At 43.3% G+C, this 144,179-nt stretch overlaps 1 protein-coding gene across 4 annotated transcripts; it reads right to left on the reverse strand.

The window, feature by feature from the left end:
- Positions 1–11,422: 11,422 nt before the first annotated feature.
- On the reverse strand, positions 11,423–62,912 carry LOC134349433 (palmitoyl-protein thioesterase ABHD10, mitochondrial-like). Of its 4 annotated transcripts, none has more exons than XM_063053724.1 (5): positions 62,536–62,912; positions 52,361–52,541; positions 43,766–43,877; positions 14,303–14,440; positions 11,423–12,888 (listed from the first exon to the last, which is right to left on the reverse strand). In XM_063053724.1, the coding sequence occupies exons 1-5, from the start codon at positions 62,624–62,626 to the stop codon at positions 12,547–12,549; spliced, it is 864 nt and encodes a 287-aa protein (XP_062909794.1). In that variant the 5' UTR covers positions 62,627–62,912; the 3' UTR covers positions 11,423–12,546. The 4 variants fall into 4 exon arrangements, with proteins under 4 accessions (XP_062909794.1, XP_062909795.1, XP_062909797.1 ...); XM_063053727.1 differs by lacking the exons at positions 11,423–12,888; positions 14,303–14,440 and adding exons at positions 23,052–23,946; positions 29,223–29,365; XM_063053726.1 differs by lacking the exons at positions 11,423–12,888; positions 14,303–14,440 and adding exons at positions 24,762–26,495; positions 29,223–29,365.
- Between the last annotated feature and the right edge of the window lie 81,267 nt (positions 62,913–144,179).

Below are 144,179 nucleotides of genomic sequence, written 5' to 3' on the forward strand. Positions count from 1 at the left end.
TACTTTTATACAACAGGATATTATTTCTGATCCGAATGGTAGATTTTTATTGGTTAGTGGTTTACTATTTAATAAAAAAGTAGTTTTGGTTAATGTTTATGCTCCTAATATGGATTGTCCGGAATTTTATAAATCATTGTTTGATCAGTTTTCGAATTTGAACGAGTTTTCATTGATCTGGGGTGGAGATCTTAATACCTGTTTGTCTCCAGCTTTGGACCGTTCGGCTCCTTTACGGACTTTACCTAATAAATCTGCAAATTTGATTAATTTTTTCCTTTCTGATTCTGGGTCGACGGACATTTGGCGTTTTCTGCATCCTCAGGAAAAAGATTTTTCCTTCTTTTCACATGTTCATCATTCCTATTCAAGAATTGATTATTTTTTCATTGATTCTCGTCTTATTCCTTCAGTGATTAAATGTGATTATGATTCTATAACCATTTCGGATCATGCTCCACTTAAGCTTTCTATTAAAATTATGGCCAATATATCAAATAATAGACAATGGCGTTTTAATTCGCTGTTGCTTCAGGACTCGGACTTTGTTAATTTTATGAATGAACAGATTGAGCTTTTTTTTACAATTAACCATACAGAAGATATTTCGGTTAACACTCTTTGGGACACTTTTAAAGCCTATATTCGGGGTCAGATTATTTCGTATTCTGCTGCTTTGAGGAAGAAACAGAAGCAGGAGGAGATGGCAATTGTGGACAAGATTAAAGAAATTGATAAGAAATATGTTATGGCTCCTTCTGAGGAGTTATACAAACAAAGAACTGAACTTCAAATGGAACACAGTTTACTACTCTCGTCCTCGATTGTAAACCAATTAAAGAAAACAAGAAGTGACTTTTATGTTCACAGTGACAAAATTGGCAAGCTGCTGGCTAATCAATTGAAATCTAATTATGTTAAATCTCAAATCAATCAGATTTATAACCAAAATGATCGATTGATACTGGATCATGTGGGGATTAATCAAACCTTTTGTGATTTTTATTCTTCTTTATATCAATCAGAGTCTCCTCGAGATTCTAAATATATGAATGATTTTTTAGATAAGTTAGACTTCCCTCAGATTTCACAGGATATGTCTTTATTAGATACTTCCATTACAATGGATGAGATTAAGAATGTTATTTTTTCTATGAATCTGGGGAAAGCTCCTGGCCCGGATGGGTTTACCGTTGAATTTTATAAATGTTTTGCTTCTTTATTGATTCCTTGGCTCTGTAGGGTTTTTGAGGCTTCTTTGAAACTTGGTAAACTTCCTGAATCTTTTAATAGAGCATCAATTTCTCTAATACTAAAGAAGGATAAAGACCCTGCTCAATGTGCATCTTATAGACCAATATCCTTATTAAATGTTGATTCTAAAGTTTTTTCTAAGTTATTAGCAAATAGACTAGAAAAAGTACTTCCTTCTATTATTTCGGAAGACCAAACGGGTTTTATTAAAGGTCGTTACTCTTTTTATAATATTCGTACATTGTTAAATATCGTTTATACTCCCTCACAAAATGTTCCTGAGTGTGTTATTTCTTTAGATGCCGAGAAAGCTTTTGATAGAGTAGAATGGCCTTATTTATTTAAGGTGCTTGAAATGTTTAATTTTAGCTTGAAATTTATATCCTGGATTAAACTGTTATATCATTCCCCTGTAGCCTCGGTTCGTACTAACTCTTTAAACTCACCATTTTTTTCCTCTCTTTCGTGGTACTCGACAAGGCTGTCCTCTTAGTCCCCTATTATTTGATATTGCATTAGAACCTCTTGCAATTGCTATTCGAGAATCTTCAAATATTACTGGGATAACTCGGGGATTAAAGTCCCATAAATTATCACTCTATGCTGATGATTTACTTTTATATATTTCTAATCCTGAGAAATCCATTCCTGCTGTTTTAGAGTTATTAGCACAATTTGGTTTTTTCTCAGGTTATAAATTAAATCTTAGTAAGAGTGAACTTTTTCCGATTAATAAACATCTTCCCTTATATTATAAATTTCCATTTAAATTGATTAATAATTATTTTTCATATCTTGGGATTAAAATTACTTGTAAATACAAAGATTTATTTAAGACTAACTTTTTACCATTAATAGACCATATTACTCAACTTTCATCTAAATGGTTTCCCTTATATTTAACTTTGATTGGTCGTATTAATGCAGTTAAGATGTTTTTTTTGCCAAAATTTTTATATGTGTTTCAGGCATTACCAATTTTCGTTCCAAAATCTTTCTTTGATAAAGTTGACTCTAAAATTTCTTCATTTATTTGGCAGAATAAGAATCCGAGACTGGGTAAAATACATTTACAGAAAGCTAAGAGAGATGGAGGTTTAGCATTACCTAACTTTAGATTTTATTATTGGGCTATTAATATTCGACATATGAAATTTTGGTTACTTGACCAGGACATACTATCTATTCCTAAATGGGTAGCATTGGAATTACAATCTGTTCGGGGTTATACACTTGGCTCTATTTTAGGCTCCTCTCTCCCTTTTGATTCGAAACCCCTTAAGCAGGTCTCTAACCCGATAGTTAAATATGCTTTGCGCATTTGGTTTCAATTCAGAAAATTTTTTGATCTTAATCAATTCAGGTTAGCGATTCCTATTTTAGGTAACATATTTTTTCCTCCCTCTTTTACGGATCGCGCTTTTCAAACTTGGAAGACTAAGGGTATTTTACGGTTTTTGGATTTATTTTTAGATGGTTCCCTTATGTCTTTTGAACAATTATCTAATAAATATAACTTATCAAGAATACATTTTTTTAGATATTTACAAGTTAGAAATTTCCTAAGTACTATACTTTCTTCCTTTCCAATGCTTCCTCCTACATATATTTTAGATTCGATAATTAACCTCAATCCATGTCAGAAAGGTGCATCGGCTATGATTTATAATATTATTATGAAACTTAGGAAAGCTCCATTTGATAAGATTAGGGTAGATTGGGAACAGGAATTGGGGCTTACCATTTCTGTGGATGATTGGGGGCAGATTTTACAATTAGTTAATACTTCCTCTATTTGTGCTAAACATTCCCTAATTCAATTTAAAGTGGTTCATAGAGCACATATGTCCAAAGATAAGTTAGCGCGTTTTTACTCGCATATTAATCCTTTCTGTGATAGATGTTCGGGGCAGATAGCCTCTTTAACTCATATGTTTCGGTCTTGCCCTACTTTGGAAACTTTTTGGAGAGATATTTTCAATATTATTTCTAAGGTATTAAATATAGATATCTCTCCTCACCCTATTACTGCTATCTTTGGACTACCTAAAATTTCTAGTAATCTTTCCCCTTCAGCCCGTAGAATGATTGCATTTCTTACTTTAATGGCGAAAAGATGTATTTTACAACATTGGAAAGAGCTTAATGCTCCAACTACCTTTTTTTGGTTTTCTCAGACGATTTTATGTTTGAATTTGGAGAAAATTAGAAGTAACCTTTATGATTCTTCATTTAAATTTGAACAGATTTGGGGACCTTTTATTCGATATTTTCATTTAATGTAATATTTACCCTTCTTGTTTTTTTTTTCACTGTTTTTAATGGAGGTCGGGATTGAGGACGTGATTTTAAGTTTAACTCTGTTTGGTTTCAAGTTAGCCCATTGCTTTGCCTTGCTTTTAGTTAGTTGCACGGTGGGTTTTTTTTTGGGGTTTTTTTTTTCTTTTTTTTCCATTGATATATATAAAATTTAGTATACTATTATGTTATCTTGGTTTCTTATGTTTAAATTACATTGTTTGTAGTTTTTTTTTGGTATTGATACCTTTTGGAATTTTATTATACTTTAACATTGTATTAATGTTTATATGGCTTACCTTTTTTGTATACTTACTCAATAAAAAGATTTAAAAAGAAAGAAAGAACACAAAGGTTGTGGATAGTGTGGGAGGGCTGTCAGAGCTGGCAGCGAGACATCGATAGGATGCAAAACTGAGCTGAGAAGTGACAGATGGAGTTCAGCCCAGATAAGTGTGAGGTGGTTCATTTTGGTAGGTCAAATATGATGGTAGAATATAGTATTAATGATAAGACTCTCGGCAGTGTGGAGTGTGACAAGAATACACATAGATAAGATGTTAGCTGTCCTGTGTGATCAGCAGTTGGTCTGCCACCTGTCTTCAGGAGAGAGAGATAAGGAAAACAATGGAGCAGCATTTGGAGATGTGTAATGAAGGGACGGGAGAGAGAGCTGTCTAGAGCGGCTCCCCCTTTGAACCCTGAACTGTTTGAAGTGATGGACAGGCAATACCCCATCAGGGGGATAAAAAGGGACAGGTTCGCTAAGGCAACACACACGACACCACGAGGTAACGAGATCCTGGAAGCGGTGCCCCCCCGCAAGTCGGCAGGAGTCGTTTTGGAAGGCTGGTTGCGGAACCAAGCCATAGACGCCCAGGGTGGAAAGGTACGATCAGCGGGAACCCGGTGTGTGTCCACCCTCGCTTGGGTGCCAGGTTCACTGCAGAGGATCGACCGCATCTGGAGGAGGGGTCACAGTCGGTGACCTCAGGTGACATCACAAAGGACCAGCCCAAAAGCTGCTTGTGAGCAATATCGCCGGTCTGTGAGTGGAAGCCGTTTCTGAATGATCAGTCGTTCCCGTTCTCTCTCTCTCTCCCCCCCCCACGTTGTCCATCGCCATGGCAACGATTACTGCGAACTGAACTAAATTGAACTGGACTTTGTGTCACTTTGAAATTGGTCATTTACCCCTAGACAACGATAGAGCTTGATTGATCCTGTTATCTTAATTCTGTGCACATGTGTGTTTATCATTGCTGAACTGTTGCATTTATTATCCTTTCGATTACTGTGTTGCTTGTTTCTTTAATAAAACTTTCTTAGATCTAGTAATCCAGACTCCAACTGAGTGATCCATTTCTGCTGGTTTGGCAACCCAGTTACGGGGTACATAACAGGAGGATCAGAGGGATCTTGGGGTCCGAGTCCATAGGACACTCAAAGCAGCTGCTGTTGACTCTGTGGTTAAGAAGGCATACGGTGCATTGGCCTTCATCAACCATGGGATTGAGTTTAAGAGCCGAGAGGTAATGTCACAGCTGTATAGGTCAGATCCCACTTGAAGTACTGTGCTCAGTTCTGGTCACCTCACTATAGGAAGGATGTGGAAACTATAGAAAGGGTGCAGAGAAGATTTACAAGGATGTTGTCTGGATTGGGGAAAATGCTTATGAGATTAGGTTGAGTGAGCTCGGCCTTTTCTCCTTTGAGCGACAGAGGATGCGAAGTGATCTGATAGAGGTGTATAAGATGATGAGAGTCATTGATCGTGTGGATAGTCAGAGGTTTTTTCCCAGGGCTGAAATGACTAACACGAGAGGGCACAGTTTTAAGGTGCTTGGAAGTAAGTACAGAGGTGATGTCAGGGGTAAGTTTTTTACACAGAGAGTGGTGAGTGCCTGAAATGGGCTGTTGGTAACGGTGGTGGAGGTGGATACGATAGGATCTTTTAAGACTCCTGGATAGGTACCTGGAGCTTAGAAAAATAGAGGGCTGTAGGTAAGCCAAGGTAATTTCTAAGGTAAGTACATGTTCGGTACAGCATTGTGGGCTGAAGGGCCTGTATTGTGCTGTAGGTTTTCTATGTTTCTATGTTAATTTTAATGCAGATCTTTTCCAGCACAGCAATGTATAACAGAATTTTCCTTCACATTTAAACTTCCACTATGGTATATTGAAGCAAGAACTAGGCAAATTCTCAGTCAATTTGGAAAATAGAAAGGAAGATCTTGCCTCCTTTTTAAATATGTGTGCCAAAACTTTTCACTTTTTCTGGGATTCTTCTGAGTCCCTAAATCTTCACAGCCATCCACTAACGACACCAAAATTGCTGGATCTTGATGCTTAAATCTTCATAGCCATCCGCTATCGACACCAAAACTGCTGGATCTTGATGCTTAAATCTTCAGTCACCTGCTAATGACACCAAAACTGCTGGATCTTGATGTTTTTGATCCGAAGTTCTTCAGAAATCAAGAATGAAGCATAAAGCTTCTTGTCTATGGCTGTTTTTATTAAATGCTTAGAAACAAAGGAGTTAGGAAAAGGGAGTAGCAAAAGCAGAGCCTAGTAGGGAGACAAAGGGGAAGGCGTGAACATAGTTTGGTCTTATATCAATTTCTAGCAGCGGTAAATTCCATTCAAATTCTGAATCTTGAATCAACCAATAAGATTCAACCAATCTTGAATCAACCAATAACCAAACCATTCAAGTGCTGTGATACAGCCACTAAAACCAAGAGGTTTCCACAGATACAATGTGACTGCAACCACTAAAAGACCCACTGAACAATTATATATACATAGATAACTATATAAAAATACAGACAAGATTAAGAAAGTTAAACTACAGGGAAAGTGACCATTATACAGCCTAATGCAACAGCATAGTATATTTCAATTTCAAGGAGAGATTGGATAAGCTAGAGGTATGCATAATTTTAAGAGACATGGGTAGTACATAAAATAAGAAACTTTTCTCTGTGGCAGGGTATCTAAGATCAGAAGGCTAGGCATGAGGAGTAAAGAGGGGATCTGAAGAAGAATATTTTCATCCAGTGAATGGTTACAGTCTTGAGTGAACTGTCCAGGATGGTGAGGACAGATACTTTCACAATAGTTAAGAAACATCTGGACAAGCACTTGAATCACCGAGCCAAATAGCACCAAGTGCTGGAAAATAGGATTAATATGGATAGGAATGTATGTTATAGGCATGGTACAAAGCTGGCCTTTTGCAGTGCTGAATCTGACTTGGATCACTGCTTCTGGCAAAGTAATGCACATTGTGTTATCTGCCTTCCAAGACCCCTTTTTATGAAGAGCAAATGAGATTGACTTCAAAATTATTATTACTAATGTAAGCTTGATTAATGAAATGCAGGTCTTTAATCAGACCTAAATCACAATTTTTGACAAATGGACTCAAATTGATTTTCAACAGCTAAGATTCAAAGTTCAAAGTACATTTATTATCAAAGTGTGCATACAGAACACAACTTTGATATTTGTCTTTCTGCAGGCAGCCAGGAAATAAAGAAACACCATGGAACCTGTTCAAGAAAACAACAAACTGAGCAAAAGGCAAAAAGCAAACAGACATCAAACCTGGAGCCCAGTTTAGTTTAGCTCAGCATCACACCACTAGCCCACTGTAAGCTGTCCTGGTGGGCCACATTGATTGCCCTGATCAAACCACTCAAGAAGAGCAACCAGAATCCAGGAACACATGCAACACAAACCTCAAAGTCCCCAAAACAAGTCCTCAGCCTCTCCGATCAATCTTTGTAATGTGGATCCCAAGACTGCTGCACTTTCCTCCTACAGTAGCTAGCGAGAGGGAGAGGAAGACCAATCAAATGCAAGCATATGGCACTGAACAACTACCTGCCCCCCACTCTTGTCCTCATCAACTTCAGCCTTGCTCAATAACTCAATAAGCTCAATAAGCAATGGAGTCGATCAAGGGATTGTGCCCTGTCTCCAGGCTTCCAGGCTGTCCACTCCGCTCCAAACCTCACCGATCTCCCTCGGAGAAAGCAAAGCACCAGATCACTCAACTGTGAGGTACTTTTATTTTAGCAGTTTTCTGCAAATGCATTTCTTAAGAATGTTGTGTCAGCCAATTGGGTTTGTCCTGGTAACGTGTTGTGATATTTTGCCCAGTGAGATGCTATAGAAGATTCGAGGGAGCAGGGTGGGATCAGATTTCTGAAGGACTGTAGTCTGGTTTGAGGCCTTTTGGCAGGAGCTGTGGAGTGGGGTACAAGGAAAGATGCTTGAAGGGGAGAACCCGTTGTAAGAAGTGCTTTGTGCAGATGAACGGCTCCAAGGAGAAAGTGCCAATACTTCTGAGTTAGCCAGTTCGTATGCAATAGTCTTCAAGGGAAGTTTGAACTGTGACTAGTGCCTTTCATGCAGAGCGTGGGTTCAGTGCATGAGGAAAGTGATACACCTGACTACTCCAGAAATGAGCTCCAGTGTTTATGTGCACATTGGACTAGTTTAACTGTAACGGGCCCTTTCATTATTCTTTTCTCTTTTATTAACTGTTTGTTAAAGTTGAAAAATTAGGAAATATACTTTCTTTGTACTTTTAGGTTGGTGTACAGTCTGTTATTTCCTGGTGACCAATAACTGTGTATGGGGCTGTATTTACACATCATTCACTACAGTCAACGTTCCTTAATTGGAACATCCCAACTTTTCTGTTTGGTTGTACAAGTTATACTGACCCTAGTTGTGTGACGCTTATGAAAGATGGCCTTCTCAGGACTGAATCACGTGCCAGAGTTAGCTAATGAGCTGAGTTTGTATGAGCCTCGATGAGAGGTTTGCATTTGTGGGGTGCTCATCTGGAGATCGAATGCTGTTTCAGGATTGATTAAACAGTTTATTTGTGTGTTTATCCCAGTGTTTAAACTAGTGTTTGTGGAAAGTCAGGTGCGTCATAATTATGATACTTATTATGGATGCTGTGGGGATTAAGGTCTGGTACGATACGAAGAGGGTTTCCGTGCCCTTCACCCAGTTTTCAGAGCTGCTTTTAAGAAGGTCTTCCTTAGCAGAATGATGAGCAGAAACCAGGAAATGTGTGGTACACTCAGTCAAAACCTGTCATATTACAATGACCTTACGAATGAGTTTGTTGATTCTGTTGGTGTCTGCTACCCTCAGCCTGCTGCCCCAGCACACAACAGCAAACATGATAGTACTGGCCACCACAGACTCATAGAACATCCTCAGCATCGTCTGGCAGATGTTAAAGGACCTCAGTCTCTTCAGGAAATAGAGATGGCTCTGGCCCTTCTTGTAGACAGCCTCAGTTTAGTGTAGAAAGCTTCCCAATCCTCTAACTTATCACTAATTTTAGTTGTAATATATATCCTCTTTGGCTTTTATGTTAGCTTTGACTTCTCTTCACCACCACAATTATGTCATCCTGATTTCAGAATACTTCTTCTTCCTTGGTATGTATCTATCCTGTGCCTTACCGAATTGCTCCCAGAAGCTCCAACTACTGCTGCTCTGCCGTCATCCCTGCTAGTGTTTCCTTCCAAACAATTTTGGCCAACTGCTTTCTTGTCTCTGTAACTTTACTCCACTACAATACTGGTACATCTGACTTTAGTGTTTCCTTTTCAAACTGCAGGGTAAATTCTATATTATGGTCACTAAGGGTCTTTTACCTTAAGCTCGCAAATCAATTCCTGTTCATTGCACAACACCCAATCCAGAGTAGCTGATTCCCTGGTGGGCTCTACCATGAGCTGCTCTAAAAAGCTACCTCAGAGGCATTCTACAAATTCCTCCCTTGAAATACAGTACCAACCTGATTTTCCCAATCAACCTGCATATTGAAATCCCCCATGACTATTGCAACATTGCTCTTTTGACATGAATTTTCTGAAAATACAGAAAGAGTACTAATCCTCAAAGTCATTCAGAACCTCAGAATCAAAATTAGGGTTTTAATTCTGATGCTAGGTCAACAATCTGGAGCATTGGGCTTCTTGTGTTTTCAGTAGTAGCCCCACACTTGCATTCACTTTTCATGGCCGTCAGGTTTAGCATACTCCACGTGTCCTTGCTGTGGCCTTTCAATCCTTGTGCAAATAGGATAAAGTCAGCATGAGTTTCTTAAGGGAAAATCTTGCCTGACAAATCTACTGGAATTCTTTGAAGAGATTACAAGTAGGATAGATAAGGGGGATGCAATGGATATTGCATATTTGGACTTTCAGAAGGCCTTTGACAACGTACCACACATGAGGCTGCTTACCAAGTTAAGTGCCGATGGTATTACAGGAAAGTTACCAGCATTGTTAGAGCATTGACTGATTGGTAGGAGGAGTTAGTGGGAATAAAAGGATCCTTGTCTGGCTGGCAGCCAGTGACTGGTGTTGTTCCACAGGGGTCGGTGCTGGAACCACTTCTTTTTATGCTGTATATCAATGATTTAGATGATGGAATCGATGGCTTTGTTGCCAGGTTTGCAGATGATACGAAGATTGGTGGAGGGGCAGGTAGTGTTGAGGAAACAGGTAGGCTGCAGAAGGCTTAGATTAGGAGAATGGGCAAGAAAGTGGCAAATGACATATAATATTGGAAAATGCATGGTCATGCACTTTGGTAGTAGAAATAAATGTGCTGACTATTTACTAAATGGGAAGAAAATCCAATAAACGGAGATGCAAAAGAATTTATCCTTGTGCAGGTCACCCTAAAGGTTAACTTGCAAGTTGAATCGGTGGTGAGGAAGGCAAATGCAATGTTAGCATTCATTTCAAGAGGTCTTTATAAGGCACTGGTGAGGCCTCACCTTGAGTATTGTGAAGAGTTTTGGGCTCCTCATCTAAGATAAGATGTGCTGACATTGGAGGGGGTCCAGAGAAGGTTCACAAGGGTGATTCCAGGAATGAAAAGGTTACCATATGAGGAACATATGGCTCTGGGTCTGTACTTGTTGGAATTTAGAACGATGAGGGAGGATCTCATTGAAACCTTCCGAATGCTGAAAGTTCAAGACAGAATAGACTTGGAAAAGATTTTTCCCATGGTGGGGCAGTCCAGGACAAGAGGGCACAGCCTCAGGATTCAGGGGCGTCCATTTAAAACAGAGATGCGGAGAAGTTTCTTTAGCCAGAGGGTGTGGAATTTGTTACCACAGAAAGCTGTGGAGGCCAGGCTATTGGGTGCATTTAAAGCAGAGCTTGATTGGTTCTTGATTGGACACAGTATCAAAGGTTATGGGGAGAAGGCCAAGGAATGGGGTTGAGGAAGGATAAAAAGGATCACCCATGATTCAATGGCGGAGCAGACTCAATGGGCCAAATGGCCTAATTCTGCTCTGATGTATTATTGTCTTATGGATTACTCAGTTACAGGCAAAAGAAACCAATATCTTGATGATCTTGATGGTATTTGATTGTCATGCTATCAAAGACTTTTGCAGTTTCGAACGACTCTGGCAATCAGAGATATACAGAAACAGCTGAAAATAAAAACTAAATAAAAGCAGATTATTGATAACAATTAAAAATAATTAAAGCATGAAAGTGTACTAAATTGAAAAGATTAATTGAAATTAAAAATAACCCTTAGCAATGGAAGTGGCTGCACTAGATTCTGCTAGCACATCTCGTGTAAAGTTGAGAGGCCAGATATACTTTGTGTTTGTAAACACACACACAAGGATTGCTGTAATTATTTTTTCTCTGCACTTCATCAAAACCTTTACTTGCTCAAAAGCATTTCAAATATACTTTTCTGTGCGTGTTTGACCTTACAGAAAATCAGCATTCTGTAACATGAAATGAACGTAGAAGGAAATAAAAGCATCAGTGCAACTTTATGTTCTCTTCAGTTTAATTATTTGGAGAGAAGCAAAAAAATCACAGCCAAGACTGGAGTTGTAATAAATATTAAATCTAAACCATCAGTATGTGAACAAAATAACTAACAGTTTTGACAATGTACTTACAATTACGTTGATTATTGTATATTCTTAAAAAAAATACAGAAAATTACTTTCATCAGAACTGCCCCAACACACAAGGAGGGTATTCACATTCTCCTCGTTATTCAAACTGATACAGCTCTGAACAGAAACTTACCTTCTATTGTTATCTGACTTGTGCAGCAGCAAAACACTAAATCGTAGCCCTTAGTATCTGAAGAGAGTTTGGATTTTATACTGTGGCATTTAATGTTTTATATAATATCAGACTGACTTATGAAATACAAATTGTATTGCAAATTTTTAATATAAATCACTTATTCTCAATTTAGTAGCTTTTGAACCTAACAGACTTCTCAGGAACCAGGTTCGAAGGTTGAGAAATTCATTAAACAAATAATATTTGTCCTCTTACTTATAAAAGCAAACTTATAAAGAAATCCGTTGTACCATTTCACTTTTTCCAAGGGTGATCTCATGCATGTTATATTTGGAAACAAATTTCATAAACAATGAAATTGAGCATTAAGATCTATAACTGATACTCCAGAAATACACATCTCCAAATTAAAGAAGAGTATGTACACAGAAAAATTGATATAATACTGAAATGAGAGTGGAAATACATCTGGCAACAGTGCAGAATTATTTTTAATTGGAACTGCTAGTATTTTTCTAAAATACTGCATTAAAACGATATAGTTCATCCTGTTCCTGCAACCAGGCAATGCTAAACTATCAAGGATGCATTAACATTGCTGTGTAAGGACACACTTATTAACACCAGTAATCTTATACAGCTGTGCTGCATTAATAATCATCCATCAACAGTCAACAAAACTCTGACTGTTTTTGTTTCTAACAATTGCTGATTTTTTAATCAAAGTAATATATTCTATAAGCACATTTTAAGTGCAGTTCAAAATAATCCTGCACAGTATATTTACATCACAGAATTGATGACAAAAACTATCTCTATAAATTCAATGTACTTTTTAATTATATACATACTAATTTCTAATGCTGTTGGTTTATGGCAGTGTTGAAAGTTTGTCTATGAGATCATCAATTGTGTAAACTATTAATTTTAAATCATCTTTCTCAGCCATTTTATGCTGACCCTGCTTGCGAAGGATAAGGTCAACATCAGAACCAACAACACTTTCAGCTACTTGCAGTGAAATCTGCCAGGGAATATACCCATCCTCCATCCCATGAATAAGCCTCACAGGACAAGTGATTGGAATGGTGCTGTGCAACACACAGTGATTTTCAGCATCTTTAATAAATGAATAGGGAATCTTGTAAAATCCTGCTTCCTTTTGCTTGCTTGGCAAATACCATTCACCTTGTTCTTCTATTTCTTTCTTTGTCTACAGAAACATAAGCAATTTAGAGAGTGTTGTTAAAATATATTATCACAATAGATGTTTAAGGTCATGATAATCTCATCAGATAAAAGCTTATCACTTATCTAGCCATGTGGAGTACATAACAATCTTCAGGAAAGGAAATTTTTAATTGCTAATCCGAGCTGGAAACATTAAGCATCAATATGAAACACTGTCATATTCATCAAAATTATTTTGCCATGTCTATACATTTTAGAGCTACAACACTGTTACACCTGAACAGGGGCATATAATAGATTTCCAAGTCATATTGTCCTGATGAAATTCAATCTGAGCATCCAGTTTAAGATGGTGCCGGTGATGCTCTGCGACTACTTGCTGGTGGCAAATAAAAAGCAACTCAATACTTTATTAATCACACTTTTCTGGTAAATGATCACTGCATACAGACTGTAACTACCCTGTTGGAGCTGAGCTTTTGAACCAACTGTATGACCTGGCATTTTTGCAGAGTGAACTGAAGTCTCGAAGGTGCTGCATAGCTTTTCCAGGCTGAAATGAGGCAGTGGGGTCCGGCCCGGAGAGAGGGGAACGAGCCAATGTATGGCCATTGCTTGAGTGGACTTGGGAGGCAATTAGATGCAGCAGAACTGAGGTGAGACAAAGCTAACTTGAGGCACAGCCCAGGTCTGGGAGCAAGGAAAGACCTAAAGTTTGATTGATTTAAATGCATAGTATGGAGGTGGTGGGGCTTGGGACCGAGAGTGTATCGAAGTAGTAGAGTCCAGGTCCAAGAGCAAGGCACGACCCTAGGTTTGGACGATTTACGCACTGAGCCAGATTGAAAAGGTCAGGGTGTTGGGGCCGGAGGCAAGGGATGGGCCAGTTGAACTCGCTGCTCCACAAGGTTTATTCATCTCTGCGCTGAACTGAGAACGTGGCCTGCAACTAATGGGCATCTGAATCGGCTGCAGTGATGCCTGACTGTGGACTCAATTTTATGAACTTCAGTCCTGAATGATATTTGCTAATTTTTATCATTAGCATAATTTATTTTCTCTACACATTGGATGTTCGATGGTGTTCTTTTGTTTTAATGACACTTATTGAATTTTTTTGTTTTGTAGTTATCTATAAGGAGATGAATCTCAAGGTTGTATAAAGTATTCATACCTTCATATTAAATGAACTTTGAACCTTTGATATATTCTCAATGCTTCTGCTATCCATTGAAAGTGGGGTTCTGTTTTGGACATAGCAAACAGGTCAGAGATAATAAACTTGATTTTGATCCTGATCCAGTGTAGTGAAATATTTTGTTTTAACATGTGCAGTGAATCATATTGACAACAAACTAAATACTGTGGAGGCCTGTCCTTCTTTCCAAAGGCGATTTGATGGAATTATATGACAATTAAGAACACAGTCTATTTACCTCCAAAGGAAGCTGTCTGAAAGCAGTCACTAAATAGTCTGCCCCTGTAGCTATGCCAACAAGTGCAACTACTCTCTCCGGTCGTGCTATTGCAGCAAGGAGCATGAGCCATCCTCCCAAACTAGAACCCACCAGAATCTAAGAAAAAGCAAAATATTCAAAATTAATTGGTTTACCACTTGAAAGGAACAATAATTTGTTTTGCAGAAAGGAAAATACTGCACATCCTAGAAAATTGGAAAACAAAGAGAAAAGACCATAAGAAATAGGAGCAGAATTAGGCCATTCAGCCCATCAAGTCTGCTCTGCCATTCCATCATGGCTGATCCCGGATCCCACTCAAACCCATACACCTGCCTTCTCTCGATATCCTTTGATGCCCTGACTAATCAGGAAACGATCAACTTCTGCCTTAAATATACCGACAGATTTGGCCTCCACCGCTGTTTCTGGCAGAACATTCCATTACTACTCTCTGGCAAAAAACATTCCTCCTTGCCTCCGTTCTAAAGGGTTGCCCATCAATTTTGAGGCTGTGCCTTCCAGTTCTGGATACCACCAGCAGAGGAAACATCCTCTCCAGATCCACCCTATCTAGTCCTTTCAACATTTGGTAGGTTTCAATGAAATCCCCACGCATTATTCTAAACTCTAGTCAGTACATAAGAACATTAGAAATCGGAGCAGGAGTAGGCCATCTGGCCCATCAAGCCTGCCCCGCCATTCAATAAGATTATGGCTGATCTGGCCATGGATTCATCTCCACTGTCCTGCTCTTTCCCCTTAACCCTTAATTCACCTACTATGCAAAAATCTATCCAACCTTGTTTTAAAAATATTTACTGAGGTAACCTCCACTGCTTCATTGAGGACAGAATTCCACAGATTCACCACTCTCTGGGAACGGCAGTTCCTCCTCATCTCTGTCCTAAATCTACTCTCCCGAATCTTGAGGCTAAGTCCCCTAGTTCTAGTCTGACCTATCAGTGGAAACAACTTTCCTGCCTTTATCTTATCTATCCCTTTCATGATTTTGTATGTTTCTATAAGATCTTCTCCAATTCTTCTGAATTCCAGTGAGTACAATCCCAGGGGAATCAATCGCTCCTCATAGCCTAACCCTCTCATCTCTAGAGTATGGGCCCAAATCTGCCAAATGCTCCTCATGTTGACCCCTTCATTCAGAGAATCATCCTCGTGAACCTCCTCTGGATTCTTTCCCAATGACCACACCTTCTTTCTGAGAATTGTTGACAATACTCTAAATGTGGCCTGACTAGTGTCTTATGAAGACTCAGCATTATCTCCTTGCTTTTATATTCTATTCTCCTTGAAATAAATGCCAACATTGCATTTGCCTTTTTTACCACAGACTCAACCTGTAAAATAATCTTCTGGGAGTCTTGCATGAGAAGTCCCAAGTCCCTCTGCACCTCTGACGTTTGAACCTTCTCCCCACTTAGATAATAATCCACTTTTATATTCCTTAAAGGAAACCCTGTCTGACAAACATACTGCAATTTTTTGAGGATATTACAAGTAGGCTAAACAAGGGAGATGCAGTGGATGTTGTATATTTGGATTTTCAGAAGGCCTTTGACAAGGTGCTGCACATGAGGCTGCTAAAAAAGATAAGGGCCCATGGAATTATGGGAAAGTTACATACGTGGATAGAGCATTGGCTGACTGGCAGGAAACAGAGTGTGGGAATAAAGGAATCCTATTCTGGTTGGCTGCTGGTTACCAGTGGTGTTCCACAGGGGTCCATGTTGGGGCCACTTCTTTTTACTTTGTACATCAACGATTTGAATTATGGAATAGATGGCTTTGTGGCTAAGTTTGCTGATGATACAAAGATAGGTGGAGGGGCAGGTAGTGCTGAGGAAACAGAGAGTCTGCAGAGAGACTTGGATAGATTGGGAGAATGGGCAAAGAAGTGGCAAATGAAATACAATGTTGGCAAGTGTAGGGTTATGCACTTTGGCAGAAGAAATAAAAGTGCAGACTATTATTTAAATGAGGAGAGACTTCAAAGTTCTGAGATGCAACGGGACTTGGGAGTCCTCGTGCAGGATACCCTTAAGGTTAACCTTCAGGTTGAGTCGGTGGTGAAGAAGGCGAATGCAATGTTGGCATTCATTTCCAGAGGAATAGTGTATAGGAGCAGGGATGGGATGTTGAGGCTCTATAAGGCAGGGGTCCCCAAACTTTTTTGCACTGTGGACCGGTTTAATATTGACAATATTCTTGCGGACCAGCAGACCCGGGGGGAGCGGGGGCGGTAGGGATGCCAACGGACAAGAATAGCAGTCAAATACGTTGTGTTTACCTAGAGAAAGACTACAATCAACATGAAGCCTTGCACGGGCACCAGCTACACGCCTACCAATTTTTTTCTCTGCAAATCGGTTTTGTCCATTCTGTTTGGGGGCGGGGTGTTAATTACGACCGGAATATAGGTGATAGGTGGCTAATACACTCAATTTCATTTCTAAAAGGGTTTATCTAACGAATTTAATATTGAGCACACAGCATGAATATAGTGATAAGTCAATTATTGGGGAGGATGGGGAGCTTGAAGTAAGTGTTGAATGAACTTCCAGTAGAAGTGGCAGAACCAGGTTCGATATTATCATTTAAGGAAAAATTGGATAGGTATATGGACAGGAAAGGAATGGAGGGTTATGGGCTGAGTGCAGGTCGGTGGGACTAGGTGAGAGTAGCGTTCGGCACGGACTAGAAGGGCCGAGATGGCCTGTTTCCGTGCTGTAATTGTTATACGGTTATATAAATAGGTCAATAGCTTCATAACATTTTAAGTAACGTTTGGATATTAAACACACAGCACATATTTTCCCTGTATGAACATATAAAATCATTGCAACACACCAATATCGCTGAATCAATGGGAGCCCTGGGCTTGTTTTCCTGCAACAAGATGGTCCTATTGAAGGGTGATGGAAGACAGCGATACTCGAACGGGGTTCCTTATTTCCAGTCTATTTGCAATTTAGTTTTCGTTGCATTAATTGCAGAGGTATGTTGGAAATGGAAGCAACTTTTTCAATGCTTTCGTGGCCATCTTGATCTGGAATGCCCGCAGAGATGTTATGTCAAACATACTTTTCAGCCCGCCGTCATTTGCAAACTCGAGGAGTTGATCTCCTTCCTGCGCTGACATGGATGACGCGCGGGTAATGACCTCGCATGCGTTCAAGCTCCACACTGGGCGTGACAGGGAACGAGGAAAGGTGCGGCTGACTCGTATCGCCAAATCATATCGTTTCCTCGCGGCCCGATAGAGCGTGCTCTGCGGCCCAGTACCGGTCCGCGGCCCGGTGGTTGGGGACCACTGCTATAACGCACTGGTAAGACCTCACTTGGAGTACTGTGTGCGGTTTTGGGCTCCTTATTTAAGAAAGGATGTACTGATGTTGGAGATGGTTCAGAGAAGATTCACTAGAATGATTCCAGGAATGGGAGGGTTAACATATGAGAAACGTTTGACCACTCTTGGACTGTACTCCTTGGAGTTTAGGAGAATGAGGGGGTACCTCATAGAAATATTTCAAATGATGAAAGGCATGGACAGAGTGGATGTGGCAAAGTTGTTTTCCATGGTGGGGGAGTCTAGTATGAAAGGGCATGACTTAAGGATTGAAGGGTGCCCATTCAGAACAGAGATGCAAAGAAATATTTTCAGCTAGAGGGTGGTGAATCTGTGGAATTTGTTGCCACGGGTGGCAGTGGAGGTCAGGTCATTGGGTATATTTAAGGCAGAGATTGATAGGTATCTGAGTAGCCAGGGCATCAAAGGTTATGTTGGGAAGGCAGGGGAGTGGGACTAAATTGGAGAATGGATCAGCTCATGATAGAATGGCCGACTTCTGCTCCTCTGTCTTATGGTCTTAATTTCCTTTGTCAGCCACAGTTCCCTACCGCTCCCATTTGACAACTTCTTCCCCTGTGGGACATATCTAACCTGCGCCTTGAGAAGTATTCTCTGCAACTTCAGCTATCTCTGCTCTGCCATCATCCCCACCAGTATCCTCCTCCAATCCATCTGGGCAAGCTTCTCTCTCATGCCTCTGTAATTCCCTTTATTCCATTGCAATAATGACACATGTGAATTATGCTTCTCCCTCTCAAACTGCAGTTGAATTCAATCATATTGTGATCACAACCTCGAGGATTCCTTTATTTAAGCTCCCTGATAAAATCTGGGTTATTACACAACACCCAATCTAAGATAGCCTTTCCCCAAGCAGGCTCAAGCCAATTGTATGTAGTACCATCAATGGAGTTGGTGGAGCTCAGTTTGAAGACTTTTCATCTAAATGAGAAAAAGTTAGAAATTAAGAAGTCTTTATAGAGCTGGGAAGGGGGAAGAAAAGAGGAAGCAAATTGATTGTGTTATTAATCAGCAACAATAGAGATGAATTTGAGCCCTGTTTTTATAAAATAAACAACGACATTTATTAACCTCTACTCAAATAAAAAAATAGAACAGTAAACGAATGATTAACTTAAATGGATGTTAACAGCGTTATGCTTCTATAGTTATCAAGTGGTTGAACTTAAAGGCAATTCTCAACAGATCCCATTTAAGCACAGTCTTAAGGTGGTGGTTTAATAAGTCCATATGATTTATGAAATAACTGAGAGGAGAGACTTCCCGAACCTTGCGATGAAGAAAAGTCGAACCTGCTGATGCCAGTTCCAGCCGAGAAATATCTTTTCCGAAGTTATGACGCAGAATATGAGTTCTCAAAGTAACTGACCTTTCTGCCGGAAGTGGTCATCACACAATAACCAAACCGTGTAAGGGTTAACAAAACATGCGTGCTACGTACGGATGGTTCCAAGTGTCAGTCACACCCGCAAAGCACCGAATGCTGCTGGTTAACCCCAATCCCTCTGGGATTTGTTCGGATTCTTCACTCTAACTCTTTCTTCTTCTCCGATGGTGTACCTACCAACTGTGAGTTCCCACCAAAACGAACTATGCAAGAGGCAGTCTTCCCTCATATACCAGTTAGAACATGCCATCACGTGACATCACATCCACCCCACTGTCACAAGACAATTACATCATTCTAATGGCACAAGACCATTACATCATTCCACATAACCATATAATTACAGCACAGAAACAGGCCATCTTGCCCTTTCTAGTCCGTGCCGAACGCTTACTCTCACCTAGTCCCATCTACCTGCATTCAGCCCAGAGCTCTCCATTCTTTCCTGTCCATATACCTATCCAATTTTTTTTAATGACAACATCGAACCTGCCTCTACTACTTCTACTGAAAGCCCGTTCCACACAGCTCTGAGTAAAGAAGTTCCCCCTCATGTTACCCCTAAACTTTTGCCCCTTAACTCTCAACTCGTCTTGTTTGAATCTCCCCTACTCTCAATGGAAAAAGCCTATCCACGTTAACTCTATCTATCCCCCTCATAATATTAAATATCTCTGTCAAGTCCACCCTCAACCTTCTACGCTCCAAAGAATAAAGACCTAACTTGTTCAACCTTTCTCTGTAACTTAGGTGCTGAAAACCAGGTAACATTCCAGTAAATCTTCTCTGTACTCCCTCTATTTTGTTAACATCTTTCCTATAATTCGGTGACCAGAACTGTACACAATACTCCAAATTTGGCCTCACCAATGCCTTGTACAATTTCAACATTACAACCCAACTCCTATACTCAATGCTCTGATTTATAAAGGCCAGCATACCAAAAGCTTTCTTCACCACCCTATCCACATGAGATTTCACCTTCAGGGAGCTATGCACCATTATTCCTAGATCCCTCTGTTCTACTGTATTCCTCAATGCCCTACCATTTACCATGTATGTCCTATTTTGATTAGTCCTACCAAAATATAGCACCTCACACTTATCAGTATTAAACTGCATCTGCCATCTTTCAGCCTAAATCTCTCTGCAAGCTTTGAAAACCTACTTCATTATCCACAAAGCCAGCTATCTTAGTATCATCTGCATGCTTACTAATCCAATTTACCACCCCATCAACCAGATCATTAATATATATAACAAACCACATTGGACCGAGTACAGATCCCTGAGGTACACCACTAGTCACCAGCCTCCAATCTGACAAACAGTTATCCACCACTACTCTCTGGTGTCTCCCATCCAGCCACTGCTGAATCCATTTTACTACTTCAATATTAATACCTAACGATTGAACCTTCCTAACTAACCTTCCGTGTGGAACTTTGTCAAAGGCCTTACTGAAGTCCACATAGACAACATCCACCGCTTTATCCTCGTCAATTTTCCTAGTAACCTCTTCAAAAAATTCAGTAAGATTTGTCAAACATGACCTTCCACGTACAAATCCATGTTGACTGTTCCTGATCAGACCATCTATCCAGATAATTATATATACCATCTCTAAGAATACTTACCATTAATTTACCCACCAGTGACGTTAAACTTACAGGCCGATAATTGCTAGGTTTACTCTTAGAACCCTTTTTAAACAATGGAACCACATGAGCAATACGCCAATCCTCCGGCACCATCCCCGCTTCTAATGACATTTGAAATATTTGTGTCAGAGCCCCTGCTATTTCTACACTAACTTCCTTCAAGGTCCTAGGGAATATCCTGTCAGAACCCGGAGACTTATCCACTTTTATATTCCTTAAAAGCACCAGTACTTCCTCTTCTTTAATCACCACGGTTTCCATGGTAGCAGCAGAGATACTGAGGAGCAGATTGGGAGGCAGATTTTGGAAAGGTGCAAAAATAACAGGGTTGTTATCATGGGTGACTTTAACTTCACTAATATTGGTTAGCACCTGATTAGTTCCAAGCGTTTAGATGGGGCAGAGTTTGTTAAGTGTGTCCAGGAAGGATTCCTGTCATAGTATGTTGACAGACCGACAAGGGGGAATGCCATACAAGATCTAGTACTAGGTAACGAACCGGGTCAGGTCACAGATCTCTCAGTGGGTGAGCATCTGGGGGACAGTGACCACCACTCCCTGGCCTTTAGCATTATCATGGAAAAGGAGAGAATCAGAGAGGACAGGAAAATTTTTAATTGGGGAAGGGCAAATTATGAGGCTATAAGGCTAGAACTTGCGGGTGTGAATTGGGATGATGTTTTTGCAGGGAAATGTACTATGGTCAATGTTTGGAGATCTCTTGCAGGATGTTAGGGGTAAATTTGTCCCGGTGAGGAAGATAAAGAATGGTAGGGTGAAGGAACCATGGGTGACAAGTGAGGTGGAAAATCTAGTCAGGTGGAAGAAAGCAGCATACATGAGGTTTAGGAAGTAAGGATCAGATGGGTCTATTAAGAAATATAGGGAAGCAAGAAAGGAGCTTAAGAAGGAGCTGAGAAGAGCAAGAAGGGGGCATGAGAAGGCCTTGGTGAGTCGGGTAAAGGAAAACCCCAAGGCATTCTTCAATTATGTGAAAAACAAAAGGATGACAGGAGTGAAGGTAGGACCGATAAGAGATAAAGGTGGGAAGATGTGCCTGGAGGCTGTGGAAGTGAGCGAGGTCCTCAATGAATACTTCTCTTCGTTTTTCACCAATGAGAGGGAACTTGATGACAGTGAGGACAATATGAGTGAGGTTGATGCTCTGGAGCTTGTTGATATTAAGGGAGAAGAGGTGTTGGAGTTGTCAAAATACATTAGGACGGATAAGTCCCCGGGGCCTGACGGAATATTCCCAGGCTGCTCCACGAGGCGAGGGAAGACATTGCTGAGCCTCTGGCTAGGATCTTTATGTCCTCGTTGTCCACGGGACTGGTACCGGAGGATTGGAGGGAGGCGAATGTTGTCCCCTTGTTCAAAAAAGGTAGTAGGGATAGTCTGGGTAATTATAGACCAGTGAGCCTTACGTCTGTGGTGGGAAAGCTGTTGGAAAAGATTCTTAGAGATAGGATCTATGGGCATTTAGAGAATCATGGTCTGATCAGGGACAGTCAGCATGGCTTTGTGAAGGGCAGGTTGTGTCTAACAAGCCTGATATTCTTTGAGGAGGTGACCAGGAATATAGATGAGGGTAGTGTAGTGGACGTGATCTACATGGATTTTCGTAAGGCATTTGACAAGGTTCCACATGGTAGGCTTATTCAGAGCCAGAAGGCATGGAAGTTTGACCAGGTGGATTCAGAATTGGCTTGCCTGCAGAAGGCAGAGGGTCATGGTGCAGGGAGTACATTCAGATTGGAAGATTGTGACTAGTGGTGTCCCACAAGTATCTGTTTGGGACCTCTACTTTTCCTGATTTTTATTAACGACCTGGATGTGGGGGTAGAAGGGTGGGTTGGCAAGTTTGCAGATGACACAAAGGTTGGTGGTGTTGTAGATAGTGTAGAGGATTGTTGAAGATTGAAGAGAGACATAGGATGCAGAAGCGGGCTGAGAAGTGGCAGATGGAGTTCAACCTGGAGAAGTGTGAGGTGGTACACTTTGGAAGGACAAACTCCAAGGCAGAGTACAAAGTAAATGGCAGGACACTTGGTAGTGTGGAGGAGCAGAGGGATCTCGGGGTACATGTTCACAGATCCCTGAAAGTTGCCTCACAGGTGGATAGGGTAGTTAAGAAAGTTTATGGGGTGTTAGCTTTCATAAGTTGAGGGATAGAGTTTAAGAGTCACGATGTAATGATGCAGCTCTATAAAACTCTGGTTAGGCCACACTTGGAGTACTGTGTCCAGTTCTGGTCGCCTCACTATAGGAAGGATGTGGAAGCATTGGAAAGGGTACAAAGGAGATTTACCAGGATGCTGCCTGGTTTCGCGAGTATGGATTATGATCAGAGATTAAGGGAGCCAGGGCTTTACTCTTTGGAGAGAAGGAGGATGAGAGGAGACATGATAGAGGTGTACAACATATTAAGAGGAATAGATAGAGTGGACAGCCAGCGCCTCTTCCCCAGGGCACCACTGCTCAATACAAAAGGACATGGCTGTAAGGTAAGGGGTGGGAAGTTCAAGGGGGATATTAGAGGAAGGTTTTTTTTACTCAGAGAGTGGTTGGTGCGTGGAATGCACTGCCTGAGTCAGTGGTGGAGGCAGATACACTAGTGAAGTTTAAGAGACTACTAGACAGGTATATGGAGGAATTTAAGGTGGGGGGTTATATGGGAGGCAGGGTTTGAGGGCTGGCACAACATTGTGGGCCAAAGGGCCTGCACTATGCTGTACTATTCTATGTTCTATAATTACCCAATAGCATAAGACAATTACGTCATATTCACGTGATACTCACGGGATATGTAACAATTGTATGATTACCAAACCCTGACTATATCTTTCAACTCACTACTCTTCTATCACAGGCATTCCCTTTCCTTTACTTAACATTTTTCCTTTTTTCCCTTTGCAGCTAATTAAATGATCAGTGCAATTTTTGTGATCTCAGATAACAACAACCTGAGCTGGTAGAGTTTCCAACTTACTGTAATATCAAGTTACTGATGATTCTCAGGAACAGAACCCCCACATAATCCATGCAGTTGTCCTGTACTTAAAAAGAACAGTTTTCCTGCTCAAAGGAAGATAATTGGGAGTCATTTCTGTTGTTCAGCAGCAGTCAGGTCTTGGGGTGCATGACTGTATCAGGTGCCATTTCACTGGCTCTTCACTTAACCCTGAAACAAATGGACAGCGAAGATGCATACATCAGGATGCTCTTCATTGATATAGCTCTGCATTCAACATTATCATCCCTTCAAAACTAATCAATAAACTCTAAGACACAGACCTCAATACCTCCTTGATCCTCGATTTCCTCACCTGCAGACCTCAGACAGTTCAGATTGGCAACATCTCCTCCACAACCACCTACAGCACAGGTGCACACGGCTGTGTGCTTAGCCCCCCACTCTACTCGCTTTACACTCATGTCTGTGAGGCTAAGTACAGCTCCAGTGCCATATTTAAGTTTGCTGACAACACCACTGTTGTTGGCCACATCAAAGTTGGTGAAGGTGGGAAATTGAAAATCTGTCTGAATGGTGTCCCAATAATAACCTCTCACACAATATCAACAAAACCAAACAGCTGATTATTGACTACAGAAGGAGAAAACTAGACGTCCATGAGCCAGTGTTCGTTGGGGGATATGAGGTGGAGAGTGTCAGCAACTTTAAATTTCTTGGAGTTATTATTTCAGAGGATCTGTCCAGGGTCAACATATCAGTGCCATTACAAAGAAGGCACGGAAGCACCTCTACTTTCTTAGAAGTTTGCGAAGGTTCAGTGTGTCATCTCAAACTTTGACAAACTTCTATAGATGTGCGGTGGAGAGTATACTGACTGGTTGCACCATGTCCTGATATGGAAACACCAATGCCCTTCTTTTGTTTTGTAACTCCAAAAATTAAAACTAATCGCAAGAAAAACAAAGAAGCCTGGAGTGCATTAGTCTTACTTTCATATTTTAACTTCAAGCGAGGCGCGCACGTGTGACATGGTGGAATAATGACGTATGTCATTCACATACTTTTACATATAACCCACAATGTATTATGTAAAAAACAAAGACTGCTTGATCAAACAATATATTTATATTACTCAAAAATTAAATACACAGCACTCCTCCCTGCTTAGCTATAAACTCCATCTCAATATAGAATGCATCTCAACTATATAAATACTATGCTATATTATACAACTACTGTACAGACATCCATGGCATTGTAAATTTTAAATTGTCCCATTCAGGCCTAAAGATTTAATCATGGTGGAAGATTTCATACTGTTGTGGGAAAACATCATTCCTAACCAGGGAGGTCACTCTGCTGGTAGGTGAAACTTGCAGCTGTGAAGCAATCTCAGGTTCTGGGATCTTCCTCTGTGGTAGTTGTAGGTCTCTCTGGGACTACAGAAAGTGGTTCTGACGGATCCGAATGCCTTTCTTCTGCACTTGTGCATGGCAAGCTGTTTGATCTGCTGAACTATTCCAGGCCACCAAAGCTTCAATCAACACTTTTATTTTAACTGCACCTAGATGACCAACATGCAGCTCCTCCAACATATGAGCTCTCAGCTTGGATGATACAACAACTGTCAATCCCCACATAAGGCAAGCTCCATCAAGGGCAAGTTCACCTTGGCGTTCCTTCTCCAAGGGTAAATGGGACAATCTATCGGCATTTCCATGATTAGTCATCATCTTGAATTCTATCTTGTAATTGTGACCTCCAAAAGCCCATCTCGACATTTGTGCTGCTACTGTTTGTGGATTGAAAGTGGACATTAGCGGTTGATTATCAGTAATGAAGGTAAACTCTCTCTCTCTCTCATACAAGTACTGCTGGAAACCTTTTACATCTCACACCAGCCTCAAGGCCTCTCTGTCAATCTGTGCATAATTTTTCTCTGCAGCAGTAAGGGAATGTGATGCAAAGGCTATAGGGCATTTGCTTCCATTACTCATAACATGACAACACCTATACCATAAAGGGAGGCATCATAGACAAGCTTCACTGCACAATGTGGATCATAATTGTGTGAGTACAGTGTCTGACATTACCATTTCCTTCGTCTTCTGAAAAGCCAGCTTACCTTGATTTGTCCATTGCCATTTCTTCCCTATCTGTAATAATGAGTTCAAAAGGTGCAGTACAGTAGCCAGGATTGGCAGGAAACTATTATACTAGTTAACAAATCTTAAAAAGGCAGCAACTGTGACACATCCTTTGGCATTGGGGCATCTAACACTGATTAAATTTTCTCAGCACACTTGTGTAATTCTTGTGTGTCAATAGTGTGACCACTGTAAGTGATGCTTGTTTTTAAAAAATCACACTTGTTGCAATGTGCTCTGAGGCCATAATCTTCTATTCTTTTTAACACTGTCCTGAGATTTTGAAGAAGTTCCTTGTCATCCAGGTAACACTGAGTGCCTGGACAACTTTGCAGCAGCTGGTCCATAGCTTTCTGCCAGAGTGCAGCTGCAGACGCCACTCCCATTATAGCAATAAAGCCCTTTCTGTTCATGGTGAGGAACTCTTCCAGGTCCATCTGTAGATAGGCCTCAGCTAAGTCCACTTTGCTGAAGTGTTTTCCTCCAGAAAGGTTTGCAAAGATATCATCCACTATCCTGGGTATTGATCTTACAGTGCTGGGTTGATGGTGACCTTAAAATCACCAGAGATCCTGACAGACCCATTGTTCTTTGCTACTGGGACCACTGCTGTAATAAAACAGAAATAAAAAAATTATAAGGAAGAGTTCATGGGTTCAATGTCTACTTAGAAATCAGATGGCAGACGGGAGGAAGCTGTTCCTGAATCACTGAGTTTGTGCCTTCAGGCTTCTGTACCTCCTTCCTAACTGTACCAGTGTGAAGAGAGTATGTCCTGGGTTGTGGGGACCCTTAATGATGGACAACACCTTCCTAAAGCACCGCTCCTTGAAGATGTCTTGAATACTATGGAGGCTCGTATCCATGATGGTGCTGACTAATTTTACAAGTTTCTGCAACTTACTGCGATCTTGTGCAGTAGCCCCCACCCCCCATACCAGATGGTAATGCAGCCAGTCAGAATGCTCTCCATGGTACATTTGTAGAAGTTTTCAAGTGTTTTAGTTGACAAACCAAATCTCCTCCTAATGAAATATAGCCGCTATCTTGCCTTCTTTATAGATGCATCAATATGTTGTGTCTGGGTTAGGTTCTCAGAGATATTGACACCCAGGAACTTGAAATTGCTCACTCTCTCCACTTCAGATCCCTCTATGAGGACTGGTTTGTGTTCCCTCATCTTACCCTTTTGGAAGTCCACGATCAGCTCTTTGGTCTTGCTGACGTTGAGAGCAGATTGTTACTGTGACACCACTCAACTAACTGGTATATCTCGCTCCTCAACACCTTTTTGTCACCATCTGAAATTCTGCCAACAACGGATGTATCATCAGCAAATTTATAAATGATATTTGAGCTGTGCCTAGCCACACAGTCAAGGATGTAGAGAGTATAGAGATGCAGTGAGCTAAGCACACATCCCTGCGGAGCACCAGTGTTGATTGTCAGAGCGATGAGATGTTATTTACAATCCACACAGATTGTAGTCTTCTGGTCAGGAAGTCGAGGATCCAGTTGCAGAAGGAGTACTGAAAGAATAATGGTGTTTAATGCTGAGCTATAGTCAACGAACAGCATCCTGACATAGGTATCTGCACTATCCAGGCCAAGGCTGTGTGGAGAACCATTGAGATCACGCCTGTTATAGACCTATTGTGATGATAGGCAAATTGTATTAGGTCCAGATCCTTCCTGAGACAGGTGTTAATCCTACCCGAGACAGGTGTTAATCCTACCCATGCCCAATCTCTCAAAGCATTTCGTCACCGGAGGTGTGAGTACGACTGGATGATAGTCATTGAGGCATATCACACTGCTATTCTTGGGCACTGGTATAATTGTTGCCCTTTTGAAGCAGGTGGGAACTTCTGATTGTAGCATTGAGAGACTGCAACTCCAAAACACAAAACTAATTGAAAGAAAAACAAGGGAGAATGTGTGCCTTAGTTTTGTTTTTCACTTTAAGTGAGGTATGCACATATGACACAGTGGTGTGATGATGTATGCCATTTACGTATATTTACACATAATCTGTAATGCATTATCGAAACAACAAAGAATGCTTAATCAAACAATATATTTGCAATATTACTCCAATATTACATAAGTATTAAACACACAACACCCTTGAATGGAAAACCCTACAAAAAGTAATGGATATAGTCCAGTCCATCACAGTGAAAGCCCTCCCTGTCATTAAGCACATCTACAAGGAGGGCTGTCACCAGAAATCAGTAACCATCATCAAGGACTTGCACTGTCCAGGCCCTGCTCTCTTCTCCCCGCCGTTATTAGGAAGGAGGTACAGGAGTCTCAGTACTCACACTGTATCTTAACCTTCTGGATATGCCCACCACGCAATACCTTGTCAAATGCCTTACTGAAGTCTATATAGCCAACATCTACCACACTAACCATTTTCTTACTAAATTTCTTCTCAAAAATCTCAAAATAGCAAGGCCAGAGTTACTCTGCACAAAGCAATGCTAATTGTCTCTAATCAGCCTTTGCTTTTCCAAATATTTATCAGTTCTATCCTTTAGTAGGTAGTTACTCCTGTAATGCCGTGGTTCATATTTCTTTACTGTTATGCTGTTCTGTATTTGATCTGGTGCTGTTCTCTGCAAGCTGCTTGTTTGGGTTACTGTTGAAGATAAGAGATAGGAGAATTGTGTGCCATCCAATTAGGATGGTCGTATTAAGGGGAGGTTTCTCTGGTGAGGGACACTAAGGTTGGGCTTGGGGCTTTTGTTAAGCAGATGAAGAGAGATGAAGGAGACGCTGGAGAGAAGAGGTCGTAGGAGTCGACCTGGAGCAAGGCCGTGATTCGACAGAGCCTGGGGTAAGATCGAAGGAGATCGGCAAAGAGGAAACCGTGAGCTCCAACTTGTGTACATTAGACTGTTTCATTAAAATGGGCCCTTTTCTTTTTTTGTTCTTTCTTTACTAACCTTTTAGTCAAATTAAGAATTATAAAGCTAAATCTTTTAATTGTATGCAGTGTACTGTCTGTTATTTCATGGCACTGATTTGTAACAGGGGTTTTTGGGGTGGGCTCACGCCTCAATCTCCCACGTTTGGCGGGGCTGGGGATTGTCCTCCCTAGACTTACACAGCCGGGGGGCGTCATGTGATGACGTGGGATTGAGACGTGTAAATCCAGCTCTCCCGCAACAAATCAGTAAAGTACCGTTTAAACAAAACAAAGTTAATAAATATTTTCTGAAAACTATTTATAAACTTTGTAAGACTACTTTACGATATGCCTCCTAAACCGCAACAAAAGAAGTCTGCTGTTGCGAAGCAGCCGCGAGAGGGGAAGAAAAAAGGGCCTACTGCAACGATGGAGCCTCGGACTCAGGTTGGATCTCCTTCGGTAGAACAGGAAGCAATGGCGGTGGTAACGGGTTCTTCGAAGGCGGCACTGGAAATGCGCATGCGCAAATCGACACAACGCGAACTACAAGAACCGACAGCCACTGCAATTGAAAATGACTCAGAGTCAGAATTGGATTCTGCAGAGAACACAGATGAAGAAGAGGAGGAAGAATTGGAAGCGATTGGAAGTAAAGGAGATGATAGAGACATAAGAGAGGCTATATTACAATTAACGGCTGAACTAAGAAAAGTAAGAGAAGAGCTTAGAGATACGAAGATGTGCTATAATAAAGTTATGGAAAGACAGGACAAAATGGATAAGAAGCTTCAAAAGATGGAAAGAGCAATGGGGCATATGAATGATACAGTGGAAAAAACAGAAAATGATTTGCTTGTCTGGAACTCGGAAAGAAATTGACTCTTGGAGAAAGTGGACATGTTGGAAAATTTCAGTAGACGTAATAATATTAAAATTGTTGGTCTTAAAGAAGGTACGGAGGGAGAAAAACCAATAGAATTTTTTCAAAAATGGATCCCGGATGTTTTGCAAATGGAAGAGGAGGTTCGACCAATTGAAATTGAGCGGGCACATAGAGCTCTAAGACCAAAACTAAAAGATGACCAATATCCACGATCGATTTTAATAAAATTCTTAAGATTTCAAGACAAGGAAAGGATTCTACAGGCAGCTGCTCGAGCTGCCAAGGATAGAAAAGGGCCATTGATAATTAAAGGGAACAAAGTTTTTTTCTACCCTGATATAAGTTATGAACTTTTGAAGAGAAGGAAGAAATTTAATCCAGTAAAAAAAACCCTATGGGATCATGGTTATCAATTTATACTGCGTTATCCTGCAACCTTGAAGATTTTTTTGCCTGGTGGAGAAAAAAGATTTTTTGATGACTACCAGAAAGCAGAGCAGTTTGTGCGAGATTCTCTGAATATTCACCAGATACAAGAACAAATCCAGGGGAGCGAGATAGATTGAAGATGAAGATTGGGTTAAAGAATGGACTTGTTGGATTTTTGAAGCTGGATGAATGTATAAATATATCATTAATTATCCGAGGGGGGTAAGAAAGGTTAAAACTGGAGGAATATTAGTTGAGAATAGTAACATTAATTTTGCCTATATATATATAATTTTTTTTGTTGCGGGGGAGCTGGAAGAAGCACTGATCGATTGCTACGCTAATCATGTGTGCAAGCGTGGCTTTTGCCACGACCCGTAAAATGGAGGGGGGTAGTGTTGTGTATCTTTTCATTCACAACATTAGTGGGGGGGGGGCGTATTTTGTTTTTTCTTTTTTTGTATTCTTTCTATCTTTTCTTTTCTTTTTGCCTGGAAGGTTGGGAGGGAAACACATAGCAACATGGTGAAGTTTGAAGAGATTCCCCAAGGAACTATGAGAGTTGAGAAGATAAGTAATGTTTTAGATTGGAGTAACTTTGTTAAGAATAATGACTAATTTATTGAATTTTTTGAGTTTTAATGTTAATGGGCTTAATGGACCAGTGAAAAGAAAAAGAATCTTAATACATATTAAAAAAATGAAGATAGATTTAGCTTTTTTACAGGAAACGCACCTAACAGAAACAGAACATCAGAAACTAAAGAGAGATTGGGTGGGAAGTGTTGTTGCGGCTTCATTTAATTCAAAAGCGAGGGGAGTAGCAATTTTGACCAATTAGAATACAAAATGTAATAACTGACTCTGCGGGGAGATATGTGATTATACATTGTCAACTTTTTTCTGAATTATGGACTTTTATGAATATTTATGCACCAAAAGAAAATGATGCAAAATTCATACAAGAAGCTTTTCTGAATTTGGCGGATGCACATGAAAAAATATTAATTGGAGGAGACTTTAATTTTTGCTTAGACCCAGTCTTAGATAGATCAACCAAAGCTGTTATAAAATCGAAGGTAGTAAATTTAACTTTATCATTGATGAAGGATTTAAATTTGATTGATATATGGAGAAGAATCAATCCTAAAGAAAGAGACTATTCGTTCTACTCCCATAGACATAAAACTTACTCAAGGATAGATTTGTTTCTATTATCAATGCATATTCAACACAGAGTGAAAAATATGGAATATAAAGCAAGAATATTATCAGATCATTCCCCTTTATTAATGACAATAATAATGGCTGATAAGGAAAAAGTGGCTTATAGATGGAGATTTAATTCAACATTATTAAAACGTCAAGATTTCTGTGATTTTATGAAAAAGCAGATTCAATTTTTTTTGGATACAAATTTTCATTCAGTGGATGATAAATTTATATTATGGGATGTGATGAAAGCATATCTTAGGGGCCAGATAATAAGTTATACGTCTAAAATTAAGAAAGAATATATGGCAGAACTAGATCAATTGGAAAAAGAGATTACAAAAATAGAAAAAGAATCTCAAAGATATATGTCAGAAGAAAAACGAAGACAACTTGTTAATAAGAAGTTACAATATAATACGCTTCAGACATATAGGACGTAAAAAGCAATTATAAGAACTAAACAAAGGTATTATGAATTAGGTGAGAGAGCACATAAAATTCTTGCCTGGCAGTTGAAAACAGAACAAGCTTCCAAAACAATAAATGCAATTAGAACAAGGGCAAATAAAATATCTTATAAACCTCTTGAAATAAATGAAACTTTTAAAAATTTCTATTCTGAATTATATCAATCAGAATCCCAAAATGATGTTAATGAGATAGAAAGGTTTTTATCACAAATTTCTCTTCCAAAATTGAATTTGGAAGAACAGAAGGGATTAGATATGCCTTTTACATTAAAAGAAGTTGAAGAAGCTTTAGGATCACTGCAAAGTAATAAATCTCCAGGAGAAGATGGTTTTCCACCTGAATTTTATAAAAAATTTAAAGATTTATTATTTCCTCTTTTTATGGAACTAATACGTCAAGCAGAAAAAATACATAAACTTCCAGAATCTTTTTCAACAGCGATTGTAATAGTATTGCCAAAAAAAGAGAGACCCTATGAAACCAACATCATACAGGCCTATTTTTTTATTGAATACGGATTATAAAATAATAGCAAAAATTTTATCGAATAGATTATCTAAATATTTACCAAAATTAATACATATGGATCAAACAGGATTTATTAAAAATAGACAATTGGCAGATAATGTAACCCGGCTACTCAGTATAATTCATTTGGCACAAAAAAGGGATGAGAAGAGTATACAGAAACATAGAAAATAGGTGCAGGAGTAGGCCATTCGGCCCTTCGAGCCTGCACCGCCATTTATTATGATCATGGCTGATCATCCAACTCAGAACCCCGCCCCAGCCTTCCCTCCATACCCTCTGACCCCTGCAGCTACAAGGGCCATATCTAACTCCCTCTTAAATATAGCCAATGAACTGGCCTCAACTGTTTCCTGTGGCAGAGAATTCCACAGATTCACCACTCTCTGTGTGAAGAAGTTTTTCCTAATCTCGGTCCTAAAAGGCTTCCCCTCTATCCTCAAACTGTGGCCCCTCGTTCTGGACTTCCCCAACATCGGGAACAATCTTCCTGCATCTAGCCTGTCCAATCCCTTTAGGATTTTATACGTTTCAATCAGATCCCCCCTCAATCTTCTAAATTCCAACGAGTACAAGCCCAGTTCATCCAGTCTTTCTTCATATGAAAGCCCTGCCATCCCAGGAATCAATCTGGTGAACCTTCTTTGTACTCCCTCTATGGCAAGGATGTCTTTCCTCAGATTAGGGGACCAAAGCTGTACACAATACTCCAGGTGTGGTCTCACCAAGGCCTTGTACAACCGCAGTAGTACCTCCCTGCTCCTGTACTCGAATCCTCTTGCTATAAATGCCAGCATACCATTCGCCTTTTTCATCGCCTGCTGTACCTGCATGCTCACTTTCAATGACTGGTGTATAATGACACCCAGGTCTCTTTGCACCTCCCTTTTTCCTAATCGACCACCATTCAGATAATAATCTGTTTTCCTATTTTTGCCACCAAAGTGGATAACTTCACACTTATCCACATTAAATTGCATCTGCCATGAATTTGCCCACTCACCCAACCTATCCAAGTCACCCTGCATCCTCTCAGCATCCTCCTCACAGCTAACACTGCCACCCAGCTTCGTGTCATCCGCAAACTTGGAGATGCTGCATTCAATTTCCTCATTCAAGTCATTAATATATATTGTAAACAACTGGGGTCCCAGCACTGAGCCTTGCAGTACCCCACAAGTCACCGCCTGCCATTCTGAAAAGGTCCCGTTTATTCCCACTCTTTGCTTCCTGTCTGCTAACCAATTCTCCACCCACACCAATACCTTACCCCCAATACCGTGTGCTTTAAGTTTGCACACTAATCTCCTGTGTGGGACCTTGTCAAAAGCCTTTTGAAAATCCAAATATACCACATCCACTGGTTCTCCCCTATCCACTCTACTGGTTACATCCTCAAAAAATTCTATGAGATTCGTCAGACATGATTTTCCTTTCACAAATCCATGCTGACTTTGTCCGATGATTTCACCGCTTTCCAAATGTGCTGTTATCACATCCTTGATAACTGACTCCAGCAGTTTCCCCACCACCGACGTTAGGCTAACCGGTCTATAATTCCCCGGTTTCTCTCTCCCTCCTTTTTTAAAAAGTGGGGTTACATTAGCCACCCTCCAATCCTCAGGAACTGTCCAGAATCTAACGAGTTTTGAAAAATTATCACTAATGCATCCACTATTTCTTGGGCTACTTCCTTAAGCACTCTAGGATGCAGACCATCTGGCCCTGGGGATTTATCTGCCTTCAATCCCTTCAATTTACCTAACACCACTTCCCTACTAACATGTATTTCGCTCAGTTCCTCCATCTCACTGGACCCTCTGTCCCCTACTATTTCTGGAAGATTATTTATGTCCTCCTTAGTGAAGACAGAACCAAAGTAATTATTCAATGGTCTGCCATGTCCTTGCTCCCCATAATCAATTCACCTGTTTCTGTCTGTAGGGGACCTACATTTGTCTTTACCAGTCTTTTCCTTTTTACATATCTATAAAAGCTTTTACAGTCTGTTTTTATGTTCCCTGCCAGTTTTCTCTCATAATCTTTTTTCCCCTTCCTAATTAAGCCCTTTGTCCTCCTCTGCTGAACTCTGAATTTCTCCCAGTCCTCAGGTGAGCCACTTTCTCTGGCTAATTTGTATGCTTCTTCTTTGGAATTGATACTATCCCTAATTTCTCGTCAGCCACGGGTGCACTACCTTCCTTGATTTATTCTTTTGCCAAACTGGGATGAACAATTGTTGTAGTTCATCCATGCAACCTTTAAATGCTTGCCATTGTATATCCACCGTCAATCCTTTAAGTGTCATTTGCCAGTCTATCCTAGCTAATTCACGTCTCATACCTTCAAAGTTACCCCTCTTTAAGTTCAGAACCTTTGTTTCTGAATTAACTATGTCACTCTCCATCTTAATGAAGAATTCCACCATATTATGGTCACTCTTACCCAAGGGGCCTCTCACGACAAGATCGCTAATTAACCCTTCCTCATTGCTCAAAACCCAGTCCAGAATAGCCTGCTCTCTAGTTGGTTCCTCGACATGTTGGTTCAAAAAACCATCCCGCATACATTCCAAGAAATCCTCTTATTGCACACATTTCTAATTTCCTGTTTAATACCATCTCCGACCTCACTACTACTGTTAGGTGGCCTGTACACAACTCCCACCAGCGTCTTCTGCCCCTTAATGTTACGCAGCTCTACCCATATCGATTCCACATCTTCCCGGCTTATGCCCTTCCTTTCTATTGCGTTAATCTCTTCTTTAACCAGCAACGCCACGCCACCTCCCCTTCCTTCACGTCTATCCCTCCTGAATATTGAATATCCCTGAACGTTGAGCTCCCATCCCTGGTCACCCTGGAGCCATGTCTCTGTGATCCCAACTATATCATAATCATTAATAACAATCTGCACTTTCAATTCATCCACCTTATTACGAATGCTCCTTGCATTGACACACAAAGCCTTCAGGCGCTCTTTTACAACTCTCTGCCCTTATACAATTATGTTGAAAAGTGGCCCTTTTTAATGCTTGCCCTGGATTTGTCGGCCTGCCACTTTTACTTTTCTCCTTTGTACTTTTTGCTTCTATGCTCACTTTACACCCCTCTGTCTCTCTGCACTGGTTCCCATCCCCCTGTTGTGAACTAACCTCCTCACGCCTAGCCTCTTTAATTTGATTCCCACCCCCCAACCATTCTAGTTTAAAGTCACCTCAGTAGCCCCCGCTAATCTCCCTGCCAGGATATTGGTCCCCCTAGAATTCAAGTGTAACCCGTTCTTTTTGTACAGGTCACGCCTGCGCCAAAAGAGGTCCCAATGATCCAAAAACTTGAATCCCTGCCCCCTGCTCCAATCCCTCAGCCACACATTTATCCTCCACCTCATCGCATTCCTACTCTCACTGTCGCGTGGCACAGGCAGTAATCCCGAGATTACTACCTTTGCGGTCCTTTTTCTCAACTCCCTTCCTAGCTCCCTATATTCTCCTTTCAGGACCTCATCCCTTTTCCTACCTATGTCATTGGTACCTATATGTACCACGACCTCTGGCTCCTCACCCTCCCACATATAGTAGTAGCTTTGGATGCAGAAAAAGCATTTGATAGATTAGAATGGGATTTTTTATTTAAAGTATTAGAAAAATATGGGTTAGGAACATCTTTTATAAATTGGATTAAAACTTTAAATTCTAACCCTAAAGCTAAAGTAGTGACAAATTCTCAAATTTCAACACCATTCCAGTTAAAAAGGTCAACTAGACAAGGTTGTCCATTATCACCTGCTTTATTTGTACTGCGATAGAGCCATTAGCAGAACTAATTAGAATTGATCCAGATATTATGGGTTTTAGAGTTAATCAGGAGGAATATAAAATTAATCTTTTTGCCGATGATGTTTTGATCTATTTAACAAACCCACAACATTCGTTACATAAACTATCTTCTAGATTGGATGAATATGGGAAGGTATCAGGTTACAAAATAAATTGGGATAAAAGTGAAATTTTACCTCTTACTGAAGGAGACTATAGTCAATGTCGATTAGTAACCCAATTTAGATGGCCGGTAAATGGTATAAAGTATTTAGGTATAAGACTTGATAATGATGTAAAGAATTTATATAAATTTAATTATTTACCACTGTTGAAAAAAATTCAAGAAGATTTTGACAGATGGATGATACTGCCAATAACATTAGTTGGTAGAGTCAATGTTGTAAAAATGAATATATTTCCTAGATTACAGTATTTGTTTCAAACATTACCAATACAATTGCCACAGAAATTTTTTCAAGAGTTAAATAAATGTGTGAGAAAATTTCTTTGGAAAGGTAAAATGTCAAGAATATCATTGGAAAAATTGACATGTAAATTTAGGTTAGGAGGGTTACAACTTCCAAACTTTAAAAACTATTATAAAGCAAATCAACTTAGATTTATTGCATCTTTCTCCGATGATCAAAAGCCAGCATGGATTAAAATAGAACTAGATAAGATAGGAGAAAATAGACCTGAAGATTTTATATATAAATGGGAATCTAAATGGATACGGGAAAAGAAAGAATCTCCTCTATTAACACATTTGATTGATTTATGGAATAAGATAAATGATGATAATGAAACACAGAAATCTCTATTAGCAAGGAGACCTTTGTTTCAAAACAGACTTATTCCTTTTACAATGGACAATCAACTTTTATATAATTGGTACCAAAAAGGGATTAAATTTATAGGAGATTGTTTTGAATGAGGTATATTGATGTCATTTGAACAATTAAAGGATAAATATAAAATATCTAATAATACTTTCGTTTGTTACTTTCAATTAAGGGCTTACTTAAAAGGTAAGCTGGGTCAAACAATGTTTTTGCTAAAACCTAATGAAATTGAAATTTTAATTCAAAAAGGGAAAATTAAAAAATTTATTTCTTGTATGTATAATTTGATTCAAGAACAGACAATTAAACAAGGAACCCATAAGTCAAAGCAAAAATGGGAAACAGATTTGAATATTAATATTGATGAAACAAATTGGTCAAGACTCTGTCTTGACAGTATGACAAATACAATACATGTTCGACTTAGATTAGTACAATATAATTTTTTTACACCAATTATATATTACACCACAAAAAATAAATAGATTAAATTCAAATCTATCTGATAAATGCTTTCGGTGTAATCAAGAAATTGGTACTTTTTTACATTCTACTTGGTCTTGTTTTAAAATTCAACCCTTTTGGATAAATTTAAGAGTCTTATTGGAACAAATTACTGGAACTCAACTTCCACATAACCCTGTATTATTTCTATTAGGTGATATTGAAGGGATAAAACCGAAACTTAAATTGAATAAATATCAGAAAGAATTTATAAAAATTGCATTGGCAGTAGCTAAGAAGACTATAGCAGTTACTTGGAAATCTGATTCGTATTTAAGTATGGATCGTTGGAATAATGAAATGGCTAGTTCTATTCCACTCGAAAAAATTACTTATAATTTAAGAGATAAATATGTAACATTTTTGAATATTTGGCACCCTTATTTACAAAAGATAGGATGGCATATTTAAGTGCTCCGATAAAGACCTTGGTCCCTTGGGGAAAGTAACGAATAATTATACCAAATTTATTTTGAATCCCATGGAGCACGTGGAAACCTTCCAACACCCAGGCGGCTCTTTTCTTTTTTCTCTTTTCTTCTTTCTTTTTAGGTAGGACTATATATATGGGGGGGGGGGAGGGTAGATTTTATCTTTTCATGTATTCTTTTTGAAAACTCAATAAAAATTATATTAAAAAAAAGACTTACACAGCCGACAAAACCAGAGACCTTCACTCCACTAATTTTTCTACCAATGACATGGTACCAAGGGGATATTCCTGGGTTTGTCCATTGAGGTAGGAAGGGCACAACTTAGAAATGAAAGGTATGATCACTTTGAATGCATTGTACTAAAGGTCCCTCAGATAGTCAGTGGGACCTAGAGGAGCAAATATGTAGGGAAGAGGCATAAAGTTGGGGATGATGTATTAGCATAGATAATTGGTTAGCCAATAGAAAGCAGAGAGTTGGGATACAAAGGTGTTTCTCTGGTTGGCAATCAGTGGTGAGCAGTGTGCTACAGGGGTTGGTGCTGGGCCTGAAACTGTTCGAGATATACATTAACGATCTGGAAGAGGGCAGAGTGTAGTGTATCCAAGTTTGTTGATGACACTAAATTGAGTGAAAAAACAAATTGTGTAGAGGATATGGAGAGTCTGTAGAGAGATTTGATAGGTTAAGTGAGTGGGCAAGGGTCTGGCAGATGGAGTACCATGTTGGTAAATGCGAGGTCATCCACTTTGGAAGGAAAAAAAAATGGAAGATCACATTATTATTTAAACGGTAAAAGGACTTGGGAGTGCTTGTTAATGAATTGCAGAAGGTTGGTTTGCAAGCACAGCAGGCTATCAAGAAGGCAAATGGAATGCTGGGCTTCATTGCTAAAGTGTTGAATTTAAGAGCAGGGAGGATATGCTGCAACTGTATAAGGTACTGGTGAGGCCGCATCTGGAGGACCGTGTGCAGTTCTGGTTTCCTTACTTGAGGATGGATATACTGGCTTTGGAGGCAGTGTAGAGGAGATGAGAGTATTAGACTATGAGGAGAGATTACCTGGGACTATACTTGCTGGAATTCAGAAGGATGAGAGGAGTTCTTATAGAAACATATAAAATTATGAAAGGGATAGATAAGTTAGAGGCAGAGAAGCTGTTTACACTGATAGTGGTGACTAAGACATAGCCCCAAGATTTGGGGGAGTAAATTTAGGACAGAGATGAGGAGGAACTGATGGGTGAATCTATGGAATTCTCCGCCCAATGAAGCAGTGGAGGCCACCTCAGTAAATATATTTAAGACAAGGTTGGATAGATGTTTGCATAGTAGGGGAATTAAGGATTAAGGAGAGAAGGCAGATCGGTGGAGGTGAGTGCAAGGTCAGATCAGCCATGATCTTATTGAATGGTGGAGCAGGCTCAATAGGCTAGATCGGGGTCCCCAAACTATTTTGCACCGCAGACCGGTTTAATATTGACAATATTCTTGCAGACCGGCCAAACCGGGGGAGAGGGGGTTCAAGTAGGATTAAACTCACCCCAACATGTCTTTTATAGTTAGGGTTGCCAACTTTCTCACTCCCAAATAAGGGACGAAAGTAGCAGTCAAATCCCAGGACACTTAACCCCAGGAAAGACTACCATGGCAATGAAGCCTTGCGCAGGCACCTGTGTGCGCATGCATGACTGCGCATATGATGTGCGCATGCGCGTACGTACAGATTCTTTTTCCCACAAATCGGTTTTGCCTTCATCTTCCCGATTACACTGCACCTACATTATTTCTACTTTATATAGGCTGTGTATTTATCATATCATTCCTGCTTTTACCATATTTCAGTGTTATTTATTTTCAGTTTTATGTGTTATTTGGTATGATTTGTTAGGTTATTTTTGGGTCTGGGAACGCTCAAAAATTTTTCCCATATAAATTAATGGTAATTGCTTCTTCGTTTCACGCCATTTCGGCACCAAAGGTTTTATAGGAACGCTCTATCTTAGCGGGGGGAATACGGGACAAGGGCGGCCCCGTATGGGACAAATCAATTTAGCCCAATAAATGGGACGTCCTGTCAAATACGGGACAGTTGGCAACCCTATGTTCAAGTTCAACAGTGCGTGACAGGGAATGAGGAAAGGTGCAGCTGACTCACGGCCTGGTAGCACATGCTTTGCGGCCCGGTACTGGTCCGCGGTCCGGTGGTTGGGGACCACTGGGTGAGATGGTCTACTCCTGCTCCTTTTTCTTATGTTCTTATAGAAGTAGGAATAATTGGTGTAATCGAAGATGTTATCTTCACTGACCTAACATTGACTAGGACTACCAAAGTCCTAAGGATTTGGATGGGGCAGAATTTGTGAAGTTTGTCCAGGAAAGTTTTCTCAAGCGATATGTAGACGGCTGAAATAGAGAGGGACCAATAGTCTTTCTTGTAGGAAATAAGGATAAGCAACTGGTTGGTGTCAGTCAAGAATTACTTTGGGGCCAGCGACCATAATCCCATCAGTTTTAAAATAGCTATGGAAAGAGATAAAACTGGTCCACATGTTAAAGTCCATAATCTGGACATGGCTAATTTTGATGGCATGGGACCAGAATATGCAAAAATTAATTGGGAGAATTCATTACTTTATACTCACTGTTGTGTAGAATACAGCAAGAACTTTTTAATAATAGTGTTTAATAGTTTTAATAATATGGCTTATAATAGTGATATTATTAATATAATCTACTTAGACTATGAATCTCTGAATACACGTGCAAATAACATTGCAAAATTCACAGGTGTAGTACTGAGTAAACAGCTTGGGAAAGATTAGTAACTATAATGATCAGTCACATGATCAAGAGTTGTTTGTCAACGCACATAAAACATGGGAGTTTTCCACTGCATGTCAGATGTCTTTTGTAATGTCGTGAATGGTATCAATGGAAGACTGTCATGCATTCACTGTTGCTCTAGGAAGTTGTTATTTTCTCTTGAGAAATATTTACTTTCTCCAGCTTCTTGTTTGATTCAATGGACCATTATCTCTGAATTGGGTTCATGAGTGGTGTGAACAGATTTGAAGGTAAGATTATCTTATCTGCATAAGAGAAGAGATGGAATACTCTAATGCTATGGAACTGTGGTGTTTTATCTGATTGCGTGATCTAAGACATGTAAGCATAGATTTAGTTTTCCTGAACACAGTTGTTTCTTTCTTATTGATCTTTTGTATGTATTATTGCATTTAATAAAATGATTTCTGACCTTACTGATTGAATATGAACCATCCATATAATTACAATATCTTCATATTTTTTCAATGTTATATTGCACTTTCCGTGTACTTGTCCATTCATTCAACACATCCATAATCCCAATAAGCCTCTTTACTTTTTCCTCCCAACTCAGAATCCAATGTGGTTTTGTATCATTGGCAAACTTGGAAACCTGGCATTTAGCCCTCTCAGCCAATTTGTTGATATGCAGTAAAAGTCTGATGATCTGCCATGCTTTATACTTTGGGTGTTAAACTGGCAGACTGTCCAGATGCACTACCCAAAGTAGCAGAACATTCAGATTATTCCTTGTACAGAGAGATTTAACTGCTGTTTTGGCTAAACGTGAAATAGTAGCAGTAAATAAAGTTCAATAAAGCTAAAATTCTTCTCTTATCCAGATGATTTACCTTACTAAAGAGATAAGATAGGAAAAGCTTAGCTCAAGCTAGAACAGACACTTTTATTACAGATTGCGATGTCCCTAGAAAGGATGCACAAGGTGTGTGAATGTACAAAAACTGAAGAGTACTTCGCATGAAAATACATTCAACTGTAATTCACTCTTTTTTAAATTTAGTGGAAAGAAGGGCTTAAAATCTACAAAACTGCAAAGAATAAACACTGAGGCGGGAATGGAAAACAACGCAACTGGGTAAACTCAACCCATTGGCTGTATTGACTACATCAGCTCCTTTCAGAACAATATCTTCAGTTCCATTCCCCTATGCTTTCAATACAACCCTGCAAATTATTTTCTCACACATGCATATCCAAATTCCCTTTTTAAGGTAATGATTAATTCAGTTTCTGCCACTCCTACTTGCTGCAAATTCTACATAAATCATTACTCCTATCCAAACAGAGAAAGCATACCTTGCCAAAAAAAAACTGCTTCTGATCCTTCACCTGTCTACTAATTAGAACCTTTCAGAACCAGTCATTAACTTGTACATCTCTGTATCTCTGTGAAATCTCCCCTCTACTTTTAATGCTTCAAGACGAACAACTTCAGCTAAATTTATGGCTGAATTTGTCATGACTTTGGCAAATCATTCTAGCAATTTTTTTCTCCTATATTATTAAGCAGTGAGTGGCAGTTACAAAGATCCTCCATTTAGAAATTATGAAGGTAGCAAATGAATGAATATAGGGATTGTTTCTTCTGGAAGTGAATGAGACATTCAGTTGTAAAGGAGCTGAAGTGAAAATAATTACCGGCATTCTCCAGGTTACAACAAAGTTTCATTTCCTGAGGATTGTTCATAACCTGAAGGATGGAAATGAACAACAGTGTGTGGGAAAGGATGACTGAAACAGCAGGTGCAGAAAGAACAGCGACTAAGAAATAAGAACTGTCAAATTTGCAATAATTCAATAAAGGAATATGCTTTTGACAGAAATGTGTACCTTCTGTAAGGGAGAGGCTAGCTATTTCAGTGGCAAAAACGTAGAATGAGGATTTGTGGCCGTATTGAATCCCAATGTTCTTCAGAAGTCAAGAATGAGGAATAAAACTTGTTGTTTACGGTTGTTTTATTAAATATTACAAGAGCAAAGGTAGGCAGGAGAAGCACAGAGAGACAAGGGGGAGAGACAGAGTCATTGTCTTCCCATACCAGACTAGAACTAAACAGAAATTCTGTTGATAAAAGTTAGCCAAATTCAAGTAATATGACACCGCCACTGAGACGAAGTTTCCAGAAAAGTGCAGGGACAACTGTACACCAATTACTGGAAAATTCACTGAACAATCACATGTATAAGAAATACAAGAAAGCATAGGAAAGTCAAACTACAAGAAAAATAACAATTCGACAGCCCAATCTACAGCTGAGATATATTAATTCAATTTTTTCACCCTTCTTAACAAAAAATAGTCCTGCCTCCTTTTTAAGTTTTGTAAGTTATATTCCAAAAGTACAAGTGGAATTCAAAACTATATTTTTTCTGTTTTCCAATTTTGATTTCATTTGCATTTTACAGTTAGGGTAAATACAGAGAAGATTTACTAGAATGTTACCTGGGTTTCATCTCCTAAGTTACAGAGAAAAGTTGAACAAGTTGGGTCTTTATTCTTTGGAGCGTAGAAGGTTGAGGGGGGACTTGATAGAGGTATTTAAAATTATGAGGGGGATAGATAGAGTTGACGTGGATAGGCTTTGTCCATTGAGAGTGGGGGAGATTCAAACAAGAGGACATGAGTTCAGAGTTAAAGGGCAAAAGTTTAGGGGTAACATGAGGGGGAACTTCTTTACTCAGAGAGTGGTAGCTGTGTGGAACGAGCTTCCAGCAGAAGTGGTTGAGGCAGGTTCGATGTTGTCATTTAAAGTTAAATTGGATAGTTATATGAACAGGAAAGGAATGGAGGGTTATGGGCTGAGTGCAGGTCGGTGGGACTAGGTGAGAGTAAGAGTTCGGCACGGACTAGAAGGGCCGAGATGGCCTGTTTCCGTGCTGTAATTGCTATATGGTTATATAGTTATATGATACTTCACCATAAGTACCTCTGAAGTCACTAAGATGAAAATCTGAACCCTTAATTTACATGGCTATAAAATCTTACTTGTGGTCCTTCGGTGAGCTCATCGATTACAGACAAAACATCCTTCTTCCATTGTCCTATTGTACACTCACTGAAGTTTCCACCAGATGCACCACATCCCGTATAATCAAACCTTATAAAAGCAAAACCAAATCGCATAAGAAAGTTCTAAGAAAGCCAACTTTATTTCATAATAAATTATAGAAAGTAACATTGAAAATATGCATGGCAATGGCAAGAAAACAATTTCCATTCTGTCAATAGTTTGTTTCATGAGTTACTGTTCAAATTTCACCTGACATTTAGAATACAGAGAAAAAACAAGCAACTGCAGATACCAGATACCTGGGGAAGAGAGCAGAAAATGCTGGCAACACTCAGCAAGCCAGGCAGCATTTATTAGAAAGGGAAACAGTTGATGTTTGAGGTTTGAGATCCATTTTCAGATAAAGGATCCCGAACCTAAAATGTTAACTTTTTCTCCTTCCTTTAGAATAGATTAGTTTATTAATTAAAATCATAGATACTTTTTCGATTTTAAAAAGCAGGGTTTTGCTTAAGGAACTCATTAATACCTTTGTATGAATCTACATATCTAAAGAAGTATATTAGGTAATCTGCCCATTGCAATACCTATGGTAAATTATGTTTTTCTGCATTATATTACGAAGCAGACATGCAGAGAACTATAGATCAAGTAACTTAACATTTTGAATAAGACAGGTCATAGCTCACAGATGCAAATAAAATAGAAAATGATATATACTCCGTAATAAGCAATGGGCAAGATTGTTTTCTGAACATCTATCAGATACCCACTCATTGAGCGGAGAGTTACTTATTGAGGTGAATAAAATTAAGAACCACCTGAGGAAATAACATGAAGACTAGATTGGGTTAATGCAGTAGAGCTAGTGCATTTTTAATTTCTAGGAGCTAGAATATGTAAAATTAGGGGACAGTCATCAATACACAGCATGCTGGCATCAAAATAGAAACGAGAGCAGAAGTTATATAGATTAGCAGACTGGAAAGTGCAGCTCCACATTACACAAAAGATATGCAGAATTCTATGTTTCATGCAGAGGTGTACAACTGTATAAAACACTGGTTAGTACACAATGGAATAATGTATCGCTCTCGTCACCACAAAGAACACGATTGCACTTGAGCACATACAGAGGATGTTGCCTAGGATGTAGCACTTCAGTTATGAGGAGAAACTGGATAAATGGGGATTGGTTTCCTTGGAGTTCAGGAAAAAAAAAGATATCCCACATGGCTATATGGAGCTATGCGGGGTGTACATGGGGAAGACAACAGGAAACCTTTTCTCATGGTGAGGTGTTTAAGATGGGAGGGCATAGGCTTAGGGTGAGGAGTAAGAGGTTTAGAGAAAATCTGGGGGAAGAACCTTTTCACCAAGATGATGGCTGGAATCTGAAATGCACTGTCTGAATGAGTACTGGAGTTACGTACTCTCACTAATTTTAAGAAATTTTGAGGCAATCACTCAAATCACCATGGCATAGAAGGGAACAGATAAAGGAGATTAGTGTAGAAGGGTATTTGATAGTTCATATGGATGTGATGGGCCTATTTCTGAGCTATGGCACATTTCCATGAGGTAATACAAAGTTAGGTGTCACAACAGTTAGCAGCAAATCCATTAATGAATTTAAGAGAAATTTTTGATATGGAGAATGAAATACGGGAACTAGAACTATTTGGAAAGACCTCATGGAGTAATTGAGATGAACTGCATAGTTCAGGGCATATTTCAGTTTTATTCACCTTATTAATAGGGTGTTTTCGATGGTCTTATCTCTCCCAAGGTATGAAGCATAATGCATTGTGGAATAGGAGTTCTTCTGTAATCTCCGATTGTAGAATGAAAACATAAGAGTAAATAAGTTAAGGAGAGAATCATATTGGAGCGTGGATCAGAAACAAGATGGCCAGGCACAGGGGCAAAAGAAACAGGTAGTTAGAGGCAGGGATAGATGGTAAATGACAAAGAATGGACTCCTTTTTTAAAGAAAGGGGCTTCCCTTCCTCCACCATCAACACTGCTCTCAAACGCATCTCCCCCATTTCACGTACATCTGCTCTCACTCCATCCTCCCGCCACCCCACTAGGAATAGGGTTCCCCTTGTTCTCACCTACCACCCCACCAGCCTCCGGGTCCAACATATAATTCTCCGTAACTTCCGCCACTTCCAACGGGATCCCACCACTAAGCACATCTTTCCCTCCCCACCTCTCTCTGCTTTCCGCAGGGATCGCTCCCTACGCGACTGCCTTGTCCATTTGTCCCCCCCATCCCTTCCCACCGATCTCCCTCCTGGCACTTATCCTTGTAAGCGGAACAAATGCTACACATGCCCTTACACTTCCTCCCTTACCACCATTCAGGGCCCCAGACAGTCCTTGCAGGTGAGGCGGCTGGGGTGATATACTGCGTCCGGTGCTCCCGATGTGGCCTTCTATATATTGGCAAGACCCGACGCAGACTGGGAGACCGTTTCGCTGAACACCTACACTCTGTCCGCCAGAGAAAGCAGGATCTCCCAGTGGCCACACATTTTAATTCCACGTCCCATTCCCATTCTGATATGTCTATCCACGGCCTCCTCTACTGTCAAGATGAAGCCACACTCAGGGTGGAGGAACAACACCTTATATTCCGTCTGGGTAGCCTCCAACCAGGTGGCATGAACATTGACTTCTCAAACTTCCGCTAATGCCCTACCACCCCCTCGTACCCCATCCAGTACTTATTTATTTATATACACACATTCTTTTCTCTCTGTCCTTTTTCTCCCTTTGTCCCTCTCACTATACCTCTTGCCCATCCTCTGGGCCTCCCCCCTCCCCCTTTTCTTTCTCCCTAGGCCTCCTGTCCCATGATCCTCTCATATCCCTTTTGCTAATCAACTGTCCAACTCTTGGCTCCATCCCTCCCTCTCCTGTCTTCTCCTATAATTTCGGATCTCCCCCTCCCCCTCCCACTTTCAAATCTCTTACTACCTCTTCTTTCAGTTAGTCCTGATGAAGGGTCTCAGCCCGAAACATCAACTGTACCTCTTCCTAGAGATGCTGCCTGGCCTGCTGCATTCACCAGCAACTTCTATGTATGTTGGTTGAAAGAAAGGACAACTTGTCTGGGTGGATTCTGGCAGATGAGGGATTAAGAATGCTGGGTTCAGATCGGAGTCAAGAATGGGGTGGAATGAGAACGGGAAAAATGCAGGGGAATTGTTTGGACTTTTTGAGATTGAAAAGAACAAGAATATCATTGTTGCTAAAGTCACATGTAACCATTAATATTTTAAACAGAGAGTTACCAATTTAATAAAAGAGTTAAAGCTAGGCATTTATAACAGGTTTATGAACACAACTTACTAAGCAAAGAAAGTAAAATCCCAGGTTACAAGTCTTCCAAAGAAGGCTGAAAGCAGATAAAATAAGGCACGGAAAAAAACAGTTAACCCATCCATCCAATTCTTCTTAATTGATCACAACTCTTCAGCTTTAATCCATAACATTCTTGGCTCAGTGAAAGAAAATTAGCCATCTCTTCAACAATCTATATTAATATAAGTTTCTGCTTGAGATCTCTTCCTATTATAACATACTAAACCATAATTAGAGTCCTCTAAAATTTGAGCTCTTTGTCACACATTGTAATTATCAAAGAACATCTATGTTTAAAAAAAAGACAGACTCAAGGTAAAACTGGACTCATTCTGCTTCTGTTTGGATCATTAGGGTCCAACCAATGTTGGGACCAGGGTCATAATTGTTTTTAGAAACACAAGGGTCCAAGACCCAGGGTCCATGTTGGACATGTACAGATCTTCTGGGTTCTTAGTCCAGCCTACTTTTGAGACCTAGGTGTACTATATTAATGAGTGGTGGGGGGGGGGAATTGCCTTATAAAACAAATATAGTGCTGGTGGGAACAGATTTCCTACTTGTAACATTGGGCTACCATACTATAGGCATCAATTTGTATCTGCATAACAACATATTTATTTTAACTTGAGCCGAACCAACGGCCACTGCAACTGAAAACGACTCAGAGTCAGAATTGGATACCATAGAGAATACAGATGAAGAAGAGGAGGAAGAACTGAAAGAGACTGGAAGTAAAGGAGACGACGGAGACATAAGAGAGGTTTTATTGCAATTAACAGCTGAACTAAGAAAATTAAGAACAGAGCTTAGAGACGTGAGGACGTGCTATGATAAAGCTATGAAAAGACAGGATAAAGTGGATAAGAAACTTCAGAAGATGGAAAGAACAATGGAGCATATTAACGATAGAGTGGAAAAAACAGAAAATGATGTGCTTGTCCAGAATACGGAAAGAAATTGACTCTTGGAGAAAGTGGACGTGTTGGAAAATTTTAGTAGACGTAACAATATTAAAATTGTTGGTCTTAAAGAAGGTATAGAGGGAGATAGTCCAATAGAATTTTTTCAAAGATGGATCTCGAAAACCTTGCAAATGAAAGAGGAAGCCCGATCAATTGAAATAGAGCGGGTACATAGAGCTCTGAGACCAAAACCACAAGATGACCAATATCCACCATCAATTTTAATAAAATTCTTAAGATTTCAAGACAAAGAAAGGATTCTACAGGCGGTTGCCCAAGCTGCCAAGAAGAGAAAAAGGCCACTGATGATAGAAGGGAAGAAAATTTTTTTTTACTCTGACATAAGTTATGAACTTTTGAAGAAAAGGAAGAAATTTAATCCAGTGAAAAAAGCCCTATGGGATCACAGTTATCAATTTATATTGCGTTATCCTGCAACCTTGAAGATTTTTCTGCCTGGTGGAGAAAAAAGATTTTTTGACGATTACCGGAAAGCGGAGGAGTTTGTACGAGATTCTTTGAATATTCACCAGATACAAGAACAAACCCAGGGGACCTGAGATGGATTGAAGATGAAGACTGGATCAAGGATTAGGCCTGTTGGATTTTTAGGCGGATGAATATATAAATATATTATTAATTATATGAGGGAGGGGAAGAAAGGTTAAAATTTGAGGAATATTAGCTGGGAATAAGGACATTAATTTTTTTATATATATACAATTTTTTGTTATGGGGGAGCTGGAAGAAACACTGTCCAATTGCTACGTTATTCATGTGTGCAAGCGTGGCAATAGCCACGACCCGCACAATGGAGGGGGGGTAGTGTTGTGTATCTTTTCATTCACAACATTAGTGGGGGGGTATTTTGTTTTTTCTTTATTTGTATCTTATCTCTCTTTTTTTTTCTTTTTTTGCCTGAATGATTGGGAGGGAAACACATAGCAACATGGTGAAGTTCAAAGAGATTCCCCAGGGAACTATGAGAGTTGAGAAGCTAAGTAATGTTTTAGACTTTAAGAGATAAATATGAAACATTTTTGAATATTTGGAGCCTTTATTTACAGCTCCGATGATAAAGATCTTGGTTCCTTGGGGAAAGTAACAAATATATATTAAATTTATTTTTAATCCCATGGAGCATGTGCCAACCTTCCAATATTCAGGCGGTTCTTTTTTTTTCTTTTTTTCTTTTCTCTTTAGGTAGGAGTATATATCGGGGGGGGGGAGGGTAGATATTATTTTCTCATGTACTTACTTTGAAAACTCAATAAAAATTATATTAAAAAAAACTTGAGCCATAAATTCATTTCTCCAGTTAAGAATACTATTGGTTCGTTTTATAGGTGGACATCAACCTGTCACTACATAGTGAAAAGTACAATGTTACTGGGCTGAGATCTGGCAAGGTGGAAAGTCCAGCAAGAGAAGGGCCAGTGCTAGGTCTGGTGTTGGGAAATGAGGCTGGCTGATCTGACCTTTCAGCAGGAGAACAGTTAGGGAACACTGATACCAAATCCTAAGTTTTAAGATAGCTATAGAAAAGGAAATGTATAGACCTTATTGGAAAATACGAAACTGGAACAGGAAGAATTTATTTACTTTTTTTTGAGATACAACATGGAATCTGCCCTTTGAGCTGTGCCACCCAGCAACCCCAGATTTAACCCTAGCCTAATTACAGGACAATTTACAATGATCAATTAACCTACTAACCGGTATGTCTTTGGACTGTGAGGGGAAACTGGAACACCTGGAGAAAACCCACGTATTCCTTACAGAAGATGTTGGAATTTAACTCTGAAGTCCAATGCCTGAGTTGTGTAGCATTGCACTAACCGCTATGCTACCATGGCAGCGTGGAATTGTGGAGCAGACTCGACAGGCCAAATGGTCTACTTCTGCTCCTGTATCTTATAGTCTTATGGAATTACAAGATTACTGGGCAGGGACTAGGGAGAGTTCATTGAAAGCTGCTGTTATTGGGCAAGTCCACATCTGAAATGAGTAGGGTTTTTAAAGCCCAATTGTACAGAGTACAGGTCAGGTATGTTCCAGTATGAGGAAAGAGCAAGGATGGGCAAGGTTGGGAAAACTCTGAAGTCAAAAGAGATGTGAACTTAGTCAAGAAGGAAAAGGAAATATACAAAAAGGTTTAGGAGACCAAGAACAGAGCCCTCGAGGATTATAAAGCCAGAAAAGAAACCAAGATAGGAGTGAGGAATTAGGATAGCCAGGAAGGGTTATGAAAAGTTCTAGGTAAGTAGAATTAATGAAATTCCCAAGGTATTCTATAAATAAATCAAGAGCAAGAGGATAACTAGGGGATGGGTAGGACCACTGTGAAGGGAATGTGCTTAGAGGCAGAGGATGTGGATGAGTTTCTAAATGAGTACTTTGCATCAGCATTCACAAAGGAGAAGGAAGTGACAGATAGGAAGCTTAATCTGGAGTGTGCTAATTTGCTAGGGAATTTTGAGATAAAAGAGGAGGTAATCTTGGGTATCTTGAAGAACATTACAATAGATGCAAATACAAGTGGAGAAATGACAAATGGAGTTTAACCTGGCTAAATATGAAGTATTTCTGCACTGTTCTACGAATACCAGAAATGTGGTAAATACACCAATGGTCGAGCAATAATTATGCCCTTAAACATGACTTAAAATGCTGGTAATTGGCTATATATGGTCAAAATAAAACTATAGAATCTGTGCAAGTGCAAGAAGTTGCACTCTTGGGAAACTAAATGCAAAGGGAAAGCGTTACCGTTAATCAGAGGACTCTTAGCAGTGCAGATGCATGGATGGATCTTGGGGTTCAAGTGTGCCTCCATCAGTCAAGGTCGATCACGGTTGCTGTGTCCTAGCTGTCTAGATACACAAGCCTGGGCAGTACAATATGGAGAGCAAGCTGTTGCCCACATAACAAGCTCCCCCTCTCCATGCATCTGATGAAAGGCAGAGACTGATACAGTTAGGTACCAGCAGCATCACAGGAATTGCTAGTCAGTGCTGAAGGCAACATAGGGACTTGGGAACAGTAACTCTGGATCCTTCCCATGGGGTTTACTCATGAAGCCTTGCTCATGAGTAGCTGCATGGCAGTGGAGGTTTAAGATCAGAGTTTTCCTTCCTCTAGATGAGCTGCCAACCACAGCTGACAAATCCCATCTGCCTGAAGCAAATAGTTTTAAGGTGCCAGTAACCCACCATTGCCCCTTCTCTTGTCAGTACAAACAGTTGCACTGGGCTTAGTAGCTAAGCCACATGTAAAGGCCAGGAGCTGGACTTGGTTGTTAGAAGCAACTTGAGGTGCACACCATTGGGAGCATTTAATAAACAATGGGAGCTCATCTCCACTACCACCCCTGGCCATAACAACCTTAAAGTCCAAGTGCATAGCTCCCTAAAAGTTGATAAGGTGGCAAGGGCAGTGTATGGCACACTTGCCTTTATTAGCCGAGGCATTGAGTTCAAGAGTCAGGAAGTTGCGGTGCAGTTTTAAAAAAATCTGGATAGGCTGTATCTGAAATATTGCATCCAATTCTGGTTGGCTCATTATAAGAAAGATCTGGAGGCTCAGGAGAGGTTTGCTAGGATTCTGCCTGAAATAAAGGGCATATGCTTATATGGAGTGGTTGGATAAATTTGAATTGTTCTCTCTAGTGTGTGGAGGCTGATGAGATACCTGACAGAAGTTTATAAAATTAAATGAGGCATAGATAGGATAGACAACAGTATCTTTTTCTCAGGGTTAAAATGTCTAATATTAGAAGGCATGATTTAAGATGTGATGTTTGCTTTGTTTCCCAGCCACACAAAATGTGGATGCCTGGAATATGGTGCCAGGGCTGATAGTAGAAGCAGGTATGATGGGGGTGTTTAGAAGGTTTCTAGATGGACTCATGAATATGCAGAGAATGGAAGGATATGTACAATGCACAGGCAGAGGAGATTAGGTATCATTGGCTCAGTTCGTTTGACATAACATAATGGACCAAAGAACCTGTTCTATCTTTTACAGAATTTGTTCTCCCTGGAAAGAAGGTTGTGCGCCACTTGAATAGAAGTGAAAATATAATTACTATGGGAAAATCTATTTTTGCCAGGAGGTAAATTGCCATTAACTTAACTATCATTCAGACAATACATTTCCAACACCAGCAACCATTGCATTTATAAGTGCATACATTTTTACATAAGATATACTGTAAATCTAGCCATGCAGTACCTTACAAACGAATGCCCAAGTGATTTACAAAAGTCCTCAAGGGCCAATGCTTTATCTGTCTTCATATTAGATGCAAAATCCGGCAAGAAAAGAACTCCTGGATTTCTACCTTTTGATCTCTTGTATGCTAATTTAGGTAGATTGGGACGATTTAAGTATTGAGTTGATTTCTTTCGGCACCCTGGAATGGCAAACCATAAATCAACATTAACAGCATTAAATTAGAGACCAAATAGGTCAAATTTGTTGGCAAATGACCTACATTAACATCTGATGAATTTAAAACAGCTTTTTGTATATTTGGTGCTCCTTAACCATCTATGACACCATTACTAAAAAAATGGGGGTGAACTGCATGATATAGTTATTTATTTATTTAGAGATTTGGTGAGGAACAGGCTCTTCTGGCCCAACGAGCCATACCACCCAACAACCTATCTATTTAACCCTAGTCTAATCACAGGACAATTTACAATGGAGCCACGATAGTATAGTGCTTATTACAGCTCGGGATGTCAGAGTTTGGGGATCAATTCCAGTGACGCCTGTAAAATGTTTGTATGTTCTTCCCATGACTGTGTGGGTTTCCTCCACATTCCAGTTAGTATGGTGATTGTAAATTGTCCTGTGATTAGGCCTGTGATAAATAGGTGGGTAACTGGCAGCATGGCTCATTGGGCCAAAATTGCCTGTTCCATGTGTATCTCTAAACAAAACAAAGTACCAATTAATCTAGTAACCATTTCAAGAGATCTTGGAACATGGGAGGAAGTTATTTTACCTCCGCTCTGATTCCCCTGCCGCACATCTACACCACCTACATACTAAATTATTTCTACATACTTGGATGTAGAAGGAAACTGGATCACCTGGGGAAATCTCTGCAATCACTGTAAAAATATGCAAACTCCACTCTGGCAACTGAACTCAGGCCACCGAAGCAACACTAACTGTTGTGCTTCTGTGACATTTGTTACAAAAATATTGACTCCAAAATTTTCTGCAGATAGGTAAAAAGATATATATAAATTCTGAAACCTAATCTCATAGACTGAGAGAGGAGAAAATATATTGGGGAATAATGAAGTGGCAAATAAATTTAATTCTTATGCCTGCCTTCATGACAAAGACATGTAAATTCTTCTGGAAATAAGCAAATATAGTGGGTATGGAAAGCTAAAAGAAATTGGCATTAGTAGAAAAAGAATGTATTGTTGAAACTAATGGAACTGAAATCCTGTAACCTTCAAAACCTGATAACTTGTATCTTAATACTTTGAAAGGGGTGATGAGAACATAAGTTGTAGAGTCCTTAAAAATGAGTTCATACATTGCGGAGTTAGTTGAGAGTTATTCACACTGGTTTACGAGTCTGATGACTGAAGGGCAATATCTGTTTGTGAACCTGGGGGTGTAGGACCTCAGGCTCCTGTACCTCCTTCACGATGGCAGAAGCAATAAGAGCATGGCGTAAATGGTGGATTCCGTGATGATGAATGCTGTTTTTCCGTGGCAGCACTCCTTGTACATATATTCATTGGTGGGAGGGCACCACTTGTGATTGACTGGCCTGTATCCACCAGTTTCTGTAGACTTGTCCATTCTCGAGCATGATGCAACCAATCTGAATGCCCTTCACTGAGAAACTATAGAAGTTTATCAAAGATGACATGTCGAATCTGCAGAAACACCTAAGGAAGGAAGAGGTGCTGCAGTGCCTTCTTTGTGATGGCACTTACTTGCTGCTCCCAGGACAGACCCTCTGGTATGATAATGCCTAGGAATTTAAAGTTACTGAGCCTCTCCACCTCTGATCCCCTAATGAGGACTGCCATTCACTAAGATCATGACTGATCTTTCAGCCGATTTTCCTTCAGTATTCCCACGACCCTTGATTCCATTAATGTTCAGAAATCTCTTGAAGTGCACTTCTAATGAATACCATGACTAAGCCTCCACAGCACTTAAAGAATTACAAAACTTCATGCCCCTCTAAATTAAGAATTTACTCCTTGCATATCCCAACTGGCCCCATATTCTGAAACTATGTAGCCTGACCTAAACACCTCAGCAAATGAAACATCTTCCCTGAATTTGGCCTTGAAATACAATCACCTCGCATTCTTCTAAATTGTAAAAAAAAATGTCTAAATCTGAATCTTTCCTCATGCTTCAAAGCCCGCTATCCATGGAACTAATCCAGCTAAACTTCACTGTTCTTTTTCTATGACAAACACATCCACTCTTGGAGATCAAAATTTTATATAGTACTCCAGGTGCAGGTCTAAACAACTCCAATAACATCTTATTTGTCCAATCACATCTTCTAAAAGTAAAGGCTAACATAACATTTATCCTCTTAGTTGTTGCTGTGCCTGCACGTTGGGCTTCAAGAACTTGTATGCAAGCATTCTTAGGTTCTTTTGAATTGCCCAGTCTCTCATCATTTAACAAATACTTTTCTGTTTCATAGACCGAAGAGGATAACTTGACAATTTACTACAATATACAGTGGTTTAAGATGGCACTGATTAATCTCAGCAACTTCTAGCTGGTGGCTGATGAAACAAGGAAAACAACTAAATTGTTTGTTAATCTGGCAAACGATCATTGCAAGTAATAGCATGTACCTTCCCTTTGGATTTGGAGGCATTTCGATGTGGCAGAACTGAGGGGATGTAAGGCATCACTGAGAGCAAGGAAGACACCAGGTTCAATTGATTTAAGTGCCAGACCAAATCGGAAAGGTTGGGTACGAGCAGAATTGAGGCGGTGGGGTCCAGGCCCCGGAGCGTACCAAAGCAATTGAACCCAGTCTTTGGACAACAATTTAGGTGCCGTGCCAGATTGAAAGGTCAGGGTATCAGGCACGGACAGGTTCAGCTTGCTGCTCCACTCTGCGCTGAACTATGGGTCCGTGGACAAACCCTTTTTGGGGACTTCAGTTCAGAATGCTATTTACATCCATTTATTGTTTGGATGATTTGTTTTCTTTTCTCTCTTCACATTGGGTGTTTGACAGCCTTTTTTTTAAAATGAGTTTTTGGGTTTCTTTGTTTTGTGACTGCCTGTTAGGAGATGAATCTCAAGGTTGTTTAATGTATCACACACAAAAAATGCTGGTGAACACAGCAGGCCAGGCAGCATCTATAGGAAGAGGTACAGTCAACGTTTTGGGCCGAGACCCTTTGTCAGGTGTCCTGACGAAGGGTCTCGGCCTGAAACGTCAACTGTACCTGTTCCTATAGATGCTGTCCAGCCTGCTGCGTTCACCAGCATTTTTTGTGTGTGTTGTTTGAATTTCCAGCATCTGCAGATTTCCTCCTGTTTGCGTTGTTTAATGCATACATACTTTGGTAATAAATGTACTTTAAACTTTGGATTCTGGTTAACTGAGACAATTCTTTAACAACACAAACTGAGGAAATAGCTGGGATTCCTTCATTTATTTGGGACACTACGTTGCTTAATTGGGACAGGAGACCATTGCCAAGCAGTTTCTAACTCATGCACTTATGTGTGTAATTAGACACACCAGTAATAAGCAGGGTGAACAAAGGAGAAGCACTGGATGTCATTTACTTGGATTTTCAGAAGGCATTTGATAAGGTGCCACATAAGGCTGCTTAACAAGATAAAATCCTATGGCGTTACAGGAAAGATACTGGGACGAATAGGGCTGACAGGCAGGAGGCAATGTGTCGGAATAAAGGGGGCCTTTTCTGGTTGGCTGCCAGTGGCTAATGGTATTCCTCAGGGGTCAATACTGGGATCACTACTCATCATATTGTTTATCAATGATTTGGATGATGGAATGCAGATGATACGAAGATAGGCAGAGGAAAAGGTAGTGTTGAGGAAGCATTGCGATTGCAACAGGACATAGACAAATTGGAAAAATGGGCAAAAGTGTGTCAGATGGAATAGTGTTGGGCGATGTATGATAATGCATTTTGGTAAAGGGAACAACAGTACGGACTAATATCTAAATTAGGAGAAAGTTAGTTTATAGGTTGAGTCTGTGGTAAAGAAGGCAAATGCAAAATTGGCATTTATTTCAAGGGGAATAGAATATAAAAGCAAGGAGGTCATGCTGAGACTTTATAAGACACTAGTCAGGCCACACTTGGAGTATTGTGAACAGTTTCGGGCTCCATATCTCAGAAAGGATGTGTTGTCATTGGAGAGCCCAGAGGAGGTTCACGATGCAGGTAGGTTTGCTAGCATGGTTCGGGAGGATTTAAACTAATTTGCGAGGGGGATGGGACCCGGAGCGATAGAGCAGTGAAAGAAGTGCATGGAGCAAAGCCAGATCGAACATATAGAGAGGCTTTGAGAAAAGAGAAGCAGAATAAACGGTGTAAAGACAGTAAGGTAGAAGAGCTGAAGTGTGTGTACCTCAATGCAAGAAGCATCAGGAACAAAGGTGATGAACTGAGAGCTTGGATACATACATGGAATTATGATGTAGTGGCCATTACAGAGACTTAGCTGGCACCAGGGCAGGAATGGATTCTCAATATTCCTGGATTTCAGTGCTTTAAAAGGGATAGAGAGGGCAGAAAAAGGGGAGGAGGGGTGGCATTACTGGTCAAGGATACTATTACAGCTACAGAAAGGGTGGGTAATGTAACAGAATCCCCTTTTGAGTCAGTATGGGTGGAAGTCAGGAACAGGAATGGAGCATTTACTCTATTGGGACATTCTATAGGCCCCCAGGTAGCAGCAGAGATACCAAGGAGCAGATTGGGAGGCAGATTTTGGGAAGGTGCAAAAATAACAGGGTTGTTATCATGGGTGACTTTAACTTCCCTAATATTGAATGGCACCTGATTAGTTCCAAGGGTTTAGATGGGGCACAGTTTGTTAAGTGTATCCAGGATGGATTCCTGTCACAGTATGTGGACAGGCCAACTAAGGGGAATGTCATACTAGATCCAGTACTAGGTAACGAACCGGGTCAGGTCACAGATCTCCCAGTGGGTGAGCATCTGGGGGACAGTGACCACTGCTCCCTGGCCTTTAGCATTATCATGAAAAAGGAGAGAATCAGAGAGGACAGGAAAATATTTAATTGAGGAACGGCAAATTATGAGGCTATAAGACTAGAATTTGCGGGTGTGAACAGGGATGATGTTTTTGCAGGGAAATATACTGTGGACATGTGGTCGATGTTTAGAGATCTCTTGCAGGATGTTAGGGATAAATTTGTCCCGGTGAGGAAGATAAAGAGTGATAGAGTGAAGGAACCATGGGTGACAAGTGAGGTGGAAAATCTAGTCAAATGGAAGAAGGCAGCACACATGAGGTTTAGGAAGCAAGGATCAGATGGGTCTATTAAGGAATATAGGGAAGCAAGAAAGGAGCTTAAGAAGGGGCTGAGAAGAGCAAGAAGGGGGCATGAGAAGGCCTTGGCGAGTAGGGTAAAGGAAAATCCCAAGGCACTCTTCAATTATGTGACGAACAAAAGGATAACAGGAGTGAAGGTAGGACCGATTAGAGATGAAGGTGGGAAGATGCACCTGGAGGCTGTGGAAGTGAGCGAGGTCCACAATGAATACTTCTCTTCGGTATTCACCAATGAGAGGGAACTTGATGACGGTGAGGACAAAATGAGTTTGGTTGATGTTCTGGAGCATGTTGATATTAAGGGAGAGGAGGTGTTGGACATGGGAATGGTACCAGAGGATTGGAGGGAGGCGAATGTTGTCCCCTTGTTCAAAAAAGGTAGTAGGGATAGTCTGGGTAATTATAGACCAGTGAGCCTTATGTCTGTGGTGGGAAAGCTGTTAGAAAAGATTCTTAGAGATAGGATCTATGGGCATTTAGAGAATCATGGTCCGATCAGGGACAGTCAGCATGGCTTTGTGAAGGGAAGATCATGTCTAACAAGCCTGATAGGTTTCTTTGAGGAGGTGACCAGGCATATAGATGAGGGTAGTGCAGTGGATGTGATCTATACGGATTTTAGTAAGGCATTTGACAAGGTTCCACATGGTAGGCTTATTCAGAAAGTCAGAAGGCATGGGATCCAGGGAAGTTTGGCCAGGTGGATTCAGAATTGGCTTGCCTGCAGAAGGCAGAGGGCCGTGGTAGAGGGAGTACATTCAGATTGGAGGATTGTGACTAGTGGTGTCCCACAAGGATCTGTTCTGGGGCCTCTACTTTTCGTGATTTTTATTAACGACCTGGATGTCGGGGTAGAAGGGTGGGTTGGCAAGTTTGCAGACGACACAAAGGTTAGTAGTGTTGTAGGTAGTGTAGAGGACTGTCGAAGATTGAAGAGAGACATTAATGTGATGCAGAAGAGGGCTGCGAAGTGGCAGATGGAGTTTAACCCGGAGAAGTGTGAGGCGGTACACTTTGGAAGGAGAAACTCCAAGGCAGAGTACAAAGTAAATGGCAGGATACTTGGTAGTGTGGAGGAGCAGAGGGATCTGGGGGTACATGTCCACAGATCCCTGAAAGTTGCCTCACAGGTAGTTAAGAAAGCTTATGGAGTGTTAGCTTTCATAAGTCGAGGGACGAGGGACAGAGTTTAAGAGTCGCGATGTTAGGCCACACTTGGAGTACTGTGTCCAGTTCTGGTCGCCTCACTATAGGAAGGATGTGGAAGCATTGGAAAGGGTACAGAGGAGATCTACCAGGATGCTGCCTGGTTTACAGAGTATGCATTATGATCAGAGATTGAGGGAGCTAGGGCTTTACTCTTTGGAGAGAAGGAGGATGACAGGAGACATGATAGAGGTGTACAAGATAATAAGAGGAATAGATAGAGTGGGTAGCAGCGCCTCTTCCCCAGGGCACCACTGCTCAATACAAGAGGACACGGCTTTAAGGTAAGGGGTGGGAAGTTCAAGGGGGATATTAGAGGAAGGTTTTTTACTCAGAGAGTGGTTGGTGCGTGGAATGCACTGCCTGAGTCAGTGGTGGAGGCAGATACACTTGTGAAGTTTATGAGACTACTAGACAGGTATATGGAGGAATTTAAGGTAGGGGGTTATATGGGAGGCAGGGTTTGAGGGTCAGCAGAAGATTGTGGGCTGAAGGGCCTGTAATGTGCTGTACTATTCTATGTTCTATGATTCCAGGAATGAAGGGGTTAACATATGAGAAGCGTTTGGCAGCTTTGGGCCTGTACTCACTGGAATTTAGAAGAATGTTTGGGGATCTCATTGAAACCTACCAAATGTTGAAAGGACAAGCTAGGGTGGATGTAGAGAAGATGTTTCATATGGTGGAGTCATCCAGAACTAGAGGGCATAGCCTCAAAAGTGAGCGACAACCTTTTAGAACAGACATAAGGAGGAATTTTTATAGCCAGAGTGGTAAATCTGTGGAATGCTCCACCACAGACTGCAGTGGAGGCCAAGTTTATGCATATATTTAAGGCAGAAGTTGATCATTTCCTGTTCGGTCAGGGCTTCAAAGGATATGGTGAAAAGGCAGGTGTATGATGTTGAGTTGGATCCAGGATCAGCCATGATAGAATGGTGGAGGAGACTCGATGGGCTGATTGGCTTAATTCTGCTTCTATGTCTTACAGTCTTTTAGACACTTTGCCATGCTTAGAGTAAACAGCTTTTAAACTGTCAGTTGCTTATGTTTGTGTTTAAAAAGCAGTGAATTTGTCACTGATAGTTAAAGCAGTAAGACACTTCAGAACTATTTTGCTCACTAAGGTTTTAAACATTCAGACTTGAAGATGTCATAATGTACTGGTTCCGATGTGTCCCAATTAACCAGAATCTACTGTATTCTAGCTGCCATGTCCTCTCCACATCACTTAGCTGGTCCATATTCTTTCAAAGCCTTCCATGTTATATTGTCTTTCATACTAGAAATGTTGTCACACTGCAAAAGGCACATTCAGGTGGCACTACACAGACTAAGAGACCCACATTAGTTTCAGGCAAGGGAATACAAAATAGATTTTGCATCTACTAGCATACACAAAGGTCTTTTCTCTGTTAGTTCTGCCAAAATTAGTACTAATAATTGTGTTCAAATCTATGAAATGGAAGGTAAGAGGCTAATAACTGATAAATGGTTCTTTAAGCATGCAAAAGCTAATGCACTTGGACAAAGAAAAGTTTTTAGCAGGAAGTTAGAAATGTGTCTTAACTAAATATTTACTTGTAAAGTACACACCGTAAGATGGTCAGGACCAGAAACTAAATATACTGGCTGCAAGTTTACAGGGGGGAAAAAAAATGAAAACAGAGGAGAATGAACAGCCTTGATGCTGACATATCTAAGCATTTTTAGTACACGCAAAACCAGGTGAAGAAAGGAATCTTTAATTTTCCTATTCAGAGATGATTTACTGAGAAATAGGCAAGCAGAGTGCATTATTAAGCAGCAGACAAAGATTTGGTGCCACAGTAGCATAGCAGTTAATATGACACTATTACAGCTCAGGTCATTCCAGACTTCGGAGCTCAATTTCAGCTTCATCCTCTCCGTGGGATTCCTCCTGCTTCCTCCCAGTTCAAAGATGTAATGGGTAGTTCATTGAGCCTTGACTAGGTAAGGGTTAATCGGGGTTGTTGGGGTGCCATGGCTCAAAGGGCTGAAGAGCCTATTCAATGCTGTATTGCTAAATAATAAATAATAACTACATTTAAGACTTGATTGGGAGTTCTGTAAAGTCTCCAAAGGCTGAAGTAGTAGAATTATAAATGCAGAAATTAGACAACCAATGTATCAAAGGCAAGATTATTTTAATGAAAGACTTTACCATTCATTTAGTGGGATATATGACATGTTCATCTCTGATAGCCACTGAATTTCAGACTTTTATTCAAGATAGTACTACCCAGTAAGAGAGTAGCCAACAATGCTTCAGATTGTCTGGGCTCCTTACATCTCTCTGCATCTCTTCAACAACATTGGTTCTGCTGTCTGTACACATTTCCTAAGATTGCAGCCACCTGTTGTAACTGATGAGAGGACAGTATCTCCATTGATTTTAGTGAAAAGGAAGAACTAATTCAGACTTTATTTTCAATCACCCCTTTTGATCTAAACATCTCAAATGCATTAGGATTTTTATTAAAAGTTGCACAAAAGCTACAGTGCATCCATCTTTAGATGAATAGCACTTGCTTAATACACAAAAGCAACTACATTATTGTACTGTGAAGTGTAATTTTGTCACTGCATCCTGCTAGTCTAAGCTTTTAGCTAAAATGATTAAAGGCTGTTATTTTTTTATGTCCTGCCACAATTGCCACTCCCTGCATAGCCTTCCACAATCAGTTACAAAAGGATATCAATCTTATACAGCAAAAGCTACCAGAGACTCATGATCCCAATTCCGCTATATTATTCGGTGTGGTTTGGCCAAGTTGAATGATATCCTGGGAAATTTCTGCATCTCCAGATCAGACACACTTCTTTTAAATATGCCTTCATGAACAAATAATATTGAGAAGCAAATCAAATTAATAATCTTGTTCATCAGAGCCCTGTCCAAAATCAGTACAGTGAAAAACTAATGCCTCCTAACTTAGCTCCTTAAAATCATTTCTAGTGTTCCAATCATCAGTCTCACTATGTGTCTCCTTTTAAAATTCAGCCATTTAATTTATACTATTCTTGTTTTTTTCTCTGCCAAAATAACTTTAGACTTCTCAATTAAATTTGACCTGCCAGCCTATTAGGTCAACAAAAAGACAAGAAAACTGGTGATAATCCCCCAAAAGCTGCAATGCAGTAATCAAAAATAAGAACCTGTCAATGTTCCGATGGTCACAAATTTACTGCATGAATGCAAATAGCAAGATGCTCAAAATGAGATTTAACAGAAAGCAAAATTAAAGCTGTTACCCTGTTACACATGATCAGTGATGAAACCCGGAGTCTCAGACACCGTCGCCCAGACGACCCAGCCAGGGGCCCAAGGCTTGAGTCCGAACAGCACTGACCCACGGGTCACACCTCCTGATCCACAGTCAGCTGGAGGGTCGCTCCGCAGTCAATATGACGGTTCTGGTGGCTCTTCCCTTTGCAGCCCCCGTTCTGTAAAGTGTTTCGTCAATTGCGGGTGTGCGATCAACAACGGATTACATAACTGGCCCGCAAATGCCATCTCTGCCCTCCAAACTTCTGCTCCCTGGGGAAAACGGATGCGTTTCTCCATTGAATTCCAACAGGGATCCTCTGCCACTTACCTACATGGATAGAGCAAGGAGCACGCCAGCGTAGGGCGGCGCTTCTCACTTCAAGCAGGCCCAGCAACCGACACAGCAGCGCGGCAGCCATCACTCACCAGGCTAGTAAACACTGAATATTCATGAGCCTGACCCCGGCCGACACTGAATTATTAATTCATTCGCAATGTCGGGTAATGGATATTTATGAGGGGGGCGGGCTGGAAAGTAAAGGTTAATCAGCACGGACTTTAACGTCTCACAAACACGAGGAATTCTGCAGAAGCTGGAAATGCAAGCAACACACATCAAAGTTGCTGGTGAACGCAGCAGGCCAGGCAGCATCTCTAGAAAGAGGTACAGTCGGCGTTTCAGGCCGAGACCCTTCATGTGGCCTGCTGCGTTCACCAGCAACTTTGATGCGTGTTGCTTTAACGTCTCACATCCGGGTTTGTAACGTCTGTCTGTCTGTATCTTGTTTTATGGCGGTTGGCATCCAGCTTAATGGTGCATTACCGCCACCCTCTGCTCCGGAATGTGCACTAGACATACATTCTAAATCCCTTCACCCAATCACACACACACACACAAACCTACACTTCACCCTCCCATCTTTGACCATCCTAGTATCCCATTCCTGTTTATTCGTCATATTCTATAAAAAACCCCTGTACCCCTTAAAAACGCTAAAAATACCCAGACTTGTGCTCTCTCACCCATGCCCAGCAACCCTTTTAATGTGAATTCCTGCGCCCCCAACTCCCTTAGTTTAATTCTCATTATCTCTCTCTGTATCCCATACTTCCTGCAACACAAAACTACATGTTCTACTGACTCCTCTTCCTGACATTCCTCACACAATCCTGTCTGGTGTTTCCCTATCATTTTCAATGTTTTGTTTAATGCACAATGCCCCAGCCTTAACCTAGTCCACACAATTTCCTCTCTTCTGTTTCCATTACCTACCCTAGTAACTGCAACACTCTTTTGTATTTGATATAAATGCCTCCCTTTCCTCTCCCTGTCCCATCTTTCTTGCCACATTCGGTTGATTTTTTTTCCCAGATTACACACTTAACCTCTGCTTTACTGGTACTAATGTGCATTTCCACATTTTCGTTCTTTAACGCCCTCTTTGCCAACTCATCCACCCTCTCATTCCCCTTCACCCCTACATGTGCTGGAACCCATAGAAATTTTACCTGATTTGCAATTCTTGTAACTAACTGAAGGACTTCATAAAGTACATCTTGCCGACTGTTTGTGTGAAAAGACCTTAAACTTGCTAGAACTGAGGATGAATCTGAACATATCAATGCTTTGGCTTGTCTGGCTTTCTGCACCCATTGCAACGCAACCAACACTGCCAGCATCTCCACTGTAAACACTCCTAACTTATTAGATGTTCTTCTGCTGATTCCAATTTCTTCTGCTGGTATTACCACCCCAAACCTTGTCACTCCTGTTTCAGGTTCCTTCGCACCATCCGTATAAATGTGAGTATAATCACTATACTTTTCCATCACACGACAGTTAAATGCATTTACCAAATCTGTTTTATATCTTTCTTTCCTTTTTACCTCTAACAAATGCCAGTCTATGTCAGGTCATACAAGCTTCCATGGAGCTACAACCGGATAAACTACTGAAGGACTTATCCTCAGATCAAATACTCCACATTCTTTCGCAATATCATTCCCTACCCGACTAAAGGTATCCCTCTGAAACCTCCCATTTTCCCAGCACTCCTGCAACACTCCTTTAGTAGGGTGAGAATCATTGTGCCCCTGCAAGTTAGCCCAGTAGTTTGCCATCAGTTGCATCCTTCTTAGTTCCAAAGGCATTATTCCCATTTCTACCTGTAGGGCTGACACTGGTGACGTTTTAAAAGTCCCACTGCACACTCTCAAGGCCTGAGCCTGAATCACATCCAGTTTCCTTATAAGAGACCTAGCTGCTGATCCATATACTATATTTCCATAATCCAATACAGATCTCACTAAAGCCACATACATTCTCTTCAAAGCTGAACAACTTGCTCCCCATTCCCTACCAGTCAAACATCTCATCACATTTATTACTTTTTTACATTTCTCCTCAACTTTCCTGATATGGTCTGCCCATGTTAATCGTGAATCAAATATAACTCCCAGAAATTTAAATGATGCAACCCTTTCTAATTCAACCCCATACATTCTTAACTTCTTCCCTACCTCAACCCTTTTCCTGGTAAAAAAATACAGTTTGAGTTTTATCTACTGAAAATCTACATCCCCAATCATAACCCCACTCCACCACTTCATCAATTGCTTCTTGTAGTTTCCTGATTATATGGTCCATGTTCCTGCCTCTTTTCCACAAGGTTTGTAACGTCGAACTCTGACTCTGATGATCACTGGGACGTCACATTCCAACAAGGCGGTGCTTGCGGTGTCATCGTGGACGGGTGAAAACAGGGAAGGTCCCACAAGAACAGAAAAAAAGTTATAAAGTTAGGAGGTAGTGCTTGAGAGAGAAAATAGAAGGACTAATGAATATTCCAAAATATTTTATGCTATCACATAATAGGCTGGGCCAAGTTAGTGGGCATGGGATCGAAGGTGTGTTGGTGGACACGATTCAAAATTGAATTAGTTTTTCTGACTGGAAGTGTCCTTTAAAAGCTGAGGGATTGAGTATCGGAGTTGGGATGCTGTGTGCAGCTGTATAACGTTTCATGTGGTATATAATTATGGTTGCCATTCTCGCAGTGGCATTTGGAATGCAGAACTGCTTTACCAGGATGTTGCCTGGACTGGGGAAAGGGGGAGGGGGAGAGAACTTTACTTAAAGGAGAAAATTCAAAAGTCTGAAGTGCAAGGGGACTTGTGAATCCTTGTGCAAGGTCCCCTGAAGGCTAACTTGCAGGTTGAGTCTGGTGAGGAAGGCAAATGTGATGTTAGCATTCATTTCAAGAGGACTAGAACATAAAAACAAGGATGTAATGGTGTGGTGTTATGAGGCACTGGTGAGGCCTCACTTGGAGTATTGTGAGCAGTTTTGGACCCTTTATGTAAGAAAGTATGTGCTGACACAGGAGGAGGTTCACAAAAATGATTCCAGGATTGAAAGGCTTATATGAGGAGAGTTTGATGGTTCTGGTTCTGTATTCACTAGAATTCAGAATTCAGAAGAATGAGGTGTGACCTCATTGAAACCTGTTGAATGGTGAAAGGATGTTGAGAGGGTGTTTACTATGGTGGAAGAGTCTAATACCCTCACATACAGCCTCTGAATAGGGGGACTCTCATTTAGAACGTAAATGATGAATTTCCTTAGCCAGTGAGTGAAGAATCTGGAATTTGCTACCACGGGTGGCTGTGGAGGCTGAACCATTGGGTATATTCAAGGCAGAGGTTAATAGGTTCTTGATTAGTCAGGGCATGAAGTGATATGGGGAGAAGGCAGGAAATTGGGGCTGAGAGGGAAATAGTGTAATGGTGGGGCAGACTCAATGGACAATGGACAGGTGAGGTTTATTTTCACTGGAATATAAGAGGCTGAGTCTGTATTGTTATATGAGAGGGTAGATGGTCCTTCTGCTTGTGTGGGAGAGACTAAAACTAAAAGGCCATATGTTTAAGGTGATAGGGAAGAAAGTTTAAGACAATCTGGGGGATAAGTTCTTCACAAAGAGGACTGTGTTTTGTGGAACAAGGTGCAGAGAAAGTGTTAGGCAAATACAGTAAAAATTTAAAGGACATTTGACAGGTACTTGGAGATGAAAGCAGTAGCGGGATAACATGTGGCCAGGTGGGTTTATCATAGATAGGCATGATGGTCAGCGTAGACAAGTTGGGCCTCCATTCAAGTAGAAAACAGCCCCAGCCTGTCTGATCTCTCCTTATAACACAAGCTGTACGGCCTCAGAAACATCCTTGTCAATCCCTATCCTTTTCTGTACACTGTCTAGCTTAATCACATTGTTTCTATAGTATGGTGACCATAATATCCAAGGACCGTAGTAGAATTAATGCAAGACTGCACCCAACAGGGTGGAAAAACAACCAGAGTACAAAAGATAACCAACTGTGCAAATACAAAACAAAAAGAAATAATAATAGATAAACAATATATATCAAGGACATGAGATGAAGATTCCTTGGAAGTGGGTCCATAGGTTGTGGGAACATTTCAGTGATGGGGTGAGTGAAGTTATCCCCTTAGGTTCATGAACCTGATAGGTGATGGGTAGTTCCTGAACCTGGTGGTGTGAATCCTGAGGCTTCTGTACCTTCTTCCTGGTTGCAGCAGTGAGAAGAGAGCATGACCTGGGTGGTGGGGGTCCCTCATGATAGATGGTGCTTTACTGCGAATGGTAGATGTGCTCATTGATGGGGAGGGCTTTATCAGTGATGGACTGGGCTGCAACCACTACGTGTTGTATTTTCCATTCAAGGACATTGGTGTTTCCATAATAGGCTGTGATGCAGCTAGTCAATGTATTCTCCTCCACACAGCTATAGGAGTTTGTCAAAGTTTTAGATGTCATGCCAAATCTTCACAAACTCTGAAGGAACTCGAGGCACTGCCATGTTTTCTCATTATTGCACTTAAAAGTTGGGCCCAGGACAGGTTCTCTGAAATTACAACAAAAATAATTTAAAGTTGCTGATCCTCTCCAGCTCTGATCCCTCAATGAGGACCGTCTCTTGGACCTCTGGTTTCCTCCTCTTAAGATCAATAACCAGCTCCTTGGTGCTGCTGACATTGTGTAAGAGGTTGTTGTTGCACCACTCAGCCAGGTTTTCAATCTCCCTGATATATGCTGATTAGTTACCACTTTTGATTTCCCAACGACAGTGGTGTCATCAGCAAACTTACATATGGCGTTTTCAGTTTTAATTGGTAAATATCAAACAGCTAATATGATGCTTTGTATTACCAACTTTATGTAGTAAAGATCAATGGAAATGTTTGCTGCTTTAAGCTAGTTTAGGTTAATTGTTGAATTAACATCAAATTTTAATTATTGAATGAAGGTTAAATGTTAATAATTTTAAAATTGTTAATGTAGAACGATTAGCCTTTCTGTGGAGCAAATGAAATTAAGTAAAGTCAATGGAGCTAATTAAGAAGAGAACAAAATAGGAGTACTGTGCCATCTATTGGCAACCAGAAATGATTCAGTTACAATTCTTTTTCACTGAGGGCAAAATCTATATACAAACGTACTACTAAAACTCTCAGGCTCTGTTTGTCTGTTTGTGACCTCTAATTAGCGCAAACGGTGCATTACACTATTCTTGGCTAAATCAACTTAAAATGTGCTAACACAGAATGCAGGCAAAGTTCAGGGTTATATATTAGTTTAAAATTGCTCACTCGCCAAAATCAACAGCCTAGCTTTCACCCGAGTGCAGCTGCCAGCCATGATGGAAACCGTAACGCGAAACCACGACATATGTGCATGGCCAGCCTCAGAAGTGACACCAACCGGAGCAAAAGGGCAGGGCAGCTCTATTTCGAGCGGTCATTTTCTGCTAATCACCATCAGCATGTGTAGGATTGGGACAGATCTAACTGAGACCCATCAATAAGAGATAATTAAATCTTACTGTAATGACGCACTTCGAGACACCCATCAAACCCTTTGCTGCAGTCAAAGGACAGCGGTGACTATATCACATCCATTTAGGAGAGCGCCAACCACATCATCAAGAATAATCAGCATCCTTGAGGCTTTGGTGTTACTGCTTTGTATCTTCTATCCAGCATTAGGGTGAAAAAAATATGGTCAGCCTAATTATACCGTGTGGAAAGAAAAGGGGGACATTATGGTCAAGATATGATGCCAAACGTGGTCAGGAAGTGGCAAGGAGAGGGAGAGAACAAGAATCGGATGAGGCCAGGGCCGCACGACTCCAGGATCAAAGAGGACAAAAAAGACGAGAGAAGAAGAGACAAAGGAGGAGAGGCATGCACATCTCCAAACTGACAACAACTGGCACAGAAGGAGGAGAGAGGAAGAGACAAAGGAGCTGAGAAATGCACGTCTCCAGGATCAGAGACAAACAACAAACAGCAGAAGAGATGAAGAGACGGGGATGAAAGGGCTGCACATCTCCAGAATGACAAAAACAGGCACAGAAGGAGGAGAGAGGAAGAGACAAAGGAGCAGAGAAATGCACGTCTCCAAGATCAGAGGCAAAGAATAAACAGCAGAAGAGATGAAGAGACGGCGGATGAAAGGACTGCACGTCTCCAGAATGACAATGAGAGGCACAAGGGTGCCAGATCAACCAGAAATGATGCCATCAAAAGTGTCCTTCGTTAAATGAGGAGGAGCCTTGCTATGCGTCGTTCTTCTTTAATAAACTGAGGTTTTCTTCTTCAATTTCCAAAGCAAAGCGATACCAATAGCATTCAGGAAAATTTAATGTTCATTCTGGTCACATCAGACTGCACTACCCTTCTCTCAAAGGGTGCCCCAACGGGTCACCCTGTTGTCTAGTATTTAATAATAATATCATGTACTTGACATGATTTGTCTTTATATGCAATTTGATTTATTTTTAATTAGTTTATGGAATATCATGATTAAAGTATTATAGCTATGTGGAACAAATAATATCAGTGTAACAATAGGCTAGTGCTCTACTGGAAACTCCCAGTGAAGAATCCTCTGACAGAATTATTTTTTCTCTTGCTTGTTTAGACCACCAAACTGGTATCTTTTAATAAATAAGCAAAACATCTTAAAAAGAGAGAGATTTAAAACAAGCTCCATAAACATGTAATAATGTAGTAACATACCAGCCGTGAAACCAGTCTCTGAAAGTTTGCATTTCAACTTTATATTTTGGTTGCCAGGTGTCAATATTTAACATTTTTATACACTATTTTAATATTTACTTCATAGGAAACAATTATTTCATATTTATTCTTACCAAATCAGAGATGTATTTATATTGCTGCCTTTTCAATAAAATAAATTCTATCTGGCATCCATGCAAAGGGCTGAAAACCTGAAGACTTCCAAGTCAGTTAAAAATGAATGCAATTCAGTAAGTCATTACAACTGCTGTATTTGCTTTTAGATTTATATCAAGGGGTTTACATTATGATTAAAGAATCACAAATTTATGGGAGAGCAGGAAGTCAACTGGCCCAGTAAGTTTTTGCCATCCCTCTGTAGAGCAATCTAATCAGTATCATTCCTCTGGAAAGCTCGAGCAATTCTAAAGGCCCATAGTGAGATATTGTATCTGCCCCTGGAATATTGTATATGCTCTATCCACCCAAAGAAAGATATAGTTATGACAGAGGATGTAGAGAAGGTTTTCTAGATTCATTCCAGGATGTTTTTTTCTCTCTGTGAGGACAGTTTGGGCAGACTGGGCCCACGATCACTGCACTGAAAAGATTAATAACTTGTCAAGGTTGGCTGGGATATCCGGAATCAGGGGTTACTGTTGAAAAATAAGAGGTCCACAGGATTGCAATTTCTTAACTACTTTCCCTTCTATGGAAGATTTTGCAGGTCTGATATAGACATCATCAATAACCTCAGAACTCACAAAACTGGACTCATCACTAATTAAAAGAACTGTGTATAGAAAGCAGGCTGTCGTGGAAGAGTTGTTAATATACACTCTGTGGTCATGCTTATTTGGTAGAGGTGGTACCTGATAAGATGACACTGAGTGGATCTCTGTATGTTCGTGGTCCACTGCACGGTTCCACTTCAAGGTTCGACATGTGTGTTCAAAGGTGCTATTCTGCACACAACTGTTAACAATGTATGGTTATTTGTGTTACTGTTGCCTTCCTGTCAGCTTGAATCAGTCTGGCCATTCTCCTCCAACTTCTCTCATTAGCAAGGCCTTTCTGCCCACAGAACTGGCAGTCACTGGATATTTTTTCACACCATTTTCTGAAGTCTAGAGAAAAACCCAGGACATCCTCAGTTCTTGAGATAATCAAACCACTCTGTCTGGCACAACAATCATTCCACGGTCAAAGTTACTTAGGTGTATTTGTTTTTAGTTATTTAGAGATACAGATTTGTAACAGGCCCTTCCGGCCCAATTACACCCAGTTATCCTAGTAACCAGTACGTCTTTGGAATGTGGGAGGAAACAGGAGCACCCAGAGGAAACCCGTGTGGTCACAAACTCCTTACAGATGGTGGTGGGAATTGAACCAGGTTGTAGGCATTGTAATAGCATTGTGCTAACCACTGCACAGCTGTGCCACCCCTTCTTCTTCATTCTGATGTTTAGTCTGAACAAGAAATGAGCCTCTTGACCAGTGGACCCCAACCACCGGGCCGCGAGGAAACAATATGATTTGATGATACGAGTCAGCTGCACCTTTCCTCATTCCCTGTCACGCCCAGTGTTGATCTTGAACACACGCAGGGTCATTACCCGCGTATCATCTGTGTCATCTTTGAGCTTGCAAATGACGGCGGGCTGAAAAGTATGTTTGACATAACATCTCTGCTGGCATTCTGGATCAAAGTCAAGGCTAAATATCCTGAGATATCCACGAAAGCACTGAAAACGTTGCTTCCATTTCCAACATATCTCTGCAATGAATGCAACGAAAACTAAATTACGGAATAGACTGGACATAAGGAACTCCCTTCGAGTATCACTGTCTCCCATCACCCCTCGATAGGACCGCTTGTTGCAGGGAAACAAGCCCAGGGCTCCCACTGATTCAGCGATATTGGTGTGTTGCAATGATTTTATATGTTCATAGGGGGAAAATATGTGCTGTGTGTTTAATATCCAAACGTTACTTAAAATGTTATGATGTTATTGACTTACTTATATAACCATATAACAATTACAACACGGAAACAGGCCATCTCGGCCCTTCTAGTCCATGCCGAATGCTACTCTCACCTAGTCCCACCGACCTGCACTCAGCCCATAACCCTCCATTCCTTTCCTGTCCATATACCTATCCAATTTTACTTTAAATGATAATATCGAACCTGCTTCTGCTACTTCTACTGGAAGTTCGTTCAACACTTACTTCAAGCTCCCCTGATAATTAACTTATCACTATATTCATGCGAGGAAAATATACGCTGTGTTTAATATTAAATTAGTTAGATAAACCCTTTTAGAAACGAAATTGAGTGTATTAGCCACTTATCACCTAAGTGGTGATAACACTTAGGTCGTGATTAACACGCCCCCCCACCCCCCCACCGTACAGAATCGCCAAAAAGGATTTGCAGGAGAAAAATCGGCAGGTCACGACGTGCATGCGCACTGATGCCCGCGCAAGGCTTCATGGTCATTGTAGTCTTTTTCTGGGTAAACACAACATATTTGACTGCGGGCCCACAAGAATATTGTCAATATTAAACCGGTCCGCAGTGCAATAAAGGTTGGGGACCCCTGCTCTTGACTGTCTGCATGCCTTTTTGCATTGAATTGCTGCCACTAGATTGGCTGATTAGATATTTGCATTAATGAGCAGGTGTACAAGTATACTTAATCAAATGGCCACTGAGTATATATGTTGCTTACTAGTTGAGAATGGAGAACAAATTGCTTAGTAGATCATTAGCCTTTCATAGTTGTATACATCCATTCATATAATCAGTTAAACTTTATTACTAAGAACACTGTGATCGTGGGACCGTAGCAGCAGGAGGAGGAGTGAGGGGCTCGGGAGAGCACTGAGTACTGGGAAACAGCTGAGGAGCTGAGGTGAGTGTGCTTTAAAAGGTGCGCGGAGGGCAACTGAAGGGTTAAATAGAGTGTTGATTAGTTGATTAGAGAGAGTGAGTACTTGAGATAATTGGCAGGGACAAATAAAAGGAGGGGTAACTGAAGAGGAGTGGCCAGTGTGTGAGTGGCTCAGGGTAGGAGTGGAGCTTTGAGGCTTTGGCTCGAGAGGCTTCGGCGAGCAGAAGCTGAGGACTAGTTTATGGTTTTCACAGAAAACCTCACACAGCCATGGACAACAGCACCTCATATGCCAGGCTGCTGTTCAGCGACTTCACTTGGCATTGAACACAGTCACATTCCATTCAAACTTATCTTTAACTTTCAAGACCTAGGTCGTTGCACCTTAGAGTCAGAATCAGGTTTAATATCACTGGCATACATCATGAAATTTGTTGTTTGTAGTAGCAGTACAGAGCAATAGATAATAATGAAAATACTATAAATTACAATAAGAAAAAATATATATAAAATAAATTAAATATGTAGTGCAAAAAGAGCCCAAAAAAAGGAGAAAATAGTGAAGTAGTGTAAATGGGTTCATTGTCCATTCAGAAATCTGATGGTAGAGGGGAAGAAGATGCTCCTGAAAGGTTGAGTGTGTATCTTTGGGCTCCTCAACCTGCTTCTTGATGCTAGCAATGAGAAGGGGGCATGTCCTGGGTGATGAGGGTCCTTTATGATGAATATCGCCTTTTTGAGGAATTGCCTTTTGAGGATGTTCTCGATGCTGGAGAGGCTAGTGCCCATGCTGGAGGTGACTGAGTTTACAAATTCCTGCAGCTTTTTCTGATCCTGTGCAAAGGTTACTACGTACCAAACAGTGATACAACCAGTTAGAATGCTCTCCATGGTACATCTGTAGAAATCACCAAGTCTCCTCAAACTTCTAATGCAGTTTCCCAATCTTTTCTAGCCCAACATCCCCCTAAAGCACTTTGGTACTTGCCAACACCCCCCTAAAACACCTTCATACTTGCCACTGCCACTCGGGCACAATATACTTTCTGGTGCCCCCATAGTGTAAGAACATGTCTATAAGACCATGAGACATAGGAGCAAAATTCGGGCATTTGGGTGATCAAGAAACTATCAATCTCTGTCTTAAATACACCTGACCTCCACAGCTGCCTGTGGTAACAAATTCCACAAATTCACCACCCGCTGGCTAAAGAACTTTTCCACAGCTATGTTTTAAATGGGATGCCCCTCTTCCTGAGGCAGTGCTCTCTTGTTCTAGACTCCCCCGCCATGGGAAACATCATTTCCAAATTTACTCTGCCTATGCATTTCAACATTCGACAGGTTTCAATGAGATCCCCCCTCATCCTTCTAAATACCAGCGAGTACAGACCCAGAGTCATCAAATATTGTATGAGATTTTCCACACTTTGCTATAATTTTGGAAAAGTTATAAGAAGCAATGAGACACTATCAATGTCATTTTTAGCTTTCTTGGAAAATGACTCGAGTGTGCAATGCTTTTCGAATGCTTCTTTCATCTTCTGGAACTGAGTAATACCATAAATAGCCTTCTCAGCATGCCTTTTGTAGAAGTATTCCTGCAATCTTGATGGTTTTGTTGCTTTGTTAGACAGTACTGTATTACAAATAAGACACATGGGGCATTGCTGATCTGACAGAAATGAAATAAAACCACACTCCAGGTATGTTACATTGTATTGATGCACCTTCTGTAGTTTCTGTTTCTTCACAGGATTAGAATTCAAGGTTTCACCACCTTCAGACTCATAGAGATTGTGCTACATTATCCAAGAAAATAGTTCGTTTTGATACAACATAAACATTGATGGAGAATGGACGTGAAAGCACAGAGGAACATCTGGAGAAATTTCTGAAACGCCCGTTCGCTGCTGTCGTTACTGCGCGGTCGGGAATCTTTCGGAGGGTAGGCCTCAAAATCCCCAGCCTTGCCTGCTTTTGGCGACTGAGAAAGAGGTCGAATCGCTAGGACAGAGATGGCGCTCAGTACTCGGTGTCGGAGAGCTGATCAGAGCTCGAAGTTTTCAGATGACTCAGAGTCGGATTGTGGTCGGCATGGCAGGGAGAGTTCTTCCTTCTCCCGTCTGCGTGAGATGTGGGACATTTGAGAAACTTTGAACTTTACTGTGCTCACGGTCTTCTTCATCAAGTTATGGTATTGTGCACTGTTGTAACTATATGTTATAATTATGTGGTTTTGTCAGTTTTTTTAGTCTTGGTTTGCCCTGTGTTTTGTGATATCACACTGGCAGAAATAATGTATCATCTCTTAATGCATGCATTACTAAATGACAATAAAAGAGGACTACGTGTCTTCATAATCTAAACACACTTGTAAGTTTTCTCACCCAAACCAGCAAAGCACCATAGGATTTAATTACATTACATTTTTATAAAAGTTACAAGTTCATAAAGAATTCAGGGTTACAGATATATTTCCAATATTAGTTGATGAAATTGATGGCTTTGTTGCAAAGTTTGCAGACGATATCAAGATAGGTGGAGGAGCATATGGTTTTGAAGAAGTTGAGAGGCTACAGAGGATGTCGATAGATTAGGAGAATAGGTAAAGAAATGGTAGATGGAATACAGTGTCAGGAAGTGTTCAGTCATGCACTTTGTTGGAAGGAATGAACTGGTTGACTATTATATAAATGGAGAGAAAATACAAAAAACTGAGGTGCAAATGGACTTGGGAATCCTTGTGCAGGATTCCTTAAAGGTTAATTTGCAGGTTCAGTCTGTGGTAAGGAAGGCAAATGCTATGTTAGGATTCATTTCAAGAGGACTAGAATATAAAAGCAAGTTTGTAATGTTGAGACTTTATAAAACACTGGTGAGGCCTCACTTGGAGTATTGTGAGCAGTTTTGGGCTCCTTATGAGACCATTATACCTAAGAGCAGATTTAGGACATTTGGCCTATCGAGTCTGCTCCACCTTTCAATCATGGCTGATCAATATATCCACTCCTTAGCCCCAGTCCCTGGCCTTCTCCCCGTAAACTTTGATGCCATGTCTACTCAAGAACCTATCAATCTCTGTTTTAAATACACCCAATGACCTGGCCTCTGCAGCTGCCTGTGGTAACCTTCTGTAAGTCCAAATATACAACATTCACTGCATCCCCTTTACCTATCCTACTTGTATTCTCCTCAAAGAATTCCAACAGGTTCGTCAGGCAAGATTTTCCCTGAAGGAAATTATGCTGACTTTGTCCTATCTTATACTGTGATATCAGGTACTCCATAACTCATCCTTAACAATTGACTCTAACATCTTCCCAACCACCAAGGTCAGCCTAACTGGCCTTTAATTTCATTTCTGCTGCCTCCCTCTTTTCTTAAAGAGTGGAATGACATTTACAGTTTTCCAGTCCTCTGGCACGATGCCAGAGTCCAATAATGTTTGGAAGATCATTTCTAATGTGTCCACAATTTCTACTGCTACCTCTTTCAGAACCCTAGGATGCAGTTCATCTGGTCTGGGTGATTTATGTATGTACCTTTAGGTTTTTCAGCTTTTTAAGCACCTTCCCCCTTGTAATAATAACTGCACTCACTTCTCTTCCCTCACACCCTTCAACACTTGGCACACTGCTACTCTCTTCCACAGTGAGTACTGATGCAAAATACTCATTCAGTTCATCTCCTGTCTCCTTGCTCCCTGTTATTATTTCCCCGGCTTCATTTTCTAGCAGACCTATATCCACTCTCATCTCTCCCTTATGTTTAACATACTTGAAAAAACCTTTACTATCCACTTTGATATTGTTTGCTAGCTTGCTTTCATATTTCATCTTTTCCCTCCTAAAGATATTTTAGTTGCTTTATGTAGGTCTTTAAAAGCTTCCCAATCCTCTATCTTCCTGCCAATTTTTACTTTGTTATGTGCCCCCTCTTTTGTTTTTATGTTAGCTTTGACCTCCCTTGTCAGCCACTGTTGTATTATTTTGCCATTTAAGTATTTCTTCATTTTTGGAATACATCTATCCTGCACCTTCCTTATTTTTCACAGAAACCCAAGCATTGCTGCTCTGCTGTCATCCCTGCCAGCATCTCCTTCTAATTTACTTTGGCGAACTCCTCTCTCATACCACTGTAACTTCCTTTACTCCACTGAAATACTGCTACATCAGACTACTTTCTCCCAATCAAATTTAAAGTTGAACTCGATTGTATTGTGATCACTGGTTCCTAAAGGTTCCTTTACCTTAAGCTCCCTAATCACCTCAGGTTCATTACATAATATCCAATCCAGTATAGCTGATCCTCTAATCGGCTCAATGACAAACTGCTCTAAAAAACCATCTCATAGGCATTTAACAAACTCATTCTCTTGAGATCCATTGCTAACCTGATTTTCCCAACCAACCTGCATGTTGGAATCTCCCATGACACATTTGGAAAGCGGTGAAATGATCGGACAAAGTCAGCATGGATTTGTGAAAGGAAAATCATGTCTGACGAATCTCATAGAATTTTTTGAGGATGTAACTAGTAGAGTGGATAGGGGAGAACCAGTGGATGTGGTATATTTGGATTTTCAAAAGGCTTTTGACAAGGTCCCACACAGGAGATTAGTGTGCAAACTTAAAGCACACGGTATTGGGGGTAAGGTATTGGTGTGGGTGGAGAATTGGTTAGCAGACAGGAAGCAAAGAGTGGGAATAAACGGGACCTTTTCAGAATGGCAGGCGGTGACTAGTGGGGTACCGCAAGGCTCAGTGCTGGGACCCCAGTTGTTTACAATATATATTAATGACTTGGATGAGGGAATTAAATGCAGCATCTCCAAGTTTGCGGATGACACGAAGCTGGGTGGCAGTGTTAGCAGTGAGGAGGATGCTAAGAGGATGCAGGGTGACTTGGATAGGTTGGGTGAGTGGGCAAACTCATGGCAGATGCAATTTAATGTGGATAAATGTGAAGTTATCCACTTTGGTGGCAAAAATAGGAAAACAGATTATTATCTGAATGGTGGCCGATTAGGAAAAGGGGAGGTGCAACGAGACCTGGGTGTCATTTTTCACCAGTCATTGAAAGTGGGCATGCAGGTACAGCAGGCGGTGAAAAAGGCGAACGGTATGCTGGCATTTATAGCGAGAGGATTCGAGTACAGGAGCAGGGAGGTACTACTGCAGTTGTACAAGGCCTTGGTGAGACCACACCTGGAGTATTGTGTACAGCTTTGGTCCCCTAATCTGAGGAAAGACATCTTTGCCATAGAGGGAGTACAAAGAAGGTTCACCAGATTGATTCCTGGGATGGCAGGTCTTTCATATGAAGAAAGACTGGATGAACTGGGCTTGTACTCGTTGGAATTTAGAAGATTGAGGGGGGATCTGATTGAAACGTATAAGATCCTAAAGGGATTGGACAGGCTAGATGCGGGAAGATTGTTCCCGATGTTGGGGAGGTCCAGAACGAGGGGTCACAGTTTGAGGATAGAGGGGAAGCCTTTTAGGACCGAGATTAGGAAAAACTTCTTCACACAGAGAGTGGTGAATCTGTGGAATTCTCTGCCACAGCAAACTGTTGAGGCCAGTTCATTAGCTATGTTTAAAAGGAAGTTAGATATGGCCCTTGTGGCTACAGGGGTCAGGGGGTATGGAGGGAAGGCTGGGTTCTGAGTTGGATGATCAGCCATGATCATAATAAATGGCGGTGCAGGCTCGAAGGGCCGAATGGCCTACTCCTGCACCTATTTTCTATGTTTCTATGTTTCTATGACTATCCTAACATCGCTGTTTGGACGTGCCTTTTCTATTTCCCATTATAATCTGAGGTCCACATCCCAGCTACTGTTGGGAGGCCTGTATATAACTGCCATCAGGGTCCTTTTACCCTTGCAGTTTCTTAACTCAACCAACAAGGATTCAACATCTTCTATGTCACATCTTTCTACTGATTTAATGCCATTCTTAACCAGCAGAGCCACACCAACCCCTCTGCCTACCTTCCAATACAATGTGTAACCTTGGACATGCAGTTCCGAACTACAACCATTGTTCAGCCAGAATTCAGTGATGGCCACAGCATCATACCAGACCATCTGTAATTGAGCAACAAGATCACCCACCTTATTTCTTATACTCTGTGCATTGAGATATAATATTTTGAGTGGTGTACTTCCTACCCTTTTTAATTCTCTATCCCTAATGCACTGGTACTCTGTCTGCAGGCTGCAATATTGTCCTATCATCTTAGAAAGGATATGCTGAAACTGGAGAGGGTTCAAAGGAGGTTCACGGCTTGTCATATGAAGAGTGTTTAATGGCACTGGGCCTATATTCACTGGAATTCAGAAGAATGAGAGGTGACCTTATTGAAACCTATCTAATGGTGAAGGGCCTTGATGGAGTGGCTGTGGAGAGGATGTTTCCTCTGGTGCAAGTGTCTAAGACCAGAAGACACAGTCTCAGAATAGAGGGGCATCATTTTAGAACACAGATGAGAAAGAATTTCTTGAGCTAGAGAGTGGTGAGTCTGTGGTATTCTTTGCCACAGTCAGCTGTGGAGGCCAAGTCTTTATGTATGTTTAAGGCAGAGGCTGATAGTTTCTTTGTTGGTTAGGACATGAAGTGATTTGGGGAGAAAGCACTGAGTCTGGCCTTGTTGCTCAGAAGGGTAGGGAACAGAAGAGATGGCAGCAGTAATAGGGGACTCTACATTTCCGGGGACAGATAGGTGATTCTGCGGAAGGAAAAAAGACACATGGATGATAGTTTACCTCCCAGATAGGTGATTCTGTGGAAGGAAAAAAGACACATGGATGATAGTTTACCTCCCAGGTGCCAAGGTCAATGATATTTCTGAACACGTCCACAATATCCTGAAAAGGGAGTGTGAGCAGCCAGAAGTCATGGTACACATTAGTACCAACGATATAAGTAGTGTGATGAGAATACACATAAATTAAGATGTTAGCTGTCCTGTGCTGGCACCAGTGGGATCAGTAGTTGGTCTGCCACCTGTCTTCAGGAGAGAGAGAGATAAGGAAAACAATGGGGCAGCATTTGGAGATGTTAATGAAGGGACGGGAGAGAGTAACGGAAGGAGAGCTGTCAAGATCGGCTCCCCCTTTGAACCCTGAACTGTTTGAAGTGATGGACAGGTGATACCCCAGCAGGGGGATAAAAAGGGACAGGTTCGCTAAGGCAACACACACACGACACCCGGAGGTAACGAGACCCTGGAAGCGGTGCGTCTCTCACAAGTCGGTGGGAAGTTTTTGGACGGCTGATCGCGGGATCAAGCCATAGATGCTCAGGGTGGAAAGGCACAATCGGCGGGAACCTGGTGTGTGTCCACCCTTGCCTGGGTGCCAGGTTCACCGCAGAGAAACGATCGTATCGGGAAACGGAGGGGGTCACGGTCGGTGACCTCAGATGACATCACAAAGGACTCGCCCGAAAGCTGACTGCGAAGGTCTGTGTGGAAGCTGTGTTGAATATTCATTCGTTTTGCTCTCTCTCTCCTTCCCCCCACTGTCCATCGCCACGGCAGCGATTACTGCGAACTGAACTGAACTAAATTGAACTGAACTTTGCGTCACTTTGAAACTGGTCATTTACCCCTAGACAACGATAGAGCTTGATTGATCCTGTTATCTTAATTCTGTGTACATGTGTGTTTATCATTGCTGAACTGTTGCATTTATTATCCTTTTGATTAGAGTACTGTGTTGCTTGTTTCTTTAATAAAACTTCCTTGGTTCTAGTAATCCAGACTCCAACTGAGTGATCCATTTCTGCTGGTTTGGGAACCCAGTTACGGGGTACGTAACAGTAGAAAGAGGGAGGAGGACCTGTAAACAGAATACAAGGAGTTAAGAAGGAAGCTGAGAAGCAGGACCTCAAGGTAGTAATCTCATGATTGCTGTCTGTGCCATGCAGCAGTGGAGATAGGAACAGAATGAGGTGGCAGATAAATGCATGGCTAAAAAATTGGAGCGGGGGCAAGGATTCAGGTTTCTGGATAATTGGGACTTCTTCTGAGGCAGATGTAACCTGTACAAAACAAAGAATTAAATTATATCACAAAGGCAAAATTCAAAAGAGCGAAGAATGCAGGACTGAAGATGTTGTATTTAAATGTGTGTAGCATTAGAAATAAGGTGGATAAACTTGTGGCGCAATTAGAGATTGGTTGGTTTGACGTTGTGGGCATTACTGAGCCACTGCTAAAAGAAGGCAGCTTAACATCAGATATACTCTGTATCAAAAGGACAGGCGGGAAGGCATAGCTGGTGATTTGGCTCTGTTGGTAAGAGACGGAAATACATCTTTAGAAAAAGGTGACATAGGGTCAGAAAATGTTGAACCTTCGTGGGTAGAGTTAAGAAATGGCAAGTGTGAAAAAAACCATTATGGGAATCATATATAGGCCTCCAAATAGTTGCCAAGATGTGAGGTTGAGATTACAAAGGGAGCTGGAAAAGGCATGTAATAAGGGTAATGTCACAATTGTAATGTGGACTTCAATATGCAAGGGGATTGGGAAAATCAGGTTGGCATTTGAGAGGGAGTTTGTTGAATGCCTGTGGGGCAGCTCTTTAGAGCAGTTTGTGCTTGTGCCTACTCTGGGAAAGGCCATTATTGGAATTATATATTGGCCTCCAAATAGTAGCCAAGATGTACTGTGGAGATGGCAAAGGGAGCTGTGAAAGGCATGTAATAGTAGTGATGACACTATTGTAATGGGGGACTTCAATACTCAAGGTAATTGGGAAAATAAGTCTGGTGTCAGATTGCAAGAGAGGGAATTCGTTGAATGCCTATGGGATGGCTTTTTAGAGCAGCTTGTACTTGATCCTACTTGGGTGTTGTGTAATGACCGAGATCTTATTAGGGAGCTTAAAGTAAAGGAACTCTTAGGAGGCAATGATCATAATATGATTGAATTCATACTACAATTTGAAAGAGAGAAGCACAGTTCACATGTATCAGTATCACAGTGGAATAAAGGGAATTACAGAGGCATGAAAGAGGAGCTTGCCCAGGTCAATTGGAGTAGGATACTGGCAGGGATGATGGCAGAGCAGAGATGGCTGAAGTTTCTGGGAATACTTTACAAGGCGCAGGATAGATATGTCCCACAGAAAAGTTCTCAAATGGCAGGGCTAGGCAATCATAACTGACAAGGGAAGTTAAGGACTGCATAAAAGCCAAGGAAAGGGCATGTAAGGTAGCAAAAGTGAGTGGGAAGTTGGATGATTGGGAAGTTTTTGTAGTTATGAAGAGTAAAAGGAGGGTGAGAGTTGATATTGGACCATTGGAAAATGATGCTGGTGAAATAGTAATGGGGGAACAAAGAAATGGCAGATGAACTTAATGAGTATTTTGCTTCAGTCTTTACTGTGGAAGGGTCTATCAGTGTGCCAGATCTCCATGAGTTTCAGGGAGCAGGAATGCTATTACAAAGGAAAAAGTGCTAGGCAAACTCAAAGATCTTAAGGTGAATGAGTCACCTTGATCAGATGGACTACATCCCAGAATCCTGAGAGAAGTTGCTGAAGAGATAACAGATGCGCGTTGGTCATGATCAAATTCACGCTGAATCTTTCAAGAATCACTTGATTCTGGCATGGTCTCGGAGGACTGGAACATTGCAAATGCCACTCCGCTCTTTAAGAAGGGAGGAAGGCAAAAGAAAGGAAATTATAGGCCAGCTAGCTTAACTTCAGTGACTGGGAAAGTATCTTTTATTAAGGATGAGGTTTCGGGGTACTTGGAGATGAATGATAAAATAAAATAAGTCAAAGTCAGCATGGTTTCTGCAAAGGGAAATCTTGCCTGACAAATGTATTAGAGGAACTGAGGAAATAAAAAGCAGGGTGAACAAAGGAGAGGCAGTGGATGTCACTTACTTAGATTTTCAGAAGGCATTTGATAAGGTGCCACGCATGAGGCTACTTAACCAGATAAAATCCTATGGCATTACAGGAAAGATACTGACATGGATAGCGGAATACCTGATAGGCAGGATGTAGCAAAAAAAGGGGTCCTTTTCTGCTTTGCTGCCTGTGACTAGCGATGTCAGTATTGCAACAAGTACTTTTTTCATTGTTTGTCATTGATTTGGATAATGGAATTGATGGCTTTGTGGCAAAGTTTGCGGATGATATGAAGACAGGTGGAGGGGTAGTGCCGAGGAAACAAAGCGATTGCAGCAGGACTTAGACAAATTAGAACAATGGGCAAAGAAGGCAGTTGAATACTGGAAAATGTATGATGATGCATTTTGTGTAAAGGAACAATAGTGAGGACTATTATCTAAATGGGAAGGAGGTTCAAACATTAGAGGTGCAAAGGGACTCAGGAGTCCTCATACAAGACTCCTAGAGGTTAATTTACAAGTTTTGTCTGCAGTGAAGAAATGCAATGTTGGCATTTATTTCAAGGAGATAATGCTGAGCATTTATAAGACACTAGTTAGGCCACACGGAGTATCATCAACAGTTTTGGGCCCCATACCTCAGAAAGGATGTTTTGTCTTTGGAGAGAGTCCAGAGGAGGTTCACAAAAATGATTCCAGGAATGAAGGGGTTAACATATCAGGAGCGCTTGGCAGCTTTGGGCCTGTATTCACTGGAATTTAGAAGAATGTGGGGGGATCTCATTGGCACCTACCCAATGTTGAAAGGACTAGACAGGGTGGATGTGGAGAGTGTGTTTCCTATGGTGGGAGCGTCCAGAACTAGAGATCACAACCTCAAAATTGAGGAGTGAACTTTTAGAACAGGGGTAAGGAGGATTTTTTTAGCCAGGGCATAGTGAATCTGTGGCACACTCTGCCACAGACTGTGGCACTTTTACAAGCTGAATTTTGTCTCCCACTTTGTTCATGCAATAACCTCAATGTACACAGAGTAGATTCTAATTCGTTGTACTCAAAAGTCAAATGCTTGCAACTTTTGTTAAGCCCCTTGAACTCTCTTCCAGCTTAAACCATAGCCATGTTTCACAAGTATCTGCATGATTAATACATTAGTGTCTTTCTCAGATATGTTGCTTACAAAAACTGTTGTAATTGGACCACTGCTTTTATCACTTTCATGATTCCTCTGAGCAGCATGGTCTTTCCTTGGTCCAAGATGCTTTCCAACCAGAGGCACAGGGGTTGCCACCAACACCTGTTTCCCCTCTGTTGGGCAACAGTTCATGGTGTATGGCATGGCAATAGTTGAGGCATCATCCAGTACTTTTCTGAATTCTCTTTCAGTTGGCTTCATTGCAGCGATTGTGGATGGATCTCCAACTAAGTTATAGTTGTTTCAGCCATTCACGTCCCCATAATGCTGGTCCTCCTGTTTTTCTTCACAGCCAAACCCAATGTGGCTTGTTGGTTGTTGCATCATGTTCCCTTACTGCTGTAGAGAAGAATTATGCACAGATTGACAAAGAGGCCTTCAGTCTGGTTTGGGGTATAAAAAAATTTCAACCAGTACTTGTATGGGAGAGAGTTAACCCTTGTTACTGACCACCAAATCCCAATGTCCATTTTCAATAAACAGACTGTCTTCCACTAACAGGAGTGATCAAAGATAGCACTGAATAACTCAAAAATAGAAGACCATAAGATATAAGAGCTGAATTAGGCTATTTTGGTTCATTGACTCTGCTCTGTAGTTTCATTATGTATTCATTTTTCTTCTCAGCCCCAGTCTCTGCATTCTCCCCGTATCCCTTCATGTCCTGAACAATCAAGAATCTATCAACCACTGCATTAAATATTTGTAAACACTTGGCCTCTGCAGCTGCCTGTGGCTAAGGATTGTACAGATTCACCACTCTCTGGCGAAAGTAATTCCTTTTCATCTCTGTTCGAAAAGGACCTCCATTCTGAGGCTGTGTCCTCTGGTCACAGACTCTCCCGCCATATGAAACATTCTCTCCATATCCACTTTTCATCATTTGATGGGTTTCAATGAGGTCACCCCCTCGTTCTTCTGAATTCCAATGAATGCAGGCCCAGAGACAATAAATGCTCTTCATATGACAAGCCATTCAATCCTAGAATCATTTTTGTGAACCTCCTTTGAACCCTCTCCAGTTTCAGGTCATCCTTTCTAAGACAAGGGGCCCAAATCTGCTCACAATACTTCAACTGATGCCTCACCAGTGCTTTATAAAGTCTCAACATTACATCTTTGCTATTATTTTCTAGTCCTCTTGAAATTAATGCCAACATTGCATTTGCCTTCCTCACCACAGACTCAACCTGCAAACTAACCTTTAGGGAAACCTTCATAAGGTCACCCAAGTCCCTTTGTGCCTCAGAATTCTGTATTTTCTCTGCATTTAGAAAATAGTCAACCCTTTCACTTCTACTGAAGTCCAAAGTGCATGACCATACACTTCCCATCTGCCATTTCTTTGCTCATTCTCCCAATCCATCTAAGTCCTTCTGTAGCCTCTCTACTTCCACAAAATCCACCTATCTTCATATCATCCACAAACATTGCAACAATTCCATCATCTAAGTTATTGTGGTATAATGTAAAAATAAGCTGTCCAAAGAGGCCCCTGTGAAACACCACTAATCATTGACAGCAAAACAGAAGAGACTCCCTTTAATCCCACACTTTGCCTCTTGACAAACTGCCAATGCTTTTCCCAAGCTAGTATCTTTCCTTTAATACCATGGGTGCATAGCTTGTTAAGCAGCCTCATGTGTGGCACCTTGTCAAAGGTCTTCTGAAAATCCAAGTACACAATATCAAGCATACACCTTTGTCTATCCTGCATGTTATTTCTTCAAAAATGTCAACAGATTTGTCAGGCAAGATTTTCCCCTTGAGTAAACCATGCCAACTATGGACTATTTTATCATGTGTCTCCAAGTGCCCCGTAACAACGTCCTCCACAATGGATTCCATCATCTTCTCAATCACTGAGTTCTGACTAACTTGCCTATAATTTCCTTTTTTCTGTCTCTCTCCCTTCTTGAAGAGTGGAGAGAATTTATAATTTTTTTGGTCTTCCCGGAACCATTCCGGAATCTGTGATTAATTAATCTAGGACCAGCAGCGGGTTTGTGTTTTCCTTTCAAAATGCTACACAGAGCACAGAACAGTTCAGCACAGTAATAAAAACAACAGGAATTCTGCAGATGCTGGAAATTCAAGCAACAGATCCTGACGAAGGGTCTCGGCCCGAAACGTGGACTGTTCCTCTTCCTAGAGATGCTGCCTGGCCTGCTGCGTTCACCAGCAACTTTGATGTGTGTTGCAGCACAGTAATAGGCCATTTGGCCCATAATGTGCCAACCCAGCTAAAAAGCAAATCAAAAATACCCAGATACCAGTCCCTCCTACCTACACAATGTCCAAATCCCTCCATCTTCCTTATATGCATGTGCGTATCTAAATGCCTCTTAAGTGTTTGCCTCTACAACCAAACCATGCAGCACATTCCAGACATCTGCCACTCTCTGAATAAAAAACTTAACCTTCACATCCCCCTTAAACCTACCCCTTCTCACCTTCAATGCATACGCTCTGGTGTTAGACACTTCTACCCAAGGAAACAGATACTCTCTTCTGATCATTGCTAATGTCTCCACAATCTCTTCAGCCTCTTCTTTCAGAATCCTGTGATGCACACCATCAGGTTCGGGTGATTTAACTGCCTTCACACCTTTCAGTTTCCCAAGAACTTTCTCCCTAGTTATGGTAACTTCACATATTTCTGACTCCTGACCATCTGGAACTATTACTATAGTGCTAGTGCCTTCCACAGTGAAGACTGATGCAAAATACTTATTCAGTTTGCCTGCCACTTCCTTGTCCCCCATTATTACCTCTCCAGCATCATTTTCCACTGGGCTGATATCCACTCTCACCTCTCTTTTACACTTTATGCATCTGAAGAAACTTTTGGTATCCCCTTTAATATTATTGGCTGGCTGACTTTTGTATTCCATCTTTTCCTTCTTAATGACTGTTTTAGTTGCCTTCTGTTGGCTTTTCAAATCCTATAACTTCCCACTAGTTTTTGCTCTATTATATTCCCTCTCTTTGGCTTTTATTTTGGCTTTGACTTCTCTTGTTAACTACGGTTGTTTCATCTTGCCTTTAGAATACATATTCCTCCTTCCTGTGCCTACCGAATTGCTCGCAGAAATTCCAGCCATTGCTGCTCTGCTGACATCCCTGTCAGTGTTCTTTTCCAATCAATTCTGGCCAACTCCTCTCTCATGCCTCTGTAGTTCCCTTTACTCCACTGTAATACTGATAAATCTGACTTTAGCTACTCCTTCTCAAATATCAGTGTGAATTTGATCATATTATGTTTCTTTTTACCTTAGGCTCTCTAATCATTGAACAGCATCCAATCCAGAGTAGCTGATCCCCTAGTGGGCTCAAGAACAAGCTGTTCTAAAAAGCAAACTCATTGGCATTCTTGAAATTCCTGCTTTTGGGATAATTTTTCCCAATCCACCTGCATATTCAAATCCCCCATGACTATTGCACAATTGCCCTTTTGGCATGCATTTTCAATCTCTTGCTGTAATTTGTAGACCACATCCCTACTACGGTTTGGAGGACTGTATACAACACCCATCAGTGTCTTTTTACCCTTACAGTTCCTTAGCTCTATCCACAATGATTTAACACATTCTGATGCTGTGTCACCTCCTTCTAATGATTTGATTTCATTTTTTATCAACAGCAATGGATATTAAGCACCCAGCTATAAGCTTCTTTCAGCCATGATGCACTGTCATCCATGCTGATCTTTAACTGTGCTGCAAGTTCATCTACATTATTCTGTATACCGCGCGCATTCAAATATAACACCTTCAGTCCTGTATTCACCCTTCTCAATGTTGTCTACCTTTTACATTGCAACTCATCCTGTTTACTGTAAATTTACCCTATCATCAGCCTATTGTTAGCAGTCTCACTACACATTATGTCTGTTTGTAACCCAACTACCTCTTCCTCAGCCCTATCATTCCGGTTCCCATACCCATGCCAAATTTAAACCCTCCCAATCAACTCTACTCAACCTGCCTGCAAGGATATTGGTTCCCTTCAGGTTCAAGTGTAACCCGTCCCTTTTGTACAGGTCATACCTTTCCCTGAAGAGTTCTCAATGATCCATAAATCTGAACCCCTGCCCCCTGCCCCCTGCCCCAGATCCTCAGTCATGCATTCCCATGCCAAATCATCCTATTGAGGTTCGGTTTTTCAGCTTTCAACCTAACTCCCTAAAGTCTCTCTTCAGGACCTCCTCACTTTCTCTATCTATGTCATTGGTGCCAATATACACCAAGACTTCTGGCTGCTCGCCCTCACCCTAGAAAATGCCACGGACCCCATCTGAGGCAACTCTGCCCTTTGCACCAGGGAGGCAACAAACCATCCGGATGTCTCTATTGTGCCCACAGAATCTTGTCTCTGTTCCTCTGACTATGGAATCTCCTATCAACACTGCAATCCTCCTGACTTCTATGCTCTTCTGAGTCACAGCACTGCCAGAGCAGTGTCACTGTGGCTCCCCCCGAGGAAGTTTTGGGCAGTTAGGTAATTTAAGAAGCAGAGCCTTGAGGGTATTGATCTCTGGAGTACTCTGGGTGCCATGTGCTAGCAATGCCTGAAATAGAGAGAAGGAGAGAGAAGATGAATATGCTGCTGAGGAGCTGGTGCACGGGGCAGGGATTCAGATTCTTGGATCATTGGGATCTCTTCGGGGATCACTCATGATCTGTACAAGAGGATCAACTTACACTTGAACCAGAGAGGGACCAATATCTTTGCAGAGAGTGCTACACGGGAGGATTTAAACTAGATCGGCAGGAGGGTGGGACTCTAAGCAGGAGCAAGTCATGGGATAAGCAGTAGCCAATGAGAACAAGTTTAATAATCAAATCAAGATAGCCAGGAGCACAGTAAAGAGAATACTCAGATAAAAAGCATTAATTTCAATGCACACGGCTTACCAGACAAGGTGAACCAACTTAGTGTGGATTGACTCTGAGGACTGAGATGTTAAATCCTTAACAGAAGCATAGCTAGAGAAGGACAGAACTGGCAGCTCTGTACCCCAGGAAACAGATGTTACAGGTGTGACAAAGGACAGATTAGTAAGGAGGGAATGTTGCCTTTTTGATAAGAGAGGAAGTAGTGTTGGTTTTCATAAATAAAAAGGCATAATGTGTTTTATGTTTCAGAAAAACCATTAAAACTCATTTATTGTACTCCAAACACTGAACACAAAATATGGTAAAAAGAACGTCACCTAATTGCATTATCATGTCAGATCCGCCTCTTAAAGTGAACCCTAACTCAATGTCGGTGGTTGAGAATTATGTACGTTTCTACCAATTATATTACCCTACACAGACACCCCCACCCTTAGAATTCATTAAAATCGGTATTGTGGGCCTGTCCGGAGCTTGGGTCCTATGTTCCATGGGTGAAGGAACAGCAGGTGTCTCTGGCTCATCCAGAGGTTTGTTGACACACTCATGTTTGTGTCCTGATGCGGGGACATGGTTGCGGAATACTCCAGATCTTTCTGAGTCGGATTAAGGTAACCGACCAAAATACATTCAGGATTACCCCTGTTATCTATGATAAATGTCTTTTCTCTCCATTCCAAACGTGGAACGGGCCATCATAAGGGGGGGCTAAGGGGATGGTGGCATGAATAACAGACGAAAACAAACAATGCTGTATGCCACGATGGGAGGTAGGAATAGGTGCAAAGGAATTCAATCTACTGAGGAGGGTGAAATGCTGTTCAGAGACTGACACGGAATAAAAAGTAATAAAATCACTTGGCACATAACGACTGCCTGTATACCAACTCAGCTGCAGATGACTGCAGGTCCTCATTTGGAGATGCACTGCGCCCCAGCGGGACCCATGGGAGATGATCATGGCAACACTCATCCATCAGGGAGGCCCTCAGAGCAGCCTTTAAGGAGCCGTGAAACCACTTGCATGGGCCATTGAACTACGGGTGATACGCTGTGGTGTGATGTAGCCTAATGCCTTGGTTCCGGCCCATCACAGCCCAGAGGTCTGATATGAATTTGGCACTGTGTTCAGAGAAAATAACAGATGGGGTGTCAAACTCAGCAACCCAGGTGCTGATGAACGGCTGAGCCACCTTGTTGTGTGGTCCTCCATGGTAAGGAGGGGTGTGAAACCAGGGGAAGGTGGGGGGGCTGGGGGGGGGGAAGATGACCAAACAAGGTCCGCATTGACATAGTTGAACTATCACTCAGGGACCTCAAAAGGTGCCAATGGCGCCTGAACATGATGGTTAATTTTTGCCCACTGCCACTCCACACTGGCTGCAGTCCAATCATGCACATCCTCTCTAAGGCCAAGCCATACAGACTTTAGTGCAACCAGCTCTGTGAGGCCTTCTGACCTGAATGCAAGAGGCCAAGTATGGAGTCAAAAACAGTCCCCTCCAGTCTGCAAGTGCCATGGGGTGAGGGCAACAGTTTGAGATGTCGTACAGGAGAGAAATCTGGGCTTCCTTGAACATAATGTCAGTAAACCGTAGGCCAGTGACTGCTGTTTGGAAAGCCTGGACCTCTAGGTCAGTGGCTTGGTCAGCTGATACAGTTAACCCCCATGTGTATGGCCTTGATGGCTGGTTGTGAGAGGCAATCAGCTACGGTGTTTTTCCCCTTGATATATTGTATATCAGTTGTCAACTCTGATATGTAGACTAGCCGGCATTGCTGCCGTGCAGACCAAGGGTCTGCTATTTTGGTCATCACGTGCATGAGAGGGTTGTGGTCAACAAATGCTGTGAAATAGTGACCCTGCCAGATGAAGAAGGCTAGCGGCTGCCACACGCCTCCAACAGTTCGTGCTCAGCACTCACAGCATAGTCTGAAGAGTCAGCAGTAATGGCTATAGGTGTATCGGGGACCAGGTGCGCCAGTGGGGTTGGTATCATCGAATGCCCTGGTCATATCCGTTGACTAGGTAAGAACGTGATTACGGGTATTACCTTTAAGCATACTATACAGCATAAGTTTATCTTCAGCAGCTTGCAGAATGAAATGGTGATAGAAATTCACCACACCTAAAAACTCCTGTAGTTTTTTTGTTAATGTGGGGCGGTGAAATCCACAATAGCGGCTACTTTGTATGGGAGGGTTTTGCACCTTCTGCTGAGAGGCAATAGCTGAGAAAGTCAATGGTTGATAACCCAAACTGGCATTTAGCAGGGTTAGTAATCTACCCGTGTTGGCTTAAGGTCTGGAAAAATGTGCAGAGATGAACTATGTGTTTAGATTCGAATGCACTGGCAACAAGTATGTCATCCAGGTAAACAGAAAGAAAATTGAACGCAAATACGAGGAAATCTGCAGATGCTGGAATTTCAAGCAACACACATAAAAGTTGCTGGTGAACGCAGCAGGCCAGGCAGCATCTTTAGGAAGAGGTACAGTTGACGTTTCAGACTGAGACCCTTTGTCAGGACTAACTGAAAGAAGAGATAGTAAGAGATTTGAAAGTGGGAGGGGGAGGGGGAGATCCAGAATTTAAGGAGAAGACAAGAGGGGGAGGGATGGAGCCAAGAGCTGGACAGTTGATTGGCGAAAGCAATATGAGAGGATCACGGGACAGGAGACCTAGGGAGAAAGAAAAGGGGGAGGCGGGAGAAAACCAGAGGTTATGCAAGGGGTATAGCGAGGGGGACAGAGGAAGAAAAAGGAGAGGGAGAAAAAGAATGTGTGTATATAAATAAATAATGGATGGGGTACATGGGGGAGGTGGGGTATTAGCAGAAGTTTGAGAAGTCAATGTTCATGCCATCAGGTTGGAGGCTACCCAGACGGAATATAAGGTGTTGTTCCTCCAACCCGAGTGTGGCTTCATCTTGACAGTAGAGGAGGCCATAGATAGACATATCAGAATGGGAGTGGGACATGGAATTAAAATGTGTGGCCACTGGGAGATCCTGCTTTCTCTGGCGGACAGAGCGTAGGTGTTCAGCAAAATGATCTCCCAGTCTGCGTCAGGTCTCGCCAATATATAAAAGGCCGTATCGGGAGCACCGGACGCAGTATATCACCCCAGCCGACTCACAGGTGAAGTGTCGTCTCACCTGGAAGGACTGTCTGGGGCCCTGAATGGTAGCGAGGGAGGAAGTGTAAGGGCATGTGTAGCACTTGTTCCGCTTACAAGGATAAGTGCCAGGAGGGAGATCAGTGGGGAGGGATGGGGGGGGAAACGAATGGACAAGGGAGTCATGTAGGGAGCGATCCCTGCGGAAAGCAGAGGGGGGCAGGGAAAGATGTGCTTAGTGGTGGGATCCCGTTGGAGGTGGCGGAAGTTACAGAGAATAATATGTTGGACCCGGAGGCTGGTGGGGTGGTAGGTGAGGACCAGAGGAACTCTATTCCTAGTGGGATGGCAGGAGGATGGAGTGAGAGCAGATGGGCGTGAAATGGGGGAGATGCGTTTGAGAGCAGAGTTGATGGTGGAGGAAAGGAAGCCCCTTTCTTTAAAAAAGGAGGACATCTCCCTCATCCTGGAATGAAAAGCCTCATCCTGAGAGCAGATGCGGTGGAGACGGAGGAATTGTGAGAAGGGGATGGCATTTTTGCAAGAGACAGGGTGAGAAGAGGAATAGTCCAGATAGCTGTGAGAGTCGGTAGGCTTATAGTGGACATCAGTAGATAAGCTGTCTCCAGAGATAGAGACAGAAAGATCTAGAAAGGGGAGAGAGGTGTCGGAAATGGACCAGGTAAACTTGAGTGCAGGGTGAAAGTTGGAGGCAAAGTTAATGAAGTCAACGAGCTCAGCATGCGTGCAGGAAGCAGCGTCAATGCAGTCGTCGATGTAGCGAAGGAAAAGTGGGAGACAGATATCAGAATAGACAGAAAGAAAATTGGAGTCTTTTAATATATAGTAGAATCCATCAGCCATTGAAAAGTCTGTGCTGTGTTTTTCAGCCCAAATGCCATGCGCAGAATCTCAAAAATGCCAACAAGGTTTTCACAGCCGTGAAAATGTACTCTGAGCACACAGGCAATTGATGGTAGCCCCTAACAAAGTCAATTTTGGAAAAAAGACTTTACAGCTAAATGATGCGCTGGCTCTGCAGAGGTTGCAATGCAGTCGGCACTTCCTAGCGTTCGTACCAAGGCAAGCGTGGTAAGAATGTAGACCTGGCGTTGTCTGTTTCACCACTGCGGCCGTTCATTTGATGGAGGCCTTGCTGACTGGGCTTATTGATGTAGAGGAGGGAGGAGGAATGTTGCACTTCTACCTGGCTGAGTGTAGACTCCCTATAGTCCTTCACGGGTGCATTAGCAAGGGCTGTGTGAACTTTAGGCATTTGCTGCATGAAGGGTTTTTTAAAAATAGAACAAGGATGTTGATTTCCCGGGAGAGACAGTACGTAGTCTATTAGCTCAGACAGCTTAGCATCCCTGAGGCCAGGCAAAGAGAGCAACTGTTTGCTGTGCTTAAACTCCAACAGTCCAAATGTCTTCTATAGTCTTCTTTATTGTCTGCAAACTTTGCAACAAAGCCATCAATTACGTCATCCAAATCATTGACATATAATGTAAAAAGAATCTGTCCCAACACAGACTCCTGTGAAACACCACTAGACACTGGCAGCCAACCAGTAAACACTCCCTTTATTCCCACTCAGCCACTGCTTTATCCATGCTAGAATCTTTCCTGTAATACCCATGGTCTCATAATTTGTTAACCAGCCTCATGTCTGGCAACTTGTTGTATGCCTTCCTAAAATCCAAATGCACAACATCAACTGATGGATGATCCTTTGTCTATCCTGCTTGTTATTTCTTCAAAGAATTCCAACAGATTTGTCAGGCAAGATTTTCCCTTGAGGGAACCATGCTGATATTTGCAGTTTTCAGTCTTCCAGAACCATTCCAGAATCTAGTGATTCTTGAAAGATCATTACTAATGCATCCACAATCTCTTCAGCCACCTCTTTCAGAACCCTGAGGAGAACACCATCTGGTCCACGTGACATATCTACATTCAGACCTTTCAGTTTCCCAAGAAACTTCTCCCTTGTAATGGCAACTTCACACCCTTCTGACTCCTGACACTCTGGAACTTCCATTATACTATTAGTGTCTTCCACGGTGAAGAAGGATGCAAGATACTTATTCAGTTCATCTGCCATTTCCTTGTTCCCCATTACTACCTAAGAACATAAGAAATAGGAGCAGGTGAAGCCAGCTCCACCATTCAATAAGATCATGGTTGATCTGGCCATGGACTCATCTCCACCTACCTGCCTTTTCTCCATAACCCTTAATTTCCCTACTATGCAAAAATTTATCCAACCTTTTTTGAAATATATTTACTGAGGTAGGCTCCACTGCTTCAATAGGCAGAGAATTCCACAGATTCACATCCTCTGGGAAAAGCAGCTCCTCCTCATCTCTATCCTAAATCTACTACCCCGAATCTTGAGAACTGCATGCAGTACTCCAGGTGCGGCCTCACCATTACTCGATACAGTTGGAGCATAACCTTCCTGTTCTTAAATTCAATCCCTCTAGCAATGAAAGTCAGCATTCCATTTGCCTTCTTGATAGCCTGCTGCACCTGCAAACCGACCTTTTGCAATTCATGCACAAGCACTCTCAAGTCCCTCTGCACAGCAGCATGTTGCAATTTTTACTATTTAAATGATAATCTACTTTTTCATTTTTCCTTCCAAAGTGAATGACCTTTCATTTACCAACATTGTATTCCATCTGCCAGATCATTGCCCGCTCACTTAACCTATCTATATCTCTTTGCAGACTCTCTGTATCTTCTGCACAATTTGCTTTTCCACTCAATTTAGTATCATTAGGAAACTTAGATACATTACACTCGGTCCACTCTTCCAGATCATTAATGTATATTGTGAATATTTGCAGGCCCAGCACCAACCCCTATGGCACACCGCTCACCACTGATTGCCAGCCAGAGAAACATCCATGTATCCCAACTCTCTGCTTTCTATTAATTAACCAATCCTCTATCCATACTAAGACATCACCCCCAAATCTATGCATCCTTACCTTATGGATAAGTCTGCCTGATGAATCCATTTCTTTCCAGACGCCTTGCTATTTCTTCTTTAATGAAAGCTTCAAACATTTTCCCATCTACAGATGTTAAACTAACTGGTCTATAGTTACCTGCCTTTTGCCTACATCCTTTTTTTGAACAGTGGCATGACATTCACTGTCTTCCAATCCGCCGGGACCTGCCCAGAGTCCAGAAAATGTTGGTAAATTATCACCAAATAGTCTCTACTATAACCTCTGCCATTTCTTTTAGTACCCTGGGATGCATTCCATCAGGACCAGGGGACTTATCTATCTTGTGGGACTTATCAGGCCCACAAGTTTGCTCAACACTACCTCCTTAGTGATAGTTATTGTATCGAGGTCCTCACCTCCCATTGCATCCATAACATCTTTCTTTGGCATGTTAGTTGTGTCCTCCACCATGTAGACTGATACAAAATAGTAATTCAAAGCCTCAGCCATTTCCCCATTACCCAATATTAATTCCCCTTCTTGTCCTCCAAGGGACCTACGTTCACTTTAGCCACCATTTTTGCTTTATATGATTTATATAATCTTTTACTATCTATTTTTATATTTTGTGCTAGTTTATTTTCATAATCTATCTTTCCTTTCTTTATTGTTTGCTTTGTTGCTTTTTAAAGTCTTCCCAACCATCCAGTTTCCCACTACTATTGGCAACTTACTATGCTCGAGCTTTTAGTCTGATGCCTTCGTTTATTTCCTTAGTTATCCAAGGCTGATTCTCCCCACCCTTACTGTCCTTGCTTTTAACTGGAATATACTTTCGTTGAGCACTGTGAAAAATTTCTTTGAAAGTCTTCCACTGTTCCTCAACCATCCCACCATATAGCCTAAGTGTTCCCAGTCTACACTAGCCAAATCCTCCCTCATCCCATTGTAATCTCCATTGTTTAGGCATAATTCACTGGTTTTAGAAACTCATTCATACTGTGATCACTCTTTCCAAAAGGATCCCCGACTACAAGATCACTAATTTTAACTGTCTCATTGCACAGGACCAGATCTAAGATAGCATATTCCCTTGTAGGTTCAAGAAAGCCATCACGGATGCATTCTATGAAGTCCTCCTCAAGACTGCCTCGACCGACTTGATTCACCCAATCTACATGCAAGTTGAAGTCCCCCATGATAACTGCTGATCCATTCTTACATGCCTCAGATATTTCTTTGTTTATTGCATACCTCTTCAGCATTATCTTACAGTGGTCCAACATCCACTTACGCCTCTCTTTTACACTTTATGCTTCTGAAGATTAGATTAGATTAGATTATGAGGACACACAGTCCTCTTTTATTGTCATTTAGTAATGCATGCATTAAGAAATGATACAATATTCCTCCAGAATGATATCACAGAAACACAAGACAAACCAAGACTGAAAAACTGACAAAAACCACATAATTATAACATATAGTTACAACAGTGCAAAGCAATACCATAATTTGATAACAGCAGACCATGGGCACGGTAAAAAAAAGTCTCAAAGTCTCTCGAAAGTCCCATCATCTCACGCAGACGGTAGAAGGAAGAAAATCTCTCCCTGCCATGAGCTTCCAGCGCCGCAAACTTGCCGATGCAGCACCCTGGAAGCACTCGACCACAGCCGACTCGAGTCTGTCCGAAAACTTCGAGCCTCCGACCAGCCCTCCAACACCGAGCACCAAGCACCATCCCTGCTGAGCACTTCGACCCCAGGCCCGCCAACAGGCAATAGGCAAAGCCAAGGATTTGGGGCCTTCCCCTCTGGAGATTCTTGATCACACAGTAGCCGCGGCAGCAAAGCAGGCATTTCAGAAGTTTCTCCAGATGTTCCTCTGTGCTTCTCACGTCTGTCTCCATCAAATCAGGATTGTGCACGGTACCTACTTACAAATACGATATCATTTCGGAGTGGCCGTGCGCGCTGCATCGCGCAGCCATCTTCTCCTCCCCTCCCCTTATTCAGATAATTCAGTCTCTGCAATTTAGGTGTGACTACCTCCCTGTAGCTCCTGTCTTTCACGTCCTCATTCTCCCATATAAGCTGAAGGGCTTTGAGTGCATCTGGTGCCGATGTGTTTATCTGGGAGACTGGAGGTCTTCCACATCCCACACATATGTCCTGGAGTCATTCTCATTAAATTACTATGCCCTTACAGATGAGGAATGAACAAATAGGAACAGAAGGGGATACTTTTCCTCGCCCAAGCCTATTTTCACCCTAGCCTAATGAGCCAAAGCCACTCTAAAGCTGGCACACTCAAAAGAATGGCCACTCCACTCTGCTTGCCCTTTCTAATGAATCTGCTAGGCCCTTTCTAATGAATCCCTCTTGTTGATTGCTCAGAGAAACTGCGGCGAAGCTCTGTCTTTTAAATCTCGATCGCAGTTCTGTTTGAATGATAACTATTTTCACGCACCCCTGATGTTGTTTGTCCAAATGTTCTGCAATGTATCTCCAAATAAATAAATACGAAGGGTACAAGAGAGAATCTGCTGATGCTGGAAATCCAAGCAACACACACAAATGCTGGTGGAACTCAACAGGCCAGGCAGCATCTATGGAAAAAAGTACAGTCGGCGTTTTGGGCTGAGACTCTTTGGCAGGACTGGAGAAAAAAGGCTGAGGAGTAGATTTACAAGGTGGGAGAAGGGAGAGAGAAACACCAGGTGATAGGTGAAACCAGGAGGGGGAAGGATGATGTAGAAAGCTGGGAAGTTGATTGGTGAAAGAGATACAGGGCTGGAGAATGGGGAGTCTGATAGGTGGGGATAGAATGCCAGGGAAGAAATAAAAGGGGTGAGGAGCACCAGGGGAGGCGATGGGCAGGGAAGCTGATAAGGTGTGAGAGGGAAAGGGGGATGGGGACTGGTGAAGGATAGGGTGGGAAGAGGGCATTACCAGAAGTTCGAGAAGTTGATGTTCATGCCATCAGGTTGGAGGCTACCCAAATGGGATATAAGGTGTTGTTCCTCCAACCTGAGTGTGGCCTCATCGTGACAGTAGAGGAGGCCATGGATGGACATATTGGAATGGGAATGGGAAGTGGAATTAAAATGGGTGGTCACTGGGAGATCCCTCTTGTCCTGGCTGACGGAATGTACGTGCTCAGCAAAGCAGTCTCCCAATCTACGCTGGGTCTGACCGATATATAGGAGGCCACACCAGGAGCACCAGACACAGTATATGACCCCAACAGACTCACAGATGAAGTATTGCCTCATCTGGAAGGACGGTTTCGGGCCCTGAATGGTAGTGAAGGAGGATGTGTAGGGGCAGGTGTAGCACTTGTTCCGCTTGCAAGGGTCAGTGCCAGGAGGGAGATCAGTGGGGAGGGAGTTGTGTAGGGAGCAACCCCTGCGGAAAGCAGAAAGTGGGACGAGGAAAGATGTGTTTGGTGGTGGGATCCCATTGGAATTATGTGCTGGATGCAGAGGCTGGTGGGGTGGTAGGTGAGGACAAGAGGAACCCTATCGCTGGTAGGGTGGCGGGAGGATGGGGTAAGAGCAGACGTGTGTGAAATGGAAGAGATTTGGTTGAGGGCAGCGTTGATGGTGGAGGAAGGGAAGCCCCTTTCTTTGAAAAAGGAGCACATCTCCTTTGTTCTAGAATGAAAAGCCTCATCCTGAGAGCAGATGTGGTGGAGTCGCAGGAATTGAGAGAAGGGGATGGTGTTTTTACAAGTAGCAGGGTGGGAAGAGGTATAGTCCAGGTAGCTGTGAGATCCTGTAGATTTATAGAAACATAGAAAACCTACAGCACAATACAGGCCCTTCGGCCCACAATGCTGTGCTGAACATGTACTTACTTTACAAATTACCTGAGGTTATCCATAGCCTTCTATTTTTCTAAGCTCCATGTACTTGTCCAGGAGTCTTTTTAAAAACCCTATTGTATCCACCTCCACCACCATGGCAGGCAGCCCATTCCACGCACTAACCACTCTCTGCGTAAAAAACTTACCCCTGACATCTCGTCTGTACCTACTTCCAAGCACCTTAAAACTATGCCCTCTTGTGTTAGGCATTTCAGCCCTGGGAAAAAGCCTCTGACTATAAATAGGCTTATTCAGAAAGTCAGAAGGCATGGGACCCAGGGAAATTTGGCCAGGTGGATTCAGAATTTGCTCACTTGCAGAAAGCAGAAGATTGTGGTGGAGGGAGTACATTCGGATTGGAGGGTTGTGACTCGTGGTGTCCCCACAAGGATTGGTTCTGGGACCTCTACTTTTTGTGATTTTTATTAACAACCTGGATGGGGGTAGAAGGGTGGGTTGGCAAGTTTGCAAACGACACAAAGGTTGGTGGTGTTATGGATAGTGTAGAGGATTGTCGAAGATTGCAGAGAGACATTGATAGGATGCAGAAGTGGGTTGAGAAGTGGCAGATGGAGTTCAACCCGGAGAAGTGTGTGGTGGTACACGTTGGAAGGACAAACTCCAAGGCAGAGTACAAAGTAAATGGCAGGATACTTGGTAGTGTGGAGGAGCAGAGGGGTCTGGAGGTACATGTCCACAGATCCCTGAAAGTTGCCTCACAGGTAGATAGGGTAGTTAAGAAAGCTTTTGGGGTGTTAGCTTTCATAAGTCGAGGTATACAGTTTAAGAGTTGCGGGGTAATGATGCAGCTCTATAAAACTCTGGTTAGGCCACACTTGGCATACTGTGTCCATTTCTGGTCACCTCACTATAGGAAGGATGTGGAAGCATTGGAAAGAGTACAGAGGAGATTTACCAGGATGCTGTCTGGTTTAGAGAGTGTGGATTATGATCAGAGATTAAGGGAGCTAGGGCTTTACTCTTTGGAGAGAATGAGGATGAGAGGAGACATGATAGAGATATACAAGATATTAAGAGGAATAGATAGAGTGGACAGCCAGCGCCTCTTCCCCAGGGCACCACTGCTCAATACAAGGGGACATGGCTTTAAGGTAAGAGGTGGGAAGTTCAAGGGGGATATTAGAGGAAGATTTTTTACTCAAAGAGTGGTTGGTGTGTGGAATGCACTGCCTGAGTGAGTGGTGGAGGCAGATACACTAGTGAAATTTAAGAGACTACTAGACAGGTATATGGAGGAATTTAAGGTGGTGGTGGGGTTATATGGGAGGTAGGGTTTAAGGGTCAGCACAACATTGTGGGCCGAAGGGCCTGTACTGTGCTGCTGTACTATTCTATGTTCCATGCTCTATCCATACAGTCAATGCCTCTCATCATCTTATACACCTTTATCAGGTCACCTCTCATCCTCTGCTGCTCCAAGGAGAAAAGTCCGAGTTCACTCAACCTATTCTCATAAGGCATGCTCCCCAATCCAGGCAACATCCTTGTAAATCTCCTCTGTACCCTTTCTATGGTTTCCACGTCCTTCCTGTAGTGAGGCGACCAGAACTGAATGCAGTACTCCAAGTGGGGTCTGACCAGGGTCCTATATGGCTGCAACATTACCCCTTGGCCCTTAAACTCAATTCCATGATTGATGAAGGCCAGTGCACCGTATGCCTTCTTAACCACACAGTCAACCTGCGCAGCAGCTTTGAGTGTCCGAGGGACTCGGACCCCAAGATCTCTCTGATCCTCCACACTACCAAGAGTCTTACCATTAGTAGTATATTCTACCATCATATCTAACCTACCCACCTCACACTTACCTGGGTTGAACTCCATCTGCCACTTCTCAGCCCAGTTTTGCATCCTATAATGGACATTAGTAGATAAGCTGTCTCCAGATATAGAGACAGTGAGATTGAGAAAGGGGTGGGAGGTGTCGGAAATAGACCAGGTAAATTTGAGGGGAGGGTGGAAGTTGGAGGCAAAGTTGATGAAGTCATTGACCCAGCATGGTGCAGGAAGGGTAGATCACTCTGGCGGAGCTATATTATAGACCTTTGAATAGGAAACAGGCACTTGAGTTGGTTTGTAGAAAAATAGCTGACTTTTATAAGAATAATGTGAGAGATTTTAATTTCCCTGGTATTGATTGGGCGAGAGAGTTAATGGTCCAGACAGGGTGGAATTTGTGAAATGCCCCAAGGAAAGTTTCCTGAGTCAATGTATAGAGGGACCTACTCAGAAGGATCCAATGGACCGAGGGAATGAGGCAGGGGAAGTAAATAAAGTGCTGTTAATGAGAACTTCGGCTCTGGTGACTATAATTAAAAATTCAAAGTACATTTATTATCAAACTATGTGTATTTTATACAGCCTCGCTATTCGTCTCCTTACAGGCAGCCATAAGACAAAGAAACCCAATAAAGCCCATTAAGAAGAAGAAGTGTCAAACACCCAATGTGCAGAGAAATAAAACAAATTGTGCAAACTATCAAATTAAGCAAATATCATTCAGAACTGAGACTCACTTACAGACTTGAAGCCAGGCATGACTGCAGCCAAATTAGTTGCAGGCCACAGCCTCAATTCAGCATGGAAACAAGTAAACCTCATGGAGCAATGAGCTGAACTGGCCTGTCCATCGCCTCCGGTCCCAACACCCTGATCTTTCAATATGGCCTGCCGCTTAATTTGTCCAAATCTCAGGTCGTTCCATGGCCCTGCCAATTTGATATGATCTTAGGCCTGGTTTGGCCTACTTCTGACTTTTCCAATTCAAACTGGCATTCGAATTGGGCCCCACCTCCACTCTATCTCACCTCCACTCTGCTTCACCTCAACTCCGCCTCGCCACCACTTGCCTCACCTTCAAATTGTCTCCAAGTCCACTCCAGCAATGGCTAAACATTGGCTCGCTCCCTGCTCTCCAGCCTGGACTCCACCATCTTGTTTCAGCCTGCATGCGTCACACTGCAACGTTCTGCATTTTCGAGACTTTAGTTCTTGCTGCAAAAATGCCAGATTGTACAGTGGTTCAAAAGCTCAGCTATTGTTTGCAGTGATCATTTACCAGAAAAGGTGAGATTAACAAAGTATTTAGTTGTTTTCTTTACCACCATCAAGTGTCACCGAACTTCACCAGTGCCCTCTTAAACTAGATGCCAATGTTAAGGCAGTGCTAGAAAAGGATAGAAAGAACAACAAGTTAGAATGCTAAACTGGAGCAGGATTCATTTGGGAGGAATTAGGATCTAGCAGAGGTTGACTGGGTGAGCCTAGTTGAAGGGAAAGTAACGAATGTCAAGTGGAGTCTTTTAAGGATGTAATATGAAGATTCCACAGGCAGCGTGTTCCTGTCAGCATAAACCTAGCAACTTTAGGCAACCCTGGCTGACGAGAGATATTGAAGCTCTGGTCAAGAAAAGGAAGGAAGCTTAGGGGGTTGCAATGAGTGACTATAAAAAGTTTAAGAATCAGAATCAGGTTTAATAACACTGCAATACTGTGCCTGCAAAAAGTATTCACCGCACTTGGAAATTTTCATGTTTTATTGTTTTACAACATTGAATCACAGAGGATTTAATTTGGCTTTTTTGACATTTCCATGTCAAAATGAAAACAGATCTCTACAGAGTGATCTAAATTAATTACAAATATGAAACAAAAAATAATTGATTGCCTAAGTATTCACCGCCTCAAGTCAGTATTTAGTGGATGCACGTTTGACAGCAATTACAGCCTTGAGTCTGTGTGGATAGGTCTCTATCAGCTTTGCACATCTGGACACTGCAATTTTCCCCCATTCTTCTTTACAAAACTGCTCAAGCCCTGTCATATTGCATGGGGATTGTGAGTGTACAGCCATTTCAAGACCAGCCACAAATTCTCAATTGGATTGAGGTCTGGACTCTGACTTGGCCACTCCAGGACAATAACTTTTGTGTTTTTTAGCTGTTTCTGTGTAGCTTTGGCTTTATGCTTGGAGTCATTGCCTTGCTGGAAAACAAACCTTCTCCCAAGTCTTGCAGACTGCATCAGGTCTTCCTCCAGGATTTCCCTGTATTTTGCTGCATTAATTTTACCCTCTACCTTCACAAGCCTTCCGGGGCCTGCTGCAGTGAAGCATCCCCATGGTATGATGCAGCCACCACAATGTTTCATGGTAGGAATGGTCTATATTGGGTGATGTGCTGTGTTTGGCCTATGGTTTGGTCTGATGGCCAAAAAGCTCAATTTTGTTTTCATCAGACCATAGAAACTTCTTCCAGTTGACTTCAGAGTTTCCCACATGCCTTCTAGCAAACTCTAGCTGAGATTTCATGTGAGTTCTTTTCAATAGTGGCTTTCTTTTTGCCACTCTCCCATAAAGCTTTGACTGGTGAAGCAACTGATGAAGCACCCGAGCAACAGTTGTTGTATGCAGTCTCTCCCATCTCAGCCACTGAGGCTTGTCATAGGTCTCTTGGTGGCCTCCCTCACTCATTCTTTTCTTGCAGAGATAGAATCCTGAACCTTCTGAGGGCTGGATCAGACATTCAATTCCGGAGATCAAGAATATTACAAGCGATGCAGGTATGATCTCATGGGCGAAGTGGAGATTCTGGGCTAGACTGGAATCAACAAGGGATGCTTGACAGCTGCGGCAGGGTTGAGTGCCAGTACCTCCTACAAAGTTAAATCTGGTGATATTGGAAACAGCAGGGCATCACTTCCAGATGAGTTCAATGCCTTCTATGCTCACTTTGACCACCAGAACATTGCACACCCCCATATCTCCAAATGGTCTCAGTACCTGAAGTGTGGGCTGCCTTCAAGACAAGGAACATATCCAGTCCCGATGGAGTACCTGGCCGAATACTAAAGACCTGTGCTGACCAACTGACTGGTGTGCTCATGGATATCTTCAACCTTTTGCTCTGGCAGTGTGTGGTACCCACCTGCTTCAGGGTTCAGTAATACCGTTACCCAAGAAAAGTGTGGTGGTCCACAGGAAACAGTTGAGGCCAGTTCATTGGCTATATTTAAGAGGGAGTTAGATATGGCCCTTGGGACAAAGGGATCAGGGGGTATGGGGGGGAAGGCTGGTACAGGGTTCTGAGTTGGATGATCAGCCATGATCATACTGAATGGCGGTGCAGGCTCAAAGGGCTGAATGGCCTACTCCTGCACCTATTTTCTATGTTTCTATGTTTCTATGACCTGCCTCAATGACTATCGCCCAGTGGCACCTGCGTCAACAGTGATAAACTGTTTTGAGAGGCTGGTGTTGAAGCATATCAGCTTCTGTCTGAATGGTGACTTGGATCCACTCCAATTCGCCTACTGAAGCAACAGGTCTACAGCAGATGCTATCACGTTGATTCTTCACACAGACCTTGAGACATCTACACAGCAATGGTGCATACATCAGGATGCTCTTTATCGATTACAGCTCGGCGTTTCATACCATCATCTCCTCAAAACCAATCAGTAAACTTCAAAACCTGGGCCTCAATTCCCCTTGTGCAATTGGATCCTGGATTTCACAATTTCCATCAGCACAGGCTGCCAGGCTATGTATTTAGCACCCTCCTCTACTCATTTTACACCTATGACTGTACAACTAAAACACCATATATGTTTGCACATGACACCACTGTTGTGGGCTGTATCAGAGGGAGTGATGAATCAGCACACAGGAGGGAAACTGAAAACTTGGCTGAGTGATGTAATAACAACAACCTCTCATTCAATATCAACAAGACTAAGTGACTGATTGTAGACTTCAGGAGAGGGAAACCAGAGGTCCATGAGTCAGTACTCATCAGAGGATCAGAGGTGGAGAAGGTCAGTAACTTTAAATTCCTGGGTGACCTGTCCTGGACATATCACATAAATTTAATTGCAAAGAGAGCACGACAGCACTTCTGCTTCCTCAGGAGTCTGCAGAGATTTGGCATTTCAACAAAAACCTTGACGAACTCCTTTAGACGTGTGGTGGAAACTGTACTGACTGGCTGCATTATGGCCTGGGATGGGAACACCAATGCCTTTGAGTGGAATATCCTGCAAAAGGTAGTGGATTTGGCCTAGTACATGGGTAAAGTCCTCCCAATCATTGAGCACATCTACATAAAATGTTGCCCTAGAAAAGCATCATTTCTCATCAAAGATCCTCACCACCCCAGCCATGCTCTTTTCTTGCTGCTGCCATTAGGTAGAAGGTACAGGAGTCTCAGGACTCACACCACCAGGTTCAAGAACAGTTACTATTCCTCAACCATCAGGCTCTTGAACAAAAGGGGATAACTACATTCATTCTATTTCTGGTGTTCCCACCACCGATGATCACACTTTAAGGACTCTTTATCTTGTTATTTCATGCTCTTGTTATTTATTGCTACTTATTTATATTTGCATTTGCACAGTTTGTTGTTCATTAATCCTATTTACAGTTACTCTTCTGTAGTTTTGCTGAGTATGCCCACAGGAAAAAGAAACTCAAGATTGTTTGTGATGACAGGTATGTACTCTGACAATAAATTTTACTTTGACCTTTGAAATTTGAATATCCTCCATGGTACATCTACAGAAATTTGCTAGAGTCCTTGGTAAAATAACAAATCTCAAACTCCCGTGAAGTATAGCTGCTTGTGTTCCTTCGTTATGATTTCATCAATATGTTGGGCCCAGGATATGTCTTCTGAGGACCTTGAAACTTCACACCCTTTCCACCATTGGCTGACCCCTCAGTGAAGACTTGTGTGTGTTCTCCTAACTTCCCCTTCCTGAAGTCTACTATCAATTCCTTGGTCTTCTTGATGTTGAGTGCACGATTGTTGTTGTGACACCACTCAACCAGCTGATCTATCTCACTCCTCAACGCCTCCTCCTCACCATCTGAGATTCTGCCAACAACAGTATTGTCATCGGCGAATTTATAGATGGAATTTGAGCTATGGCTGGCTACGCAGTCAGGAGTGTAGAGAGAGTAGAGTAGTGGGCTAAGCATGCATCTTTAAGGAGGAGATATTATTTCCAACCCACACTGACTGTGCTCTCTCAATGAGAAAGTCATGTATCCAGTTGCAGAGGGAGGTACAAAGGGCCAGGATTTGAAGCTTGTTGGTTAGTACTGAGGGAAGGATCATGTAGAATGCTGGGCTGTAGTCAATAAACAGCAGTCTAATGTTGGTATTGCTGTTGTTCAGGTACAAAAGCTGAGTGGAGAGCCTATGAGATTGCATTCACTGTAGACCTGTAGGCAAATAGCAGTAGGTCCAGATCCTTGCTCAGGCAGGAGTTAATTCTAACCATGATCAACGTCTCAAAACAATCCACTCTAGATATGAGTACTACCGGTCAACAGTAACTGAGGCAGCTCACTCTGCTCTTTCTGGGCACCAGTTTGATTGTTGGCCTTTTGAAGCAGGTAGGACCCTCCAACTGCAGTAATGAGAGATTGAAGATGTCCCTGAACACTCCAGCCAGTTGGCTGGCACAGGTTTTCAGTGGCTTGTCAGGCACTGCGTCGGAGGGAACGTCAACTCAGACCATGAGAGGCCTGCGTCGGGCATTTTCATGCCTCACAAGGCACAGATTGGAAGTCTGTGTGGGGCGCCACTCCTCACACAGACACCAGAGCAATGTGTGGTGAAGTGCCTTGCTCAAGGGCACAAACTCGCTGTCACAGCTAAGGCTCGAACTAGCGACCTTCAGATCAGTAAGTAGTTTCCTTACTTTTTTCTTCTTACTTTTTTACGTTATTTGTTGTATTTTTTTTCACGGTAACACGTTTAAGTTGCACCCTCTCTAATATGCTGGTAGAGAGAGTTTTATTTGGGTTTTTAGCACTGGAAATAGTTGCATTCGGACACGTCTCATTAGCGGGGCAGCAATATGGTTGTATTGTTTATTCCAGGGACCAGCTGATTGTGCTTATGCCAGCCGGTTTAATGAACAGAGTGGCAGACACCCCTACTGAAATCTGGAGGAAAACACTCAGAGGATGCAGAGGGGGATCACAATGGCGAGGAAAGAAGACCGGGTTGAGACAACAGAGACTTATGGAGAAGAGGAGTTCGGTGGGTAATAAAATGGACGAGTTGACGGCACTAGCCAGGAGTCAGAGAACATTTTGGGAGTGCAGTGTTATGTGTTTTACTGAAACGGGGCTGCACGAGGACATACCCGACCAAAACTTTTCCATGGAGGGCTTCCAGACCGTTCGGGCTGACCGGAAGTGCACTGAGAGCGGTAAGCGTAAAGGAGTTGGGGGCTTGCTGTTCTGATTAACAACGGATGGTGCAATCCTGGTCATATTACAATCGAGGAACGTGTTTGTAGACCGGATATTGAACTTTTTGCTGTTGGACTCTGGCCATATTCCACCGAGATACAACACTGGGCATCATGGGAGGTTGTTCCTGCCTGTGGCCTTCGAACTTTGCAGCTCCTCCCGTGGAGGGTCAGACACCCTGAGCCAGTAGGCTGGTCCTGGACTTATTTCCATCTGGCATAGTTTGCATATTGTTGTTTGATTGTTTGTGGTTTTTGTATTGCTATATTTATGCTCTATTCTTGGTTGGTGCAGCTGTAACGAAACTCAATTTCCCTCGGGATCAATAAAGTATATCTATCTATCTATCACTAGATGAACACCCTAATCACTAGGCCTCTCATGGCCTGAGTCGACGTTCCCCTCCCTCCCTGCCAGGCACTGATGTGGTGGTTCACAGCTTGACTTCGGCCTCCAAGACAGATATCACAGATACCGCAGAGATTTGCACATGTGTAGATTTATTCTGCCTTTCGAAGATGCATAAAAGGCAATTAGTGATGTTAGGTTTTGCCTTTTAGGAAATACTGGCATGCCAACCCGCCACGGCTGAAGCCAGGGAACTAGAGACTGGTCAGCCTGAAACCATTGGTAAGAAATTTACTGCAGGGAATTCTGAAGGATAAGGGAATGAAAAGGCTAGATCACAATAGGGCAGTAGACTTCAGCAAGGTCTTCAACAAGTTCCAGGATAGTAGGCTGGCTTGGATGATTCAATCCCATGGAATCCATTTAGGTGTGCTCAGAATTGGCTCAGATGTAGGAAGACGTAAGTGGTGGTTGCAGGTGGAAGCTGATGACTCATGATATGCTACAGGGGTTGGTATTGGATAATTCATTATTTATATCAATGATTTGGGTGCAAGGTAAATTTGTGAATGACATTCAGTTAGAAGATGTTGATAACGAAGAAGTGCACTGGGGATTTTAATAAATTAGGGACGTGAGCCTTGTACTGAGATTAGCAGGGCACTAGAGAGTATCAAGGAGCAGAGGGACCGAGGAGTATACTGGCATAAGTCATCAAAAGCAGTGTCACAGGTAGACAAGCTGGTGAAAACTCTGCTAAATACACTGGCTTTCATCAGTGAGGGCATTAACTATAGGACTTGGGTCATTATGTTGCAATTGTATATAGCACCAAAAGACATAGGAGCAGAATGAGTCCATTCAGCGCATCGAGTCTGCTCTGCCATTCCATCATGGCTTATCCCAGCTCCCACTCTACCCCATACACTTGACTGCTCGCCATATCCTTTGATGCCCTGACCAATCAGGAAATGATCAACTTCCACTTCACGAACTTGGCCTCCACTGCAGTCTGTGGCAGAGCATTCCACAGCTTCACTAGTCTCTGGCTAAAAAGAATTCCTCCTTACCTCTTTTCTAAAAGTTTGCCCCCTCAATTTTGAGGCTGTGCCCTCTAGTTCTGGATACGCACACCATAGGAAACATCATCTCCACATCCACCTTATCTAGTCCTTTCAACATTCCGTAGGTTTCAATGAGATCCCCTCTGAATTCTCCTAAATTCCAGTGAGCACAGGCCCAAAGCTACCAAACACACCTTGTATGTTAACCCCTTCACTCCTGGAATCATCCTCGTGATCCTCTTCTGAACTCTTTCCAATGACAACACATCCTTTCTGAGATATGGGGCACAAACCTGTTAACAATACTCCATGTGCAGCCTGACTAGTGCCTTATAAAGCAGGGATCCCCAAAATTTTTTGCACCGCGGACCGGTTTAACATTAACAATATTCTTGTGGACCGGCCGACGAGGTGGCGGGGTGTTAATCATGACTGGAATATAGGTGATAAGTCAACTATAAGTCACTTATAAGTGGCTAATACACTCAATTTCATTTCTAAAAGGGTTTATCTAACGAATTTAATATTAAACACAGCGCATATTTTCCTTGCATGAATATAGTGATAAGTCAATTATAAGTCACTTATAAGTCTACAGCATCATAACATTTTAAGTAACGTTTGGGTACTTTCCTCGTATGAACATATAAAATCATTGCAACACACCAATATCGCTGAATCAACAGGAATTCTGCAGATGCTGAAAATTCAAGCAACACACATCAAAGTTGCTGGTGAACGCAGCAGGCCGGGCAGCATCTCTAGGAAGAGGTGCAGTCGACGTTTCAGGCCGAGACCCTTCGTCAGGACTAACTGAAGGAAGAGTGAGTAAGGGATTTGAAAGTTGGAGGGGGAGGGGGAGATCCAAAATGATAGGAGAAGACAGGAGGGGGAGGGATAGAGCCGAGAGCTGGACAGGTGATTGGCAAAAGGGATACAAGAGGATCATGGGACAAGAGGTCCGGGAAGAAGGACAAGGGGGGGGGAAGAACCCAGAGGATGGGCAAGGGGTATATTCAGAGGGACAGAGGAAGAAAAAGGAGAGTGAGAGAAAGAATGTGTGTATAAAAATAAATAACAGATGGGGTACGAGGGGGGGGTGGGGCATTAGCGGAAGTTAGAGAAGTTGATGTTCATGCCATCAGGTTGGAGGCTACCCAGGCGGAATATAAGGTGTTGTTCCTCCAACCTGAGTGTGGCTTCATCTTTACAGTAGAGGAGGCCGTGGATAGACATGTCAGAATGGGAATGGGATGTGGAATTAAAATGTGTGGCCACTGGGAGATCCTGCTTTCTCTGGCGGACAGAGCGTAGATGTTTAGCAAAGCGGTCTCCCAGTCTGCGTCGTGTCTCGCCAATATATAAAAGGCCACATCGGGAGCACCGGACGCAGTATATCACCCCAGTCGACTCACAGGTGAAGTGTTGCCTCACCTGGAAGGACTGTTTGGGGCCCTGAATGGTGGTAAGGGAGGAAGTGTAAGGGCATGTGTAGCACTTGTTCCGCTTACACTGATAAGTGCCAGGAGGGAGATCAGTGGGGAGGGATGGGGGGGACGAATGGACAAGGGAGTCGTGTAGGGAGTGATCCCTGCGGAATGCAGAGAGAGGTGGGGAGGGAAAGATGTGCTTAGTGGTGGGATCCCGTTAGAGGTGGCGGAAGTTACGGAGAATAATATGTTGGACCTGGAGGCTGGTGGGGTGGTAGGTGAGGACCAAGGGAACCCTATTCCTAGTGGGGTGGCGGGAGGATGGAGTGAGAGCAGATGTATGTGAAATGGGGGAAATGCGTTTAAGAGCAGAGTTGATAGTGGAGGAAGGGAAGCCCCTTTCTTTCTGTCTCTGGAGACAGCTTATCCACTGATGTCTACTATAAGCCTACTGACTCTCACAGCTATCTGGACTATTCCTCTTCTCACCCTGTCTCTTGCAAAATCGCCATCCCCTTCTCGCAATTCCTCCGTCTCCGCTGCATCTGCTCTCAGGATGAGGCTTTTCATTCTAGGACGAGGGAGATGTCCTCCTTTTTTAAAGAAAGGGGCTTCCTTTCCTCCACGATAAATAGTGCGGAGATGGATCGAGATAAGATTGTAAGCTGGTGTGAGTCCAAGGACGTACCGATTAATCATGTGTGTGTGTTAAGTGGGGTGGATTTTCGCACTTTGTTGAGTCTGATTACAACTATTGCAAGGTAGAACTGATAGCTAGAAGGTGCGGTGAAGTAGTGGAATCCAACTGGGTGTTGGTTTGTACGAGTGCTGACCTCATGATGTTGGAACTACCAGCGACGATCAACGTCCTGGGGGAGGCGGGGCCATGGGGCCTCCACACCCTCCCGGAGGACGAATGTGAGGGGACACCGGAGGAAGAGTTTGATGAGACACCAGGGGAGATGCCAGCAGCCAGTGGTGGAGGGTTGAAGGAATTTGCGAGGGAACAAGTTCTCGGGGTAATGAGGGAAGAGAGGTCAGAGTGGGAAGGACTAATCAGGCCCTGTCCCACAGCTAGAGATGAGATATCTCTGAGTTGGCAGCCGCCATTACCTCCCTGGCGAGAAGGGAAGGAAGAGGGGAAAAGCTCTCAGAATACATTTTTCGGCTGGAGAGAATGCTTAATGGGTTGCGGTGCCAAGGGATAGTGAAGGCGGACGAGGTGGCGAAGTTGAGGATGAATCAGATACCTAGGGGTTCCCTGGGGAAGGACAAGGTGGCTTGGATCTCCAGCAGTCCTCTAAAAGGAGCCCCCCCCACCGCCATCATTCGGTCAGCTGATTAGAGAGGTGCGGGAGAATGAGAGCACATTGGGCCAGAGAGAGGACTCTGGCCACCAGGGATGATTCTCAGCAGTACAGGAGGTGGTGGTAGGGTTGAGAACCAAGCGACCCAAGGGGTCCCAGGTGGGTAGGGACCCTTCACATGAGTGGATTGACAGGGAGAGCACCCCCTTCAGGGGGCGGGCCGCACAGAGGGCTGGGAGTGGCGAGCGTCCCAGGAGGAGAGGGGCGGCGGGTCATAAACACATAATAATCTGCAGATGCTGGGGTCAAAGCAACACTGACAACACACTGGAGGGACTCAGCAGGTTGGGCAGCATCCATGGAAAAGATTGATCGACGTTTCAGGCCGGAACCCTTTGTCAGGACTGTAGGGGGAAGGGGCAGAGGCCCTATAAAGAAGGTGGGGGGAGGGTGGGAAGGAGAAGGCTGGTAGGTCCAGGTGAAAGACCAGTAAGGGGAAAGATAGAGGGGTGAGGGAGGGGAAGCAGGGAGGTGATAGGCAGGAAAGGTGAAGAAGGAATAGGGGAAAACACAATGGGTAGTAGAAGGAGGCAGAACCATGAGGGAGGAGATAGGCAGCTGGGGGAAGGGGCAGAGTGACATAGGGATAGAGGAAGGGAGGGGGAGGGAATTACCAGAAGTTGGAGAATTCTATGTTTATACCAAGGGGCTGGAGACCACCTAGATGGTATATGAGGTATTGTTCCTCCAACCTAAGTTTAACCTCATCATGGCAGTAGAGGAGGCCATGGATGGACTTATCTGAATGGGAGTGGGAAGCAGAGTTGAAGTGGGTGGCTACTGAGAGACCCTGTCTGTTGTGGTGGATGGAGCGGAGGTGATCGACGAAGCGGTCCCCCAATCTGCGTCGGGTTTCACCGATGTAGAGGAGGCCGCACCGGGAGCACCGGATGCAATAGATGACCCCAACAGACTTACAAGTGAAGTGTTGCCTCACTTGGAAGGACTGTTTGGGGCCCTGAATCGTGGCAAGAGAGGAGGTGTGGGGACAGGTGTAGCACTTGCGCTTACAGGGATAAGTGCCAGATGGGAAATCCGCGGGGAGGGACGTGTGGACCAGGGAGTCACGGAGGGACTGATCCCTGCGGAAAGCGGAGAGGGATGGAGAGGAAAGATGTGCTTAGTGGTGGGGTCCTGTTGAAGGTGACGGAAGTTGCGGAGGATAATGTGCTGGATCCGGAGGCTGGTGGGGTGGTAGGGAGGACAAGGGGAACTCTGTCCCTGTTGTGGTGGCGGATAGCGTGTGCTATAGCTGTGGGAAAGAGGGGCATTTCCAGTGGGAATGTGAGCGGCAGGAGGTGTGCTACAGCTGTGGGGAAGAGGGACACTTCCGGAGGGATTGTGAGAGACAAGACGCCCTGCGAAGGGCAAGCCCCCGGGCGACTAAGACGGGGGAGATGTCGGGAAACTTAGGAGAGACTCATTGAGAGAATGGACTGGAGTCTCTGGAGGAACATGTTCCCTGAAATCTGCCATGGGACCCCCGCAAGCCCAAGCCCTTATTCTGGACGGATTAGTGGGACCCCACTCCAGCATGTCCTATGGATAGAGGGAATCTTTGCAAGGGCCATCCTTGACACCGGGTCGCGGATCACCTTATTGTACCAGTCGTTCTACAACAAATATCTATATATCTAAATATCTAAAGCTAGTAACCCCGTTTAATGCACTGGAGATTTGGGGCAGAAGTGATGGTGATTACCCGTATGATGGGTACCTGTCAGTGAGATTGGAATTCTCGGAGGGCGATGTGGGAGTGTCGGAAGTCCTTGAGACGTTGATGTTGGTTTGTCCAGATCCGGTGGAAACAGGTGGCGCTGCCCTGCTGGTGGGGACTAACTCCCCTCTTGTGCAACAGCTCCTGGGAGCCTGTAAGGAGAAGGTAGGGGAGAATTTCTGGAGACCCTCTCGGTACACCCAGTGTTTCGAGCGGCGTTCGAGGAAGAGGGTGGCCACAGGGGGCTGGATCCTGAATTCAAACGAGGGATGATGTAGTGTACTCAGGCGAGGCCTAAAGTGATACGGCTAGGGGAGGTGGCACTAGTGATGGACCCCCAGATTCCCTGGAGTACCGGCAGGCAAGGCCCTGTTAGTAGACGCCCTGGAAGACCTTGAAGGGGAGTCCCGGTCACTGGCTGAGGTATTGGTGAGACCTGAATTGCAGGGGCCCTTGGTTGTACAGGCACACCGGATGGGGGTGATTGTAAGGAACACAACGGAGAGAGAGATCACCTTTAAGCGCGGGATGCCCCTCGCGCACTCGTTCCCCGTGACGGTGATGTCTAGCGCCTCCGTGAGGCCCACTGGAGGAAAACTATTGGAGAACAGGGGGCAGCTGACCGAGGAGGCCTTTAATTTTGAGGACTCCCCTGTGCCGCCGGCGTATAAGAGAAGGCTGGTGGAGAAGATGTTGAAGCTAGGGGATGTCTTTTCTCAGGGTGTGTTTGATGTGGGATGTTCCAAGAGCACTCGTCACACTATCCAGGTGACTAATGACACCCCGTTTAGAGAAAGGTCGCGGCTGCTGGCCCCGGCTGACGTGGAAGATGTGCAGCAGCACTTGTGGCAGTTGAAGGATGTGGGGACTATCGCGGAGTCCCGGAGCCCTCATGCGTCCCTCATAGTAGTGGCTAGGAAGAAAAATGGGAAGGTACGCATGTGCGTGGACTACAGGACCCTGAACCAGTGCACTGTCCCCGACCAGTATACTTTCCCAAGGGTTGAAGACATGTTGGTGTATTTGAGTGGTGCCCAGTGGTTTAGTGTCTTGGATTTGTGGAGTAAATCTGGTATTACCAGATTCCAATGAGTGGGGCTGATAAAGAGAAGACAGCCTTCATCTGTCCCCTGGGATTCTTTCAGTTCGAACAAATGCCCCAAGGCATATCTGGGGCCCCAGCCACCTTCCAAAGGGTCATGGAGAGGACAGTGGGGGATATGAACTTGCTCGAGGTGTTGGTGTATCTGGATGACTGGATAGTGTTTGGATCTACTTTGGAAGAACGTGAGGAGCAGCTACCGAAGGTGTTAACCCGGCTGAAGGAGGAAGGGTTGAAACTTTCCCCGGACAAATACCAGTTCTGCAAGACATCTGTCGGCTATGTCAGACACATAATCTCGTGAGATGGTGCGGCTACTGATCTGGCTAAGATAGACGCAGGGACCACCTGGCCGAGACCCCAGACTGTAAGCGCCCTGCGCTCGTTTTTGGGGTTTTGTGGGTATTACTGGTGATTCGTGAAAGGATACGCTAAAATGAGTCACCCAATTGAACCAGCTTTTGTGTGGCTATCCCCCTGTGGGGAAGAAAAAGAAGGGAGACCAAGGGCAAGAGGCAGGAGGATACTTGAACCCGTTGGAGCCTTTTGGATCAAGGTGGGATGCTCAATGTGAGGAGGTGTTCCAATCACTAAAAAGGGCGCTGACACAGGCCCCGGTGTTGGCTTTTGATGACCCCCGGAAGCCGTATGTGCTCCATACTGATGCCAGCCGAGAGGGGCTGGGGGCTGTCCTGTACTAGGAGCAGGGCAATGGATTGAGGCTGATGGCGTTTGTCAGCCAAAGTTTGTCGCCTTCTGAGAGAAACTATCCCACTCACAAGTTGGAGTTTCTGGCACTGAAATGGGCAGTGGGGGACAAGTTGAGTGACAATCTATACGGGGCCAAGTTTGAGGTGAGGACGGACAACAATCCTCTCACTTATATTCTGACCTCGGCAAAACTGGACGCTACAGGGCATCAGTGGTTGGCAGCCTTGTCGGTCTATGAGTTCAGCCTGAAGTACCGGCCAGGGAGCCAGAACATCGATGTAGATGCTTTATCTCATCGGGTGCATGACGGATCGGGCACGGACGAGGAATGGGAGAGTGTCCCTGTCCCGGGAGTGAAGGCCATGTATCAATTTACAAGTGACGCTAAAGCATGAGACCCGATGGGGCCGGATTGGGCAGTGGATCAATTGCAGGTTGACGATGACGCGCTACCCACTGTTTACTGTAATGTGACTGCTCTGAGGAACAGGCAGCTGCCGGAGTTGAGTCCCCAGGAAGTGGGGGCGGCTCAGAGGGATGACCTGGGCATTGGTACTATCTGGTACGCGGCTAAAAAGGGGGATATGGCTCAGGCGGAGAAGGCGAAACACGCCTTAGTGCCCTTACTACTGAAGGAGAGGCCTCGGTTGAAGCTGAATAACCAAATCTTATACCGGGTCACGTTGCCCCCAGACCGCCCCCGGCGTTGGCATCTGGTACTGCCTGAAAAGTATCGGAAGACACTACATGATGATTCTGTGCATTTGGGAGTGGAAAAGACCTATGGATTACTCAAGGACCGGTTTTACTGGCCCCAGTTGCGGGGGAAGGTTGAAGAATACTGTAAGAAATGCAGTCGCTGCATCTGGAGGAAGACCCTGCCTGTGCAGGCGGTTCCTTTGTCCCACTTGCAGAGTGCGGGACCCATGGACCTGGTGTGTATGGATTTCCTGTCTATTGAGCCAGACACCAGCAACACCGCGAATGTCTTAGTCATCACAGATCACTACAATAGCAACAAACATCAAAGTTGCTGGTGAACGCAGCAGGCCAGGCAGCATCTCTAGGAAGAGGTGCAGTCGACGTTTCAGGCCGAGACCCTTCGTCAGGACTAACTGAAGGAAGAGTGAGTAAGGGATTTGAAAGTTGGAGGGGGAGGGGGAGATCCAAAATGATGGGAGAAGACAGGAGGGGGAGGGATGGAGCCAAGAGCTGGACAGGTGATTGGCAAAAGGGGATACGAGAGGATCATGGGACAGGAGGTCCGGGAAGAAAGACAAGGAGGCGGGGGGGGAGACCCAGAGGATGGGCAAGAGGTATATTCAGATGGACAGAGGGAGAAAAAGGAGAGTGAGAGAAAGAATGTGTGCATAAAAATGAGTAACAGATGGGGTACGAGGGGGAGGTGGGGCCTTAGCGGAAGTTAGAGAAGTCAATGTTCATGCCATCAGGTTGGAGGCTACCCAAATGGAATATAAGGTGTTGTTCCTCCAACCTGAGTGTGGCTTCATCTTTACAGTAGAGGAGGCCGTGGATAGACATGTCAGAATGGGAATGGGATGTGGAATTAAAATGTGTGGCCACTGGGAGATCCTGCTTTCTCTGGCGGACAGAGCGTAGATGTTCAGCAAAGCGGTCTCCCAGTCTGCGTCAGGTCTCGCCAATATATAAAAGGCCACATCGGGAGTACCGGACGCAGTATATCACCCCAGTCGACTCACAGGTGAAGTGTTGCCTCACCTGGAAGGACTGTTTGGGGCCCTGAATGGTGGTAAGGGAGGAAGTGTAAGGGCATGTGTAGCACTTGTTCCGCTTACACTGATAAGTGCCAGGAGGGAGATCAGTGGGGAGGGATGGGGGGGACGAATGGACAAGGGAGTCGTGTAGGGAGCGATCCCTGCGGAATACAGAGAGAGGGGGGGAGGGAAAGATGTGCTTAGTGGTGGGATCCCGTTGGAGGTGGCGGAAGTTACAGAGAATAATATGTTGGACCTGGAGGCTGGTGGGGTGGTAGGTGAGGACCAGGGGAACCCTATTCCTAGTGGGGTGGCGGGAGGATGGAGTGAGAGCAGATGTACGTGAAATGGGGGAGATGCGTTTAAGAGCAGAGTTGATAGTGGAGGAAGGGAAGCCCCTTTCTTTAAAAAAGGAGGACATCTCCCTCGTCGTAGAATGAAAAGCCTCATCCTGAGAGCAGATGCGGCGGAGACGGAGGAATTGCGAGAAGGGGATGGCGTTTTTGCAAGAGACAGGGTGAGAAGAGGAATAGTCCAGATAGCTGTGAGAGTCAGTAGGCTTATAGTAGACATCAGTGGATAAGCTGTCTCCAGAGACAGAGGCAGGAAGATCTAGAAAGGGGAGGGAGGTGTCGGAAATGGACCAGGTAAACTTGAGGGCAGGGTGAAAGTTGGAGGCAAAGTTAATAAAGTTAACGAGTTCTGCATGCGTGCAGGAAGCAGCGCCAACTCAGTCATCGATGTAGCGAAGGAAAAGTGGGGGACAGATACCAGAATAGGCACGGAACATAGATTGTTCCACAAACCCAACAAAAAGGCAGGCATAGCTAGGACCCATACGGGTGCCCATAGCTACACCTTTAGTTTGGAGGAAGTGGAAGGAGCCAAAGGAGAAATTATTAAGAGTAAGGACTAATTCCAACCAAAGGAGAAATTATTAAGGTATGCTCGGGCGTTTCCCATTAAGGACCAGAAAGCGACTACAGTGGTGAAGGTGTTATGGGAGAGGTATTTTGTTTATTATGGCCTCCCCAAATGAATACATAGTGATCAGTGTCACGTATCCCATGACGGGAATAAAGAAACCAGCAGAAATAGAAACCACTTTGGAGTCTAGTATTGCTAATAACTAATAATATTTATTAATAACTACACAATACAGTAAACTAAGTGAAGATAAATCGAACAGGTTATCAAGGATTATATACAAATGTGTATATAAGTAAGTAAATCAGTAAGTGTGGAAATATATGTATGAAAAACCAAGCTTCTTTAAGTCTAGGGGTAAAAAGATACAGTCTTACGATGTTCAGCAACATTCAGTTCAGTTCAGTTCGTGGAATTTAGTTGAATAGCGATGGAGAGAGAGAGAGAGAGAGAGAGAGAGAGTGAGTTGAGTCTTCAGATGAGCTGTTGCCATTGATTTTCTCATCGTCCTCCAAAATCCTTCACAAGTCACCGACTGTGACTTTAACAACAAAGGGGACCGTACTTCGGTGTGGTTGAGCTGTCTACCCAGGCCAGGGTCGGACACATGGACAACTCCCCACCGGTCTTGCTTTTGAATTTTCACTGGCAGAGCACTTGGATCAATCCACCTGATCAATCCTCCAAAAAGCACTTTCTCTGCGGGCACAACAATGCTCATTCAGTGTCCAGATCATGCGTCTGAGGTCTGTACCATCTGACCTCCTATTTATCTCACCAGGCTGAGCATCACCTGTCATTCAAAGAATCCCTCCTTCGTCTGTAAAGGAACGCGAGCAGGCAACAAGTTCTTGGAAGTAACATCAATAGTGTCCTGTTGGTCAGCATAGCAACCTTCGAGCTGCTCAGTTTTTATCTCCAAAGTAGAAGTCCAGAGTTACCTCCCATGACGGTCCAACCGTCAATCTTCATCTCTCTCTCTTTTCAAAACAAACCATCAATGATAAATGACTCTCTGTCTCTCTTCAGACAGTTAATAGGGGCACTCCTGGATCTCCTCACATCAGGGACGGGACTTTGAGAGCAGGCTTATCTATGAATTACTGGATATGCTTGGGGTCGAGAAATCCAGGACCATGCCCTATCACCCGCAGGGTGATCCTCAGCCCGAGAGGTTTAACCGGACCCTGTTGGACATGCTCGGGACTCTGGAGATCAGTCAGAAGAGTAAGTGGAATCAGCTCATCAGGCATTTGGTTCACTGTTACAATTGTACCTGCAATGATGCTAAGGGGTACTCTGATGTTCGGGCGGGAAGCCAGGTTGCCCATTGATCTTTGTTTTGGGACTGAAGCAGGTGAATTACTTTCGAAGCCATGTCTGAAGTATGTGTCCGATATGAGGAGAGAGTTGAAAAGGGCGTACGAGTTGGCTGAGGCGGCGGCCACCAAACAGAATCAGAGGAATAAGAGGAGGTATGATCAGAAAGTGCAGTTCGCCCAACTTATGCTGGGAGACCAAGTCCTTATCCGGAATTTAGGACTACCTGGTAAGCACAAGTCGGTGGATCGCTGGGTGGCCACCCCCTATGTGGTAGAGAACCAGATGCCAAATCTACCTGTTTACCGGGTGAGACCAGAGGAGGGGAAGGGGCCTGTCAAGGTACTCCATTGGAGCTACCTGTTGCCCCTGGGTCAAGAGGTGCAGGTAGACCAAGATCCCGAATTGGAGTTTACGCCTAGTACGAGGACTCTGCAAGGGGGCGGGGCGAGAGAAGAGCCCATTGTGAAAGAGATGGGGCCAGCCCTGGAAAGGGATACTGATTTGGAAGACGATGATTTGGATGTGTGGTACCTGCTTCCATTCGTTAATTCTCCAGTACCGGAAGACGAGGTTCCTGACCCTTCCTCCACTGAGTAAGGTGAGAGGAGGGAGGGTGTTGGGGGGCAGCCTGGGATACAGCTGGCCTTGGAGGGAGAGAGGGTGGAACCAGAACCTGAGACAGAGGGCTCCAAGTTGACGAGGGGTCCCAGTGAGGGAGCGGGCGAGGGTTCGACAGGTAGACCCGGGCTGCCTCCGGTGGTGGCTGAGCTGGAAGGGTCGCCAGAGGAGGTACGGAGGTCTCAGAGAAGTAGGAACCCCCCCACAGAGGTTAACCTATGTAGCGCCGGAAGAACAGGGTGTGATCTCTACTGCCCTGGGAAGTAATGTCACTCCTTTATGCACCTGGGTTGGGTTTTGTGTTTTGCAAGGAGGGTTGGTGAACTCCTTTAATGTCATGAGGACATGACTTTATTTGGTGGAGGGTAGAGGGTGAGGGGTTTCTTCTTTTATGTTACTGCTAAGGCTAATAAAATGGCTTTTCTGTAATAATAACTGCTATATAAGGAGCTCTCTCTCCCTGTTTGTTTGGGTTATATTATCGATAATAACTGTCCATGTTATTCTTTTTGTGGGTGTTATTCTGTCTCATATGGCTGGGAACCGTGTGGTTTGGGGGGCTTTCGAGAGGAGACCCGAAGAGGAAGGACATGCTGGACATGCTCTGGTCGACCACCGTGGTTGGTCCCGAGCGGCGAGTCGAGGGGGTCGGAAGGGATCGCATGGTTGAAAAAGGACCCCGTTCATTGAGCTCCAACGGTTAGGCATGAAGTGGTTGAACTCTGATAAGTTTGACACCTTTTACTTTCCCTTTTATATTGTATCTCTATTAATTACATAGTTCCAGTAAGATTTACAAAGTGTAATCTGTAAATCGTACATTGTGTGCTGTCTGATATATGATGTGTGAGTTTGTACCAAGTGGAATTACACAGCAACTATGCAACCATGAGACACAGTTTGGCTGGCGGACGGGGTTTCCCCTAGATAAACACCAGCCGATAGTTCTCAGTGTTACAGTTGCAGTCATTGCAGAAAACCCCGCTTCACAGAGATATGATTTTGAAATGGAAGCAACATTATCAGTGCTTTTGTGGCTATCTCTGGATACTCAGCCTTGACTTTGATCCAGAATGCCGGCAGAGATGTTATGTCAAACATGCTTTTCAGCCCACCATCATTTGCAAGCTCGAGGAGTTGATCTTCCCGCGCTGACATGGATGATTCACCGGGGACATTCACAAATGGGTCACGGACCCATTCCTTTGCACGTCTTGGGTCATTTGTGGTTGGGAAGTAACGCTCGAATTCTGTCAACAGCGAAGATAGGTGATCACACACCAGCTGTGAGAAAGACGGTGCAGACTCAGTCTTTCCCAAAACCCCAGCTAATGTTGCGAACATGTTAAATTGCAAACTTAAAGCACACGGTATTGGAGGTAAGGTATTGGTGTGGGTGGAGAATTGGTTGGCAGACAGGAAGCAAAGAGTGGGAATAAACGGGACCTTTTCAGAATGGCAGGCAGTGACTAGTGGGGTACCGCAAGGCTCAGTGCTGGGACCCCAGTTGTTTACAATATATATTAATGACTTAGATGAGGGAATTAAATGCAGCATCTCCAAGTTTGTGGATGACACGAAGCCGGGCGACAGTGTTAGCTGTGAGGAGGATGCAGGGTGACTTGGATAGGTTAGGGGAGTTGGCAAATTCATGTTAGATGCAATTTAATGTGGATAAATGTGAGGTTATCCACTTTGGTGGCAAAAACAGGAAAACAGATTATTATCTGAATGGTGGCCGATTAGGAAAAGGGGAGGTGCAACGAGACCTGGGTGTCATTATACACCAGTCATTGAAAGTGGGCATGCAGGTACAGCAGGCGGTGAAAAAGGCGAATGGTATGCTGGCATTCATAGCAAGAGGATTTGAGTACAGGAGCAGGGAGGTACTACTGCAGTTGTACAAGGCCTTGGTGAGACCACACCTGGAATATTGTATGCTGTTTTGGTCCCCTAATCTGAGGAAAGACATCCTTGCCATAGAGGGAGTACAAAGAAGGTTCACCAGATTGATTCCTGGGATGGCAGGACTTTCATATGATGAAAGACTAGATCGACTAGGCTTATACTCGTTGGAATTTAGAAGATTGAGGGGGGATCTTATTGAAACATATAAAATCCTAAAGGGATTGGACAGGCTAGATGCAGGAAGATTGTTCCCAATGTTGGAGAAGTCCAGAACGAGGGGTCACAGTTTGAGGTGTTACGTACCCCGTAACTGGGTTGCCAAACCAGCAGAAATGGATCACTCAGTTGGAGTCTGGATTACTAGAACTAAGAAAGTTTTATTAAAGAAACAAGCAACACAGTAATCGAAAGGATAATAAATGCAACAGTTCAGCAATGATAAACACACATGTGCACAGAATTAAGATAACAGCATCAATCAAGCTCAATCGTTGTCTAGGGGTAAATGACCAAATTTCAAAGTGACACAAAAGTTCAGTCCAATCTAGTTCAGTTCGCAGTAATCGTTGCCATGGCGATGGACAACGTGGGGGGAGAGAGAGAGAGAGAGAGAGAGAGAACGGGAACGACTGATCATTCAGAAACGGCTTCCACACACAGACCTGCGAGATGGCTCACAAGCAGCTTTCGGGCGAGTCCTTTGTGATGTCACCTGAGGTCACCGACTGTGACCCCTCCTCCAGATGCGGTCGATCCTCTGCAGTGAACCTGGCACCCAAGCAAGGGCGGACACACACCGGGTTCCCGCTGATCGTACCTTTCCACCCTGTGCGTTGTCCGATACTTCCCACCGACTCGTGAGAGGCGCACCGCTTCCAGGGTCTCGTTACCTCGGGTGTCGTGTGTGTCCTGCCTTAGCGAACCGGTCCCTTTTTATCCCCCTGCTGGGGTATCACCTGTCCATCACTTCAAACAGTTCAGGGTTCAAAGGGGGAGCCGCTCCAGACAGCTCTCTCTCTCCCGTCCCTTCATTACACATCTCCAGATGTTGTTTCATTGTGTTCCTTATCTCTCTCTTGAAGACAGGTGGCAGACCAACTGCTGATCACACAGGACAGCTAACATCTTATCTATGTGTATTCTCGTCACAGAGGATAAAGGTGAAGCCTTTTAGGCCCGAGATTAGGAAAAACTTCTTCACACAGAGAGTGGTGAATCTGTGGAATTCTCTGCCAGTTGAGGCCAGTTCATTGGCTATATTTAAGAGGGAGTTAGATATGGCCCTGGTGGCTAAAGGGATCAGGGGGTATGGAGAAGAGGCTGGTACAGGGTTCTGAGTTGGATGATCAGCCATGATCATACTGAATGATGGTGCAGGCTCGAAGGGCTGAATGGCCTACTCCTGCACCTATTTTCTATGTTTCTAAATATGCCCCTGTCCACTCGCCGTCCCCACAGTTCCAGTTTGGCTTTGAAAGCAGACACTTTATCTGCCAACTTGAAGACTGTTGTCATTCTGCCCTGAAGTGACAAATTGAGTTCATTGAGCAGGTTGAAGATGTCACACAGATCAGCAAGTTTTGCTATCCACTCCTCGTCACTGAGGTGTGCTGCCAGTGGTGACTTTTTTCCTGAAAGAAATCTCTGTAGCTGCTCTCTTAACTCAAAAACCCTGGCCAGGGGTCTTCCCCTTGACTTCCCACTGACTTCAGTGCTTGGACTCAAGGTGCCGAAGCCTCATTAGACAGCTTGTCTCCACATATCACACACAGGGGGCTTGGAGCGTGCAAGTCACCGGTCGCAATAAAGCCACATTTTATGTACGATTCGTTGTATTTTCTATTGAAGGAAGCTTTCTTTTTTTTTGCAGTCTATCATCTCTTCCAAAGAAACTCTCAAGCGACATTTGTTTTTACTCATCAAATAGATGTAGGTTAGTGATCAACTGATGACCTCGCTTGCGTTCAAGTTCAACAGTGGGCATGACAGGGAATGAGGAAAAGTGCAGCTGACTTATATCACCAAACCATATTGTTTCCTCGTGGCCCGGTAGCACATGCTTTGCGGCCCAGTACTGGTCTGTGGCCCAGTGGTTGGGGACCACTTTTAAAGGCTCAGCATTATTTCCTTGCTTTTATATTCTATTCCCCTCAAAATAAATGTCAAGGTTGCATTTGCCGCCTTTAACGCAGACTCAACCTGTAAATTAACCTTCTGGAAGTCTTGCACGATGACTCCTAAGTCCCTCTGCTCCTCTGATATTTGAATTTTCTCCACATTTAGATAATAGTCTGCACTATTGTTCCTTTCACCAAAATGCGTTGTCATACATTTCCCAACACTGTATTCCATCTGCCATTTTTTTGGTCATTCTTCCAATTTGTCTAAGTCCTGCTGCAATTGCATTGCTTCCTCAGCACTACCTACCCCTCCACCTATCTTCGTATCATCCGCAAACTTTGCCACAAAGCCATCAATTCCATTATCCAAATCATTGACAAACAACGTGAAAAGTAGCGGTCCCAATACTGACACTTGAGGAACACCACTAGTCACTGACAGCCAACCAAAAAAGGCCCTTTTTATTCCCACCCACTGCCTCCTGCCTGTCAGCCATTCCTCTATCCATGTCATACATCATTGGTGCGGCCACAGATGGAGTATTGTGTAGTTTTGGTCAATCTGTCATAGGGAATCCTTGGATAGGTGCATGAAGGGAGAGGGTTTAGAAGGATATGGACTAAAGACAGGAAATTTGGATTCGCTGGGTTGGTACCATCATCGGCATGGACTTGTTCAGCCGGAAATCCTGTATCCAAGCTGCATTGCTCTTTGACTCTAAAAAATAGAGTAAAATTACATCTGTTTTTACGTAAAATGTAATTGCTGATACTTTAGCAGATTCATAATCCTAGGAGATATTGTCCCAATTTAGAGACATTTTTGATGGAAGTATGGATTTGAATATTGCTACAAAGTTTATTATCTCCTTCACGCCTTTCTCATCTTTTTGGTATTTTAATGATCATAAAATGGGGCACGTTAAGTTCCTATTTAATGGAGGTGCAATTTGTAAAATCATATTAATTTAAACCAGGAGTTGATTTAATTGATAGAATTGTTTAAATAATTCATGTTTAATGACATTATGTTACGTATTGTGACGTGTTTAGAGATATTACTAACTTATTAGGCTTGATAACACCATAGTAGTCAAACAGTGGATTTATTGATCCAATATTGATCTATTATTAACCATTCAAGTAAAGACCCAGATTATGTTCCTTCTAAATATTTTCTGTATTAATTCCTAATCTCTGTTACCATCATTTTGCTCATTCCTGTAGAAAGTGCTATGAAAAAGTAGACTTTGGAGTCAGATTGAAGGGGTTCCTTCAAAATGCTGAAAGGGAAGAGGTATTGTGTTTGCTGGTGGAATCTTTTTTGAGCTGGCAAAAATTGCAAAAGATGATGCATTGAATACAGAAGTTAAGCTGGTGTAATGGAATGTATGGACCAGGGGAACTCCATTATTGCTTGTCCAGGATTAGAAGGGATGAAAGCAGAGATGTAGGAAATAGATGAAATGTGGTCAAGGGCTTTATTCACTCCAGTAGTGCAAAAAGCCTGTTCCAGAAAGAAGGAAGAACCTTCAGAGGCAGAGGTATTTCTTTTCCACATTCTGCTCCCCAATGTCTGGCTCTTTCCTATGCAAACATGGGAGGTTCAACACCTATCCTTTAATATCTTCCTTTCCCACTAGAAAAGGACTCGGTCTTTCTGGACAGTGATTTACTTGCACTTCTCCCTGTCAAGAGTTCTGCATTTAGTGTTCACAAAATGGCCTCTTCTGCACTGTTAAAGACTGATTGCATAAAAGAGCACCTGTGCTTGGTCTGCAGGCGTGGCCCTGGGCATCTGGTTACCTGCCATTGAAATTCACTATTGTACTCCCCTTCTGACCTCTTTTTCTGTAGTCTCTTGCAGTGTTACCACTAAGACCCAACGTAGGCTTGAGGAACAATACCTCATTTTATATCTGGGCCTGCAGGACTCAATACTTCATTCACCAAATCCGGGATCCTTGCTTGCTCTTTGTATCAGGACTGGTTATTTATGCAGACAGTTCCTCCCCAGATCCCTTGCCTTTTCGCTCATTTGTATATTCTGGCCTGGTCAGCAAGTCACAGTTGGCTACATCATACATCATGATCTAGGCTCCACAACAGCAGCAACACATCTCAAATACAAAGAGGAGCTTAACTATCCATTCAATGGCTACGCCATTTCAATCTATTTCAGATCATCCCTTTCTTCTGCTGTTGTCCTTCCCCACCTTCTCTGTAACTGAGACTAACTTGTTCTCTCTTAATCACCATCCTGATGAAGAGTATTCGTGTTAACCGTTTCTCTTTCACTCTTCACAGAAATTGCCTGACAGAGCATTTTCTGTCTATTTCAGATTTTACTATCATTAGTTTTTTAAAATTGTCATTTGCTTTTTATAGTTGTACAACATGCATGGAATGGCAAATGCAACATTTACCAGTTTTTGATATAAATAATTTGGACCCTGTGGTCCACAGCACACCACAGGAACTCTGTGTCTGGTGGTGTCAGGTGCTGATTCTGGGTCCAGCCCTGTACATCACTGTAAGGCTGTTGTAAATCTAGTCAAGAAGAAGAGCTTACGAAAGGTTTAAAAAACTAGGTAATGATATGAATCTAGAAGATTATAAGGCTAGCGGGAAGGAGCTTAAGAATGAAATTAGGAGAGCCAGAAGGGGCTATGAGAAGGCCTTGGCAGACAGGATTAAGGAAAACCCCAAGACATTCTACATGTATGTGAAGAGCAAGAGGATAAGACGTGAGAGAATAGGACCAATCAAGTGTGACAATGGAAAAGTGTGTATGGAACTGGATGAAAAGGCAGAGGTACTTAATGAATACTTTAGTATTCACTATGGAAAAGGATCTTGGTGATTGTAGGGATGACTTGCAGTGGACTGAAAAGTTTGAGAATGTAGATATTAAGAAGGAGGATGTGCTGGAGCTTTTGGAAAGCATCAAGTTGGATAAGTCGCCAGGACCGGATGGGATGTAACCCAGGCTAATGTGGGATGTGAGGGAGGAGATTTCTGAGCCTCTGGCGATGATCTTTGCAACATCAATGAGGACAGGAGAGGTTCCCGAGGATTTGAGGATTGCAGATGTTGTTCCCTTATTCAAAAAAGGGAGTAGGGATCTCCCAAAAAATTATAGGCCAGTGAGTCTTACTTCAGTGGTTGGTAAGTTGATGGAGAAGATCCTGAGAGGCAGGATTTATGAACATTTGGAGAGGCATAATATGATTAGGAATAGTCAGCATGGCTTTATCAAGGGCAGGTCATGCCTTACAAGCCTGATTGAATTTTTTGACGATGTGACTAAATACATTGATGAAGGTAGAGCAGTAGATGTTGTGTATATGGATTTTAGCAAGGCATTTGATAAGGTACCCCATGCAAGGCTTATTGAGAAAGTAAGGAGGCATGGGATCCAAGGGGACCTTGCTTTGTGGATCCAGAACTGGCTTGCCCACAGAAGGCAAAGTGTGGTTGTAGACGGGTCACATTCTGCATGGAGGCCAGTGACCAGTGGTGTGTTTCAGGGATCTGTTCTGGGATCCCAACTCTTTGTGAGTTTTATAAATGACATGGATGAGGAAGTGGAGTAAATTTGCTGATGACACAAAGCTTGGGTGTGTTGTGGATAGTGTGGAGGGCTGTGAGAGGTTACAATGGGGCATTGATAGGATGCAAAACTGGGCTGAGATGGAGATCAACCCAGATAAGTGTGAGGTGGTTCATTTTGGTAGGTCAAATATGATGGCAGAATATGGCATTAATAGTAAGACTCTTGGCGGCATGGAGGATCAGAGAGATCCTGGCGTCCGTGTCCATAGGACACTCAAAGCTGCTGCGCAGGTTGACTCTGTGGTTAAGAAGGCATACAGTGCATTGGCCTTCATCAATCGTGGGTGTGAGTTTAAGAGTCGAGGGGTAATGGTGCAGCTAGTATGACTATGACTATGACTATATAGGACCCTGGTCAGACCCCACTTGGAGTACTGTGCTCGGTTCTGGTCGCCTTGCTACAGGAAGGATGTGGAAACCATAGAAAGGCTGCAGAAGCGATTTACAAGGATGTTACTTGGATTGGGGAGCATGCCTTATGAAAACAGGTTGAGTGGACTTGGCCTTTTCTCCTTGGAGCGATGGAGAATGAGAGGTGACCCGCTCTCAGGGCCTCACAACCGGCTGATCTTTGATATCCCAAGGACGCAGCCTGGAAGACTAGCATGCCTTCAGGGTTCCAGATTTTTGTGGCTCTGGAGACATGCTGATTCTAGACCGGTGCCCTTGACTGAAACGTTGCGGGAGAACACGGAATATCGGGAGCAGTGGGCGAGCTGCCTGAGGTTGAATGTCCGGAGAGTGGAGCCTTTCTGGGGCTGACTCTTTGGCACAGAGCTTGGAAAATGCCATGCAACAGACTTTTAACATCATAAATCAGCAAGTTGTTTGTTATGTCTCCCCTCTCGCCTTGAAATGGGGACATCTCTTTTTCCCCTGATTAGGGAGAGAGAGAGAGAGCTTGTGGTATGTTGAATGACCGGATGAACGAGTAGTCTTTGCGGTACTGCAAGTCTGTGTCTTTATTCAGGGGTCCCCAACCCTTTTTTGCACCGCAGACCGGTTTACTATTGGCAATATTCTTGTGGACCGGCCAACGGGGTTGTGGGGGGGAGGCGGGCGGTTAATCAGGACTGGAATATAGGTGATAAGTCAACTATCAACTATAAGTCACTCGTAAGTGGCTCATAAACTCAATTTCGTTTCTAAAAGGGTTTATCTAACGAATTTAATATTAAACACACAGTGCATATTTTCCTCACATGAATATAGTGATAAGTCAAATATAAATCACTTCTAAGTCAATAGCATCATAACATTTTAAGTTATTTTAAGTTTTGGATATTAAACACACAGTGCATATTTTCCTCGCATGAACATATAAAATCATTGCAACACACCAATATCGCTGAATCAGTGGGAGCCCTGGGCTTGTTCCCCTGCAACAAGATGATCCCATCGAGGGGTGATGGAAGACAGTGATACTCGAAGGGGGGATCCTTATGTCCAGTCTACTCCGCTTCGCAGAGATATGATGTTGGAAATGGAAGCAACGTTTTCAGTTCTTTCATGGCTATCTCAGGATATTCAACCTTGACTTTGATCCAGAATGCCGGCAGAGATGTTACGTCAAACATACTTTTCAGCCCACTGTCATTTGCAAGCTCGAGGAGTTGATCTTCTTTCCGCGCTGACATGGATGACGCGTGCGTAATGACCTTGTGTGCATTCAAGTTCAACAGTGGGCGTGACAGGGAATGAGGAAAGGTGAAGCTGACTCAACAGGGTTACCAGTCTGGCATTTTTGGAGCCAAATTCCAGAAATCTGTTTTCTTTTCCAATTTGTCAGAAAATTCATTTGGCTTTTTAGCTTTTCCCTGCCTTTTTTACATGCTAAAATTATCTGCACGAAAATTACATACTGTGGCGACCCATTTTCTAGCACCCACGAACTGGCGCATGAAACAGCGCGCGCAGTCAGAGGGCCGGCCCCAAGAAGGGCGCCAGGCCATCTTCACCAGCAGGGGAAGATCCTGCGCGTGGAAAGGGTCTGGGAATATGCATTCCCCACAGCAGTCCCGCCCCAGGAAGGGCGGGAACGGGAAGGCTTTAAAGCAGGCCGCGAAGTTTGAATAAATCTCTTTCATCGTAACTCTAACTCACCAACTCCGTGTAGTTATTCTAGTGCTGTGTGTAGCACACCGCTACAATTGGTGACCCCGACGGCCCAAACGATACTTGGACCAGAGATGACCGATGCTGCATCTGTTCACGCAGTTTCGTTAAAACTGCCAAGCTTCTGGACGCTGCGACTCCACTTATGGTTTGAACAAGCAGAAGCACAATTCCACATTCGGCAGATAACCTCGGAGTCCACTCGCTACTACTACGTGCTGAGCTCACTCGACCAGGAGACAGCTGCACAAGTTGAGGAGTTTATACAGTTGCCCCTGGAGAACGGCAAATACACAGCATTCAAAGCCCTGCTCATAAGGACTTTCGGACTCTCATGGCGTGAACGAGCACGCCGCTTAATGCACCTGGATGGTTTGGGAGACAGGCCGCCGTCAGCATTAATGAACGAAATGCTGGCCCTGGCTGAAGGACACAAACCATGCCTCATGTTTGAGCAGGTGTTCCTAGAGCAACTGCCCGAGGACATATGCCTGCTGCTGTCTGACGCAGATTTCAGCGACCCCCGGGAGGTGGTGGCCCAAGCAGCTGTGCTGTGGAATGCCAAGAAGGAGAAGAGCATCCGTCGCACGGATCACCAAGCCGCGTGCCCAATGACAGACCAGACCAGGCCCAGCAGCAGAGCCCAACGAACAACGGTGCTTCTACCACCAGCGGTGGGGCACAGAGGCCCGCCGCTGTAGACCACCCTGTAAATTCCTGGGAAACGCCAAGGCCCAGCCGCCACCGATCGCTACGGCGGCTGGCCATCAGGACAGCCTCCTGTACATCTGGGACAAGCAGTCGGGACGCCGATTTTTGGTCGACACTGGAGCGGAGATCAGCGTTTTACCTCCAACGAATTACGACACCCGCAGCAGAGAACCCGGACCCACCCTGAGGGCCGCAAATGGCAGCACAATACGAACCTATGGCACCCGCACGGTGCGGCTACAGTTCAGCTCCAGCCAGTTCACGTGGGACTTCACACTGGCCGCCGTGGCCCAACCACTCCTGGGGGCGGATTTTCTGCGAACCCACAGCCTGCTGGTCGACTTGCAAGGGAAGCGATTAGTCCACGCCAAGACTTTTCAAATGTTCTCCCTGGGTGAAGCCAAGTTGCCAGCCCCACACCTGGACTCCATCACGCTGTCCAACGATGAATTCACCAGGGTCCTGGCGGATTTCCCATCAGTACTGACACCGCAGTTCACCGCAGCCATGCCTAGACACGGAGTACAGCACCACATCCCGACCCAGGGACCACTCCTCCACGCCCGTGCTCGAAGGCTTCCCCCGGACAAGCTCCGACTGGCGAAGGAGGAGTTCAAGAAGATGGAGGAATTGGGGATCATACGACGGTCCGACAGCCCATGGGCCTCCCCCCTTCACATGGTGCCCAAGGCCATGCAGTGACTACCGCAGACTGAACGAGGCTACAATGCCAGACCGCTACCCTGTGCTGCACATTCAAGACTTTGCAGCAAACCTACACGGTGCAAGGATCTTTTCCAAGGTAGACCTCGTCCGGGGATACCATCAAATCCCAGTACATCCAGACGACATCCCCAAAATAGCACTCATCACCCCGTTCGGACTTTTCGAATTCCTCCGAATGCCGTTTGGTCTAAAGAATGCTGCACAGACGTTCCAGCAGCTAATGGACGCGGTGGGACGCGACCTGGACTTTGCATTCATCTATTTGGACGACATCTTCATAGCCAGCAGTAATCGTCAAGAGCATCTGTCCCACCTCCGCCAGCTCTACTCCCGCCTGAGTGAATTCGGCCTTACAATCAACCTGGCCAAATGCCAGTTCGGACTCGACACCATCGACTTCCTGGGCCACAGGATTACTAAAGACGGGCCAACCCCTCTGCCTGCCAAGGTAGACGCGGTCCGCAATTTCCCCCGACCCAACACAATCAAAGGCCTGCAGGAATTCGTGGGTATGGTGAATTTCTACCACCGTTTCCTCCCCTCAGCAGCCCGGACCATCACTCTGATGTCGGGTAAGGGCAAGGACATTATCTGGGACGAAGAGGCCACAGCCGCTTTCGTTAAAACCAAAGAAGCCTTGGCAAACGCCACTTTGCTAGTGCACCCCAGAACGGACGTTCCTACTGCCCTCACGGTGGACGCATCCAACACAGCAGTTGGTGGAGTGCTGGAACAACTCATCGAGGGTCGCTAGCAACCCCTGGCGTTCTTCAGCAAACACCTATGACCACCCGAACTCAAATACAGTGCTTTCGACCGGGAGCTATTGGCACTATACCTGGCAATCTGGCATTTCAGGTACTTCTTAGAAGGTAGGCCCTTCACCACGTTTACAGACCACAAACTGCTTACCTTTGCGTTCACGAAGGTGCCCGACCCCTGGTCGTCCCACCAGCAGCGACATCTGTCCTACATCTCCGAGTACACGACGGACATCCGGCATGTCTCGGGAAAGGACAACATCGTGGTGGATGCACTTTCCAGACCTACCATACAGGCCCTGTCCCAGGGGGTGGACTATGCAGTGCTGGCAGAGGCACGGCCGGCAGACGCTGAGATCCCCAGTTACAGGACTGCAGTCTCCGGTTTGCAGCTCCAAGACCTTCCCGTAGGCCCAGATGAGAGGACCCTACTATGTGACGTAGCTACCGGCCAACCCTGCCCCGTTGTCCCAGCAGCCTGGCGCCGGCGGGTGTTCGAATGCATTCACAACTTAGCGCACCCCTCCATCAGGACAACTGTCCGGCTGGTCTCCAATAGGTTCGTGTGGCATGGACTGCGTAAACAGGTCAGTGAATGGGCCAAAACGTGCATGCAGTGCCAAACGGCCAAGGTGCAGCGGCACACCAAGGCTCCACCGCAGCGGTTCGAACCCACCCGCCGGAGGTTCGACCACATCCATGTGGATATCGTGGGGCCCCTGCCAGTGTCACGAGGAGCGCGGTGATAGACCAGTTCACCAGATGGCCAGAGGCAGTCCTGCTCACCGACACCACCTCCGAATCCTGCGCCCGAGCACTGATCACTACCTGGGTAGCCCGTTTCGGGGTACCGGCCCACATTACCTCCGACAGGGGCGCCCAGTTCACCTCCAGCCTGTGGTCAGCTATGGCCAGCCTTTTAGGATCGCAGCTACACCACACAACTGCCTACCACCCACAGTCGAACGGACTAGTGGAGCGTTTCCACCGTCACCTGAAGTCAGCTCTCATAGCCCGCCTGGAAGGGCCTAACTGGGTGGACGAGCTTCCCTGGGTCCTGTTCGGAATCTGCACGGCGCCCAAAGAGGATCTGCACACCTCGTCGGCCGAGTTGGTGTACGGCGCACCCCAGGTAGTCCCAGGAGAGTTCATACCAGCCCCAAGGGGGCAAGAGGAAGAACCCACAGCAGTCCTGGACAGACTACGGGAGAGGCTCGGTAACCTGGCCCCCATACCCACTTCACAGCATGGACAGAGCCCGACCTGCGTACCCAAAGACCTGCAGAACTGTAAGTTTCTTTTTGTACGACGGGGCGGACACCGGGCACCGCTACAGCGGCCCTACGAGGGGCCGTTTAAGGTGATCAGGAACAACAGGTCCACGTTCGTGCTGGACATTGGGGGGAGAGAGGAGGTTTTCACGGTGGACCGACTCAAACCGGCCCATGTGGACTTGGCGCAGCCGGTCCAGGCTCAGGCACCACGGCGCAGGGGCAGACCTCCCAAACAGAGGCCGATCCAGACTGTGGACATTGCGGAAGGTATCGCCGGTTCTGGGGGGAGGTTATGTGGCGACCCATTTTCTAGCACCCACGAACCGGCTCTTGAAACAGCGCGCGCAAGCAGAGGGCCGGCCCCAAAAAGGGCGCCAGGCCATCTTCACCAGCAGGGGGAAAATCCCGCGTGCGGAAAGGGTCTGAGAATATGCATTCCCCACAGCAGTCCCGCCCAGGGAGGGCGGAAACGGGAAGGCTTTAAAGCAGGCTGTGAAGTTTGAATAAATCTCTTTATCGCAACTCCAACTCACCGACTCCGTGTGGTTATTCTAGTGCTGTGTGTAGCACACCACTACAATACCATCCTTTTGCTAATACATTTCCCTTTAAGAAAAATGTTTTTTAGTCAGTTACATTTGGCAATATTTCTGCCGCCAAGAGTCTGGGCAAGAAGGCGCCAACCAGCAAGTCGGTAACGGTCACGTCGCCAAATCATATCATTTCCTCGCGGCCTGGTAGCACATGATTTGAGGCCCGGTGGTTGGGGACCACTGTCTTTATTAGGTCTTTGCTGCACGCTTGAGAGCTCGGTGGCAGGCGCTAATGCTTTTTTGCTGGTGGTGGTGGAGGGGAGTCATTGCCTTGCTGCTGCTTGTGCATGGGAGGGGGGAGCTTTAGGGTTCTAACGTTCAACTGCCATTCATTCTTTGGGGCACTCCACTGTTTCGTGGATGTTTGCGAAGAAAAAGAATGTTAGGATTTTATTGTATATATTTCTCTGACACTAAGTGTACCTATTGAATTGAACACTATTCTTTCCTCCAGGTCATTTACAAAACTGTGAACAATTGTCAGTGGAAAACGGACATTGGCAGTCCCACACTAGTTCCCTACTTCCAGTCTTAAAAGGTCCTATTTATTTCAATATTGTTTTCTGTGCGACAGCCAAATTTTTATCTCTTCTGACATACAGCACATGACAATTTACAATGACCAATTAACCTACTAACCGGTAATTAATTAGTTTTATTTATATTTAGCTTCCGAAATGATTAGTTAGTTCTTCTTTGATTATTGACTCTAGCATTTTGTCAATAAAAGCTGTTAAATTAACTGGCTTGTAGTTTCCTGCAAGTGTTGTTCTCCTTTTTTAAAAGAAAACAAAAGCATGAGATAGCTTTGGCTTAGATTAAGGGGAAGACAAAGAGTTTTTCTAAATATTTTAAGGAGAAAATATTAACCAGGGAGAAAGTAGGGCTGCTGACAGAGCAACATGGGCATCTTCGTATGAAGCCATGAGAGATAGATGAGGTTCTCAATGTGTATTTCTCCTCTTTTGTCCATGAAGAAAGACATGAAGACTTAGGACCTGGAAATAGATAATACAGAGGTCTTGGTAATCATTTGCATTACATCAAAGGAGTTACTGGATGTCTTAAAACCTACTAACCAGTATATATTTGGATTGTGGGAGGAAATTATATGCTGGTGAATCTGATGTCACTAGTGGAGAAAGTTATTTGAAGATATTCTCAGATACCAAGTATATGTGTATTTGGATAGATGAGGACTGATTAGGGATAGTTGGCATGGTAGGATATGTCTAAATAGTCAGAGTTTTTTAAGGGCATTACCAGGAAAGTTGATGAAGGCAAGGCAGTGGATGTTGTCTACATGGACTTTATTAATGCATTTGACAAGGTCCCACATGGCAGATTAGTCAGAAAGGTTCAGTTGCTTGGCATTCAAGATGAGGTAGTAAATTGGTGTAGATGTTGGCTGTTTGGGATAAGCCGGAGAGTGGTACTAAACAGTTGCCTCTCTGAATGAAGGCCTGTGACTAATGGAGTGTCACAGTGATCAGTGCTGGGTCCATTGTTGTTTGCCATCTTTATCAATGATCTGGATGATATTGATATTGTGATATCATGATATTGTGATTGACTGGATCAGCAATCTTGGATAACTCTGAGATTGGAGGTGTAGTGGACAGTGAAGATGATCAGAGCTTGTAGCAGGATCAGGACTAGCTGGGAAAATGGGCTGGACAATGGCGAATGGAATTTAATGTGCAAGGTGTTGCAATTTGGTAGGACCAACCTGGGTAGGTCATACACAGTGAACTGTAGGGCACCTAGGAATATGGTAGAACAAACGGATCTGGGAATACAGGTTAATAATTCATTGAAAGCGGCATCACATGTAGATAGGGTCATAAAGAAAGCTTTTGGCACATTGGCCTTCATAAAGTAAAATAAATAGGCATCCGTCAGTCTCATGGATTTGCGCCTTGGAAGATTTCCAGGGCACAGGCCTGAGCAAGGTTGTATGGAAGACTGGCAGTTGCCCATGCTGCAAGTCTCACTTCTCCATGCCACCGATGTTGTCCAAGGGAAGGGCACTAGGGCTGATAAAGTTTAGCACTGGTGTCGTCGCAGAGCAATGTGTGGTTAAGTGCCTTGCTCAAGGACACAACACACCGCCTCAGCTGAGGCTCGAACTAGTGACCTTCAGATCACGAGACAAATGCCTTGACCACTTGGCCACGGGCCTTCATAAATCTAAGTATTGAGTACAGGAGATGGGTGTTATGCTGAAGTTGTATAAGACATTGGTGAGGCCTAATTTGAAGAATTGTGTGCAGTTTTGGTCATCTATCTACAGGAAAGATGTAAATCCTGCATTCGCATAATTTATAATCCACAAAATCATAAAAGCAAATCCTAGCCTGCAATTCATCAGGTTTTTTAGCTCTGAGTTTCTCCAATCTTTATCCCTTATCATTGGGATTTTTATAAGTTCTGCTGCATTATTTGAAATTAGTCTACCACCAATTACTGTGTAAAAATTTACCTCATAACTTTCCTTTAAACCTTTCCTTTCTCACCTTTAAGCTATGCCCTTAAGTATTTGACATTTCTATCCTGAGAAAAAGACTATGTATAGACCTCATCTATACATTTTGACTTCTACCGCACAATTGAGAATTCTTGTGTTGTTTTGTTCCTCAAGCACTACATGCCTTCAGGGGGAACTGTCAACAGTAAGGATACAGTGGAACATATGACCTGGCAACTCTTATCATTTTCCTCAATACCTTTATCTTTCCAAAGGCAAGACTTCCTTCCAACATTATTTCAAAATATTTGTGACTTCTATGGCATAATTATTCATAATTATGGGATGCAGTAACCTTTCTCTACTTTATGACTCTTGCTGAGAAAATTTTAAAATGGTCATGATTCTTGTTACAATAGCTAACACAGTAGATATTTGAGAAATATAAGTGTACTCCAGAAATTATGAATAAAGGATTTGTATGAATATTAAACAATTGAATAAAGAGTGTCATTCTGATTTATATAATTACATACATGTATGTGTACTTGATCCAGTTACTCCTCTCAAGATGAACAGTAGCAGATGACAGAGATGGTTGTCTGCACGGCAGTCCCTCCTTCACTGCTTATTTTATCAACCATGCAAGACAATTTGATTCTCTTGTTTCAATAAGATTTGATGTCCAATAATGCAAACTGTCATATATTGCATATGATATGGAGTGGAATAAAACAAAGTGCTTTCCAATCAGTAAACCATTACTCAGTCCAGGAAAATACCCACTTTCTGCAGTAATTACAATCATTCACATTTTAGAATCTGTGTAGCCAAGTGGAAATACTTTAATCCTTTGCAAAGTTATATTCTGTTGGTTCTAGGGTTCTGAAAGAGGTTGTTGAAGAGATTGTGGAGGTATTAATAATGATCTTTCAAGAATCAAAGGATTATGGAATGGTTCTGGAGGACTGGAAACTTATAAATGTCACTCCACTCTTTTAAGAAGTAAGTGAGGCGGAAGAAAGGAAACTATAGGCCAGTTAGCTTAACTTCAGTGGTTGGAAATATGTTGGAGTCCATGATGAAGGATGAGATTTCAGGGTACTTGGAGGTGTATGATAAAGTAGGCCAAAGTCAGCATAGTTTCCTTAAGGGGAAATCTTGCCTGACAAATCTGTTGGAATTCTTTGAGGCAATAATAGACATGACAGACAAAGGACTAGAGTAGATGTTGTTTACTTGGATTTTTAAAAGACCTTTTACAAGGTGTCACCAATGACTCTCCTTAACAAGAGCCCATGGTAAAGGAATGATATTAGCATGGATAGAGCAATGACTGACTGGCAAGAGACAGAGTGTGGGAATAAAGGGGGCCTATTCTAGTTGGCTGCCTGTGACTCTGCAGGGACCACTTCTTATCACATTGCAGACATCCCACCTCTTCCGGAAGTTCTGGGAGTTTCCGGCATATTGATAGTGGCTCCCTGTCACCCGGAAATTATATACAAAATCCTGGAAATCGATTTTTTTGAGAGGGAGAAGGAGAATGAGAGTGAGCATCCTGATTGGTCTCTCTTCGTGCTAAGATTGGTCCCCAACCACCGGGCTGCGAGGAAACAATATGATTTGGCAATATAAAATGATATGAGTCAGCTTCACCTTCCTTCATTCCCTGTCAGACCCACCGTTGAACTTGAATGCACATGAGGTCATTACGCACGCGGCATCCATGTCAGCGCGGGAAGATCAACTCCTTGTTGATCTTGAAGATCAACCAATTTCCCCCAGGATCAATAAAGTATGACTATGACTATGACTGTGACTATGACTTTTGAGCTTGCAAATGACAACGGGCTGAAAAGTATGTTTGACATAACATCTTTGCTGGCATTCCATATCATGAAGACCCTGGACAGACTTGTTCTGGAGCTGCTCCGGCTTATGGTCAGGCCACACTTAGATCCCCTCCAGTTCGCCTACCAGCCCCGACTAGGAGTTGAGGATGCCATCGTCTTCCTGCTGAACCGTGTCTACGCCCACCTGGACAAGCCAGTGAGCACTGTGAGGGTCATGTTTTTTGACTTCTCCAGTGCGTTCAACACCATCCACCCTGCTCTGCTGGGGGAGAAGCTGACAGCGATGCAGGTGGATGCTTCCCTGGTATCATGGATTCTTGATTACCAGACTGGCAGACCACAGTACGTGTGCTTGCGACACTGTGTGTCCGACAGAGTGATAAGCAGCACTGGGGCTCCACAGGGGACTGTCTTGTCTCCCTTTCTCTTCACCATTTACACCTTGGACTTCAACTACTGCACAGAGTCTTGTCATCTTCAGAAGTTTTCTGATGACTCTGCCATAGTTGGATGCATCAGCAAGGGAGATGAGGCTGAGTACAGGGCTACTGTAGGAAACTTTGTCACATGGTGTGAGCAGAATTATCTGCAGCTTAATGTGAAAAGGACTAAGGAGCTGGTGGTAGACCTGAGGAGAGCTAAGGTACCGGTGACCCCTGTTTCCATCCAGGGGGTCAGTGTGGACATGGTGGAGGATTACAAATACCTGGGGATACGAATTAACAATAAACTGGACAGGTTAAAGAACACTGAGGCTCTCTACAAGAAGGGTCAGAGCCGTCTCTATTTCCTGAGGAGACTGAGGTCCTTTAACATCTGCTGGACGATGCTGAGGATATTCTATGAGTCTGTGGTGGCCAGTGCTATCATGTTTGCTGTGGTGTGCTGGGGCAGCAGGCTGAGGGTAGCAGACACCAACGGGATCAACCAACTCATTCGTAAGGCCAGTGATGTTGTGGGGATGGAACTGGACTCTCTCACAGTGGTGTCTGAGAAGAGGATGCTCTCCAAGTTGCATGCCATCTTGGTCAATGTCTCCCATCCACTACATAATGTACTGGGTGGGCACAGGAGTACATTCAGCCAGAGACTTATTCCACCGAGATGCAGCACTGAGCGTCATAGGAAGTCATTCCTGCCTGCGGCCATCAAACTTTACAACTCCTCCCTTGGAGGGTCAGACACCCTGAGCCAACAGGCTGGTCCTGGACTTATTTCATAATTTACTGGCATAATTTACATATTACTATTTAACTATTTATGGTTCTATTACTATTTATTATTTGTGGAGCAACTGTAACGAAGAGCAATTTCCCCCGGGATCAATAAAGTATGACTATGACTATGACTATTCTGGATCATAGTCAAGGCTGAATATCCTGAGATAGCCACAGAAGCAGTGAAAACGTTGCTTCCATTTCCAACATAGCTCTGCGAAGCGGGGTTTTCTGCAATGAATGCAACGAAAACTAAATTGTGGAATAGACTGGACATCAGGAATCCCCAATGGGTATCGCTGTCTCCCATCACCTCTCTATGGGACTGTTTTGTTGCAGGAAAACAAGCCCAGGGCTCCCACTGATTCAGCAATATTGGTGTGTTGCAATGATTTTATATGTTCATACGGGGAAAATATGTGCTGTGTGTTTAATACCCAGACGTTACTTAAAATGTTATGATGCTATTGACTTATAATTGACTTCTCATTATATTTATGCGAGGAAAATATGTGCTGTGTGTTTAATATTAAATTTGTTAGATAAACCCTTTTAGAAACGAAATTGAGTGTATTAGCCACTTATAAGTGACTTATAGTTGACTTATCACCTTTATTCCGGTCGTGATTAACACCCGTCCACCCCCGGTCGGCCGGTCCGCAAGAATATTGTCAATATTAAACTGGTCCGTGGTGCAGAAAAGGTTGGGGACCCTTGCTAAGTAGACCTATCAGTTTTCTCTGTGGGTGGGCTTTACAGTCGACCTCAAAAGTAACGACAGTGTTGCTCCCTGCATTGTTTGCAACAGTGACTTTTCTATTGCCCATGGTGGGTTAAACTGTAAAGGACGTGTTGAGGTGAGTTTAACAGATGTCATTTGTTCATTAGCATAGTTAACGTTATTTAAACTAGCTGGATGGCTGCTAAGGAGCTACGCTATTGATGTCCTACATGATAAAGCCAAATTCCCTGTAGACTTGCTTAAAGTTGTAATAGAATAAACATGATAATATAATATAATATAAGTACATATTTTAATGTCACATTTTCTGCATATACCCAATTTGGTTCACAGATTAGACAAAATCATTAAACAAAGTATTACATACACCCTTGGAGGTTGACCGGGGGGTGAGGTGGCGGGATATGGGGTTGCGGGGGGAGGGCGTGCTACCTCCCTGAAATGGTGGTGCTACCTCCCTGAATAAGTTTTTGCAGGGTGGGATGTCTGACATTGTATGGCAACCATTTGGATGATGGAATTGATGGCTTTGTGGCCAAGTTTCTGACTTTATTCTGCTTGACAGGAAAATCACACTAGGATTTAAAATTACAATTAGTCTCCAGATCTGAATATTCAAGAGGAATTCACCTGTTTTGAATAGCCAGTTCAGTATCTCTGACATGTAGTCTTTATTATCTCAATTGAAGAGCATGAGAATTTACACAACTGAATACCTGTGTGGACAGCTACTCAGTTTCCCAGACCCTCCATGAACAGTCAATGAAGAGGAAAGGTATAAACCAGGTAAGGGGGAATGATCCTGTCTTTCTTGTAGTCCCAATCTAATCCCCACATGTCCATGGGGTACTTCACAGACACTCTGGAGAGCTGTCACGCCTTTGAAGCTCCTAACTCTTATAACGTTCCTCATCAGTTCAACTGATACATTTCCATCCTGTTGGCTCAAGGTCACCTTCTTATTTGCTCTGGTCCAGGGCTACACCCAGCATTGTTCTGTGGTTTCTGCCTTCAGTCTTGCACCTTTGTTCTTTTCAACGCTGACTGGTTCAAACCAGTTGTTCCAGAGATTGAGTCTAACGAGATTACAGATTACTCCTCCTGCAAACCTGCCACTTTACATAATAAGCAACACACATAAAAGTTGCTGGTGAATGCAGCAGGCCAGGCAGCATCTCAAGGAAAAGGTGCAGTCGACGTTTCAGGCCGAGACCCTTCGTCAGGACTAACTGAAGGAAGAGTGAGTAAGGGATTTGAAAGCTGGAGGGGGAGGGGGAGATCCAAAATGATAGGAGAAGACAGGAGGGGGAGGGATGGAGCCAAGAGCTGGACAGGTGATTGGCAAAAGGGGATACGAGAGGATCATGGGACAGGAGGTCCGGGAAGAAAGACAAGGGGCGGGGGGGGGGATCCAGGAGATGGGCAAGGGGTATATTCAGAGGGACAGAGGGAGAAAAAGGAGAGTGAGAGAAAGAATGTGTGCATAAAAATAAGTAACAGATGGGGTATGAGGGGGAGGTGGGGCATTAGCGGAAGTTAGAGAGGTCGATGTTCATGCCATCAGGTTGGAGGCTACCCAGACGGAATATAAGGTGTTGTTCCTCCAACCTGAGTGTGGCTTCATCTTTACAGTAGAGGAGGCCGTGGATAGACATGTCAGAATGGGAATGGGATGTGGAATTAAAATGTGTGGCCACTGGGAGATCCTGCTTTCTCTGGCGGACAGAGCATAGGTGTTCAGCAAGGCGGTCTCCCAGTCTGCGTCGGGTCTCGCCAACATATAAAAGGCCACATCGGGAGCACCGGATGCAGTATATCACCCCAGCCGACTCACAGGTGAAGTGTTGCCTCACCTGGAAGGACTGTTTGGGGCCCTGAATGGTGGTAAGGGAGGAAGTGTAAGGGCATGTGTAGCACTTGTTCCGCTTACACGGATAAGTGCCAGGAGGGAGATCAGTGCGGAGGGATGGGGGGGACGAATGGACAAGGGAGTCATGTAGGGAGCGATCCCTGCGGAATGCAGAGAGAGGCGGGGAGGGAAAGATGTGCTTAGTGGTGGGATCCCGTTGGAGGTGGCGGAAGTTACGGAGAATAATATGTTGGACCCGGAGGCTGGTGGGGTGGTAGGTGAGGACCAGGGGAACCCTATTCCTAGTGGGGTGGCGGGAGGATGGAGTGAGAGCAGATGTACGTGAAATGGGGGAGATGCGTTTAAGAGCAGAGTTGATAGTGGAGGAAGGGAAGCCCCTTTCTTTATAAAATAAGACATCTCCCTCGTCCTAGAATGAAAAGCCTCATCCTGAGAGCAGATGCGGCGGAGACGGAGGAATTGCGAGAAGGGGATGGCGTTTTTGCAAGAGACAGGATGAGAAGAGGAATAGTCCAGATAGCTGTGAGAGTCAGTAGGCTTATAGTAGACATCAGTGGATAAGCTGTCTCCAGAGACAGAGACAGAAAGATCTAGAAAGGGGAAGGAGGTGTCGGAAATGGACCAGGTAAACTTGAGGGCAGGGTGAAAGTTGGAGGCAAAGTTAATAAAGTCAACGAGTTCTGCATGCGTGCAGGAAGCAGCGTCAATGCAGTCGTCGATGTAGTGAAGGAAAAGTGGGGGACAGATACCAGAATAGGCACGGAACATAGATTGTTCCACAAAGCCAACAAAAAGGCAGGCATAGCTAGGACCCATGCGGGTGCCCATAGCTACACCTTTAGTTTGGAGGAAGTGGAAGGAGCCAAAGGAGAAATTATTAAGAGTAAGGACTAATTCCGCTAGACGGAGCAGAGTGGTGGTAGAGGGGAACTGATTAGGTCTGGAATCCAAAAAGAAGCGTAGAGCTTTGAGACCTTCCTGATGGGAGATGGAAGTATATACGGATTGGATATCCATGGTGAAAATAAAGCGGTGGGGGCCAGGAAGCTTAAAATCATCGAAAAGTTTAAGAGCGTGAGAAGTGTCACGAACATAGGTAGGAAGGGATTGATCAAGGGGGGATAAAACCGTGTCGAGGTATGCAGAAACGAGTTCGGTGGGGCAGGAGCAAGCTGAGACAATAGGTCGGCCAGGACAGGCAGGTTTGTGGATCTTGGGTAGGAGGTAGAAACGGGAAGTGCGAGGTGTGGGAACTATAAGGTTGGTAGCAGTGGATGGGAGATCCCCTGAGCGGATAAAGTCGGTGATGGTGTGGGAGACAATGGCCTGGTGCTCCTTAGTGGGGTCACGATCGAGGGGTAAATAAGAGGAGGTATCTGCGAGTTGTCGCTGTGCCTCGGCAAGGTAGAGGTCAGTACGCCAGACTACAACAGCACCCCCCTTATCGGCGGGTTTTATAGTAAGGTTAGGATTAGTGCGGAGGGAGTGGAGAGCAGAGCATTCGGAAGGCATGAGGTTGGAATGGGAACAATGTGCAGTGAAGAGTGTTAGAAGAGAATAACTCTTAACATAAAATAAATCTAAGAACATTCTTTTGGCATGCAATATTACAGGCCATATGCTTCAACCATAGAACCATAGAACCATAGAAACTACAGCACAGAAACAGGCCCTTTGGCCCTTCTTGGCTGTGCCGAACCATTTTCTGCCTAGTCCCACTGACCTGCACACGGACCATATCCCTGCATACACCTCCCATCCATGTATCTGTCCAATTTATTCTTAAATGTTAAAAAAGAACCCACATTTATCACCTCGTCTGGCAGCTCATTCCATACTCCCACCACTCTCTGTGTGAAGAAGCCCCCCCAATGTTCCCTTTAAACTTTTCCCCCCTCACCCTTAACCCATGTCCTCTGGTTTTTTTCTCCCCTTGCCTCAGTGGAAAAAGCCTGCTTGCATTCACTCTATCTATACCCATCATAATTTTATATACCTCTATCAAATCTCCCCTCTTTCTTCTACGCTCCAGGGAATAAAGTCCTAACCTATTCAACCTTTCTCTGTAACTGAGTTTCTCAAGTCCCGGCAACATCCTTGTAAACCTTCTCTGCACTCTTTCAACCTTATTTATATCCTTCCTGTAATTTGTGACCAAAACTGAACACAATACTCCAGATTCGGCCTCACCAATGCCTTATACAACCTCATCATAACATTCCAGCTCTTATACTCAATACTTCGATTAATAAAGGCCAATGTACCAAAAGCTCTCTTTATGACCCTATCTACCTGTGATGACACTTTTAGGGAATTTTGTATCTGTATTCCCAGATCCCTCTGTTCCACTGCACTCCTCAGTGCCTTACCATTAACCCTGTATGTTCTACGTTGGTTTGTCCTTCCAACATGCAATACCTCACACTTGTCAGTATTAAACTCCATCTGCCATTTTTCAGCCCATTTTTCCAGCAGGTCCAAGTCCCTCTGCAGGCTCTGAAAACCTTCCTCACTGTCTACTACACCTCCAATCTTTCTATCATCAGCAAACTCGCTGATCCAATTTACCACATTATCATCCAAATCATTGATATAGATGACAAATAACACTGGACCCAGCACTGATCCCTGTGGCACACCACTAGTCACCGGCCTCCACTCAGAGAAGCAATTTTCTACCACCATTCTCTGGCTTCTTCCATCGAGCCAATGTCCAATCCAATTTACCACCTCTCCATGTATACCTAGCGACTGAATTTTCCTAACTAACCTCCCATGCGGGACCTTGTCAAAGGCCTTACTGAAGTCCGTGTAGACAATATCCACTGCCTTCCCTTCATCCACTTTCCTGGTAACCTCCCTGAAAAACTCCAACAGATTGGTCAAACATGACCTACCACGCACAAAGCCATGTTGACTCTCCCTAATAAGCCCCTGTCTATCCAAATGCTTGTAGATTCTGTCTCTTAGTACTCCCTCCAATAACTTACCTACTACTGACGTTAAACTCACCGGCCTATAATTTCCTGGATTAATTTTGATAATTTCGATCCTTTTTTAAACAACGGAACAACATGAGCCACTTTCCAATCCTTCGGCACTTCACCCGTAGACAGCGACATTTTAAATATTTCTGCCAGGGCCCCCGCAATTTCAACACTAGTCTCCTTCAAGGTCCGAGGGAACACCCTGTCAGGTCCCGGGGATTTATCCACTTTAATTTTCCTCAAGACAGCAAGCACCTCCTCCTTTTCAATCTGTACAGTTTCCATGGTCTCACTACTTGATTCCCTCAATTCCATAGATTTCATGCCAGCTACCTTAGTAAATACAGACGCAAAAAACCTATTTAAGATCTCCCCCATTTCCTTTGGTTCCGCACAAAGCCAACCACTCTGATCTTCAAGAGGACCAATTTTATCCCTTGCAATCCTTTTGCTCTTAAGAT

The sequence above is a fragment of the Mobula hypostoma genome, chromosome 7 (genome assembly GCF_963921235.1).
Source record: "Mobula hypostoma chromosome 7, sMobHyp1.1, whole genome shotgun sequence".
Classification (NCBI taxonomy): domain Eukaryota; kingdom Metazoa; phylum Chordata; class Chondrichthyes; order Myliobatiformes; family Myliobatidae; genus Mobula; species Mobula hypostoma.

Coding starts and splice junctions, on each gene's coding strand:
- LOC134349433 (XM_063053724.1), bottom strand. CDS start 62,626: ATGGCTGCCGCGCTGCTGTGTCGGTTGCTGGGCCTGCTTGAAGTGAGA. Junction 52,542..62,535: donor TCCTTGCTCTATCCATGTAG/GTAAGTGGCAGA, acceptor TTGCCATTCCAG/GGTGCCGAAAGAAATCAACT. Junction 14,441..43,765: donor AGCTCACCGAAGGACCACAA/GTAAGATTTTAT, acceptor GCTTTTTCTTAG/ATTCTGGTGGGTTCTAGTTT.